This window comes from Lepidochelys kempii, chromosome 4 (assembly GCF_965140285.1).
Source record: "Lepidochelys kempii isolate rLepKem1 chromosome 4, rLepKem1.hap1, whole genome shotgun sequence".
Lineage (NCBI taxonomy): Eukaryota > Metazoa > Chordata > Testudines > Cheloniidae > Lepidochelys > Lepidochelys kempii.
In genome coordinates, this window is record NC_136383.1 from 88,940,182 (window position 1) to 89,084,360 (window position 144,179).

The following is a 144,179-nucleotide window of genomic DNA, read 5'->3' on the forward strand; positions in this document are numbered from 1 at the left end:
ATAGAGTCTGAGCTCCTCTTGTAATCCTTTCCCTCTCCCCCCAAAATGAAAACTTAGTTGAAACTGATCTGTCACCACATCATATGTTGGTTTTGATAGTCCCACAATAAAACACATTTATCTGAGCTGAGAGAATAATTCACAGTGAATAATTTATTTGAGTAAATTACAGTATACTCCCGTTTATCGGAAACCCTATTTTGTGAACCTCCGCATTATCCAAACTCCCGATTATCCAGATAAAATCTGTACCCTTGGGAGTATACTGTAGTCTCTTCTTTCTGCTTTTGGATTCTCTGCAACTAGATCATGTATCTCCACAGATGTATTTGTTGTTCATATTTATTCCATGAGCATCTTTGCAAGGGTATGTCTACATGCAAAAATATCCTGTGGCAGCTAGTCTCAGAGCCTGGGTCAACTGATTCAGGCTCGTGGGACTCATGAGATGGGGCTAAAAATAGCTCACACTGAGGGGGTAGGTTTTAAAGTCTGGGGCCTACCCTGAGCCCAAATGTCTACACTGCTATTTGCAGCTCCATAGTGTGAGTCCTGCAAACCCGGGTCAGTTGACCTGGACTCTGAGACTCACTGCTAGGGTTTTGTTTTTTTTTCCATATAGAAGTACTCTAACTGTTTTACTGTATGGCTTGATTGTGAATATTCAAAACATGAGCTGTGTTAGATAGCATGTTTCTGTTCCATAACTGGCAGAGCCTGCAAGCATCTCCAGCATGAAAATCTACAAGTGCAAACTTAAAATGTGATTTCTGCCAACACTCACGCATAGAAGTCTGAAATTTGCTTTCCATAAACACCATTCAAATAGAATTTGTTCACATGCACGTCGGCTAAGAGAACACAAAAGGGCCACGAGCAAAGGAAAAGTACATTTATTTAAAAATATGACTGAATATTCAAAGAAATTGTTTGCTCAGCTCTTATATTTATGAATGGCCTATCAGGTAATTAATGCAGTTTAATTGTCGTCTAAACTTTTACGTACTTGAACAACAAAAGGAACTAAACTGAAGCAGCAGCTATTAATTTCATGCTAGTTGGCAAGTCACAGGATTCTTCTAGTTACTATGAATAGTGCCATCTGGGGAATTTCCGGCCCCCCGGCTCTGCAGAGGCAGCCGTGACAAGAACCGGAGCCTCCCCGATGTGTCACTGTGGGCAGCCCACTGCTCTCAAATCTTTCTTATGGACTGGAGACACAGTAAGCCTGGATACCATCGCCAGAACTGGAGGTGGGAGAAGTTGGTTGGCTCCACAAGAGGTCAGCAGAATGGGTGTACAAGAACATGAGGCCCTAGTCCCTCCTGCTGTTTTTTGGAAGGGGGCGGGGGAAGAGTTCAGGTGTGCCGGACTGACAGTAGGATTGAATAATAGTTTCATTCACAGTAAGAGCTGAGTAGCTGGAGTCCAGCTATCATCTGAATATTAGCACCTCTGAATATGAATAGTACTTAAACCTGGCTATGTGCTCAGAAGCCACCTAGGTCTCTATGTAGATTCTGTTGCTGATATGGGCCCTTCAGCAGTTCTTCTTAGTGTATGAGTGTATGCCCTCCATGCCTCAGGTGCCACATGGCCAGGATTCATCACCAAATTTGAGCCACTCATTGGATCATTTGCTTCCCTGGGTGGGGCTGGGTTCTGAGGGGGAGTGTGACGTGAATGCTGATCAGTGCCCATCCCCCAGCAGTTATTTTGTGTGCAATTTATTTTATGTTAGAAAAAGCTTTATAGTTCATGCTGAAAAAAACTATTGTGCCTTGCTTTATTCAAGCCAGGAAATGGAGCACTCTGGCTAAGGCCTTGCCCACTCTCCCCCCATGGCAAAATGGGTGGGCTGCCATCCCACTGAAGTAATCACATGCCCAAAGAATTATATTGTCAAAAAAAGGGTATATCTATAGAATACTTACAGTGGAGAGCAGCTGGGCCCTGATCCTCAACAGATGCCACATGGGTGGACCCCTGCATTCACGTGGCACCCCAGCAATTTCACTGAGGGTGTGTACAGGAGCTTGGGAAGGCTCTGAGTCTCCATTGTTACATGTGCTGTGTGGTATTGTTCCCCTTCCATGACTGTTGCTTTAACAACATCGTGAATTTCAATGAGCACATAGTTCCCACTGTAAAATGGAAACTTCACAGAGTGGTTTCATAGTTAGACAACTCAGAATCCACTGGTTGGTGACTGTTTCAGCATTCCTGAGCACTTTCATGAGCAAAGCTCAGTCCCCAGAATATTTGCAGGAAGTGAACACAACAGGGATACAAGCACACAAAGTAGAGTTGTTTAAAAAAACCTAAAATTGAGGACAAATTTTAGCTCTGCTCTGAATTTGATTTATTAATAGTATTTTTATGGGAAGAAAACCAACCAAACCCCAAAGCAGTTCTACTTAGATCTGGTAATTGATGTTTTCGGTAGGTCTAACTTTACCTTTAGACCTCCCCAAGGGGCTGCCCACCAGCTGGGAATGGACAGAGCTCAACACAGTTTGGTCACCCCTTCCACAACAACCCTTCTTGCCCCAGCAAACTTCTGTGTCAGGTGCAGGATGTAATATAGGAGGTGCCTATGCAGGTCCCCAAAGCCAGAGGAATCCCCCACTGGGGAGATGCATCTGGCTTTCAGTCCCCGTGTACACTTGGGCAGCACAAAAGGAATGAACAAGCTAGAGAGAGAGTTAGTCTCCTACCATTAATTTAATGTGAAACTCTTTTTGAACACAATAGGAGAGCCCTGCTGCAGAATGAGGGTATATAGCTCTTAAATCTTTTTGAGTTGTGTATTATTACAGGGGTCTACTCGTCAGATAAGTTCGACATGCTTTCAAGATGGTCTAACAGACACCTAACAAGTGAAAGTATCTGGCCTTAGCTAGTGTCACTGCCATGCAGTTCCTAAATAACCAATTCAAGTAAGTAAAGGCTGATAATCTGTTTGTCAGTGGTATCCCAGTGGATAAAGATAGGTATTTTAATACAGTTAAACCTGAACAAAAGAACAAACTTATTAGGCAACTTCCCTTCTTAGGAGGCTATCCCAAAATATCACCATACACACCAATTACAATGTTTCTTCTTCAGTAGGTGGCCACCTCTGATAAACAACCCTAGACAGGTCATCTGAGACAGCTTGTTGTATCACAAGATCCATACATGTGCAGCCATTCCTTGCTGCTGCCAAGTCGCAAATAGATACATCACTAGGAACATTTCAGTTTTTGTCTGTTTCCTTTCTGCATCTGGGTTAAATGTTGTTGTTGTCTACATGCTATGAAGACTTTTACTACAATAAATTATATACATATAAGGGGTGACCAATAAATAGACACACAGAGAGAGGAAATTACATGTTTCTGCATCTGCATCTTAGCAATGTGAGAGTACGGTGAATTTAACCAATTAACAGAGCCCCGTACACTATTGCAGCTATTGTTAATATTCAAATAATTGCACTTTCAAGCAACCAGAAAGTCTGTTTGGCTCATCCGGCTGTCTCTACAGACCATGAGAGCCCTCGATCAAGATCAGGACAGAGACAGAAAATCCAGTCTGGATGATAGTCTCTGCTAATTGATTAAATCAGCTCTAAAGTTTGGCTGGCAGGTAATAGTTACCATTAAAATAGTGCTCTATTGATGAAGAAATTTAAGAAATTCAGAAGATATCTACACTAAGTATTTCTGACAACTTCGCTTTTGGTTACAAGCTTTATACAATTGTGGACTTATCTCTAAAGAACCATAGGAAACTGAGGGCCAACTGCAACCATTGATATACTGAAAGATTTTCTCAAAACCACAGTAGAGCTGCAGAGTAGGTTTTCATAGCAGTGCTACTATTTCCAGATTTTAAAGTTAGGTGATTTGAAATCTATTTAATTTCTTAACTACTTTCTTGAGACAACTGTGGATGCTTTTGCACATTTAATAACTATATCATTGTCCAAGGAGGGGGAAATTTGCTAGTCTTCATGGAAGGTGAGCAAAATTTTGCTCTAGCCTAGTTTCATCATATCAAATAGAAAAAACTAGAATGTCAGGGGGGAAAACCTGCTCCATATAACTTCACTATTACCATTTGTTTGATCTTGTGGCAAGGTTATATTCTGTAGAGTGATTAAGAACATTTCATTCCTGATTAGTACTGTATGACCTGGTGTCTTGGTCAGGAGCATTCCATGACCATTAGCTGCAAAGATGTAAATTTACTAAGGGCCCACATTTTATAGTGGGGAGAAAAATGAGACCATAACTAGAAAATTTGAGAGACTGTAGGAATCATCAATGCTGAGATAGTTTTTCCGCTCCCTTAGCCTTCCGTCTCCATTACAGGCCCTAGTTGCCCTTCACAAGTGTCTTTTTAAGGCCAGCATAATTTATTGATTTCTTTTCTTGCCCTAAAATCTACACTTGGCTGATAGATCTTGCAAGCAGATTGGTCTTGTTTTGTCTGATTAATATAAAATTGTACTGTTAATGATGCTCGTTGGTTGCATCAGTAGTTTCTTAGGGATACTAGTGCTGGCTGAGTTTTAGCATTCAGGATACATGGACTAGCTGAACTGCTTTTTATCCCTGAATTTTGAATATTTCCCCTCCTACCAAGAGCTCCCTATAAAACTCAGAGGTCGTTTCCAGCTACGCTTGGTCATCAGTACTCGTTCTTCATCAGTTCCTGCCCTTCCATTGGAGAGTGCTCAAGGTCTTTACTATCACCCTGGTCAGTACTAAATTGTCTCTTCCTTCTGTGATTAGGTTGGAGATCACCTGGCTGGTGTTATGGACGCACATTGCTCAGTGCCTCCACACACACTGCAACACTTTCAAGGTCTTTCATTCTTGTTACCTTCCATGCAAGCTATAGTCATTTTGTTCTCTCTTAATTAGTAGGGGAGAAGGCTGAAGGATCAGTCCTAGTGTTCAATAGCAGACTGGTATTTTCCATGCTTCCAGCCAAATGAATGCATCCGATGAAGTGAGCTGTAGCTCACGAAAACTTATGCTCAAATAAATTGGTTAGTCTCTAAGGTGCTACAAGTCCTCCTGTTCTTTTTGCGGATACAGACTAACACGGCTGCTACTCTGAAACCAGCCAAATGAATGTTACAAGTGAGATTCCCAAAGTTTGGTCACATGGTGGGGACTCTTGCTCATTTCCAGTTGCATTAAATGATAGATAAAAACTACATTAAACACTTTCCTAATATCACTTTCCATGTAAGCAATTGCTATAGCTGACACAGGTATGCATCTGATGAAGTGAGCTGAAGTGAGCTGTAGCTCACGAAAGCTCATGCTCAAATAAATTGGTTAGTCTCTAAGGTGCCACAAGTACTCCTTTTCTTTTGACACAGGAAAGTTATTCAATCACCAGTGGGAAGAGAACTTGTTCATGTGATCGTTGATAGTAGGGGAGGTGGTAAATGCTGCAGTCTCCAGAATAGGAACATAGTCTGGATGATTTTCTACATTTGACAAAGAGCCTTGACACAATAGTCTAGGCTCTTTTTTCAAAAATGCAAATTAATGATACAGTAAGCCCAGAAATAAGTGAATTACCTCTGCAACGTAATTAGAGCTGTGTTGTAATAATTTATAAATATTGTACATTGATCTGGTTATTGGGATGTTTACTGCATACATTGGTTGGTTTACTTTAGTAGTAGGGTTGGTAGGAAAAACAACCAAGAAGGGAAGCAATGGCTCAGGATCAGACACTCCTTGGTAACCACTTCAGTGTTAAGAGGCAATGCCCGAACTATTAGCTTTACAGATTCTACATCTTGAATCCAGCCACATTCTATCTCCTGGGTGAATTCAAGATCACTCCCAGAGAAGTAAAGGTATGAGGCCTGGCACCTCTGGGAATGCACTCAGAGACCCGATGGGTCATAGAGTTGCAGCTAGTTCTATAACCATGACTAAGGTTAAGAATTCGTTGTGGGTATTTTTAGTAAAAGTCAGAGACAGGTCATGGGCAATAAACAAAATTTCACAGAAGCCCATGACTTGTCCCTGACTTTTACTACAAATACCTTGGTGGGGGGTGGGGGTGGGGGGTGGGTGACGACCGGGGACGGGGGACTAACAGTCCGAACCCTGCTGCCAAGCGCTGACCGCTGGCAGCTGCTCCAGTCCCAGCTGCTGCTCCAGCAGTGGGGGCTGCTTCGACTTCAAGGACTGACTCATCCCCAGCCACTGCTCCAGCTGTGGGGGCTGCTCCAGCTCCGACCACTGCTCCAGTTGACAAGGTTCTGCTCTAGTCCTGGCTGCTGACGCAGCCCTGGTGGCTGATCCAGCCCCAACTACTGCTCTGCCTGCTCCTCTGGCCATTGGGAACTGACCCAGTCCTGGGGACTGACCCAGCTCCGGCCACTGCTCCAGCCACCGGTGCTGCTCCAGGTCCAACCACTGCTCTTCACCAGGGATGATCTGGCTCCAGACACTGCTCCAACCGTTGGAGCTTGACCAAGCCCTGGGGACTGACCAAGCTCTGGCTGCTGCTTCAGCCACTGGGGCTGCTACAGTTCCAGGGACTGACCCAGCCCCCAGGATTGACCCAGCCCCAGCTGTTGGGGGTCTGACCCAACTCTGGGGACTGACCCAGCCCCAGCCCTAGCCACTGTTCCAGCCCAGGGCTGAAGCCGAAGCAGTCACGGAGATCCGTTAAAGTCACGGAATCTGTGATTTCAGTCACAAAATTGTATTCTTAACCATGACAGCCTGCACTAACCCACGGTGAACCTGCATCACAGTTACAAGTTGCAACTTGTTTTTCATCCCAGACCCCACAAAACATATTTTTTCCACTTCCTGGCTCATTATAACAGACAGCGCACTATGCATAATTTTGTTACTTCACTGATCAGTGGTATTATTAATGTAACAAAATGATGAATCCTAATAATTTCACTGAACTAGGAAATGGAAGTAAATTAAAACTTATTTCTATACCAAATGTCCCCCAACACCTGGTTGAAGGGATGATTCAGCTCATAAATAACTTGCTGAACTGAGGCCTAAGCATGTGCTTAATGGTACTGCTCACAGCAGTATATTTCTAAACTTCTTGCAACATTTTATCTCAACTTTAAATTACTCAGACCAATAAAATATGTATTGTGGACCAATTCTCTAGCATCAAAATACTTTCACTCTTGGATACCAAAACAACCCTGCGTGCACAGATTCTTAAAGTTTTTCACATGCTGATCTAATCTGTTTATACGTAAAGAGGTCTCCAGAGAAGCATCAATAGATTGTTAGTGTCATAGCACACATTTTCAAAAATATTTCAGAATTCCAAACTTCGCCTCTGTGGATCCAGATACTGTGGTTTTGCATCCACCCAAGAGTTTATTAAGATTTATAACTAAAGGAAATATTACATTTTAAGATATTACACATCAGTAGCATAGGAATATGTATTTACATTTTTATTTGAACTCTTTAGAACTGCAATTCTACAACTGGACACCATATCCAAAAGTGTTTCATAAACTTTCGAACACTTACATTATTTATACATATGGTTTTTGCATATCTATATATACATATAAAAATATTTTTGTGACTCAAGGACTGAGACTAGTCAAAATGACATTATTGCTACATTTCCATATTTACAAAAAACAATGCGTAAAACCATTTAAAACATCAAGCCACTACAAAATAAGTTTCAAAAAAACCCAAATTATAAAAATATAAATTTAAAGAATATTTGAGACCAAAAATTCTTTCAGCTAAGTGCCCGCAAAGTACCAAGACATCTACAATTATACCAGCTAGACTGTCTACAATAGCTCTGAAAGCCAGCACACTACAAAAGAATTTTCATAGCATTGAAACAAGAATGCTCAACAAGAAGTATGATATGCATAAGTGTGCCCCCAAACAACTGGTTAACTTTAGAAAGGTGCAACAGCATAGATAGGTCCAGTGCAAATGGCTATTTTAAGATTGGTTGACAAATTTCTAGAACTATATATGAAATACATGGTTGTATAAAATAAAGTATGAAAACATGAGGTACTAAAATTATAATACCAGTGTGTGCATTTACAGCTATCTTGTTTTAGGTTGTTAGTTACACATAAAAAGTAAATGTAAACTCAGAACAATGAGACTGACTAGTATGTTGAGTATAAATAACAGAGTGCTTAAGTGCAGGCACATTGTAAATAAATAGGTACTTAAGTAGTACTGTCTCCTACATGCTTCTTTCAATGTTTTTGCTGATTTATACTTGACAGGAATATAGGAAGAGAAGAACTAGCAGTATTTGTGCTGGAAAAAATGGTTGTTTCGGACACTTAACCAGAGTCTTGGGCTCAGGGCTAGTATTTTTAAAAAACATATTCTCACCCCAAATCTACATACCTGTAAAATAAGGCTGAAGCTCTATTTTGTGTTCTGCTACATTAAGATCCAAATGTTTCCCAATTAATAATCTCTCCCTCTTATTAATTTTACCATCACACAATATTCATCTGGAAAGACGAAGGGACTGAGAACAAAGCCCTTCCCAGGTTACGGGTATGTGGGCCCATCTGTGGGAAATTTACACTTGTATGAACACAAGGGGCCTCTGGAAAGAAGAATTCTTTGACGAAGAATTTGAAGAAGAATTATTTGTTTAAAATAAGGTGAAAAATTAACTGCCTGTCCTTAAGGTATGTGGATTTTACTATAAACGTCTCCTCTGTACCCAGATCAAACTACTACAACTACGGAAAGAGATTTTTCACTTTCACATTTTTTGTCCATTTTTAAGATACAAATATTAGCCAAGCATGTACTACTCCCTTTCCACCCTGCAACACCACACTCTTTGCTTGGAATGAAAACTATGTGAAATACGGGCTGGGACATGAGTAAGGCTAAGATTATGTCACAGCGGTCACAGAAGTCATGGATACTGTGTCTTCCAGCGACCTCTATGACATCTCCCTTCAGCCCTGGGGTGAGCGGGGCTGGAGCTGTCAGCCAGCTGGGACCCTGGAACTCCAAACCACAGCTCCCAGTTGCCATGGGTGGGGAGGGTGCCCCTGCAACTCTCAGCAGCTGCTGGTGTCAGAAGTACCCAGAGCTCCAAGCCGCTGGCCCTGGAGCTCAGAGCCACTGTGAGAGGCAGAGGGACCCTGGAGCTCCGAGCCACTGTGGGCGCCAGGGGGCCCCAGAGCTGTCAGCCGAAGCAGTGGGTGCTGGACCCCCCTTTCCCATCCTGCAGCAGGGCTCGGGCTCTCATCCCCCACATCAGCCCCATTTTGTCAGTTATTTTGAGTATTTTGAGGGACAGGTCATAGGCTTCTGTGAATTTTTGTTTATTGCACATGACCTGTTCCTGACTTTTACCAAAAATACCCATGACAAAATCTTAACCTCAGACATGAGGGAAGGGGAGAGAAGCTCCACAATGCTCTCCTTCCCCCGATGTCTGGAAAGCCTTCCCTAATTGCAGAGTCCCTTCAATGGTCTAGTGGCTGCACAGGCTGAGGTGCTGGGGAGGAAAGGCGGGAGGTGTTATTCTATTCACTCCCACCCCTCTCCATGTCCACATGTTACCCTCTTCTCGTGGCATCCAATTCAGAACACCTGCTTGTGACATTTGTAGGGTTTTAGACTTGCCACTTGCAAGCAGCTATTTGTATGTGTGTATGTATGTATGTATGTATTTATTTCAGAAATGTAGCAAACAATCCCCAACAACCAAGCAATCAGAAAATGACTATTAGCTTTCCAGGCACAGATCTAGAGATGGACTTTTAATAGTTGGTTTGGTTTGTATTCAACTAGCTCCAGACCCAGGTTTAAGATTTAGATTTTTGTTTATATGACTCCCTACTGCAAAAACATACAATATAGCAAAGTATATACAGCTTCAGTCAAAACTGCAACAATGGATGTGGTGGATGGACTAAGTTTACATGTAACGGTGCATGGTAAAGGACAGTATTATAGCAACGTTCAGACTACCCTGGTAGTGAGTAAAGTAAGACAAATCATTAATGTCTACCCTCTCTTGTCCCCTACAGAATAAGAGTGCCTAATCCATCTGGGTTGCCTATTTTCCAGATGTCCCTCTCCTCTTTCAAGCATCTTCGCGTACCACAAGGGGCTGAGTAGATGAAGTGCTGCTCCCCACAGAATTAATCCTCACTGAGTGATCTGCAGCATTTCCTTGATGGGGTGAAAAGTTTGAGTAAGCCTGGAGAAGACAGACACTATTATCAATATTTCACTGAATGCCTCCTTCATATAAGCAGAATTCACCATTGCTGTTAGTTGCCCTGTTTTACAATGTGCCCTGGTAACATCTATCCAGGTAATTTGTTTCCTTGGGAAATTAAAGTACATCCTGAAATAGAATTTAAGAGTGCCTGGATTTAATTGTTCTCTAAAATGGATCAGAACCTCAAACTCAGTTATTAAAAAAAGACAGGAGATTTTGTAAGATAATTTTAAACAGAAATCTTTGAAATCTTTCATCTGAATCTTTGAAAATCCCTCCAATAATTTCATACTTTTCCTCACATTTTTGCTTTTGTTTCAGTAACCCTTGTAGTTTGTCAAAAATATGTTAAAGGAAGCAATTGAACCCCAGCAGTTTTTGGTTTCCTCATTTCTCAACATATTGGGGAGCCACTTGTGTTTGTGTCAAAGCCAGGCACCTAGAATTTCCAAGGAACCATTATTTTTAACCTAGAAGCAAGTTCGAACCCCATATATGGTCACATGATCCTTAGGTGCAGATCTGTAAATCATTCGTCACAGGGCAGGATCTGTGTCTATGAAATGGCATAATTCCTTCTTTAAGACCTGTTGTCCATTTATCCATCCACAAAGTTCTTAGTAAGAGAACTGAGTACAGCAAGATGCTAGCTTGTCAACACTTACATTCCACGTGACAGGCACCAGGGCCCAGATTTTTAAAGGTCTGTAGGTGTTGCTTCATTCATATGCAACACCTAACTGATTTAGAAGCCTAAATCTCATTTTCAAAAGTGATGTAAGCAATTAGGAGCCTACGTCTCACTGATAAAATAACAGAGCAGACAGATCAAAAAGTAAAGAAAGGCCAAATCCAGAAAGTGTCTTACTTAGCTGTTCAAACAAAAGAAAAGGTACATTCCTGACTGATACATCCACAATTATGAGATTCCATACATATATATTAGTCTGTGTTTTAAGATATGAAGAAATCAAAAGCTATGACCATATTTTATAACAACATGTACAGCATGTACATTTTCAAAAACATGCAAAACATCAAAAACATACTCTAACTTGTGTTTATTTCATTTTATGCAGATACACAGTTTTCAAAAGTTAGTATGAGCATACCATTTGTGAAGGAATGGCGCAGCGAAGAGCTAGGGGTAAGTCTGAAAATTATCCTAACAGGAAAAATTTACAGTGCAAAAGTACACCAATAACAAGGCCACTAAATTTTTTGCTCTCTTTTTAGAGTCTGATTTACACCACACAGGTTTTTGAGAAATGTAATATTAAAGATTGAAGATCCATTTGGAAGTTCATACTTACATGGTTTGCATTATCTGAAAGCTGCTGCTCAATTAGCTGTACAATTTGCTTAAATGTTGGTCTCTGTACAGGATCAGCATCCCAGCAACTCTTCATTATCTCATACCTGCAAAGATGTTAAATTAAATATTATTGACTGGAAATTTCAGCAAGAAATAATTTCTGTATTAAAACTCCATTATTATCTGTATGGGCTAAAACAGATTGAAGTTATCCAGTGTAACAATAGCAACTTATTCCAAAATTTCAAAACACAGCTAAGTAAAACTGTTTAAACAAATTTTATAAGAGTAGAAATAGTAGCACTGGCCCAATTGGCTATGGATACTAAGGACCGAATGCTGCTGAGATTCTGTGGGGAGAACTCCATTTGACAGTAATGGAAGTTCTGCGTAAGGAGTTGCTACAGCAGGATGGCTACCTATTTAAAGATAATGGGTCTGATATTGACAAATTTGAAAAAAACACTACACTGGAAATGGCTAGTAAAAAAGATGCTTGGACCATCTTATTCCAATCAGGAAGTAGAACACAACTACAGTAATTGCACAAGTCGGTGCAATTTAACCAGTTTACATCAACTGAAACTGCTTAGTATGCTCTGTCTATTATCTTTATTATCTTTACCTTAGAATATCTTTAATGACAGAGCCATTAGGCCATAAAAGGATCACAGTATGCAGGTGTTATACAATTAAAGCTAGTCCAGCTGTAGAAAATTTGAAGGGGAAAAAAAGGCAACATTATAAGGTACATTTAGCCCATATCTGGAAGTTTTACTTCCTTTGTTTCAAAAATTATTGGCTGATTAGTAAGTGATAGCTTGTCTCTTACATTTCAACTGGTGCACATTCTGGACTAAACATTCTGTATCCTTCCTTAATCATTTTATAAAACTTGGAGTCCACAGGCATTCCAGGGTAGGGGCTGCTTCCTGTGGATACAACATTTAATTAATCAATGCCATTTTAAAATCAGAAATAAACTCTAGGTGAAATACAAAGTACACATTCAATCAGTAAATATCTTACCTAAAGAAAACAGTTCCCAAAGCAATATTCCATAAGACCAGACGTCACTCTCGAAAGTATAAACACAGTTGAAAATACTTTCAGGTGCCATCCACTTTACAGGAAGCCGAGCCTTTACAGGGGTAGGGTATGAAGGTGAAAATAAAAATTAGACAAGCAGGTTAGAAAATTTAATAATATCAAATGTACATTTACATAATGGTTACCTATCTTTTTATATATTATTACTGAAGTGGAATTCTCTCTGCAAGTCAGAGTGCAGAGATACCATACAGTTACTGATCCATCACTGTACAGGCTTTCTACATTTATACCATTCCTTGCACTCTGATTAGTTTAAGTGTCTGATTTGCATAACAGCTATATAGTTGTGGCACCTTAGAGACTAACAAATTTATTTGAGCATAAGCTTTCGTGAGCTACAGCTCACTTCATCAGATGCATCAAGTACTCAAGTGCCACAAGTACTCCTTTTCTTTTTGCGAATACAGACTAACACGGCTGCTACTCTGAAACCAGTTATATAGTTGTTTTTATAAACAGTGTGTGACTCCCTGTTTCTGCTTTAAAATGGATGATAGCCAATCAGAGTGCAAGAATTTGTATAAACATGGTATGGTTGTTTAAAATAATCAGACTCTGAATATGCATATCTCTTTATTTGAATTAGCTATTATGCTTACACTGCTCTGATGCACTCCAGTTTTTCAAGCAGACAACCAAGGCAGCTGCTTTAGCTTCTAATACACCCTCCCCCACCCTCAAAAATGCAAACTGCTGAAAAGGAAATGGTTAAAAAAAAGTGTTCAAAACCTCTTGATTGATTTCCTTTCTTCCCTCTCATTCCTTTGACCTTTCCGCTGTTGCCAGAATGTTTGTATTGCAATGGGAGAATCCCAGCCCTTTCCTTCTAACTCTTTTGAAACAATGTATACCAAAATATATTATAGCTACTCTGTCTAGGAGAGCCTTGATGTCCTGTAGGGAAGGGAAGCAGGAAGTAGGGAAAGGACTTAAGAGGAAGAGAGGAAAATGAGAAGGGTAAGGAAAGGGTAATATCTTTCCATCAACTGCCTAGAGTTATGGGTGATGAAAAGAACATGTAGATGTTGGAGTAGATGAGCAATTTGAGTTACTCATGGTTTACTAAATGAAATATATAGCTGCAATAGTTAGATATTGGAATAATGTTTGGCTGAGTTAGAACAACCAAATACTCGTGCAGCTACTTGCAGCAGAAGTGGCTGCCGCCATTGTTTGGAGCATCAATGCTCCTATAGCCGTAGCTGGGTTTAAGATCAGGCCAGACACAATTAGAGGAGCCCCTCCCACAGCAGCCCCAGTTTCCCTTCTTCCCCAGCAGCTGCTGCCTATCCTTCTCTAACCTTCTCAGACTAAGAAAAATCCTATTGTCAAGCAGCTCAGGGCAACCTAAAGCATAGTCTAGACAAGTGTAATGTAATTAGTTACTGCCTACCTCACAAGCTGCTGGCCTGCACTTAAAAATCCTTGATCAAGCAGATCCTGACTTGAGGTTGAAAATTAAACCTGGCCTCTCACTTCAGTTTCTTTGTAAATGTCACTGAGCAGCACTCAGTAGATATTTTACCAACCCAGCCTGGCTGCTTTGCTGAATTCTTCCTCTGACTTCAGTTGTACCCTATACTGAACTTTGGGAACAGCACACATGGCTGGGGCAGATCTCCAAAACCAGCTGACAAATGCAGTCTTTTTCACTTAAGCCTTAAATGGTCACATTCTGGTTACCTTAAAGACTGCCTCTTCCTGTGGGACACCAAAGCAGTTGAGATTATCAAAGGATTTAAGCGATCACCCATTGGGTTTATTCGGGAGGAACAAGCACTTTCAGTGAGAGAGGGACTGTGGAATTCTCTACCCTTCTCAGCTTGCCACAGCTTGATTTTTTGTTTCTTCAGCATGCTCCTGTAGTTTATTCCCATATGTGTCAGATTTTCACCAAGGACCCATGAACAGCTCTGGCAGTTAAAAAGGGACTTAAACTGGGCATAAATGCAATGTGCATTCACTTTAAGATTTGGTGAAAAGGGGTCTTAGCGTAATTGTGAATAGTCTGGATTGGAGTATTCAGGCTTTTCTTTTTTGGTCCAAAATGTCACATCTCACTACAGTCCATATCTATCTGGATCTACAACTGCAAGTGTCAGGTTATGTCTGTTACATATACAAATTAAAGTCAGTTTCATTGCTAACCTCAGAATATAGAACCAGTGAAAAATCAAGCCTATTTCTGCTTCCCACTTTGTCCTACTCAATAAATATCCCACATTTAGAATACAATTTCTGTTATCTGCATGATATTTATAACAAAGCAAACACCATAAAACCTGATTTTTAGAATATTGTTGTATGAATACTTACTTTAATAATTAACCAAACAAATACAGCACCACTAAGTTTAAAGGACATAAAAATAACTAAATTTTAGAAAAAGATTCTTTCACAATTAAGACAATTTAGAATGCTTCTGAGTCAAGTACTTACATTTCCTTTGACCACATAATTTGAGTCATTCCTTATATCTCTAGCAAGGCCAAAGTCACAAATTTTTGTTATTCGACCATGAGTGAGAAGTATGTTTCTTGCCGCCAGATCCCGATGAATGCACTAAAGTAATAAAACAAGCAAACAGGAAAATATTTGTTAGTATGTTCAATCCTTTTCACTGCTGATGCAGAATTGCTGACTGTGTGTGTTTTCTTGAATATACATGTACTTGACGATACATAATATATAGTGCAAACTGAAAGTCAAAGCGTTTGAGTTTAAAAAGCTTACTTGGCTATCAAGCTTTATAGCATGATAATGTTACCGAAACATACAGGAGGAAGTGCATATACTGCTGTCTATAGTTAAGGTGGCCTAAGCATTTCCATTAGGAAGGATCATTTTCTGTTCCTTATAACTTTCTCAGAGTTTCACACTTTCAGCTGAAGTTCAGTATGCTTACTCTGAGCCAGAAATTTTTTTTTTCTGAAAGTTTCATTAAAAAGCGATTGGGCTATTTTCTAACACAGTCAGAGGGGGAAAAATGCAATTTGTTTCTATGGAAAAAAAATTATAGTTTTTTTTTTAAATAATTTTCATGACCTAGGGGAAGGTCATGGAAACTAGAAATTGGCAAAAATATAGGCTCAAAAATTCAACTATATTACTTAGGAACCTAATTCTCATTTTCAAAAGTGACTAAGGCTTTCATTAAGACTTGTTTGTGGGGCAGGAAGTTTAAAATTACATATATTTGTTTTTACAGTAGATTCAAAATATACTGTACAACATAATGTTCCTAGATTTTATTACTTTTTTCATATTAATTGCCAAATTGTTTTCAAAAAGTAAAAATCTTATTGCAACTGCAGGGACATTATTAATAGCTCTAACTTTCTATTTGGCACAAATCCCTTTCTGATATTCCATAATTTTTCCTATGAAACCTTTAGAAAGCACAGAGCACACAGTGTGTCCAAATGAAAACAATTTGTGGGTCTCTATGTTGATTTTAACATTTTTTAAAAAAAATTACAAAGATTCTTCAGTAGGAAACTAAAAGTATCCCATATGTTAAACCAAAACTTTGAAAATACCCATCCTGTAATGATCCACTTGTTTAAGAAGGTGTTCTATAGTTCAAAAGTATCAGATCATCCAGGGTTTAATTCTGAACACATACATTTTGTGCAAATAGACCTTTCTTCAGAGGTCTTCTAATGCTCTTCAATTTGTAAACTGTTTACAGATATCACAGAGAGTAAGCCATCTAAAACATTCAGGAGTTTACTGTCTTTTTGGAGGGATCTCCTCCTTTGAAGATCAGATTCATTCACAAATTCTATCTAGTTTCCACACTATAAAAGTCCCTGAAAAATTAAGTCTTCAGGGCTTGTGTGGGATCAGATAGCACCAAAAAACAGATGGAGATTTTATTAGACGGGCTGCGTGCTCCAGGAGTCAAAGGAAAGGCCAAACTTATTGACCCTCTGAGCCGAACTACGACAATCTTCAGAAGTTTGAGAGCTGGGCACGCCAGTTGGAGCAGGGCTTCTGCCCTGCGGTGGGGTGGTGGGGCTAGGAGCTTCTGCCCAGAGGGTAGGGGAGTCTCAGGGTGTCAGCCCCAGGGGACATGCCTGCTGGGGCTCAGGACTTCACCCCACGGGACATGCCTCCTGAGGATTCAGCCCCGCTCCTGCTGAAGCCCTGATCCCAGCAGGTGCACCCTGCAGGGCTGAAGCCCCAAGACACCCCCCTCCCCTGCTGGGCAGAAGCCCCTAGCCCCACCACCCTGCTGCCGGGCAGAAGCCCCAAGCTCCCCTGCAGTCTGGTAGATGGAGAATTGGGGGGGGGAGCTCTGTGAGTCGCACTTTAATCATAAAAGAGCCGCAGTTTGGCCACCCCTGCTATAGACCAAAATCCTCAACTTCACCAGCAGGACATAGGAAGTAGCAACAGAAAAGGACCTGCTGCTCCTGCTTTCTCCATACACACACAGTCAGTGGAGTTTGTGGATACGGTGCACACACCCTTACAACTCCTCAGGCCTATCCCTCCCTTCACACTTCTGGGCACAGAGCCATAGTATTGCTCTGTTCCATGCACTGAAGGAGCTCTCCAATTCCCAGTGCCCTCAGCAATGGAAATGCAACAATTCTGCTGCCTTTTGAGCATTGTACTCCCAGAGGTAGCCTAGAGGTTTTTCTTCATGCGAGTAAAGTCCAGGGAAAATTAATTCTGAGCAGACTAGCACTTTTCAGGGCAAAACTCTAGGCTGGTAAAATGCAGGACTAGATTACACAAAGGAATAGACTAGTCAAGTCTTCACAGTACAGCAGAACCCTGTTAATTTGCAGTGTTTGTTAAAAAGATTACTGAACAGGTGAAATAGTCATGTTTTAAAATGTCAATATGTGAAGAAAACCTGTCACTCAAATTCACAACTTACATTTTTGGAGGCAAGGAAGCTCATGCCCATTGCCACTTGATAAGAAAAACTCAGTAGATCTTCAACGTCCAGAGCCAATTCATCATCTTCTAATATGGCAATGGTAACATCTTGATCCATATATGATCCTAAGCAACACAAATGCAAACACTTTATAAATGGACTAAGTATGATGGCCTGGAAACATATTTGGCTTATATTTATCAGAATGTGGTGCTGAATAAATAAGGAAACTCAGTCCATACATAGAATCATATGACTGGAAGGGACCTCAAGAGGTCTGGTATTCTAGTCCCCTGCACTCAAGGCAGGGCTCAGTATTATCTGACCATCCCTGACAGGTGTTTGTCAATCTTGCTCTTAAAAATCTCCAATGAGGGAGAGTCCACAACCTCCCTAGGCAATTTATTCCAGTGATTAACTACCCTGATAGCTACCCACCACCCCACCTAATGTCCAACCTAAATCGCTTGCTGCAATTTAAGCCCATTGCTCCTTGTCCTATCCTCAGAGGTTAAAGAGAACCATTTTTCTTCCTCCTCTTTGTGATGATCTTTTATGTACTTGAAAACTGTTATCACGTCCCCCTTCAGTCTTCTCTTCTCCTGACTAAACAAATCCAATTTTTTCAATCATTCCTCATAGGTCGTGTTTTCTAGACCTTTAATCATTTTTGTTGCTCTTCTCTGGACTTTCTCCAATTTGTCCACATCTTTCCTGAAATGTGGTGCCCAGAACTGGACACAACTGGACTCCAGTTGAGGCCTAATCAGTGTGGAGTAAAATGGAAGAATTACTTCTCATGTCTTACTTACAATACTCCTGCTAATACACCCCAGAATGACGTTTGCTTTTTTTGCAACAGTGTTACACTGTTGATTCATATTTAGCTTGTGATCCACTATGACAGCCAGATCCCTTTCTGCAGTACTTCTTCCTAGGCAGTCATTTCCCATTTGTATGTGTGCAACTGATTGTTATTTCCCAAGTGGAGTGCTTTGCATTTGTCCTTATTGAATTTCATCCTATTTACTTTCAGACCATTTCTCCAGTTTTTCCAGATCATTTTGAATTTTAATCCTATTCTCCAAAGCACTTGCAACCCTCCCAGCTTGGTATCATCCACAAACTTTATAAGTGTATTCTCTATGCCATTATCTAAATCATTGATGAAGATATTGAACAGAATTGGACCCAGAACTGATCCCTGTGGGACCCCAGTTGGTTTGCCCTTCCAGCTTGACTATGAACCACTGATAACTACTCTCTGGGAAAGGTTTTCCAACCAGTTATGCACCCATTCTTATAGTAGCTCCATCTAGGTTGCATTTCCCTAGTTTGTTTATGAGAAGGTCATGCGAGACAGCATCAAAAGCCTTACTAAAGTCAAGATATACCACATCTATTGCTTCCCCCCATCCACAAGACTTGTTACCCTTTCAAAGAACGCTATTAGGTTGGTTTGATATGGTTAGTTCTTGACAAATCCATGCTGACTGTTACCTTATGAGCTTCTCGGCATTTGCAAGTTGATTGCTTAATTATTTGCTACATTATCTTTCCAGGTACTGAAGTTATGCTGACTGGTCTGTAGCCCCCCAGGTTGTCCTTATTCCCCTTTTTATAAATTGGCATTACATTTGCCCTTTTCTAGTCCTCTGGAATCTCTCTAGTCTTCTATGACTTTTCAAAAATAATCACTAATGACTTAGATATCTCCTCTGTCAGCTCCTTGAGTATTCTAGGATATATTTCATCAGGCGTCTGTGACTTGAAGACATCTAACTTGTTTAAGTAATTTTTCAGTTGTTCTTTCCCTATTTTAGCCGCTGATCCTACCTCATTTTCATTGACATTTACTATGTTAGATGTCCAATTGCTATTAAACTTTTTATGAAAACTTAAACAAAAAAGTCATTTAGCATGTCTGCCATTTCCACATTTTGTTATTGTTTTCCCCCCCGCATTGAGTAAAAGGCCTACCATGTCCTTGGTTTTCCTCTTGCTTCTAACAATAACATCCATTACCAAAATGGTAGAATAATCATTTGAATCCCTCATCTAAATGTTTTCACAACATAGAGACACATGAAGCCTTTTTAACTGAATTTATTCTTTTTTTAGTCCTTGTCACATTGAATTAGGGTTTTAATTGGACACATCCATCATCAAAGATCATTTTAAAATTGAAAAGAAATCAGAAATCCCTCTTTGTACTATAGGATGTGAGTTAGATTTCTGGATAAGTACTTACCTGTCTTCCCTGATCTTCTTTTATCTGCTTTTGGTGGAACAACATAAGAGACTCCTGGTTTCATGTCCATGTATTCATTGATGACATCACTGTGTGGATAATTTAGCATAAAAATATTAAGAACAAATCTGAATCTAAAATTTTACAAATGATTAACACTGGAAAAACGTAAGGTTTGTGAGTGTTAATTATTTTTAAAAAGAAAATAAAAATTCTATACAGAGAGTGATGAGATTTGACAAAATAGGCTATAAGGATGTGCATTATAAGATAAGTAATGGTCTGATCTCAAAGTCTGGAGTTTTGTTCAGATAAGCACCCAAAAATTTTTTGTTTATATTCCTTATAGTTAAGGTTGAGTCTGGAAAAGAAATGGCTAGATATTTCTGATGACATTCTAATGTTTCCTTCTTCTATTCAGGACCACTTCTATCAATATATTCGGTAATTCAAGTTTCAGTTGAAATTCAGAAGATAAAACTGGAGAGAAAAGTTAACTGAACATCAGAATTTCCAAAAGGGTTCAAGTTTGGTTGCAGAAATCAGGATAAGTTAGAGGGAATTTGTATTTTTTTTAAATCAGTTTTCCCATCCCTATGCATATTCAAATGTATGGACTCTAATTACATATAGTTTATAAATATATACCTTTACAATGATGAATATTTTTCCATTTAGTATCTTTTTGAACTATATGGACACAAAAATTCACTTTACCCTGCCCATATACAACACCTTTTATCCAAGAATATCTTTTCACTTTGCAAACATTATGCTTGGTCTCACAACAAACCTGAGAGGTAATTAAACACTTCACCCCTCCATTGAAGGGCAGAGACCTCTGGGGTGTTATGCAGCTGCAATTCAACAGCACACAGCAATACTCAAATTTGGTAAAGACTCTACAGACCCCATCCAACCTTTTATAAAAAAGTGCTATGTGAAACTCAAATAATGAGATTCTCAGCTTTATATCATATTTGAAAGATGGCACCTCCAATAGGAGTCATAACCTCATGGTGGGATTCAAATGGAAACTCCAGAACCACTTCCTTAAACACATAGGTGGTTTCTTCAGTGTTGTCTATCCATGTACTGATCTAGCATGACCAATCTTCTCTTGAAGGTGTTATGGCACAATGGTGATATGGCAGATACATCTTTAACACCAAAGGGACATAACTCCCTACTGTAGCAAAGTGCTTTAGCTCCTACTAAGAGCTCTATTGGATTCTTTTTAAGTTCAGTTTGCTAAAGTAGAGTAATGGGCTCAATGCTGCAAAGTATAGGCTGAAATATAGAGCGGGTCCTTTATTGCTATACAAGTGAAGGTTTGGTAAATGACATCTTCAGTACTTTAAAGAAAAGAAGGAATTAGGAGAACCTTTGCACAGATGTATGTGAAAATGTCCTAAGAAGAAGAACTTGGGTTGTATCTTAAATGGAATTCTTTAATAATATGCAGGCAGATGAACACTAGGGGGAAAAAAGAGTGCAAGAACAATGTTTGGGGAAATCCTAACTCCAAAATAGTGGCACAGGGTCTTTTGTCACAAGATCTGTGTGATTTAGTGCAGTACTGAAAGGCATTATTTTTGTTGTAAAAAGCCATCTGCAAATGCAGGAACTCATGGTAACACAGAGTGCTATAACACAACAACATTAGCCATATTGTCATTTACGTTGCAAACTGACTGGTGCCAACCATTAGCAGTAATGATAATTAAAAATAAAGATGGAAGTTTTTGATCCAAGGAGTGGCACTGGACACAATCATAGAAAAGCCGTTGAATCAGTAAAAATAGAAGTGTATGAAATAATTTGAACTATCATCTTTAAAACAAACAAATTACTTGTAAAAATTAAATCATCTTTTTATAATAAACTGATTTTTTAAATAAATTGATGCAATCTTTAGAAAACACTACACAAAAGCCCTCTTGTGATTTCTTTTCACTAGATCAGCTTTGATTTACCCTCCCTCTGAACTTTCTGGCTATGCCTTTATGTAGTAGCAGATTATTCTTACCATGCAGGCCCTTTTTGATGCAGAAGGTTCTCATAAACTGCTGTTTCTGCATATTCGTCATGCTTTGGGCAAATAAATGAATCGCGTTTCCTTCTCAGAAAATTCAAAAGATCACCATAGCAGCAATATTCCGTGATGACCAGAGTGGGGCCTGCAGATGCAGAGGGAGTTTAAAAGATGGGTATAAGGTTTGCTTTCAGAGTCAAAAATCTTATACAAAAATATTCTTCAATTAAACACACAAAATGTCCTATTTGAAGTCACACAACACAGTATTGTCTAGACATGAAAAGTCATAGTGAAGTTACAGCAGCAGTTTCCTCATTCATGGACTAGTTACTATTGTGCAATTAAAGCTATGTCATTCCCAATTAATTTTTCCCCCATCAATAGTATCACACTGTATAAAAATTAAACAAATAAGTCTTTTTTCCCTCTTCATGTGATAATGTTTCTGGCCAGACACATCTGTATGATTTTGCTCACTTCCTGAAGGAAGTTATTTGTTCCAAATATTAGAGTAAGAGGCTTCAAACATTAATCCTTTTGATTCACTTCTGTTTACAGTAGAGCTTCGAGTTCTTTCAGCTATGTTTTTAAATAATGTAGGGTGTTATACTCTGCAGTATAATGGGAAAAATCATTCACATAGAACAGTCTGCTGAGACAGAAAACTAAGTTACACTAGATCTTAGAATATTAAAATGAAATTTAAAAGGGGAATTAAAAGTCACCAACAGCATAGATGTTTATAGATCATATGTATGCTTTCCGAATGAATGACTGCAGCGACGGCATTTGAATATGTAATAATGCTGCCCATTATTTCATTCGTAGGATCATTCTGTACCAATATATCCTCATAGTTTTTCTTTAGTTTAATAATTATGGTTTCCATAAGAGCAAATACTATAGTTAAGATTACATCAGGATTATTACAAACCCTATATTTTCATAAGCTTATACTTTATAAAATTCTCTTTTTTGTCTGAAATAGTCCATGCATTGATTCAGGCCATAGAATTTGCTTTGTGGATCATTTGAACCAAATCCCTTCAGTCATTTTTGAATTATGAAAGGGTGGAATGTTTTGCATAAATCTAAAACTCTGAATTATTCCAAGATTTTTTCCTTTGAAAAGTAAAATGGAGAAATTAAAAATTACAAACATTTATGTTAGCATAACATGTAGGTTACAAATTTAAATGCAGCAAAGTTAAGAAATCACTGTATATAAGCTTCAATTATTTGTTGGATTTTATTATGTGTGCATGTTAACATTACTGTTTGTTCTTAAATATATAAAACCAAAATGTCCAGGATGTGCAATGTAAACAAAGTTACTTACTTTGAGAACCTTACTTTTTCATTTTTTGACTGATAAGTATTTAGAATTAATAACCCTAATATTCCAATAATAAATGTTTGCTGCAGTTTAAATAGATTATCTGAGGACTGTACAAGATAATACATATACCAGTTCAACAGTAGATAGTAAAGAATAACTCAGTTCAGACACTAATAAACCATAGAACCATAGAAAGTAGGGCTGAAAAGGATCTTAGGAAGTCATCAAGTCCAGCCCCCTGCTCTGTGACTGGACCAAGAAAACCTAGACCATCCTTGACAGGTGGTTTGTCCAACTTGTTCTTAAACGCCTCCAATGATGGGGACTCCACAATCTCCCTTGGAAGCAGATTTCAGAACTTAACTACGCTTATAGTCAAAAAGTTCTTCCTAATATCTAACCTGAATCTCCCTTGCTGCACATTAAGCCTGTTACTTTTTATCTTACCTTCAGTGGACATAGAGAATTGATCCCCATTCTCTTTATAGCAGACCTTAACGTATTTGAAGGCTGTTATAAGGTCCTGACTCCCCCGCAGATTTTTTTCCCTCAAAGCTAAACATGCCCTTTTAATGTCTGTTCTCATTTTTGGAAGCTAATGTTGCTGACGACAAACATAGACAGCCCATTTTATGAACTCTTAAGAGGAAGCTGTTTTATGTGCCAATCCAATAGAGTCCAGAAATGGACCATGTGCTGGGTCATGTCAGCAAAAAACTAATCTTCATTTCTAGCCAGAATTACTATGGTCTTGGGTTTTTTTGTGTGTGGATTTTTTAATATGGTCTCAAGTCTAGAAGAAAGGTCTTACATGAGAAGGTTAAACATTTCATCATGACTAAGCAATTCAAGGTATGTATGGAATAGGTTTCTACTTCTACAATAAGGCAATTACAAAAATCCAGTAATCTCATAACTTTACCTCCAACAGTGCAGGCTCCAAGTAGATTCACAATATTAATGTGGTTACCAAGGTAACTCAGAACTTTGAGTTCAGACATTAAGGCTTCTCTCTCCGTTAAATGGGCACTTGCTGGAATGAAAAACATGTCATTCAGCAAATTCAGTATACAATAGAAGAAAGTTAGGAAAAAAGAATATTGTACATAGTAGAAACTTACGTTTGAGCATTTTTACTGCTACTGTCATTGCAGCATCAGATTTAAATAGACCATATGCAGTAGCCTCCACAACTTTCCCAAAAGCTCCAGCACCAAGAGTTTTACCTAAAAATTGCCAGACAACTTTTAATGGGTGTCACAACATTTTACCTATCAGTGGTTCTTTTTGCTTTATATTAAAAAAAGATCAGTAGTAAATTATTGGATCAATTTAAGCCATTTATTCTTCTCAAAGGAAATGGAAGTAGTTTAAGACAGGAAACTGCTTCCTCAAATTGCATGCTGAAAAGCAGCTGTTGTCATTATTATATACTTTAATATTCAATATATTATTGATAGCAAATGCTATGTTTTCATGACAAGGTCTCATAGAAAAGGGATTGAAAATTTCACATTGGAAATGAAGTTAAATAAACCTAAACTAACCAAAACTCAATCGGTTTCTAGGAAACTCCCATTTCTGATCATATGGAAGTTGTGTTGGGTCTATATAAACATAGTTGTTTCCATTTATTTCTTCAACAACTTTCCACTGAACTTCATATTTGGGTTTCTGGAAAAAAAGGGGAAAAATGGCCATTTTACTGCTAAAACTTCAACAAGAACAACTAAGATGAATGTGTGCATCTGATTTTACCTGTAGATATTTGTACACAAGAATCATTACTATGATGCACATCAGTCCTGCTGCTACTCCAAACCCTATCAGTAAAGGAGTGAAGAGAGTGTGGGTACTGATATGTTCTAGAAAGAGACAGAGAAAGTTGTTAAATGTAAAATCTTTATCCCCCTAATTGTTTTTCTTCCTCAGGGAATATTTTCTTTGTTTCGGCTGGAGCCCAGATGCTTTTCCCTTTTCCCCCCCACCCGAAGGCTGAATATCAGAACCCTCCTAAATGGACAGAACTGTAAGATGATGTTGCCTGATGGCAAGTTGAGACATCTCTTTACCCTGGAAGCTGTGCAGTTTAGTTTGTTTCTTCAGCACTCCCAGTCCCATCAAACTAGGAAGCGTGAAACCAAGACCAATTAAACTCAGGGTTTCTGCATGGTAGCACAAAGTTCTATCGTTAGCCCATTAAGACAGCTCTCGCCAATTATTTTTAGCTTTAAAAACAGGATTCATGTCAAATTAGTGAAAGAAAATGTTTCTTAACTGAACTTTTCTCAAAGTCCCAATTTTTTAGCTTATCCAATGATTAATATGCTCTCTACAACATATTCTTTGGAAGCAAAGAATATGGACAATAACATAATCTTGTAAAGATCAATATGCCTCAAATCTGACCCATTTTTGTTTGTATATTATATATGGCACATAGTATAGAAAAAGAACAGCACAGAAACCTTAGCTTTTGCACAGAAAGAAAAAACAAAGAACAACATACAGGTTGCAACTGATAAGTATTTTGGCATTTCCACTTTTACAATTCTGCAAATTCTTTTATGCTGCTATGGAGGCCAAAACTCATTACCAGTGTGTTTGCAATCTGTTGTTAATTATTTTTATTATAGTGGCACCTAGAGGCTCCAACCAAACTCAGGGCCCCATTGTCTAAATAAACAGGACAGACAAAGGTGTGAGAGGGCACAGAGAGGGAATGTTACTGAGCAGGTCAGTGGCAGAAACAGGCAATATATTTAAAATATGGGTCTTATTGTAATTATTTGTGATGCACAGAGCTAAAACATCCCATCATCTTAATTACATTTTATACATTTCTATATACCATTTTGGCCACTACCTTTAACAGCAAAGTTGAAAAAAGCAGTACTTCTGGCAACATCATTGGAAGCCTCACATGATATAGTGCCATTGTTTTTGAATGTGCTGGCATCAATGGTACTTTCAACCACTATCCTTCCAAATGATGGAAGAGATGAATTTCTATAATAGATCTTCACATCCACTGGAGATATAGCTGGTGAATTGAAACACCTAGGAGAAACATTGTTGACAATTACCCTTTTATGGATAAATACTTGGAGTAAATTCTTCATTATTTGAACTTTCTTCTAAGATAAAGTTCAATATTTACAGCCAGATCCTCAGCTGGTGCGAATTGACACAGCTCCATTGAAGGATTGAGCTGAAGAACTTGCTTTTTATACTCTAATGATCAGATCTGAAGTATATTTTTTCCTCTGTGTGCAGAATTATATATGTAAATCCTCCATGACAACTTAACTGATACCTACACAGCGTGGCTCTCTGTTCTATTCTACTGGCTACTCCACATATAGAAATTTATGAGTCTGCTGCAGCCTTTGAGCTATGGAACCTGGCTCTTTAGCTCAGGCTATCAGATCCTTAGGTCCTGGTTTCAACTCCCACTGTTGATAACTTATTCAGAGACATTGTGTTTTAATAAGATAAAAATATATCCGTGGCCAATCTACAACAGCACCATATGTATCAAAGAACAAAATACCCAGCACTGCCTTACAAGCTGTTGTTTCTAAGAGCTACCCTATGAATTGGTCAAGATAAGTAGGTTTACTCTTTTTTGACCAGTCAATTGTAATGTTAAAATTTGACATCTTTACTATATAAAAGCAAGCATGCTAATTTTAGCAATATTACCAGTAACATAAGTTATAAAACAACACAGATTTTCCTTAAGAAGACTAAAAAAACAGACTATTTAAGGCTTAAAAAAATGATTCCAGTGAGATATATGTGACTTGTTAGTACTATGTCTCTGATAGAAGAAGTGAGGAGCATTTTACAATGTGTTTCACAAATATTCTACCTCAATCTTCTTAGAGACCTGGTAATTTAGTAATTTATTTTCATAATAACTCCAGACACACTTAACACGTAATCTACTGTATACACATGGAAATTTCATTATCCTGTGTCCTGGAAAATTGTGTGATTACATGATAAATCCAAAAGATAATAGCCATATATAGAAACTCTTCTGTAACTGTCATTCTGTGAAGTTACACAATTAGGGTCAAATTCACCCCCGGGGTAAAAAGGTGTGAAGCCTTTGTAGTCAGTTGGCTTACGGCAGAACTCAATTTGGCCTTTAATGTCTACTCAGTAAAATACACTGAGTATCCTCCCTTCAAGGAACAAAACAAAAACAAAAAAAATCAAACAAACAAACAGCACAAACCTAAAACAATCAAGACTATGCTTACAGAAATAATGCAACAGTTGAACAGCTATTTGTCTGTCTTCTTTCAACATCTTATTGCTTGAATTTTAAATCAGGTGTGTCAGGTCACTTTTAAGGCACATTCTGGAAATTACTCACCTCTGCTCAGTTCCTGGACAGAAACGCCAATCTATTGTAGGGGCAGGGAAGCCAGCTGCCACACACTGGAGCATGCCATTGCTAAGTCTGTCCGAAGTGAGAATCTCTGGTTTTGCTGCAATAAAATAAGTGAATACTCATGCTTTTGGTGAATAAATAATTTTCACTCTGATTTATTACTAATTCTGGCCCTAATTTTGCCAGCATTTATGCATTGGACTACTCACTTCCATAAAGTCGTGCACGTGCATGAGCGTTTGAAGGACCAAGGCCTGTATGACCACATCTTTCCTACAGTATCATTTTTAACATTAGCTACCTATGAAAATATATTTAATTTAAAATTATTATGTTGACAGGCTAACCTAGATTTTCCAAAGAAGGCAAAAGTAATACAAAAGCAAAATACTTGATCTGTGCAAGAATTTAAAACGACATAATCACAGCTGACAAGAGTTTAACCCACCAGAAAAAAAACCACCTTCCATATTTTGGAACTATTAATAAAGTTCCAACTTCTCTGCTGGCTGATCCCTCTAACATGCATTAACACTGTTTTTTTCATGATTGTGAATGTACTGTATCTGTCACACCACACTTCTGTTACATCTGCCTTTTATGTAATACAACACCATTGCACATCTAGGAAAGGTACTACAATGAAATATACAAGAACTTCCCACAATGAATTGACTAGAGAGTTGGGATTTGCTGTGTATTTAAAACACCCTGCAAATTCTCTAGATCATAGCTGATAGAGAGCAAGATTGTTGTAAGAAACTACCCAGCAAATTAAATATCAAAGGCAACTGCCCAAAAGGGTTTGAGCAGTGTACAATAAAATATAGATGTATATTTACAAATACATTGTCTTTGGTAGTTCAGGCTTGGATTTTACAAAAACTGCTTTTAAGACATTGCACATGTAGGAAATAAAACTAATATTTGGATGAATACATTAGATTCCTAAAAAGTAAGTCACAGTTAATTCATTACTTTAAAAAACATTGTATTGAGCAGCTTCCTTTCCTCAAGACACTATATTTTGTTTTAGTATATCAAGAAATAACAACATTGATGTATTTATTTAGAAGATTGTTATCTGAGCACAAGAAGAGAACGTACCAATAAAGCAGAATTTCCACATAGTGATCCAGTTTCTGAGAACTTTTGGAAGAACAGGCAATAACAGAGTATAACAATAACAGAGTTTTGACAACTTTTCTAAAACACTCTGTGAGGATTCATTTAATAGAGGATTTGGACAGTTCTAATAAATGCAGAAGTCACATTTACCACCATATGTATCTTAGCTTCCTTTCAAATAACTGTAAACGACACTAATGGAAGATTCAATCTGCTGAAATCTCCAAGGACATTGAGCAATTCATAGATGCCATTAAAAGATCTTTTTAACACATTATTTTTCATAGACACATAAGACCAAATTCTCATGTGCTGTAAATTGATGGAGCTGTATTGACTTTAGTGAAGCTAGTATGTACATTTACACCAGCTGAGATGCATATACTGTAATTTGTTTGTGGATATGAATTTCATTGTCCATTTTACTTCCTAATTAAACTTGATGCAATAAAATGCATTCAGATCCTCAATCGTATCCTCACCTACTAGTGAGACACGTTTCGGGAACTGAAAGCTCCTTCACTTCTAAATTTGCATGTAATGTTTGATTCAAAGCATCAAACAATTAACCTTGTTGCAATATGCTGGGTTCTATTTGCAACATTTAGTGTAGGACATTCTGATCATGCACATCTTGGACAATGGGGGAGTTCATGGATGATATCTAACTTTTTTTTAAGGCCCAATTCCAAAACAGTCACATTCAGAATTTTTTTAACTTAACTAAATCTGATACTCAGTGACTGAAGACTGCTTTCAAACGCAAACATGACCCTTTAGAAATACATACTGTACACACTGGGCAATACGCCATCCAGCACAGATCATTGCTAGAAAAAGATGGACAAATTAATAGTCAAACTGAATTTAAGAGGAAATTGAACATTAGTTACTTTAAAAATATCATGTTGGGTGAAGCCTGAATCTAGACCTTTCTGGCTTTGGGTGAAGGAAACAAAAATAAAAAATATGCAGGTCCACTGTTCAGTAAAAGCCAAGTACAACAACATGTAAGCCAGTACCTAAAAGTTATACACTATGAGATGCTGGGCTTGAATCTGATCTTGGTTACAGGATCATAAAAAGACTGTTACCTTTTCGTAACTGTGTTCTTTGAGATGTGTTGTTCATGTCCATTCCATTGTAGGTGTGTGTGCTCACCACATGCAACAGTGCTGGAAGTTTTTCCCTCAGTGATATCTGTAGGGGACCACCTCTGACACCCTCTGGAGTGGCGTGAGTATGCACTGGTATGAGGGGCGCCACCGGCTCCCCAATCCCAGAGTTCCTTCTTGCCGGAACTCCAACAGAGGGGAAAGAGAGTGGGTCATGGAATGGACATGAGCAACACATCTTGAAGAACAACAGTTACGAAAAGATAACCATCTTTTCTTCTTTGAGTGCTTGCTCATGTCCATTCCATTGTAGGTGTAGTACCACAGGAGACGGGTAGTTCATGGACGTGTCGATTGCAACACAGCTCTGCCAAAGCCAGCACCATCTCAGGTGCTGAGTGATGGCATAATGCGTTGTGAACATGTGTACTGAAGACCACGTTGTGGCCCTGCATATATCCTGGATAGGGATGTGCGCCAGGAAGGCAGCTGAAGACGCCTGCAGCCTAGTCGAATGGGCCTTCACTATCGGTGGGGAGACAGCCTGCGTCAACTTGTAACAACTATGGATGCAGGTGGTGATCCAATTTGAAGTTCTGTGAGAGGACACCAGAAGGCCCTTCATCCTGTTAGCTATTGCAATAAAGAGCTGGGTCAATCTGCGGAAGGGCTTGGTGCCCTCCAGGTAGAACCCCAGGGCGTGCCTGACATCCAGAGTGCGCAGCCGCCTCTCCTCATTGGTCGTGTGAGGCTTCAGACAGAACATCGGGAGGAAGATATCCAGGTTGACATGGAAGTGTGACACCACCTTAGGCAGAAAAGCCAGCTGAAGCCACAGCTGGACCTTGTTCTTTGAGAATATCGTGTACGGGGGCTCTGAAGTGAGGGCTCTAATCTTGGAGACACGCCTCGCTGAGGTAATCGCTACAAGGAGTGCAACCTTCCACGACAGGTGGGAAAGGGAACAAGAAGCCATGGGCTCAAAGGGCGGACCCATGAGCCTGGAGAGGACTAGGTTGAGGTCCCATTGGGGAACTGGGTACTGGATTGGTGGAAAGAGCCTTTCCAGGCCCTTCAGAAACCTGATCCACATCTCATGCAAGAATACCGATCTCCTGGACACGACAATGGAAGGCCAATATGGCTGCCAGGTGCACCTTGATCAAAGAGAAGGCGAGGCCCTGGTGCTTTAAGTGAAGCAGGTAATCCAGGATAGACTGCAGAGACGACTATGTCAGGAAGATGTTGCACTCCCGATACCCAGCAGGAGAAACACTTCCACGTTGCCAGGTCGCTGTGGTGGAGGGCTTTCTGCTATCCAAGAGAACCTGCTGTACCTGACTAAAGCAGACCTGTTCCTCTGGATTCAACCATGCAACATCCCAGCTGTGAGGTGGAGAGAGATGAGGTTTTGGTGCAGGAGCCGACCATGATCCTGCGAGAGTAGGTCTGGGTGACTGGGAAGTGGCCACGGGGCTGGCACAGCCAGCCCATGAGTATGCCACACCAATGCTGCCAAAGCCATGCCGGGTCAATCATAATGACTCATGCCTTATCCCTCTTGATTTTTGCTGATGAGGGGAATTGGTGGGAAGGCGTACATCAGGTCCCCTGACCATGACAGGAGAAAGGCATTGGAAAGCGAGCCTGGGCGGAGGCTTTGGAGAGAGCAGAACTGATCACACTTTCTGTTCTGTCTGGTGGCAAACAGGTCCACTCAGGGAGCTCCCCACTTCTCGAAGAGCACTCTGATGACCTCAGAGTGGAGGGACCACTCGTGGTGAGAGAAGAAGGACCTGCTGAAGTGATCTGCCAATGTGTTCTGTATGCCGGGGAGGTGCGAGGTTTCCAGATGGATTGCATGCTGAATGTAGAAGTCCTACAGACGAACGTGCTCCCTCTTGCCTATTGACATATAACATGGGAGGCCGTGTCATCTGTCAATACCTGCACAACCCAACCGGACAGTTGGGGAAGGAAGACACCGCAGGGCAGATGGATGGCCCTGAGCTCTCTGATGTTTATATGTAATGCAAACTCCTCTTGACACCATAATCCTTGAGTCCACAGTGTACTGAGATGTGCTCCCCATCCAAGGTCGGCTGCATCCAAAATTAGGGAGACCATAGGTTGCAGGCTCACAAACAGCACACCTTCCAACATCAACGTCGGGTCGGACCACCACTGCAGAGAGATAAGTATCCTCAGAGGGACTGTGATGACTTTGTGTAGGTGATGTCTGGCCAGGGAGTAGACTGACGCCAGCCACATGGGGAGGGGACGCAGCCTGAGTCTCGCATGGTGGACAACATACATGCATGCTGCCATGTGACCCAATAGTCTGGGACAGACCCCGGCCATGGTGAGCGGATGTGAGGTGATGCTGGCAATCAGATCTGACATTGCCTTGTACCTGGCCTCTGGCAGAAATGCTCTGGCTCAGGTAGAGTCGAGAACCACTCCAATAAACTCTATCTGTTGGACCGGGATTAATGTTGATTTTTGTTCGTTTATCAGCAGGCCCAGGGCTTGACAAGTGGCTCACAACGTCTCAACGCTGCGCTGGACTGGGACCCTAGAGCGGCCCTTGATGAGCCAGTCGTCGAGATACGGGTAAATCTGGATACCCCAATGTCTGAGGTAGGCCACCACCATCAACATGCATTTCATAAACACCCTTGGTGTCGTTGCTGGGCCAAAAAGGAGCACTGTGAATTGGTAGTGGGCGGTCCCAACTACAAAATGTAGGAACCATCTGTGACTGTGGAATATTGATATGTGAAAATAAGCATCCTTCAGATCGAGGGTGGCGTTCCAGTCTCCTGGATCCAGGGAAGGAATGATGGAGGCCAAGGAACATGCGGAACTTCAACTTCTTGAGGTACTTGTTGAGGCTCCGTAGGTCGAGGACGGGGCACAGACCCCCCTTGGTTTTTGGGATTTAAAAATAGTGGGAGTAAAACGCTTTCCCTCTCAGATGCAGTGGGACTTCCTCCACGACTCCCACCGGCAGAAGGCCCTACACCTCCCGAGCGAATACCCATGAGAAGGGTCCTTGAAGAGGGACGGAGAGGGTGGTGGGAGGAGGGGATAGAAATAAATTGGAGGGTATATCTCCCTGCTACTGTGCTAAGGACCCACCGGTCTGATGTTATAGAAGCCCAGGCAGGGATGAAGGGGGACAGGTGGTTGGAAAATAACAGGGGAGAAGGATCCAGGACACAGGCTGGAAGGTTGTCCTCGAGCGCACCTCAAAACGCCTGCTTGTTACCCAGTTGGTTACGGGTGGGGCTCGAGTGAGCAGAGAACGCCGGCTGATGGCCTTGCTGGTGCTTATAACTCTTGCTCTTATTGTGGAAGGGCTCCAACAGACATTGGCTCCCGAACCTGTGGGTGTGTTGCGGCTTAAACTGCTTTCTTGCCAGCCCCAGCATGTACAGCCCCAGGGAGCACAAGGGAGCCCTCGAGTCTTTCAGGCCATGCAATTTACTGTCCATTTGATCGGAAAACAGTGCCAGGCCATCGAATGGGAGATCCTGGATGGATTGTTGAATCTCTGTCGATAAGCCCTAAAACTGCAACCAGGACGCCTGCCTTATTGAAATGGCCAAAGCCATGGTTCGGGCGCAGAGTCTGCCACATCTGAGGCCGCTTGGAGGGCTGCCCTGGCCACTGCCCTGCTCTCATCGAGGATAGCCAGGAATTCTTTCCTGGGTTCCTCTGGAGGCGAATTTGAGAACTTGGCCATGAACTTCCAAATATTAAAATCATAATGGCCAACCAAGGCCTGATGGTTGGCCACTCTCAGCTGGAGGCTGGACATAGAATAAATTTTTCTACCAAACAGATTGAGCCTCTTTGCCTCCTTGTTCTTAGGCATTGATCCTGGTTGGCCATCTATAATGCTCATTGGCTGCCAACACAACCAGTGAGCTTGGGGCAGGGTGGGTATAAAGATACTCATACTCCTTAGTGGGGACGTAGTATTTTCTTTCTGCCCGCTTGGAGATGGGGGGCAGGGAGGAGGGAGTCTTAGTAATTTTCACCATCCCACGTGCACCGGCAATGCCACCCTGGGAGGGGGCTGCTGCACTCAGCACATCGAACAGGGAGTTTGAGGACTCCGCCAGTTCCTCGTCTTCCAGCCCCAGGTTTGATGCGACCCTCTTCAAGAGCTCCTGGTGGGCCCTGGCATTGTCCTGGGGAACTGAGTGAGAGGGTCCTGCTATCGCCTCATCGGGCAAAGATGATGAGGGGGCAGGTACAGGCAGGTCTGCCAACTCTGCCGCTTCTGACCTAAAAACCAGATATCAGCCCCAGACTCTGTAAGCAGTTTGTTTTTTTCTGGGCTAGCCTCTTTCACTGCTATTGAGTTCTCTCTAGCTTCCTCTTATTTAATGCAGTAAGGAGCCTCATCAGGAGTCAAATGAATGTAGAGTAAATAGAATCAAATGTGGACTAGCCTTGGCAAGTGTGGACACAGAGTTTCTCATTAAGCTATCCTATTCTGAGAAATATTTTATTATGGTTAGTTTTATGACTTCCAATATCTAATTATCCTTAATTTAAAAGCAGATAGGATTTTAATGATTATATGTTGCTTACTGCTTTGGCTATAACATGTTAATTATTTAACGTTTCATTAAATTGTTCTGCATACTTGCATATTCCCTTCAATAATCAGTCATTAAATGCTTTAAATCTCTAATTTCATTAAGTTTATTAACTGTTATTCAGCTCTTATTGATGTTTATTCCAAACATAGTAAAGAGGAATTAAAGATGCCACTACTATTTATAACAACTCGACGGTCTAGCAGTTAACATTGTTAATTTAATTACTTTTATTACCAATTTCTTTTTCCTTCATCCTTAACAGAGGAAAATAAATATCTAAAAGTAACACTTCTATTGCCATTGTCTATCACTGTAGTCACTGGAAGAGGACTTTCTTCCTACAGCTCCAGTTTCTGGATTTGAATTAGTCTCTTTAAAATATCGTGGTGACTTTCCACACACTCCCTATATTTTCAGTAAGGCTTTCTGATATCTGGGAAACTTGAATTTAGCATCATGTGATTTGTAACATCATGGTGGTAACGTGACTAGTTTCCCACCTGTAGCATCATCCTGAACTCCATATATAATACTTTGTTGATTGTCGCAACCTATATTTAAATTTGAAAACGTCTTCACTAATTTCTAGCTGGACTATAGTTGCTAGTCTGAAGATTTCTATCATTCCTTAATTGTTACTCCCTTCAGCATGCTGTTTGTCAATTTATATTTTAATCTTTAGTCTTTTAATACCTCCTCCCACCCCACTCTCCTGCTACTGTGGAAAGTGTAGAAGATCTTATTATATACACACAAAGCACCCCAGAGAGTGGGGTGGGAGGAGGTATTTTTTCATGCTTTGTGTGTATATAATAAGATCTTCTACACTTTCCACAGTATGCATCCGATGAAGTGAGCTGTAGCTCACGAAAGCTTATGCTCAAATAAACTGGTTAGTCTCTAAGGTGCCACAAGTTCTTCTTTTCTTTTTGCGAATACAGACTAACACGGCTGTTACTCTGAAACCTGTCAAAATTTAAAAAGACATGTCTGAACAAAGAAGCTAAAATTCATGGAAAAAAAAAAACAGTCAGAAAACACTGGCAGGTCAAATTTACCTGAAAGCTTGTACAAATATGAAAGACCAATAGAAATTATTTTATTTTATTTATTTAAAATTCCAAAGAAAACTTTTTTTAAGCAAATAAAATATTTGCAATCCATGCACTGTTGCAACGTTTCCTGTGAGGTGCTGCGTGCCTCCTTTGAGGTGGCTAAAAACCCTCAACTCCCATTAAGTGTTGAAACAAAAAAGAAAGAGACTTGAATACTGGTGGTTGTAAACACAAGCAGCTCTAGATAAGCTCAGTCAGAAGGCATTTATTTTATCTGATGCAACAGCTGTAGAAGTGACCATGAGAGCAGCCACTAAGTAATACACAGCCAAACTGTTCCTAACTTGCTACCTATTACTGAACTGCTTTGTTAACCTGGAGTGTCTATATTCAGTCTCAGAACCCTGGAGCACTTGCTGTGAAGAACTGACAGGCTACTTCTGGCAGGCAGATATGACATCCCAAATCTGAGAGATCCAGTCAGGTTCACAGGAACTGATGGCCACGTACATAACTCACAATTCTTTTAGTTCCCAAGTGGCATCACTGGTAATGTGCTACAATATTGTGAATGGTGATACTGTGTAAAACTCAAATGTTAACACCCGGCAACACATGGGAGCAATTCAGTAATTAGTGCTGAACATTTAATACAATTATTGTATCCTAAAGAAATAGTCTTGACTAAAAACTGTAATACATCTCTAGAGAACAGTATTTTGTAATTAAATCAATAGGATAGGATTTGATGTAAATTTACATTTCTACATTATGGATAATGCTCTCACATTTTTCAACATGTTAATACTACCAAGTTATTCCTTTTGCCATTCAGCTTACAGTGCCTACCCTGTTCTCCTTAGCTTCCTCCATTTTGCTTGTGATCCTCTATTGCTTTGATTTTTGTTAAATTTGGTCTTAAATGCCAATTTTTGCTTGGTGAGAGCATGAAACTCTTATAGGATGGCTTAAATTGGAAGGCCAGAGCTTACTCACGGTTTCATTTTCTACACTACGCTTTTGTCTTGAAGAATGCTGTTTTGCATCTAAACTAACACTCTGGAATTTTTATATAACTTTTGCTTGGGAATGACAATATACACACTTCTAAAGTTATGTCGGCCTTTTTGAAAACACATAATCTGCATTATTTTGCAGATGTAATGAGACTGCCGAAATGCTAGCATGCACGTCAATGGGTGCAATCTCCTCGTCAAGATTTCATTGTTGGCATGTAGTCCAAACAAATTTATGCAATTAATACCCTAAATTGGTTTCTGATCTGCATTTTTTGTTACTCTAGCCTCCATAGCCTATCATATACCACCTTAAATTATTGTTTTCTTAGGCCAGGTTTCCAGGTTCTACAGATTTTTCCCCCCCATATAAACTCACCAGATCAGTATTTTAAAATTGCTCAACACTTAACCTCCAGAATTCACCTCCTATGATCATTAGCAAGGTGTATTCCATAGAATTTAACGTCAGGAATGACATAAAATGTATTTGCATAAGTACTCTGTTGTTTTATATCTTGATATTTATATAGTTTTACAGACTGTACTTTGTATTAAACATGGTCTCCTATGTTGAACCACACTGTGACATCTCGTCCATGCACTGAATTTTGTAAAATACGTCTGTGATAATAAAAAGTTTCAGACTGTTCATTTTACTTACTGTTCACATAGACATTAAATGGTATAGAGGACTTGGCATCAGAATTGGATACAAAAAATGTGTAAATGCCGCCTTCTGTTCCTTTTAATCGGGTAAGGTGAAGTTCACTCCTGTATCTGCAAAGACAGAGAAATTAAACATTACCACGTTTGTTACTCACTAAGTGAATGGAAGGCCAGTTGCTAAGTGATGAAGTTAATTTAAAGATATTCTGAATGTAAATGTTCAGACTGTTTATGTCACAGTTTATGCTGAAAACCACATTTTACTATATTTAAAGCTCTCTTAGGGCTAAATCTTGCCCTTGCCAATACAGGGAACAAACTGGGGAAAGAGCCAGAAAGGGTTTGCATAAACAGCAATACGCACACTATGAGCAGGAGTGGTAGGTTTGTAGAAATTTTGGTGGTGCCCAGAACCCGACCCCGCCCAAACTCTGCCCCCCCAAACTCCACCCCCCACCTGCCCAAGGCTCTGGGAGGGAGTCTGGGTGGGGAAGGAGGTCTGGGGTGCAGGCCCTAGGTTGGGGCATGGGATTGGGGTGCAGGCTCTGGGAGGGAGTGCAGGGGTGAGGGCTGTGGGGTGTGGCTGTAGATGAGGGGTTTGGGGTGTGGGAGGGGCTCAAGGCGAGAGTAGGAGTGTGGAGGGTGAGGGCTCTGTCTGGGGCTGGGGGGTTTGGGGTGTTAGAGAGGCTCAGGGCTAGGGCGGGGGTTGGAGTGCAGGGGGATGAGGGCTCTGGCTGGGACTGGAGATGAGGGGTTTGTGGTGCTGGAGGGGCTGAGGGCTAAGGCAGAGGGTTGGGGTGCAGGGGAATGAGGGCTCTGGCTGGGACTGGGGATAAGGTATTTGAGGTGTTGAAGGGGCTCAGGGCTAGGATCGAGGGTGCAGTGGGAGGGGTGAAAGCTCTGGCTGGGGGTGTGAGCTCTGGGGTGGGGCAGTGCTGGGGATGAGTTTGGGGTGCAGGCAGGCTGCTCCAGGACAGGGGCCAGAGAGGAGGACTCCCCCTAGCCCTTTCCCTGTCGGCAGCAGCAAGCTCTCAGAGAGGAACTCCCCTTTCCTGCCCCCCCAGCAACACACTCACCCCCACCACTGTCACTGCATGTGCTCCTAGGGCCCCTCTCAGGCCCAGGAATCTCCCTCGCCTCCCCCCGGTGGGTGCCAGGGGATGCTGTGTGCGCCTCCTCCCCTGCTGTTGCCCCTGACTGTAGCCTCGCTAGGGGTGAGGGATGGGGCTGCCTCCTTGCCCAGCATGGGGCAGGAGTGGTGACTGCGGGCGGGGTGGTCCCCTGTGCTGCTGGAGGGTCCCTCCGGAAAAGGGAAGAGTCTGAGGTGGAAGGGCAGGCTCAGAGTCAGTCTGCCCTGGCAGTGGAGATGTGGGGCACTAGGACCCCGTGGCAGCATGGACGGAGGCAGCATGGAGCTGCACGGAAGAGGCAGGGATGCAAAGCTCCGGGGCCCAGGGAGGTGTGTGGGGGCAGCAAGAGGGGGCCGGGGGACACTTGGGGGAGGCGCGGGGGGGTGGGGAGGACACCCAGCCCCAAATATTGTTGGAGCTGGGCCCCTGGGCTCTGAATACTGCTGGTGCCCAGGCACCACGTCGGAATATAACTCGTCGCCTATGACTATGAGGGTTTAGAAGGTATCCAGATGTAGTCCACAAGAGTGTGCTAACAGATATACTCAGCTGGCACAACACAGTGACCACAGAGAGGGCATAATTATGCACAAACAGATGAGCATCTATGCCATCATCCACAGTAAGACAGCACCAGGAGCAGCAAAAATGGTTCTCCCATACTACAAAGTTGAAAACAAGCACCCCATGGCATAATAAGCCAGGATCCCACTCTGTGCCAGGAGGATTTCTTCAACATTTCTCTTTCCCCAATCCTTTTGGGATTGGGGGCAAGGGAGTGATTTCTTTTGCATCTCCCCACCCTCATCTTCTGTTGTAAGATTCCAGTAGCTGTCTCAAATTAAATCAATCATGCTTATAATTACTCATATTACCTGTTATTGCCTACAGTCTTGAATTTGACATAATGATCAGATGAATTGTGTAATGTTTCATTCATATACAACCACAGTTCTTCTTCTGGTCTTGGATATGCCTCATACTCAACTATTAAATTTAGATTTTCTCCAGCATTCACATCTACTGTTGTATTCTTCGTGGTAGACACATTGACAAATCCTTTATCTGATTGACATAATAAGAAAAAGAAAAACAATTTTAAAGGTAATTTTTACCCAATCCTTGGGTATTCTATTACACTATTTACTAATATCAGATCAGTGAGCCAACATCAAGCTGTGAGACAGAAAACCTTACCTAGGAAGCATACTCTGAACTCTCACCTGCTAAAACCAAGTCCACTAGTTACATACGGGATTGAAGCCTTGGCTGCAAAAGAGAGTGACAACCAAACTACTGACAGCAGCCATAGTTGGCAAACCTACAGTTGCTTTAGCAGAAGTAATTTAATCTTCTGGTAATAAATTGAAATATCCTGACCATGCTCCTGGAAAAATTGAGTACCTGCTTAAATTTTACTAATGTACTTAAATGTTTCCGTAATTGAAGCCCCTGACTGTTTGCCTGAGAAGAAATGTTGACAACAAATGCAAGACAAATTGATTGTTTTTGACAATACGTTTTGAGTTTTTGCTACTGTGTACTTAATGTTTCACTGTCATGTGTCATTCTTAATTACAAGTGAAACTATCAAAAACTGTAATTAATGAAATATCCACTAAGTTCACAGGTCTGGATACCAGTCCTTCTAAACAAAGGCATTTCTGTTCATCTACTATTGTGTCTTAAACTTTATTTGGGACATACCATTTATCACCATTAATTTACCTTCTAAAATATCATGTAGAGCAATGTATTTACTGAAGTGATTTTCTTTTAGTTAATAAGCTCATCAGCTTTAATACTACCTTCTTTAAAAGACAAATTTTCAATTACATATTAATTCATATGTGCATTGTCAGTTTCAGATCACTTGGCAGAAAGTGATTTACTGCTTGTTCCTGATCCACAATAGCTATAATTTAAGTTAGACCAAAAGTTAGAACTTGGGGCCTGCGCGCTTCCAAATTGCTCTTCCTGGTTGGACCCATGTACTAAAGCAGGGGTGGGCAAACTTTTTGGCCTGAGAGCCGCATCAGTTTTCAGAAATTATATGGAGGGCCGGTTAGGGGAGGCTGTGCCTCCCCAAACAGCCAGGCGTGGCTCACCTCCCAACCCCTATGTGACCCACCCTGCTTCTTGCCCCCTGGGATCCCTGCCCCATCCACCCCCCACCCCCCGCCCTCTGTCCCCTTACTGCCCCCAGACCCCCGGCCCTAACTGCCCCCTGCCGCCCCATCCATCCCCCCCTTTCCTTCCTGACTGCCCCCCAGGACCTCTGCCCCATCCAACCACCCCTTCTCCGTCCCCTGACCACTGCCAGAACCCCCACCCCTGACTGCCCCGTGCTGCCCCATCCAACCCCTCTTCTCATTCCTGACTGCCCCCCCGGAACCCCTGCTCCATCCAACCCCTCCTCACCTTCCTGACTGCCCCCCGGGACTCCTGCCTCATCCAACCCCCCTTCTCCCTGTCCCCTGACTGCCCCCAGAACCCCTGCCCCGTCTGCCTCCCGCTGCCCCATCCAACCGCCCCTACTTCCTGACTGCCCCCCCAAGACTGCCCCCACTCAACCCCACCATTCCCCACCCTCTGACCGCCCCGACCCCATCCACACCCCGGCCCCTGACCACCACCCCCTGAACTCCCCTGCCCTCTATCCAACACCCCCTGCTCCCTTACTGCGCTGCCTGGAACACTGGTGGCTGGTGGCGCAGCTCCACCAGGACAGGCAGCCGTGCCGTGCAGCACAGAGCACCAGGTCAGGCCGGGCTCTGCAGCTGCGCTGCCCCAGTGAGTTGAGGCTGTGGGGAAGGAAGGACAGTGGGGGAGGGGCTGGGGGCTAGACGTCCTGGGCCAAGAGCTCAGGGGCCAGGCAGAATGGTCCCATGGGCCGGATGTGGTTTGCCCACCTCTGTACTAAAGCCATTGTAAAGTCCGTGGGGCTCTGTGAAAGCAGAAGTCTGACAGTTCAGAGCAGACTGCACAACTGGGGCGTTGGGCCATGAAATTTTCAAAATAGGAACACAGGAACCGTTGTACCTGGTCAAGCCTGTGGTCCATCTAGTCCAGTATCGTGTCTCTGACAGTGGTCAGAATGCTTCAGAGGAATATGTAAGAAGCCTGACAGCAAGCGGGTATGATACAACCTGTTCCCTCCTAGTTAGAAACGTGTTTAAACCCTGCAACATGAGGTTTTTATCCCATTGCAAGCTCTTGTTTTGTATTAACTCTGGATATATTTGTTATTCATTCAATACATCCTGGAATCTTATTCAGTTCAAGACTGTATCTGAAACGTTTCAAATAAAATTCAATGATTAAACTGCCAATACCCAAAGCAGAATTTTAGTAATTGCTTGTATTTTACAGAAATCAACCTGTTTAAAAGAAAAAAAAATCAGTAGATCCACCAACATAGCTATTATTTCTTCCAAGCCTTTTGGTTAATGTCAAAAGGTGTGTTAATTTAGCGTCTGATACAATCTCAAAGATCTCAGTTTTTTTCCCCTGTATTTCACTTCTATGATACTAGGATCTGGAACAGCAAAGAAAAGCAATAACCTATTTTATCAATTACCAGTAAAAGAATCCAGAACAGATTGCTAACTTTGTTGTAGGTGAAACTCAAGGAAACAAAAAAATTTTGTTTTGAAAATGAAAAATACCAGCTTTTAACTGATTAAGAGCTTTAATTTTTTATTAAGCATAACATATGTTTTCTTTGTAAATATATTAGTTTATGTTTTATAGTGCTATGCTCATTGCATTTAATAAAGCAAGTATGCACAGAGCAATTGTTTTTTTCTGTGTATTTCACAAAACTATTCTGAGTGAACCAATTCAGCAAAGTCATTTGCATTTGGAGTATTTATAATAGGCTCTGTACTGAACAGCCTCCCTACCCTTATAATAAACTTGCTTATTTCCCCAACCCCTGCTCTTTGTAAAAGATTCTGTTCTTTAATTCTTAACATTGCTTCAGTACTGATTAGCTTACTTTATATAACAATTTCGTTTCATGTATAGCAATAGAGCAAAACATACATCAAAATTATGGGCCAGATCTTCAACCGGTGTGAACAGGTGTAACTGCATTAAAACCAATGGAGTTGTGCTGATTTACACCAGCTCAGAATCTGATTCAAATACTTATCTTATTTCTGCTTTTCTTGAGTTACTAGAAAGAACCATGCAAACAGTTTTGTAATGTCATTTGTGAAAGAAAACTGTTGTAAAAGGAAAAAAAGATGACAACAGAGTAACCACTACTTCAAGAAATATTGAGGTTTCATAGCTAGATTTTTTTTTTCCCAATTTCTACATTCTTGGAAGCAGAGGAACCAACAATCTTTTAGCCAATAACCTGGAATTACTCAAAATTCTCTTACTAACTACATCAATGTGCTCCTTTATCAATTTAGCAAATTAGCACTTAGGGTGGTTTTAATATTTTAAAGTACATCTTGTCATAAAAATTAATACAGGGCATTTGGGGTCTAAACAGTCTTCACAGCATGACCTGTTACTAAAAGGGGCAGAGTAAAAAGATCTGCTTGCTCTTAAAGGGTGTGATCCAAAGCCCTTTGAAGTCAACGGATGGGAGTCTTTCTACTGATTTCAGTGCGCTTTGAATCAAGCCCATGTATTTTATGCTATAATGCCGTACAGAAAATAAATAAATAAATAAATAGAACTTTTAATTTTATAAAAATTCTTCCAAACAGAGTTCAGAGTGTGGCTTCTCCTACATAAAACATATTAACACACCAATGGATGTAACAGAAAATCAATTTCCTATACATGGAATGTGGTATTGAAGACCTGTTTTATATTTGCTCTGCCAGCACTATACAGCATGGGAATAATGTAAGGCAAATTTGTGTGGGACTAGTAATAACTCTGCACATTATTAAGACAGGCTGAGGCAAGACCCACAGCAGGAGGTAAGATTCCAGAAGATGATACCATACAAAGATGGGTGAGTAGATGAAGAAGGGGAAGTTTTGTGCTTCATTAAGACTGAAATAGTTTTAAAATTAAACCAGTTAAGAGCACACAAACCAGAGAGATGAAAACATTGTTGAGGTTGCTCTTCTATGCAAGATCACATTTGACTGAAAGAGTAGGTTACCATCATTAAAGAAGTGATACACACTAAAGCTTTAATCTTTCTTTTTCAACATATCACCAGTCTGCAATACCTTTTTAATAAGCTCTACTGTTCGATATTGGAGGGGGTGTTTACTTTGCATTTTCGCCTTTCAGCTCTTAGAAATGTTGTATTTCTTTAAGAACTATTTACCTAGTACGTTCAAGGTTATTGTGATATTGGATGTTCCAAAAGGGTTTCTTGCTTGACATGTGAATGCTCCAGAATCATTAACTCCCACTGAACGGATGCTCAATGTTAATTTCTTTTCATATCCATAATCACCCATATTCTTGCTTTTGCTTTTAACAGTCTGTCGGTAAAAAACAATTAACATCTAAAATACTGTGTATGCAGCAGCCTTCCTAGATAAATTAAAAATAGAAGTAATTATAACTTCACTACATTAATATTCATAACTTTAAACCGGAATAATAAGCCTTCGTGACAAACCTGTCACTGGAACGTCTCCATACAAAACAACTACATGATCAATTCTCTGTGAAAAATAATGCTCTTCCCAAAGTTGCAGTCCCTTTCCCTTGTTCTTTATTGCCTCTCCTCCTCAAACCCCACTCCTACACCCTTAGTCTGTTGGGTTTCACTGGCCTAGCTCTCTCTAAATGAGAGTCCCATCTTCTAGGATGCTGAGCACTTTCAACTCCAAATGGTTTCAATGGGAGCTACAGGCACATGACACTGTGCAATTAGATTTTATGGTCCTCAGGCAGGGGATCCACTCTGCTCACATGTCTGAAGAGTACCAGATAATTAGAAATGGGCCAATGCCACAAAGTTCAAATCCAAATTTTCCCAAATATTGGTGTTTGTGTCAGTGGGCCAAGGCCAGTTCACTGGAGGTAATTTTCCAGCACCAGGAAAGATTCAGATTCTGCAGAAAGCAAACTTCCATAAAAATAAAAGGAGTACTTGTGGCACCTTAGAGACTAGCAAATTTATTTGAGCATAAGCTTTCATGAGCTGCAGCTCACTTCATCGGATGCATTCAGTGGAAAATACAGCGGGGAGATTTATATACTGTGACAGGGTCAGGCCAGATGGCTAAAGGAGAGTAATAGAAGGCAGATATATTAGCCCCAGGCTAAGTAGGTCCCTTTTCCCTGGGTAAGGTAACAGGGAAGGTTCCAGAACAATCAGGAACCTTCTGGAGACAATTAAGACTGACAGGCTGATTAGAACACCTGCAGCCAATCAAGAAGCTGCTAGAATCAATTAAGGCAGGCTAATCAGGGCACCTGGGTTTAAAAAGGAGCTCACTTCAGTTTGTGGTGTGCGTGTGAGGAGCTGGGAGCAAGGGGCACTAGGAGCTGAGAGTGAGAACGCATACTGTTGGAGGACTGAGGAATACAAGCATCATCAGACACCAGGAGGAAGGTCCTATGGTGAGGACAAAGAAGGTGTTAGGAGGCCATGGGAAAGCAGCCCAGGGAGTTGTAGCTGCTGCACAGCTGTTCCAGGAGGCACTCTAAACAGCTGCATACCACAGGGCTCTGGGCTGGAACCTGGAATAGAGGGCGGGCGCAGGTTCCCCCCAAACCTCTCAACTCCTGGTCAGACACAGGAAGAGTTGACCTGGACTGTGGATTCATGAAAATGGCCAAACTGAGGGCTGCCGTGAAGCTCCAAGGCGAGCAAATCCGCCAATAAGCTCAAGACCCACCAAGGTAGAGGAGGAATTTTGTCGCAATACATAGAGAACATGATTCTCTATGTATATAAATCTCCCCACTGTATTTTCCACTGAATGCATCCGATGAAGTGAGCTGTAGCTCACAAAAGTTTATGCTCAAATAAATTGGTTAGTTTCTAAGGTGCCACAAGTACTCCTTTTCTTTTTGTGAATACAGACTAACATGGCTGCTACTCGGAAACCTTCCATAAAAATAACGTTTCTAGTCCTTCTGTGTGGAAACTAGATGAGACCTCCGCATTGGATTTCACTTTGACATTGCTTGGAAGGTGAAGCTAGCACAGAATGTGGCTGCTGGACTGACGGTTGGTGCATCAGTCAAACAGCATGTAAAAAAACATTACCACAAAAGTTGCTCTGGCTCTCAGTAAAGTTCCAGGTAGAGTTTAAGGTGCTAATTTTAAACTGCCAAGTCCTCATAGAGCTTGAGAAGAGGCACCACTTCTTTCTTGCGTCTTTCTATCACAGCTGAGCAGCATGGAGCTCTCTCAACACACACGACAAGGAGCTGTCAGTAGGCTGCTAAGTGAGGGGTTCTTAGCTTTGGAATACATTTCCCTCTTTGATCAGCAAGCATCTGGATTTCTTAACCTTCTGGGCAAACTGGAAAGCCATTTTTTTTTCTCAAACACTTAATATGTTGGGGTTTCTGTCTAGGGGGTAAGCCTGGGAGTTGAAGAAAGATTTTAGGTGTGATCTTATGATATGGTTGGGTAGTAAGTGCTTTTAGTTTTTTGTGGCATATCTACTATTAAATTGGGATGACTTGTCATTTCAAATTAGACCAAAGCATAGTGTTGAATTATTTTTTTAGATGTTCTAATGAAAACGTTTTCATTAGGAGAGGTGCTAGAGATTTCCAGGTGTTTCATCCATTTAACACAGTTATGACTTTTGGCCTCTTTATCATTAATATTTTATACATTAAGTCTGGAAGTGGTTGTTGAAAACAGATCTTCTACTGATTTTTCAAAAGCAGCAGCAGCAGCAACAACTACTACTAGTGATCAGGGAAACAGTAAACTTTTTTTACTTTGACCTATTCAGGCCAATATGCAATTCTGCCTCTATTTAAACTCATTAATGTTATGTATTCTAGCCATTCCAATACAAAATTTAATTTGACAGTCAATATTTTAAATGATTGCTTCCCCTGATATTTAACAAACAAGACTGAAAGGTCACACTTATTTGGTCCAAAATATTTTTCTTGTGGATTTTTCTTCATAAAAATGTAAACTAACATAGCATGAAAAAATGTGGTCAAGAAAAGATCCTGACCTTACTGCAATCAAACAAGAAAATAAAAGTGCTCAAATGCAAGATTTATAGTTAACCTTGGCAAGGAACCAAAAGCCCCATCTGCAAGTACCATACTGCCCACATGTTATTTAGGCTTTAACTCTTGAAGCTGTGAGCTGGGATTTCACAGTAGATATGCACTTAGTGAAAGAAACTCTGCCAGCATCAATGGATTAGTTAGGAATGGCATAGACCCTAGAGAGTCAGTATCCAGGCCTGAGGTTGTATGATTTATCTATCATTACTGTACCACAGAAGCTTTTTTTCTATACACACATGAACAGCAAATTATGTATTCCAGTCACTGCCATTAACAACAAAAGACCTACCAATTAACAGGGGATTGTATGCTGCAGGAGTAGTAGTCGGTCTTCTTACCAACAACAACCAGTTTGGGAACTTTAGGTACTTTTATAAACTATGGCCAAACTCTTCAATGCTACTGAGATCTTGCTGCTCCCGTTGAGATCAAAGCGATTTGTGGGTGCTCAGTAGTTCTGTATTTAGGTATGCCAATATAGGCTGATCTTCAGATTTAAGAGCCTAACCTCAGGTACCCAGGTTTGAAAACACTGGATATCTGGAAGCTGCTCTCCCCCTGGGCTGTGATCAATGATGCGCGTAGCCCACACAGAAAAGCAGGAGTGTGCCTGGTGCCCCATCTTTGGCATGCAGAGTGTTGTAAGGACAAGTCACAGTCCTGCCCTAAGTAAGGAACTGAGGTAAACTGAAATTGGCCAAATGTTACTTACTTGAGATAAACACATACATATCTTCGCAGAAGTTTTATTTTCAAGGAATACGGACATAAATGCCTTTCTAAGGTCCTGTTGTTTTTTAGACTGTGTTTTAAAACTTAAATGATCTCACCGTGTTATTTTGAGGAATCCAATTAGCTGTCAACGAACTATCTACATCTCTTATTGTGCATGTAACTTCAAATTCTTCCCCTTCTTTGAGAAGCTGGCTGGGTTTGGATAAGGTGATAACAGGGAGGGTTTTGTGAACTGGAAAATAATTTATAAGTGCATTATTTTTCATTACATTCAGAGCTTCCAAGAGGGATAAAAATCAACAGTCATTAACCTTCCAACAAAATTCAGACCTCTTAGCGGCATTCAAATCTCTGTAATATATTAGACTAGTGTTTTCATGCTAAGTATATTTCCATTTTGTCCCCTTTTAAACTATACTTAAAGTTAGGAAACACTTAGATCTACTCAAGTCACATGGATAAATGCAAGTCACATGGATAAACGTGGATGGTATTTAACTATCAATCAGGTAACTCATTCTATGACAATGATGAACCTGCTGAATTTTACAACTAAAACCAGTTAGAATTATGTCACTATGGAATTGCATGTTGAAATTAAATTCAATTTCTTAAATATAAAATGTCTACATGAATTTAGTGCTCTTGTAAAATGTCTAACTGAATGCCCTAGAAAACTAAAGTTCTCCACTTAGACAAAGAACAGGAACTGCACAGGGAATGACAGTGCTTGATTTTACCACACCACCCTGCCAATGGGCCTTAACTCTGCCTGAGATGGATGATCACAAAGGGGAGAATGTAGGTCTCCATCAAGACTGACAAGGTTGCCAACTGAGATGGCTTTGGTGATGTGTTACTGACTTAGTAGGCTAGATACACAGCTGTTTTAAGTTGGTGTAGTTCTGCTGAACTCAATCAAGTAATGACAATTTACACTATCTGAGGATCGAGTACCTATGTATTTATCTGTAATATCTAAAGCTTTTAAATTTCCTCCTTTAATTTTCTCTTTTTTTTGTTGCTTCAACATTTTCCCTCAATCCTTCCTCTAAATTGTCTCTTGTACTATAGTATAATAATAAATAATAACAGAATCATAGAAATATAGGGGTGGAAGGGACCATGAGACGTCATCTAATCCAACCCTCTGTGCAGATGCAGAACCAAGTATACCTAGACTGTCCCTGATAGGTGTTCATCCATTAAATATTTCTAATGTGAGGGATTCCACAGTCTACCTTACAAGGCTATTCCAAAGATTAACTATCCTTATAGTTAGAAATTTTTCCAATTATCTAACCTAAATTTCTCTTGCTCCAAATAAGCCCCTTATTTCTTGTCCTACCTTCAGAGGACATGGAGAACAACTGATCACCATCCTCTTTGTAACAGCCCTTAATAAATTTTGAAAACTTATCAGGTCCCAGCTCAGTCTTCTTTCTCAAGACTAAATATGCTCGGTTTTTAAACCTTTCCTGATAGGTCAGGTTTTCTAAATCTTTGATCATTGTCGTTGCTCTACTCTGGACTCTCTCCAATTTGTCCACATCTTTCTTAAGATGTGGACACAATATATCAGCTGAGGCCTCAACAATGCCAAGTAGAGTTGGACGATTGCCTCCTGTGGCTTATGCCTGTTAATATACCCCAAAATGATACTAGCCTTTTTGGCAACTAATCACATATTTGACTCATACTCAATTTGAGATCCACTATAAACCCCAGATCTTTTTCAGTAGTACTATCACCTAGCCAGTTATTCCCCATTTTGCAGCTGTGCCTTTGATTTTTCCTTCCCAAGTGTAGTAATTTGCACTTGTTGTTATGGAATTTCATCTTGATGATTTCAGACCAATTCATTGATTTGTCAGGTTATTCTGAATTCTAATCCTGTCCTCCAAAGTGCTTGTAGTCCCTCCCAGCATGTTGTCATCTGAAAATTTTATAAGCATATTCTCCACCTCATTACCCAAGCCATTAATGAAAATACTGAATAGTAACGGACCCAGGACAGACCATTGTGGGACCCGATTAGGTAGGTCCTCCACAGTTTGACAGAGAACCATTGATAACTATTCTTGGAGTATGGTCTTTCAACTAATTCTGCACCTGTTTGCTTATGAGAATGTCATGTGGGACTATGTGAAAAGCTTTACTAAAAACCAAGATATATCACATCTACTGCTTCCCCCCAATCCACTAGAGCAGTAATCCTATCAAAGAAGGAAATTGGTTTGGTTTGGCATGATTTGTTCTTGGCAAATTCATGTTGCCTATTCCATTTAATTCTATTATCATCTAGGTGCTTATAAACTGATTGTTTAATAATTTGTTCCAGTATGTTTCCAGTTATCAAACTCTAAAATTCCTGGGTTCTTTTTGTTCCCCTTTTGAAAGGTAGGTAGTATGTTTGACTTTTCCAGTCCTCTGGGATGTTATCAATCTTACATGAACTCTCAAAAATAATTGCTAACAATTCCAAGATTGCTTCAGCTAGTTCTTTAAGAACACTATGGTGAATTTCACCAGATTCTGCCAACTTGAATACATCAGACTTATCTAAATATTCTTTCACCTGTTCTTTCCCAATTTTGACTTGTATTTCTTTCCCCTTGTTGTTAATAGAATACCTAGCTCTTATATAGAACTTTTCATATTTGACTTTTATGCCAGTGGAATTGAACTGTCCACTCCTGGACTACATTTGGATAATGTAAATGATGGTACAAAAAAGGAGGATGTGTTTTCCAGTGGTGAAAATGGCAGTCTCATATGGGGAGCTCTGGATTCTACTACTCCTGGTTCTACCACAGATTTCGAGAGAGAACTTGGGCAAGCTATTTGAACCTTAAAAAGATGTTGTGCACCTCAACTGTTAATATATTTTAGGCGCTTTCATTAATTAGGCTTATATTCCTTCTCTCCAAACTGATTTACAACAATTTGCTAACGTACAACGTCACTAGAAGGTTAAATAAAAGATCTGTCTAAATGGGCTTAAAATTCAAGAGGGAGATCAGAGGTAAACAGTCACAAATGACAGCTTTACCAGTGATGTCCCATTCAAAATTAGAGGACAAGATTTCTATACCTACCTTTTTTCACCCATGAAGAAAATAAGATTGTTCCATTCCCTCCTTCCCCCACCACACAGCTTCTCTTTCTCTCTCTCACACACACACCTTACTTCAGTTGTGAGAAACTGTATTTGTTAGCTTACTACATTTTGTTAACCAAAATGTATTATCAGGTCTTCCAATTTCAATTATATAGATAACAGTAAGGTGATAAGGTGTCCTAGTCTTCTGGTTTAGCAGGACAGTCCTATTCAAATCTACTGAATACTGTAAGTTTTGACAGAGCAAATGAATTAGAAAGCCAGCATCGAAGACGAGTGTCAGCACTGGACCAGGGCTCAGAAAAGCCTGGATCCCCAAATTCCTTTTAGAATCCACAGAACTACCCAAAATCAGCAGGGATTTTGCCAAAACCTTTCTAAGATCCCCACTGTCAACCCTTATGTGACACCTCTTCCCTTCTCCCTTCAAACACAAACACACACACACCCCTCTACCAAATTCCAGATCTGGAACAAGCTCTGAAGTCCCTGCAACCTATCCACCCAGCTACCAGAACCTCAAACAAGCACCTGTTTATTACTATATTTTAAAATGTATTCTGTTTTATTATATGAAAAAAAATCTAGTAATCCTAAACTCGCATTATTAACTCAAACCTTTCTATGAAAAATAGTGATAAGTTCAAGATCCATTAGTGTTTCTTAGGAAAGTATTCGCAGCAGTGTTCATCAATCTGTTTTCTTCAGATGAATGCCCATATGCATGCAGAGGGGGAAAAAGTGCATTTACCTGGCCTTACAATCAGGTATCTATTTTCTGAAGTTTTCTCAACTCCATTTTGTTTTGCCAAGCATTGGTAGCACCCTTTAAATGATCTTTGTACATTTTTTATAATGATTCCTTTCTGGGGATTGGCAATAAACGTCAAATTCTTGGGAAATGGTTTGCCACCACATAATTTCAAGGTGAAATTTGAAACATCTGGATCTGTCACTGGACATGCCACAAGAGCATCACTGTCCTCTCTTACATAGATTGAAGGGTCAGAGTCATCAAGGAAAAGGATATGTGGATCTGTAAAGAAAACAAATGTGTTAAAAAGTCAGGAATTGTACAAGTTAAGGTTCAAAAAAACCAAACTCTGCCAGATTGCTCAAAGAATACATTAAATTATACATTTTACTAATATTATGAATACTGTATTAATTCAAGTTTATTAAATTAACATTGCTAATAGAATCTTAGAAACCTTCCTTATTTTCTGACTGTGCACTATGCTGAGGTGCAGTAGTTTTAAAACTCAGTCACTTGAGAGTTTTGTGCAGGAAAAAAAAATCTTATTTTTTCTTTTATCTTTAAAGAGAGGAAATGATTATTTCCTTCTTGTCTAACTCAAAAAATGCCAGAATAGATTTTGCTCAGACTATTAAAAAAATCACCTATGAGCTGAGATCAGGTCTATCAAGTTTCATGCCCAGAAGGAGAATTTCTGAGAAATGTATGATCAAGTGAAAGTTGAACTGTAACCTCAATTATAATTTTCACTTCTAAAAAAGACAATCTAAATGAACACATATTGCTATCAGAGGAAATAGCAAAATTAAAACTTCTCTCTCCCTGAAAATATTGGAGGTATTTACATAAGCATCTGGTTAATCCATAGTATTGAAAAATTATGATGTAGTTATTCTGTATGACTGCTTACAATTTGTCATGTCAGTCAATCTACAGTACAGTAATATCTGATCTATTTAGTATTTTTAAAACCAAAGTTGAAGTCCTTGCTAGCTGCTAATTTTAAAATACTAATAACTTGCTCAACAATATTGAAAACCAAAAAATTAAGAGATTTCACAATGACTGTCAAAGTTTATTTATGCCCCAGGCTACAGTTTACATTGGAGGAGTAGAATTAGAACAAGTTTTGCTCATTTTATTTAAGTTGGTCTTCATGTAACTTATACATCCACTATCCTGAAATCACTACAGGAATTTAAGAACTAGCACCAGAAAATAGAGACCCACAATGAGGATAGGAAGAAGAAAACAAGAGCATAGCATATTGTTTAACCAAAACAAGAATGAATAGCACATTTCAAGCTTGTTTTACTTATAATGTATACTTTAAAGAACTGTAGCCTAGAGAACTTTGCAGTCAGAGATGGAGTCAGCTGAGGACAGAACATCTAATCTGCAACATTCTGTGGAAGGATAAAGTTACATTGAGCTCACTGGCCTAGTTGCAATATGAAGACATAGCATTAACTGTGCTTCTTTTCAAGTGGCAGAAACCCCCCAAAATTGAAAGCAAAAGCAGCTCAGGCCAAGACCCTTACTGTAGGCTTAATGTCTTGCACCAAGAGTTTAATGGCTTCCAAATAAGATGGTAGCATACAGAGAAGCACGGAATCCCTCCAAAATCAGAAGACAATCTCAATGAACTCAAGAATAATCCATGCTGGCAAAGGCTTAAGCAATCTGTTTCCTCCTACTCAACTTCATCCTGGCTGGGTTCAGGTGCAGGAGGGTTCCCTAGGAAAAAGAGGTCCTTGGATGTGTGATAAGTGAAGTAACAGCTGGTTCACAGACAGCTGGAATTGGTGTCAAGGCCAGGGTTGAAGTGAGCAGAATTACCAAGGCTTGATCCTGTACAATCTTCCTATATCATTCTGGAAATGGGGAGGGAAAGACGGGATGGCACAAATCAATTTGTCTAAGGGAATGAAGACATCTAAAAGGATTACACATATACTTTCCTCACTCCCCCCCCCCATCTCATCCCACTGACATTTTGGGCAGTACTCCTGCTCCTCCAACACAAAATGAGTTGCTTATAATTGTATTCACCCAGCTTGCCTTTTATATAAAAGTGTCTGAGATGATTGTCCTCCATTTTATTTACCTAGAACGGGTTAATAATTGCCTCCATCTAGACGATGGAGTTGCAAGTTCCCTGCTTCTGCATGTTTAAATAGGTTGTCATTGTCCTGTTGTCTATCAACACTGCATGATTTCTGATCAAAGAATAAAGAGTGTGTGCCATGAATGACCCAAGCTCTGAAAGACAGATGATTAGTCTATATTACCCTCTGCCTTTGAAGGCTGGAATACCAGCTATAGAAATCCTGATGGTGAAATTGTGATGTCGATATCCACCATTGTAGCAAACAGAGGACTTTTTTGGAGACATTACTACATTGTTCATGTTCTCCTATGCATTCTAACTGTGTAAAAGGAAAGCCTCATAGTGTTTCATGTAGAGTTGAATGCTCTGTACTGTCCTTATGTCTGCATAGGATATCATCAAGCCCAGGATTTGAAGGGCATGCCACACAACGCTGCAGGAAGATGACACGGCTTGAAAAAATAATTTGTTTTACCTCCAGAAGCCTATTTGTCCCAGGTGAGTTAGGAATTTGACAAAGGGGTTAACCAAGTCTTGTGTGATTGCCAGAAAAAGCTTCTCTGATAATTCATTGCAAAACCATGTTCATTTGACAGCACTGGTTTGCTATCTTTCATTCTGAGGTGAAGAATATCCCACTAGTAGGTCATTCTTTTAATGGGAAATATGAATGCCTTCCTCATCAAAGTTGATTATGATAGCTACCATGAGGTTTAAGAAAATGTGTGTGATAGATAAAGCTCTATTGTGTCCATCACATACTGGCATTGGTATGTCTGACTTCATTTGTCATGATCCATGAGAAACAAAAGTATGGCTTGCTCTGAGGAAGAAACAAGAGAATGTCCCCAGTGCTAGAGAACATTTGAATGGCCTCCAAGGATTCCAGGTTACTGGATGGATAAGATGGTAGGGAGAAAGCTGGTATGGAACTGGAGAGATGGCAAAGTCCAGCACTACCACTGAACTCTTGGTCTCAGACAGCTGATGGTTTGAAGGCAGATTGTGACTGGGTGGAATGAAGAATAAATCTGTTCATACACAGGTCATAAGGTCTAAAGGAACCCAACATAGTATGTTCCTAAAAAGTCTACATGCATTTCTTGGGAAGGGGGGGTTCCAGAGTTTTAGGTTAGCTTTTTGGTCAGGTCAGCTGGATGGTTAGGCCTTGTCCTGGAATTGTGAAGTGAAAAAGAGGAAGAAATTTATCCATGAAAGAAGGATGGCTGTTCTGAGGACTTGGTAGCTTTGCATTTCTTCAGAAACGCCACAGGGCCACATAGACTACCTTTGAGAATATTCCATCTGGAGAAAATCCCCTGCCAGGCTATGCTGGCTTCTCTGTCCTTGTGAAGCAGTTCCAGAAGGATTACCAGGCCCCTAAGCAACTTCCCTCACCTCTCCCAGGGACTGCTGGCTGGAGGTGGAGAAAGAGAAACACTAGTTGCAATAGGAAAGGCCACACACACACACACACAAAAACCCCCACCAACAGGAAAAGAGGGCAGCCTGCGCCACATGGGCTCAGGCAAGAGAATGGGTTGCCCTAGAAATCAGCAGAGTCAGCCCACTTGAGGCACATAAATTGGCAAAGTTGACTGAGAGCCAGTGAGGCCATCTGTCAGAATCCAACAAGTCACAGAAGGGAGGAAAACCAGAGGAAAAGACAGAGGTGGGTAAAAGGCAATAGCAGTTCAAGAAAAAGTATCACAAGACAGGCAGGTACCCACTATTGAAAGGTGTACAAGAGTTAGTCAGAACTGCCTGAACTAAAACAGAGGCTGCATGCAAGATGATTCTTTGTTACCCACTGTCTTATACAAAGGAGCGTTTAGGTACTAACATTTGTAACAAACTGCCTCAGTAAGCCAGAGGGTGGGGTCAAATCTTTACTGACTACAGACTAGTGGATGTAAAGAATAATAACTTTTAAAATTCTACAAAGAATAAAATTAAGGAAGAAATAAGTTTTTTGCTCTCTATACAGAACAATCCACCCAAATGATTTTAGCTCATTTTTTTAAAATGGTATCCAAATTCTCCTTCCAGAAGCCAAGTTTTTGCATATAACAGTGAAGATTTATATGGAAACACTACCGAAAACTTCCTGTGACTACAATGACCCTAGCAAGCATCGTCTAATGTAAATACCTAACTTCTCCCTGTATGTGTTACACCATTTCTCATCCGCTGGCGTTATTGAACATTGCTGAAATATGTTGCGTTATTTTGAATATATTAAGTCCCTGCTAGGACTATTTATTATTATTATTATTTTTATTTTGGCTTAAGTCTTTTCTTTACCTGAGCTTACCAGACAATCCAAGTCTATGATTGTAGTGTATCATAAAGAACCATTGTCCGACCTCCTGCACATGCCAAGCCACAGAATCTCACCCATCCACTTCTGTAATAGACTCATAACCTTCGGCTGAGTTACTGCAGTCCTCAAATCGTGATTTACAGACTGTAGTAGCTCAGAGCCCTACCTATCTAGTGTCCCATCTCTGGCCATGGATTCCTCATGAATTTGGAATACAATTTAAACAGCTTTACTACAGTTTCTGAGTACTCATATGCAAAGGGACACACCAGACTCCAATTATGTGCTTTGGAAGGGAAGAAGGGGAAAAATACACATACAAATTTACCTTTCACAAAAACATAAATGGAGGTGTTCAAACTCTCTTTGTTTTTGCATATGTATCTGCCTGTGTCTTTGGCTGATGCATTTTTTATGTACCACTCCTTATTATTGAAATGTCTTGGTTTTCCTGAAGAGTCTGAGTTCTGAAAATCCCAAGTCACTGGACCATCATCATTGCATCTCAGTCTTACTTCTTGTCCGCTATTCACAACTAAGGAAGATTTTTCTGGAGTAATAGAAGGTATTGTACCACCTGGCAGAGAGACAAAATGCAGTATACATTGCTATATTTATTTGTCTTGTTTTAACAAATGAAAATATTTACCTGATCACTTAAGTATAATTTTAGATTTTGTGCCTTAAAAAATACAAAGTATTACACTTCATTAATTCTACAAGTTTCTGTAGACAGCTCATAACTAAAGACCCCGGCCCATATGCACAGAGGTTGCAGCCACTGCAGATGGAAACTGGGTTAAATAAATACTCTGGAAACTAGTTCCAGCTAAAACAGTTTCTGTCATGGTTTGGCTTGTCAACAGGGACAGAGCAAACAATTTTAACATGAAACTACATTTGTAAACTTGATTCTACCATGATTTGGTTTCAAGAGCCAAAAGATGACCTCTGATGGTATTTTTAATTGAGTGTTGTCAAGATTTAAACTCTCTTTGCCCAGTATTTATTACTGTTTTAGCTGCTTTGCAATAGGAACTGCAACTACATCTATTCTGTATGCATATGGCTTCAGTGTAAAGTTTACAATACATTTATTTTCTTTGATGAAATACTAATTTGTAACCTCTTATAGAAGTAAGTACTCAATATAATGCAGGTATTCCTACACCTCCTGTTGCTTGCAACGTTAGAGGAACTGTTTTCTTCCAGTAGAGCAAGCCCCCTCAAGTCACAAAAGTATCATCTCATTCACTGCACATACCCTGGTCTACCCTGATTGCAGCTTTAAAAAAGGTTCTGAGAAAGTACTGCTATGCAAACTATTATCCCCCAAATGTAAAATGTAAAACATTTTCCCACCCAAAAACCAACCAAGAGCATATTAAGGCCTGTCTGTCTAGAATGAAGCCAAATAGTTTTTTGCTGAGCTAGCATATCCCATGTTTCAGCCTAAAGAAATTCAAAATGAGTTTAGAAAATGGGAGTTTCTATGGGGAATGAAGACAAACTCTTACTAATGTTGACCTGTCTGAACCACACATATCATATTAAATTTATGCAAATTATGCTGAGGTCTTGTGACAGCAATCTATGCCTACCCTGACACCCTAAAGAATATGTATTTAGTCAGGTGAATGACCATCTGTTTATCTCATGATAACTGTCCATACATTAAAATATATTTTAAAAAATTCAGCCAGACTTGATGACCAATAGGCACATATACTGGTAGAAATATACTGCAGTTGGCGATACAATGTCCATTAGTTTTCTTTCAAAAACACACACAATTCTGATGTGGTGAATTTCCCTACCAATAGGGACAATACCACAAGTTCAATCAAAACACTCTATAATTAGTTTGGACCCGATTATATTCCAGCCTTAATTCATTTATCTCTCAGCTTTAGTGGCTCTTAAAGGTATACAAATGGATTAAGATCAAGTCAGATAAATGCTCCTGTTGCTGAGAAATCCAAAAACAATAGAAGAGTATAAGAGAAAGAATGAAGGTCAGAACTCCTTCAGATTTTAACTATTTTGTTTGCAGGCTGGATTTCTGGACTGAGATCTCTCTGTCATTGCTGATTAAAGGCATTTATCACTGCTCAACTAGAAAGATAAACATTTTCCATAATCCATATGAAGATCTTCAATCCATACATACAGAAATAGCAGAATAGGTATGAAGTATCTTAAAATATAATCATGTCCACTTCCAACAAAGAGGCAGACAACATCGCTGCACAGCCATACTCCATGTTCATGGCTCTGCCATACTTAATCTGCTTTGACTATTGCATATAATATTTCAAGTCAGGAGTTCAAAGTCTACTATGACAGGTTTCAGAGTAACAGCCATGTTAGTCTGTATTTGCAAAAAGAACAGGAGTACTTGTGGCACCTTAGAGACTAACCAATTTATTTGAGCATAAGCTTTCGTGAGCTACAGCTCACTTCATTGGATGCATACTGTGGAAAATACAGAAGATGTTCTTATACATACAAACCATGAAAAAAATGGGTATTTACCTCTACAAAAGGTTTTCTCTCCCCCCACCCCACTCTCCTGCTGGTAATAACTTATCTAAAGTGATCACTCTCCTTACAATGTGTATGATAATCAAGGTGGGCCATTTCCAGCACAAATCCAGGGTTTAACAAGAACGTCTGAGGAAGGGGGGGAGGGGAAACACGGGGAAATAGGTTACCTTGCATAATGACTTAGCCACTCCCAGTCTCTATTCAAGCCTAAGTTAATTGTATCTAATTTGCAAATGAATTCCAATTCAGTCTCTCGCTAGAGTCTGGTTTTGAAGTTTTACTGTTGTAATATCACAACTTTCGTGTCTGTAATCGCATGACCAGAGAGATTGAAGTGTTCTCCAACTGGTTTATGAATGTTATAATTCTTGACATCTGATTTGTGTCCATTTATTCTTTTACGTAGAGACTGTCCAGCTTGACCAATGTACACGGCAGAGGGGCATTGCTGGCACATGATGGCATATATCACATTGGTAGATGTACAGGTGAACGAGCCTCTGATAGTGTGGCTGATGTTATTAGGCCCTGTGATGGTGTCCCCTGAATAGATATGTGGGCACAGTTGGCAACGGGCTTTGTTGCAAGGATAGGTTCCTGGGTTAGTGGCTCTGTTGTGTGGTATGAGTATTCGCTTCAGGTTGGGGACTGTCCGTTGGCAAGGACTGGCCTGTCTCCCAAGATCTGTGAGAGTGTTGGGTCATCCTTCAGGATAGGTTGTAGATCCTTGATAATGCGTTGGAGGAGTTTTAGTTGGGGCTGAAGGTGACGGCTAGTGGCGTTCTGTTGTCTTCTTTGTTAGGCTTGTCCTGTAGTGGGTGACTTCTGGGAACTCTTCTGGCTCTGTCAATCTGTTTCTTCACTTCAGCAGGTGGGTATTATAGTTGTAAGAATGCTTGATAGAGATCTTGTACGTGTTTGTCTCTGTCTGAGGGGTTGGAGCAAATGTGGTTGTATCGCAGAGCTTGGCTGTAGACAATGGATCGTGTGGTGTGGTCAGGGTGAAAGCCGGAGGCATGTAGGTAGGAATAGCAGTCAGTAGGTTTCCGGTATAGGGTGTTGTTTATGTGACCATCATTTATTAGCACTGTAGTGTCCAAGAAGTGGATCTCTTGTGTGGACTGGACCAGGCTGAGGTTGATGGTGGGATGGAAATTGTTGAAATCATGGTGGAATTCCTCAAGGGCTTCTTTTCCATGGGTCCAGATGATGAAGATGTCATCAATATAGCGCAAGTAGAGTAGGGGCGTTAGGGGACGAGAGCTGAGGAAGCGTTGTTCTAAGTCAGCCATAAAAATGTTGGCATACTGTGGGGCCATGCGGGTACCCATAGCAGTGCCGCTGATTTGAAGGTATACATTGTCCCCAAATGTGAAATAGTTATGGGTGAGGACAAAGTCACAAAGTTCAGCCACCAGGTTAGCCGAGACATTATCGGGGATAGTGTTCTTGACGGCTTGTAGTCCATCTTTGTGTGGAATGTTGGTGTTGAGGGCTTCTACATCCATAGTCGCCAGGATGGTGTTATCAGGAAGATCACTGATGGATTGTAGTTTCCTCAGGAAGTCAGTGGTGTCTCGAAGGTAGCTGGGAGTGCTGGTAGCGTAGGGCCTGAGGAGGGAGTCTACATAGCCAGACAATCCTGCTGTCAGGGTGCCAATGCCGGAGATGATGGGGCGCCCAGGATTTCCAGGTTTATGGATCTTGGGTAGCAGATAGAATATCCCAGGTCAGGGTTCCAGGGATGTGTCTGTGTGGATTTGATCTAGTGCTTTTTCAGGGAGTTTCTTGAGCAAATGCTGTAGTTTCTTTTGGTAACTCTCTGTGGGATCAGAGGGTAATGGCTTGTAGAAAGTGGTGTTGGAGAGCTGCCAAGCAGCCTCTTGTTCATATTCCGACCTATTCAGAATGACAACAGCACCTCCTTTGTCAGCCTTTTTGATTATGATGTCAGAGTTGTTTCTGAGGCTGTGGATGGCATTGTGTTCTGCACGGCTGAGATTGTGGGGCAAGTGATGCTGCTTTTCCACAATTTCAGCCTGTGCACGTCGGCAGAAGCACTCTATGTAGAAGTCCAGTCTACTGTCTCAACCTTCAGGAGGAGTCCACCTAGAATCCTTCTGTTTGTAGTGTTGGTAGGGAGGTCTCTGTGGATTAGTGTGTTGTTCAGAGGTGTGTTGGAAATATTCCTTGAGTCGGAGACTTCGAAAATAGGATTCTAGGTCACCACAGAACTGTATCATGTTCATAGGGGTGGAGGGGCAGAAGGAGAGGCCCAGAGATAGGACAGCTGCTTCTGCTGTCTACTATGTTTACAGTAGGCTCCCATCTTGCGCCTCCGACAAGCTGCTGAACACTCTCAGCTTCCAGCAGGTACTGAGACACAGGACCTGTCCCAATGTTTACAGCAAAGCCTGTATGTCCAGTGTAGCAATACAAGTTTCATGTGCTGGGGTTGGGAGGGAAGGAAAGGAGCAGTGGTAACAAACATATCATAGCATTTAGAAAGCAAAATCCATGATTTATGAATGCTCCAGTAACAGACGATCTACATTTCAGGGCATTGATACTGAAAATGTAGGACAATTATTTCTAAGCAACATAGAATAACAGGCTTCTGCCCCAAAGTTTTTACAACCTAAATTAAACTTAACGTTCTGAGTGATGTCATCAAACTAAGGATCTGATCCAAAGCTCATTGAAATCAATGGCAAGGCATTGCATGTGCATCTGTTACGGAAGGGAGTTGGAGAATGAGGGTTATAAAAGTGAAAGAAAACAAGATATGCTTAGTATTACATATCTAAAAATCTCTGATCCTTAAAAAAAAGAAGACTAATTAATTTAAAGTAGTATGGTTTATAGGTAGTAAGTGGGATGAAGGCTGGGTGTGTATGTGTCTCTGGGAAGAGTGATTAAGTGATGGAAGCCTGAAGATTTTTTTTCAACAGTTTCCGATCCCCCTAATCCCAAACAGATTGTATACACCTTTTTAACATCAGGAACAGGACTATGCCTACAGTTGGTTTTGAACAGAGCTGGGGCACATGTAGGAGTAAACGACAGACACATGAAGTTAGTGTTCCATAGCTAAACAGTCACTTTCACCCATCCCGATTGCCTTAGTTTATCAAAGCTTGTTTAATTATTAGAATGCTGGGATCAACTGTGAGCAATACTGTTTATTGAAAAAAAGAACTGAAGTACCCTGGAAAAGACTTTGTAAGCCACAAATTTGCGGGGTGGGGTATTTGGTAATAGCAACTGCTGCAACAGAAGGGGAGCTGGAAAATAGGGCTGAAGGAATTAGAGAATGATACGGCTCTAGAGAATACTGATGGAGAGAGAGATAATAATCGCAAGTCAAAATGGAGGGATCCTACAAAGATCAGGAGATGTAAAAAACAAAAAAAGCTTTGCTTCTGGAGCAAGTAACAGTGGAAAAATCTTAAGTGTGGAATCTTGATGGATTCTGTTAGCTTCAAGCCATTTGAGCTGTAGTGCTTGTGTGACAGGGAAAGGCACTGACAGGTGGAAATTTACATCATGTTCGTAAGCACCTTCGTGTTGCCCCAAGTTGCCAACCACATCAAAGAGATTAGATTGCAGTTGAAGAATTAGACTAGGAGTCAGGAGATCTGGGTTCTACTCCTAGCTCTGACACGGGCTTCCTGTGTAACCTGGTCCCAATCACTTAACCTTTCTGTGCCTCAGTTTCCCCCTTGCCATACAATTATCAAATATTAACGGAATTGGGAGTTTATAGCAGGTCTGCAAAGCACAAAAGTGACCAGGGTACACTTTCAGAAGTGATTCTTAGAAAATCTGTTTCAGAAGATTCAGCCAAAAACACCATCAGGAATATAACTTAGTTGAGCTTTACAGTAGAACCAATATCGTGTGAAAGACATTAACTGAAATGTAATACACACTTCAATATACAGATTCCTATTATCCTAATTTTCTTACAATTATGTTATCTTTTAGTTCAAAAGACATGTTGCTGGCAAGACAAAGAAGCTGAGAGACTAAAGGAGTTTACAAGCGGACGGAGAAAAGGAGGTAGGGTGTTGGTTCTCCCACCCCCCACCCTCCTTTAACTTGCAAGTAGTCTACAAGGAAGAACCTACATTGGGAGGAAAATGGCACGTTGCCAACACCACTACTAACTCTTCCTCTGCCTGCTCCTGAGGGAGCCCCCACACCAGCCAGGCATACTGACCCTGGAGGCTTCCACCCAGGCCCTGGTCTTGACTTGCTGGGAATGAGGCCTGCACATGCCCGCCGACAAAAGCTAGGCAAGGACATCACCCCAGTGAGAGAGGTGTCTGTTGGTGGAGTCCCTCAGGAAGCAGGCAAGGGAGCTGCAAAAAGAGGTAGCTTGTCTAAATATCCCCTGGGAGCACAAGGATTTCATCACCAGGATGCAGAGGATGCTAGCTAACTACAGCGGCACAAAAGGAAGGAGAACCAGCTGCTCTATGAGGAGGAAACTGGCTTCTGACCACTTGGGGAGTAGACAGTGCTCCACCCTCCACCCAGGTTCCCCATCCATCATGGTCAAGCACCAGTATAATATACTGGAAACAGGTGGGGAGGGGCAGACCCCAATGTCTGAAGAGGAGGAGCCACCAGCCCCAAGACTGGGACACTAACAGCCACTGCACCAAAAAGAAGAGGCATAGAGTGCTGGTGGTCAGGGACTCCCTTCTGAGGGGAATGGAGGCATCCATTTACTGTCCTGACAAAGTCCTGGGAGGCGTGCTACCTGCCTGAAGCCCACATCCAAGCCATTACAAAAAGGTTCTCGAGGCTCATCTGTCCCTCTGACCACTACCCCATGCTGCTCACTCATCCCAGCGGGCACTAATGATACTGCCAGGTATGACCCTGAGTAGTTCAGCTGTGACTACAGGGCTCTGGGAGCAAGGGTGAAGGAGTTGGGGGTTCAGGTGGTGTTCCTGTCCATCCTCCCAGTTGAGGGTAAGGGCCCAGGCAGGGATACATTTATTCCAGAGATGAATGCCTGATTGTGCAGATGTGTTATTGGAAGGGCTTTCACTTCCTTGACCATGAGATGCTGTTTTCAGGAAGGAGGACTGGGAAGAGATCAGACGCGGGGTGCCATTTAGAGGGCGCATGGGGGGGGCTTCTGCCTCCCCTCCACCGCCCTCCGCCCTCCCCGAGTTTTGGCACATGTCCTAACTCTAGTGTGGAATGTGAGTTCTCCTGAGGAGAGGTGCTGCTCCCAGCTTGTGTCCCTGGGGCAGGGAGTCAGTGTTTTGTTTACAAACAGAGGTAGGGTGATTAAGATAAGAAAGGGCTGGAAATTAAAGTTAAATGAGCCTGTAAAACAGGAATCCCTCTGCGGGGGAGGGTAGATGTTGAAGGGAAAACACAGCGGACTCAGAAGAAATACAGCCAAGGTTACATTCAGAAAAGAGAGATGTGAAGGGGATAGGTGAAAAGACGGGGCCATAACCAAGGCAAGGGATAGCATGTGGCACCATCACTGCAGATCGGAGTGCCTCACAGTGTCTAACCTATTTCTTCACACAGCCCCTTGGTGAGGTAGAGCAGTGCTGTTATCCCCATTATACAGTTGGAGCACTGAGGCACAGAGAGAATAAGGGCCAGGTTTTCAAAGGTATTTAGGCACCTAGTGAGATTTTCAAAAATGCTTAGAAGGTTAGATGCTTTGTAAACCACACTAGATGCCTAGCTGCATCTTTGGGTCCCTAAAAACCTTTTGAAACAATGTCCCTAAGGCACTGGTCTGAGGTCATAGAGAAAGTTCGGGGGGAGGGTAGAACCCAGCTCTCTCAGGCTGGTCCAATGGATAGGGAACTAGCCCCATCTTGATATCTGATTTGTGTCCATTTATTCTTTTGCATAGAGACTGTCCAGTTTGGCCAAAGAATAAATGGACACAAATCACACGTTGAGAATTATAACATTCAAAAAACAGTTGGAGAACACCTCAACCACCCTGGACACTCAATAACAGACTTAAAAGTGGCAATTCTTCAACAAAAATACTTCAAAAACAGACTCCAACAAGAAACTGCAGAACTGGAATTAATTTGCAAACTGGACACCATCAAATTAGGCCTGAATAAAGACTGGAAGTGGATGAGTCACTACAAGAACTAAAAAATTTCCCCCTACTGTTACTCACACCTTCTTATCAACTCTTTGAAATGAGCCACTCTGATTATCACTACAAAACTGATTTTTCGTCCTGCTGATAATAGCCCACTTTATTTGAATTGTCTCAATCCTCCGCTTGATAAGGCAACTCCCATCTTCTCATGTACTGTTATATATCCTCCTACTGTATTTTCCACTCCATACATCTGATGAAGTGGGCTTTAGCCCACAAAAGTTTACGCCCAAATAAATTTGTTAGTCTCTAAGGTGCCACTAGTACTCCTTGTTGTTTTTGCTGATACAGACTAACACGGCTACCACTCTGAAACCTTATAATTATTGTTTTCCTTGGACCCCAGCTTCTGGGGTCAAGTGGATATCTGATGATTTCAGCCTTCATTCTTAAAGAAAAGGTAAGTTGCTAGCCCTTGTGGCTGTGGAGAAGCTTCACAATGTGACCCCAGTGCACCCTAAAGGCTTAAAAGGCAGAAGGCAAATAAAAAGAACATCACATCTATTATTTTTACATAATCTCATGATTTTTAAGTGAATCCCTTGATTTTTGCTGAGCCTGACTCGGGATTTTTGAACATTCGGGGTTGGCACTACTGTGAAAGTGACTTGAAAAAGTGTCAGTTTCACTTCTGTTTAAAGTCAATTTTTAGTCTATTATTTGTACCATGGTAACACTCCTAGAGCCCAAGGCAGGTGCAGCATAAACTCACAGGGCCTTGCCCTCGTAGGATGTTTCCAGTAATTAAATGATCTATTCCAAGCTTGGTGAACTGCAAAAATTAAGTACCCTAAATGACAGAAAGTAATCTAGATTTTTCTACAGTTGTTTCAAGTGTTGTATTCAAGAGTAAGAATATACATTAAAATTTTAAATCTACTTAGTGTCTTAAGTTACTTGATGCAAGATATCAGAACATGTTAGTATTAGAGCTCAATGGGTCTAATATTTATTTATTTCTCTTTCTTTATATAGAAATTAGATAAAGTGCTCCTGTCAGCTAATTTCTAAGTTATTATCTGAAAAAAAACCCTAGTTTTCAGGTGCCTAAGTAGTCCCCGGAATCAAAGTTAAAATCATCCCCTCCCCTCCCCGCCCAAATGTGAAATGGCACCCCTGAAGAGATGGAGTCCACTTACCTAAAAAGGGAAAGAGCATCTTCACACATGAACTCATTAAACTAGTGAGGAGGGTTTACTAGGTTCAAAGGGAGCAGGTGACAAAAGCCCACAGGTTAACATAAAAAAAAGCAAAGTTAACACAGGGTTAGATGTTTGGAGGGACAAGGAAAATTCAAATAGGGTCATATGAGTAAGAAGAGAGAAATCAGTAGGAGAATCTGCTCAACATCTTAGAGGTCTATACAGAAATGCAACAGGAAAAATTGGAAGTATTAGTACTTAAGCTAAGTTATCACTTAATTGGCATCACAGAGAGTTGGTGAGATAAATCTTATGACTGTAATATTGATATAGAGGGGTATAGGGTGTTCGGTAAGTACAAGCAGCGAAAAAAGGAAGGCAGTGTTGTGCTATACATCAAAAATATATACACTTGTTCATTAATGATCTGGAAGATGGTGTGAACTGCAGCCTCAGCAAGTTTGCAGATGACATTAAACTGGGAGGAGTGGTAGATACGCTGGAGGGTAGGGATAGGATACAGAGGGACCTAGACAAATTAGAGGATTGGTCCAAAAGAAATCTGATGAGGTTCAACAAAGACAAGTGCAGAGTCCTGCACTTAGGAAGGAAGAACCCCATGCACTGCTACAGACTAGGGACCGAATGGCTAGGCAACAGTTCTGCAGAAAAGGACCTAGGGGTTACAGTGGACGAGAAGCTGGATACGAGTCAACAGTGTGTCCTTGTTGCCAAGAAGGCCAATGGCATTTAGGGCTGTATAAGTAGGGGCATTGCCAGCAGATCAAGGGACGTGATCATTCCCCTCTAGTCAACATTGGTGAGGCCTCATCTGGAGTACTGTGTCCAGTTTTCCACACTATAAGAAGGATGTGGAAAAATTGGAAAGCGTCCAGCGGAGGGCAACAAATATGATTAGGGGACTGGAACACATGACTAATGAGGAGAGGCTGAGGGAACTGGGATTGTTTAATATGCAGAAGAGAAGAATGAGTGGGGATTTGATAGCTGCTTTCAACTACCTGAAAGGGGGTTCCAAAGAGGATGGCTCTAGACTGTTCTCAGTGGTAGCAGATGACAGAACAAGGAGTAATGGTCTCAAGTTGCAGTGGGGGAGGTTTAGCTTGGATATTAGGAAAAACTTTTTCACTAGGAGAGTGGTGAAGCACTGGAATGCGTTACCTAGGGAGATGATGGAATCTCCTTCCTTTGAGGTTTTCAAGGTCAGGCTTGACAAAGCCCTGGCTGGGATGATTTAGTTGGGGATTGGCCCTGCTTTGAGCAGGGGGTTGGACTAGATGACCTCCTGAGGTCCCTTCCAACCCTGATATTCTATGATTCTAAGGCAGGAGTTCTCAACCTTTTTCTTTCTGAGGCTCCCCAAAATGCTGTAAAAACTCCACAGCCCACCTGTGCCACAACAACTGTTTTCCCGCATATAAAAACCAGGGCTATCATTAAGGGGTAGCAAGCAGGGCAATTGCACCATGCCACAGGGGGCACCACAAAGCTAAGTTGCTCAAGCTTTGGCTTCAGCCCCGGGCGGTGGGGCTCGGGACCCTGGGTTGCAGTCCTGCGCAGCGGGGTTTTGGCTTTCTGCCCAGGCCCTAGCGAGTCTAATGCTGGCCATACTTCAGGGGACCCCCCTGGTTGAGAACCACTCTTCTAAGGTCTAGAAGGAGGTGAGAAGCAGACTAGTTAAAAGTTGCTGAGTAAAGATAAAAGAGAAAAAATAAGGGTATGTAGGGATCTATTATAGACAATCAAATCAGGAAGAGGAGCCAGATGATGCATTTCTAAAACAAACAATAGAAATATCCAAAACACAAGACCTGGTAGTAGTGGGAGACTTTAACTACTCAGACGTCTGTTGGAAAAATACTATGGCAAGACACAAAATGTCCAATAGGTTATTGGAGTGTGTTGGGAACAACTATTTGTTTCAGAAGATAGAGGAAGCAACCAGGGAAGCAGCCATTTTAGGGTATGTCTACACTGCAAAAAACACACGAACAAAAAAAAAAAAAAACCCTAGCAGCAAATCTCAGAGCCCAGGTCAACTGACTCAGGATCGTCCTATCAGGCTAAAAATAGCTGTGCAGACATTTGAGCTTGGTTCGGAGCCTGGGCTCTGAGACTCTCCCCCCTCACTGCTATTATAGTCCCATAGCATGATCCCCAGAAGCCCAAGTCAGTTGACCTGGACTCTGAAACTCATTGCTATGGGTCATCTTTTTTTTTTTTTTCTTTTTTTTTTTTTTTGCAGGGCAGACATACCCCTAAATTTCATTCTGATAAAGAGGGAAAAATTGGTTGCAAATCTGAAGGTGGAAAGCCATTTGGGGGTAAATGATCATGAAATGGTAGATTTCATTGTTCTAAGGAAAGAAAGGAATGAGAATGGTAGCATATGGACAATGGACTTCCAAAAAGCAGACTTTAACAAACTCAGAGAACTGGTAGGTGAGCTTCTATGGGAAGAAAATCTAAGGGATAAAGGAGCTCAGGAGAGCTGGCAGTTTCTCAAAGAGATAATATTAAAGACTTGACTGCAAACTATCCCAATGCGAAGGAAAGAAAGAATAGTGAGAGGCCAATATGACTCCATCAGTAGCTCTTTAATTACCTGAAAAGAAAAAAAAGGAATCCTACAAAAAATGGAAACATGGACAAATTGCTAACGAGGAGTACAAAAGAATAGCAGAAGCACGTACTGACAAAATCAGAAAGGCTAAGGCACAAAATGAGTTACAACTAACAAGGAACATAAAATGCAAGAAGATGATCTTTAAATATTTTAGGAACAGGAGAAATATGAAGGAAAGTATAGGTCCTTTACTTAGTGGGGAAGGAGAGCTAATAACTGATGAAATCAAGAAGGCTGAGGTATTTAATGCCTATTTTGCTTTAGTCTTCACTCAAAAGGTGACCAAATACTCAACACAATTAATATTAACTAAGTATTCAAATTGGCAAAGCCTGATGAAATTCATCCTAAGGAACTAGCTGAAGGAATCTTGGAACTGTGAGCAATTATCTTTGCGAATTCATGGAGGACTACTGAGGTCCCAGATTATTGGAGAAAATTAGTACTTATCTTTAAAAAGGGGAAAAAAGATGACCCAGGGAATTACTGACCAGTTAGCCTAACTTCAATACCTGGAAAGATAGTGAAAAATATTATTAAACAATCAACTTGTAGACACCAAGAGGAAAAAAGATTTATAAGGAATAGCCAACATGGATTTGTCAAGAACAAATCATGCCAAACCAACCTACTTTCCTTCTTTGAAAGGATTACTGGCCCAGTGGATAGGGGGGAAGTAGTAGATATGATGTATCTTAATTTTAGTAAAGCTTTTGACACAGCCTCACATGCTTAAGCAAACTAGTTCTCATAAGCAAACTAGAGAAATTACTATATGGTGGGTACACAACTGATTGAAAGACCATACTCAAAGAGTAATTATCACTGGTTTGCTGTCAAACTGAGGATGTATCTAGTGAATACTCGCAGGAGTCAGTCCTCGTCTGATACTATTCAATATTTTCATTAATGACTTGGATAATGAAGTAGAGAGAGAGTATGCTTATAAAATCTGCGGATGACATCAAGCTGGGAGGAATTGCAAGCACATAGGAGGGCAGTATTAGAATTCAAAACAATCTTGACAAATTGGAGGATTGGTCTGAAATCGACAAGATGAAATTCAATGAAGACAAGTTCAAAGTACTACTCTATGGAAGGAAAAATCAAATGCACAACTTCAAAATAGGGAATAACTGGCGAGGCAGTAGTACTGTGAAAAGGATCTGTGGTTATAGTGGATCACAAATTGAACATGATTAAATTGCAAAAAAGGCTAATATTCTTGGGTTTATTAAAAGCAGTGTTATATGCAAGACCCGGGAGGTAACTGTCCTACTCTACTGGGCATGAGTGAGGTCAATTCTATGCACCACACTTTCAGAAAGATGTGGAAAAATTGGAGAGACTCCAAAGAAGAGCAACAAAAATGATAAAAGGTTTAGAAAACCTGATCTATGAAGAAAGGTTTTAAAAACTAGGCATATTTAGTCTTGAGAAAAAAAAGTCTGAGGAGGAACTTGATAACACTCTTCAAATATGTAAAGGGCTGTTATAAAGAGGACTGAATGCCAGACAAGAAATAATGGGCTTAATCTGCAGCAAGGCAGACCTGGGTTAAATATTAGGAAAAACTTTCTTAATATAAGGATAGTTAAGCACTGAAATAAGATTCCAAGAGAGAATGTGGAATCCCCATCATTGCAGGTACTTAAGAACAGATTGAACAAACACCTCTCATTGATGGTCTCCTTGGTTCTGTCTCAGCGCAGGGGTCTGGACTATATGACTTCTCAAGGTCCCTTCCAGTCCTACATTTCTACGTTCTCTGAAAGGCACCCCCCAAAACCTTACATTTAACGTTTTTTAAATTATCTTCCCTATTTCTTTGAAAATGGACATAAATCACAAAGCTAAAAATAGCAATGACAGTGAAGTATTTTCAGTTTTGTGTTGAAAGTCCATAATGTGGTAAGTGACTCCACTGCAGGGTGTTGCTGTGAGTGCTGTTTTACATCAGTTCCCACTAGAGATCTGGTCAGATGTTCTGAGTACCACTGTAGATTGTCCAGACACTAGGATCTATGGGCTGTAGTCCTTGGTGGGTCCACACTACACATTTCTGGATTTCAAGGAAGTAAGAGAGGATTACTTTACTCTGGCTTCCAGCAACAAAAGGTGCAATTACCTGCCTAGCCACAAGGTCTTCAACAGATACTACAAAAAGCTACCCAACTGTTCCTAACCAAGTCCCAAGGGGCAGCCCACAGCAGGGGTATAATGGTTACCATCTCATTTGGGGCCACATCTTACAAATCCCCTGCTGTGGCATATATGCTCCCCTCACGTCTTCTGCTGAAGGCCACTGTGCTGTATCCACCTGCCAGCAACAGACTGCTTTCCTGCCTGGCTTTCAGCTTTCTAGTCTCAGATTGGCCTCTTGCTCACACACAGCCGCTGGCTCTCTCCATCCCAAGCCCAAGCCACTCTGACCTCAGGATGTACTTCTTTTTCCTGTACTCTCAGAATTGTGGCTTGATATTTTCTCTACAGCCCAGCCAGGTAGTGGAAAGTTACCCCAAAATAAGACAGCAGGCTCATTAACATATACTTAGAGCAAATCCTTCCCTCTCCTTCACCCCAATATTCGATAGCAATCGAGCCAATATAAGAACCTGGGTTAATATACAGATTCTTTGTATGAGCTCAACCTTGCACGCTCTTCATAATCTTGATAGTGATAAATGGCTCCTAACTAAGTTGTACTAATATTACACAATGAAAATAATTGATCCATCACAATTTCTAAATAATCAATACTGGGTTTATGGAGAAGAAATGAGAACTGGAACTACCTTTCATATTTTTCCATGACAAGTGCTCTTGGGATCTTAAATTCAAGTAATTACATTTTCAAGATTGTTTGCAAGGCTGCAGTAAACTTGCTGAGGCCTATTTCTTGTTCATCTCCTATCTCTTTGAGCACTGACTTCATCTTAAAGGATACCACACAGTTCTTGTTCACCACATTTTTCAGATTCCTATTAAATGCTATATAGGATTTGAAATAAGTTGTGTTGATGACAATGAAAATGTACAATATACTCATGTAAAGTTATGACTGAATCTGGATTTTAGTTCCTTTCACTTAGATTTTTTTTATCCTCCAATTTATGCCAAAAGGAAACAAATAAGGTTACATCTTAAATACCAGTCACACAGGGACAGCTGTAACTTACTTTGGTGTATGAAACTCTCCCAAATTTCTCCAAAGGGGAGAAGGTATTAAATGTTACGTAGTTGAGAAAAGTAATTCCCTTTTGTCCTACCCCATTCCATTGACTAGGCACCCCTCTCATGCTAGACTAGAAGTTTAGCAATGCCAAAACGTCAATTGTCTAGAATTTAATCGGAGAACCATGTCATGTAGCATTTACATTTTGCTTCTCAGTGAATAAGGCCTGCAGAGGTGCCTTTTACTTTGCAAAAGAAAGCTGCCCATGCAGAATTTGTTGCGCCCTCCACAAAAGGGGAATTAAATGACACTTCAGTATGTGATAAAATACATTATTTTCAAAGGTGCTGCGCACCTGTAGCTCCCAGTGAATCCAACTAGAACCATGAGTATTCAGCATATTTGAAAGACAGGCCTCAGTTGTTTGAGAAAGTACCTTCTCACCCCCTTCCCCAACTTCAGTCTGAGGACTTGTCTACACTTCAAATGCTGCAGCGGTGCAGCTGCATCATGCAGTTACGCTGCTGTAGGACTTCAGTGAAGACGCTACCTACATCACCAGGAGAGCTTCTCCCATGAGCATAGGTACTCTACCTCTCCAGGAGGTGGTAGCTATGTCGACAGGAGAGCTTCTTTCATCGACATAGCACTGTCTACACCAGCAGTTGTTGTACAACATGTCCACACCTCTGAACGACATAGGTATACCAAGGGCTTGTCTATACTGGCACTTTACGGCGCGGCAACTTTCTCGCTCAGCGGTCTGAAGCCCCCCCCACCCATCGCGAGCACATCAAGTTTCAGGGCTGTAAAGCGCCAGTGTAGACAGAACACCAGCGCTGGTAACTGCGCCCCTTGTGGAGGTGGGTTTTTTAGAGCGCTGGGAGAGCTCTCTCCCAGCGCTCTGCCGCAACTACACAAGCCATGTTACCAGAGCTTTAACGTTGCCAGTGTAGACTAGCCCAACATAAGCTGCTAGTGTAGACCAAGCCTTAGAAGGCAAGGTTGAAAACTCAACCTTTCCATTGCTGTCACCAAACACATGTTGCAGGAGCTGCACAAATCAGACTAATCTTTCTACAGAACAAAGTATTTGTTGTCCAATATATTCAACAGAGTTAATATATGTTGATTATGCTTATTCCAAATAATGGTGCTCCTGAGCTACTTGGGGATTGGTCCTGCTTTGAGCAGGGGGTTGGACTAGATGACCTCCTGAGGTCCCTTCCAACCCTGATATTCTAGGATTCTTTAATAGCTGTATTAAAGTTTTGAATTCTTGAATGCTCATGGTCACTAAGGGAAGGACAACAGAGTAAGTTTAACATGGGTATTGCTGTTTATCAAACTTGGTCCTCAACAATCTGTGTCTTTTAACATTAACTTCCTTATCTTTCAAATCTAACACATTGAATAGGAACACAATAAAAGGCGGTGATGGTGTCAAGAATTAAGGTACTACTGGTAAAAACCACAACCCCGTACTCCAATGAGGTGGCTGGGCCCTTTTGGAAAGCAGTGGCTGAGTAGCAAGCCAGGAACTGCAGAGAAGCTGGATGCAGAGCGGAATCCCAGGAACTGCATGCAGAGCTTTCACAGTGGGGAACAGGCTGTGACTGCCAGACTTTACAGCTGAGTGCAGGTCTGTGCAAGACTTTTGAGGGAGCGGAGCAGCAGCAACTGGGTAGGGAGCCAGTGGGTAGGGTCCCCAGTGAGAGACACTAAATGAGCCTGGCCTGGAAACCTGCAAGCTCTGGTTTGCTTGTACAGAGACTGGACTGGAGAGGGCACCCCGGGCCTGAAGAGTCTTAACTCTCGATTAGACTGCCTACAATGCCTAGCTGCTGAATTACCTGCATTGCTTCTCTTGAGTTGCAGTACACCTAGCATGCTACTGGTACATTAGTGGTATGGTATTCTCCAGCACTGAGCAGTCTCAATAATTACAATAGCAACAAAGCATTCTAGATACACACAGTAGTCTTATACAACAGTGAATGTAGATTTTGTGGTAGCAATCTTTCCGTGATAAACAAAATTAATACTGATGCACAACTGAACTAAATCTGATTAGAAAGAATGTCTGAACTTAAAACAATTTAAATGGTTAATTCTTACTAAAATGGACAACCATAGAGTACAGATCTGCGGTGAATATAAACATGGCATTCGCCCAAATAAAATAGCTGCTTGCAGTAACACTTGTAAAATTTGATATTTTACATGTCCTCTAGAATGACATTGCCTTCTAATGTATTGTTTTCTTTTTACTCTAGTTTTCTAAATTGCTAATCAACTAATCGCTCCAATAGTTATTTTTTGCAGCCATTATACATTTAAATAAACAAAATCCAAAATAATTAAGACAGAACAATTAAAATGGATTGAAAAGCATGCTAATGGACAAAATTCGTTTATTCAAATTCTGTTTTTCATTCCTCACGACATTTGCTGGTCAATTTGCTTAATGGATTTTCAATCTCCTCACACTCTTTTTGGTGACATTTACTTTAAAAAGTACATTATCTTTTCAATTCTGTTTCCATTTTAAAAGAATGTTTCTTGTAATGAGCACAGGCTTGAAATGGAGTACTTGTGGCACCTTAGAGACTAACCAATTTATTTGAGCATAAGCTGTCGTGTGAGCTGTAGCTCATGAAAGCTTATGCTCAAATAAACTGGTTAGTCTCTAAGGTGCCACAAGTACTCCTTTTCTTTTTGCAAATACAGACTAACACGGCTGTTACTCTGAGGCTTGAAATGTTGCTTTCTGGATATTTGTGAAAAGGTAGTTCCAACAAAGGCAAGTGAGAAAACTCGGAGCACATAGTTTTTTCCCTTCGGATTGCAACTTGAATCAAAGGTTATTTGGAAAAAGCTCAATTAAGGAAGGAGATGTAGGACTTTTGGCAATGTGAATGATTATTATTTCAAGCCCTGGCAGCAACTTTATTAAAAGGTAGCAATTTCATTAAAGGTGTACTGGTTAGTCATCTATGCATCGCCTTCAGAGGGGTAAAAGATACCAATAACTGTATAATTATGTTATCTGTACTCCTACATTGGACCACATTAAATAATGCATTAGAGGACCAAAGCTTTTTACTATATCTACATATTTTATTTTGTATTAATGTTTTCAACAAAATTACAAAAATGAATAAGCCACACTATATATTATATGCTTTATGCTTTTAGGTTCAGTTTCATTTAGTGAAAAAATGGACACAAGAAATACCCAGCCACAGAATCATGAGATTAGTGTATATTGATTACAAAATGTTGTTTTAGTCATGACATATCTAAGATACTTACATGGCTCCATTACCACATTATGAAAGACATCACACTTGCATATAATGCATCCATATGACACCAAGTCTGTGTGTGTTTCTACATTTAATTGCCCATGTAAACGAATTTTCTTCATTGCATCTGTGTTTGACAATTTTTATATAGTTCTGAATACTCTTAATGTATATTTCCATTTTCTAAATATTGCATAAGCTTTGCTAATATTTGGGATGTTGCTACCCATTTCTTGGTGTTCACTCTAAGACTGAACTCTTCTACCAACTCTTGTATACATATTTTTAAGAGGGGCATCTCTTTGTACTTTGGTCTATAGAAATGCCTTGGTACATATTGCTCCAGTATATATTTTTTATGATTCGTGGCCAGGAAACATTATGTAGGGCAAATTAGCTGCTGGTTGGCAGCATCTCCAGAATTTACCATGGTTAGCAAAACCTGCTTCATGTAGTCGTTCTAGGATTCTGTAAAATCTGTGTAAAGTTTGGTTTTGGAAGTGTCATACAGATAGTGAGTCAGATGCATTTCTGACAATCTGTCATATTTCTTCCCAGTCTACTTTTGACAAGGAAATTTAATAACTAAAACTCCTTTTTTAACTTTTATCTCAGATGTTGGCATGTATTACAAATAAGTCATTTATATATATTGCCTACAAGATTGTCTTTACTTTCCTAAAATATTAACACAGTCCTCTAACGAAGAGTTTTTCTACGCACAGTTTAATTGCGTATGCAGAGTTAATTGTAGGTAGTTGCCCATAGAAAGTGCCATGTGATAGAAGCAGGTGATATGTTTTGCACAAGAAATGGCAGGAATCTAATTAGTCAGTATTTATTGCTTGTTTATTTTTGCATCTACTTGTCCATCTGCTTATAAACACACCTAACTTTGTGCTATCTAGCTAGAGGTATTTTCATCTTTGGCAAAATTAAAGAGGCAGTGAAACAGATTCTGACCTCCACTTACTCCAGTGTAGCTTCATTTACTCAAAGGAGTGACAGTACTATGGATTTACACTGGTGTAAACAGTTCCAAATCTGGCCCTTGTATTCAAAAAGCAAATAACTGCAATGTATCCAAACATGAATGCAAATAAATTTTAGACAGTCTTTGAAGAGATCTCTTTGTGAGAGTCACCATTTTATATTTGCTTAATGTCATGTAGTCAAAGGCTGTGCTTTTTTTGTAACCAACAGTTTGTTTCATTAGCTCATGGCTCAATCCCAATTTTACCACACATCTGCAAGCCCCCTTAAGCTGGTAGTCTACACAGTGTATATATTGTGTACTATACTGCATACAATCTGGGATCCTATGCACATCCCATGCAGGCCATCCCCACCATGTCCCCACCTCCTGCTTGGAATGGTGGTAGCAGAAGAGGCCACGAGATCTGTCTGCTGTAAAGGTGGGGCCAGAAGACCCACTGTTGCTCTTCTTCAGGGAGGCTCAGACCTCCTTCCTCTTCTCCAGCACACTGCTCTGTCTTCAGGGAGGCTGTAGTCCAACCCAGAAAGAGGAAGACTGTAGCCCCACCCACCCAGCAAAGAATCCTGTGTCGTGTGTGTATGGGGCAGGGGCTACATCTGCCATCTCAGTCAAGGGCCCTGCTGGGTTGGTAGCAGGAGCCACACACACACAGATTCCTCTGTTAGGCAAGGTTTTGAAGTGGTGGCAGCCCACTCTACTTCTGGACTACAGGCTACCTGGGTCACTCCTCTTGCTCAGACTAGTGGTCCTTGTCTTCAGACAGGAGGGATGGGTTCTGGTCTAGGAGGAGGGAAACTTCAAGTTTCCCAGTACCTCAGAAGAGAGTCGTGGATATCCACAAGGAGGGCTTCCTGCCACAACTGCAATTTGAATTAATATAAATTGGTCCACTGTAAGTGGCATCCCATTTTGGCATCTTGCATGGATGGAGTGTGCTTTATGGGTGGCACTTGAAAGTGTACAGCTATTTTTATTCCCACAATTTGTCCTCTTTTTACAGCACTGTAACATGTTCTTTCAATATAATATTAACGTAGCTGTGAAGATATCAGAATTAAAGAAAAAATTAGCAATGCATTGTATAATACCTGGAAGTTAGAAGTGCTATGGAATAGGAAACCTTGAGAGTCTGTGCCTCAAAAAAAAAAAAAAAAAGCCTACCACCCTATGGGGAAGAAACATTAATTTTGCTGAAGTTAATGTGACATTTTTAAGTTAAAAAATTATACTTTTCCAACCATCAAAAGAATGCTTCTATTCCACATCTGTGTTGCCTTGCTGGCCAGCTTCCAGGGTTTAACAACAGTTTTGTCCTTCCTATCCAACTCCCTTTAAGCCAAATAGTCATACTGGAAGCAGTCAAAACACAGTGTTACCTACTCTCCAACTATTTATGAGTCTTGTGATATTTAGGGTTTGGTTTTTTTTTTCTTTTTTTAAACAGCCTCACCTCCTGGAGTCATGTGAATGTGAGTTTTGGCTTTCATTAAGAAAATTTGCAAGTTTCTAGCCTTCAGAGAAAAACTTGAGAATATTACCAGTGGCACCCTAAAAGCTCAGAAACCAGAAAAACAGAAAACCCAAAACGCATTAATTAAAAAACAAAAAACAAAAAAAAATAGTGATTCATAAGGCAATATCATGATTTGGGTTGTAGATATGATTTTTGAATGTTTAAGGGTTGGCGATATGCAAAGCAACATTTGTTTCTGAGAGGTTTAGTTAATTTGGAGCTTTTCCCTTACAACTCCTTAGTTTTCTGAATGACAGGAGATTACTAAGGAAGTTCCTCTTTAAAACCATCCAGCTCAGGTTCTTCAACTCAGCATTTGTATCAGGCAGTTCACTGGTTAACAGTCCACTATATGCCATGAGGAATACACCAGTTCACCATATGTGGAACATTGCCTGGTTGAGACTACTACCCACAGAAAACAGAAGGAAATGTTGGTCAAAAACACCTCTGTCATCTCTATGCCCAATAGGGTGACCAGACATCCCAATTTTAGGGGACTTGTCCTGCATCCCAACTTTACATAGGTTGGGACGCCCTTTGTCCCGATATCAGGACCATCCGGACCATGTCCTGCTCACCACGTCCTGGGGCAGCTCCTGGTGCCCACCCACCAGCAGGAGTGCTGTGTGCTGCAGGGGCAGGGCTTGCAGGCGCCGGGAGCAGGCAGAAAGCCCTCCGCCCTTCCCCGACCTGCGACCCTAGGAGCCAGATGACCTGCCTGCCGGATGCTTCCCGGGACGGAAGCCACTCCAGGTAAGCATCACCAAGATGTCCCACCTTGCCCCCTGGCAGGTCCCTCTGGCTCTTGGGGTGGGGGGGCTCTGCGTGCTGCCGGCGCCTGCAAGCCCTGCTCCGCGGCTCCAGCAGCTCCCATTGGCGCTTTTCCCGGCCAATGGGAGCCATGGAGCTCGCACTTGTGACGGGCATAGCACGTGTAGTCTGGAGACTCCCCTCGCCATGCTCACCCTAGGAGCCAGAGACCTCCCAGCAGGGCCGGTGAGTGCGGCCAGGGAAGGGGGCAGGGGTGTGATGGTGAGTGTCTGGGAGGTTTGTGGGGGGGTGCTGGGCTGTGAGGGTGTGGAGAGTGCTGGGCAGTGGGGGGGTTGTGTGTTTTGGGGTACTAGACAGTGGAGGCCTGTTTGGGGGTGCTGGGAAGTGGGGAGATCGGTGTGTATCAGGGCAGTGGGGCATTGTGTAGTTGTGGTAGTGGGGCTGTGGGGAAGGGCACTGGGAGGGAGGGAGGAAGGGGAAATCTGTGTGTATTGGGAAACTAGCGAGTAGGGGCTTCTGTGTGGGTTGCTGGGCAGCTGTGGTGGGGCTGTGGGCAGGGGGCGCTGGGCAGGGTGTGTGTGTGTGTGTGCACAGCACTGTACATTTGTGGTGGAAGGACTGTATGAGGGTTCTGGGCATAGTGGATCCAGGGGGCGCTGGGCAGGGGAGCTGTGTGGCACAGCATGGACCCACCCCCAACAGGAAGGGGCACTCTGGTAGCACAGGACCAGGCAGACCAGTGTGCCTCTGGCTCCAGTCGGGGCTGTGCACCTGTGTCTGTCTCTTCCCCCCCCGCCCCCCGAGCTCGCCCAATGTGTCCTGATATTTAACTCTTGCGATCTGGTCACCCTACTGCCCAACCATTGTAACTCATATGTCATGTTTGCAATGAGCACTAATATGGAATGTAACAGCCTATCTGATTCAAATCTGAATTCTCAAATTTCACTTACAAAGCTCTCAAAAACAAACACAAGTCAGCTTTATCTTCCTCAGCTTGTGCATCATCAACCTATGTTCCACTCAGCTCTATCACTGCAGTTATCCCATTTGTCCACTGAAGTTTTCCCAGTATCAAGTATTAGTAGTTCTATTTCATGATTCTGTATTCAGCTGTTGGCTGAGATTTTAAATGCTAATCACTTCATGTTTTCAAATGCAAAACTATAGAAATGTGTGGTTGATTATGTTATTAAATAGTGCTTAATTTTAGTTAAGTTGCCCTCAGGTGATTTGTGAAGAGCAGTACAGCGTTACTTATTGTGCATCTGCATTAGAAAATATCAAAACCAGAAAACATTTATTGGGTAACCTACTTTTTGGAGTAATCCATCAAAATACCAAATAATAAACCCACTATGAGATTAACATTTACTGTACCTTCTAATTATTGTAATCCTGAAAATACGAGTCACATTCACTCTTCAAACACACGTTTACACTATTATTTTATGCTTTTATCACTAACTGCAGCAATCTTAGCCAGTGAGCAAACAATACATTTCAGTTTCCAGTGTAAAATCCCAAACCAATGAGACTACTCATATGTACAGTTAAGCACATGCATGGCTGTTTGCAGAATTGGCTTTTAATAGCAGTTAGGTGCCTAAGTGCCCTTTTGAACACCCTTTCAGTCTGTTAAAATTCATAAATAAAACAAAATACCCCAACAGTAAAAATAGCAAAGCAAAAGAGTTGTTTTAATCAGTTTTCTAACTAGTTCTGCGCATTCTTGTCAAAGTTTGATTTTAAATAAATGAGCAAATGCTTTGGAATGAGAGAAAGGTTTAAACCAGGGGTCTCAAACTCAAATCACCAGGAGGGCCACATGAGGACTCGTACGTTAGCCCCGAGGGCCGCATCACACCCCGGCCCCCAGCTGCCCCCGCCACCCACTCCACCCACGCCTGTGGGGTGCAGCAGGGGGCTCAGGGGAGGGGGTTGGGGTGCAGGAGGGAGTGCAGGCTGCAGGAGGCGGCTCAGGGCAGGGAGTTGGGGTGCAGGAGGGAGTGAGCGGTATGGCAGGGGGTTGGGGTGCGGGAGGGGGCTCAGAGCAGGTAGTTGGGGTGTAGGAGGGAGTGAGGGGTGTGGTGGGGGCTTGGGGCAGGGGGCTGGGGTGCAGGAGGAAGTGCAGGGTGTGTCAGGGGTTTGGGGTGCAGGCAGGGGGCTCAGGGCAGGGAGTTAGGGTGCGGGGTGCAGGAGGGGTTCGGGTTCTGTCCCAGCACCGCTTACCTTGAGCGGCTCCAGGGTGGCAGGGGCGCACACTGGGGCCAGGGTAGGCTCCCTGCCTGCCCTGGCCCACACCGCTCCGGGAAGCGGTGGGCACCCTGTCCCTGTGGCCCCGGGGGGAGGGGGAGCAGAGAACTCCATGAGCTGTTCGTGCCTGTGGGTACCTCCCCCGAAGCTCCCATTGGCCATGCGTCCCCATTCCCGGCCAATGGGAGCTTCAGGGGAGGTTACCACAGGCAAGAACAGCTCACAGAGTCTCTGCTCCTCCTGCCCCCGGGGCCACAGGGAAGCGGCAGGCTGCTTCCCGAAGCGGCGCAGGGCCCTCAGCACCACAGGACTGGCAAATCTGCGAGCCAGATCCAAAGCACAGAAGAGCCAGATGTGGCCTGGGGCCATAGTTTGCCCACCCCTGGCCTGGAGCTAGGCTGGGGACGTGTCACGCTGGGGAGGGGATGGGGCGGCGGGGACTGCGGGGAGCTTGGCGGGCCGCAGGGAAGAACTCTGCGGGCCACATGCGGCCCGCGTGTTTGAGACCCCTGGTTTAAACAGAAAACTGGGTTTTCACCTTCAGCTGCAATTCAGCTTTTGCCTTAAACCTCATTCTCCACAGAAAGTTTCACAAGTTCATAAATTGAACAATAATCTGAACACTGAGGAACAGAACAACAATTTTGGGAGGTGGGGGAATCAGGTAGGACACTAGTGGGTAAAAACAAGGCAAAGAGCTATACATAAAATGAAAAATTGTGCCACAATGAAGACTACTTAAAGTAAAAACTCTTTTCAGGATATTAGAACTCATTTCCTCATGTCCTTTTTTAAACAGCTGAAAGAGACTTGAGGAAGTGAGTCAAAATCCTGGAAGATGTTTGCTCTACACTAAAAAGAAAAACAACATCTGTAAAATAACATGTGCATATATACATTGAGAAAGATAATGTGCAATGGCTTCTTCTCTCACGCATTTACCTTCATCAGTGGAGAGTGCAGGACAGCCCAAAAGTGATTACTGTCTCTCTTTACCAAACCAATAACATAATAGATCTTCTGTCATGTACTGTATATAAATGTTGTTGAGCCTCTTTGATGCTTTGAAATTCTTTTTTCCAGATTTTGTTACTTCTTACCTTAAGATTTTTTCAGATTGTTTACTGAAAATTCAGGGTGCAAAGAAACTTTTCTTCAAAATATAAATGCATAGCATTTTATGTTTAGTTAAACTGAATGATAGATTTGTTACAAAATATTTAAAATATTTTGAATCTACAAAGAGTTATACTGTAATTACAACAAATTTCTATATTGTATTAAATTAAAGAATAGAATATACAGAATGTAGAGGCAGCATTAGGCCACAGAACAGAACTGGAAGTCAAGCTAGGTTGAAATTCTTCCATTTACTTTGGTGGGGCTAGGATTTCATTACCAGAGTCTATTCTAGACTTTGCCCCTGGCTTACTGTTCTACCTTGGTCAAGTCACAACCTTTCCGCCTCAGTTTCTCCATCTGTAAAACAGAGTAATACTTACCACTCTTTGTAAAGGGGTAACCCCTCTGATCTACATATGAGCAAGGAAATATTGTTGAAACCACACAATTTGTAAGAAGTTACTGAAGTAAAATGAAAAGTATGTGAAGATTCACCATAGCCTAATTGTGTTAAGAGTTAGAATAATTTATGTCATTGTGTTAGAAAAACAGCACACAGAAATGTCACCAATTTGTATCAATAGTATTTCAATTGGATTTGAATATAAATCCTGCTTCTTCCCAAACCCTGCACATTCTCTGTTACACAGAAATGAGTATATCCTAGAGGAATCAAATGTAGGCACGTGATCACAGTAGTTTCCCAGTGACTCTGGCAGGAAAAGTACAGTATTGCACAATCCTTGACATTTCCATTCTGCTCCTGGCAGCGCTTCGGGCAACCAATATGCGCAGGAGACTCATAACTATACTCACCTATGTAGGGAAGGGAGGAAAACACAAACAGAATTGCTGGGAGATGGAGGTAAAACACACACAGAAATGGAAGGATGGGGAATCAAATAACTTAGCAACAGTCCATCTGAATTTTTAGCAAGCTCCCCCAGGGCTGGCAGGTGTTGGGAACATAATGGAGATAGACACGCACCTTCCAGGCAGAGGGCACACCTTATATTACTGTTTAGTTGTCTGAATAAGAGTGTTGATGGGCTCTGAAAGGAACCATGCCCAATCATAGCAGCAGAGTGAATGGGATGAGAGGATTTTCAGGAAGCCTGGGAGGAATAACAAAAAAGGGCTAGATCCACAAAGGGATTTTTGGCACCTAACTGCCACTTTAGATGCCAAAATGTAGATCCTCAAACACCCTGCTCATGGCTGCAGACATCTAAAGTCCCTAGGTGCCTAAATTTCCTCTGGTAAAGTCCCCCAGGCACCTACAAAAATCTGCCAGTGACCGTCTGCACAGTCACCTTAGGGGGGTGCCTAACTCATGCCTAAGCGTCAGTGCAATCCTGAAGCTGGCCCTGCCCACCTTACCTGTGCGGAAAACCAGTGAACACTGTCAGAAGCCGTTTACATAATCAGGCCTCACACAGTGACAAAACAGTGGAGGAAGTGATAGTTCCAGACCTGTTTATAACTTTTAGCCCAGTGGTCAGGGCACACATCCCAGATGTGGAAGACCTGGTTCAATTCCCCCCACCGCCCCGCAACCTGATGTGGAGAAAGGACTAGAATTGGAGTCATCACCTCCCAGGAGAGGACCCTCACCACTGGGCTGTGGAGTATTCTGGGAATGGTCTCTCTCATACTCTCCCATTAAAACTGTTCCGCTGCATATAAATAATTAAATATGCACAGAAGGAGGCCTGGAACCTGGGTCTCTCACATGGTGATTGCCATAACCACTGGGCTATAGACTCATTCTCACTCTTTTCCACAGCTCTGTGGTTAGGGCACTCTCTTGGGAGGCAGAAGACGCAAGTTCACATCTCTACTCCACAGCAGACAGAGGGGGGAATTGAGCCTGGGTCTTCCACATTCTGGGGCTAAAAGTTATAAGGCAAGGTGCCACCACCTCCTCCATATTTTTAAAGAGAAAGTTTAGGTGCCTAATTTCAGGTGAGCGTTCATAGCTGTGAATCCTGAGCAGAGGGAGGCACCTCCCACCTGCCAAGACATAAGGCATCTGAGGGATAGGGCTTATGAACCCCTTCTCTCCTTGGCATTTCTTATTGGCTAGTCTAGGTGGCTCCCTGTTAAGCTTGCTGACTTTTGTGGGTCCCATTCTTAGATGCTTAACTCTGTCTCATGCATTGTACAGGATGCCTGGTTGCCTAACTCAGGACTGTGAATTCTACTGGGCACCTCACAGAAGCTGTTGCAATGTTGAGTCCAAGTCCCCTCTGGGAATCTAACCTGAAGATTCTAAAAGAACATCCCACAAAAAGAGTGGATGAACTAAAAAAAAAAAGTAAAAGGGGAGAAGATGGCAATAAACTGAGATGCAGAAAACACAAGGACAGGGAAAGGGCACAAAATACCAGCAGCGAAGCGAGGGGACTGAAGGTTTAGTTTGGTACCAATTCATTCTCTTTTTGCAAAAGTCAGGGAGAGGCAGGGGAGGAGAGAAACTCTTGACTATCCGATAAAGAAATTAATTGTGATGTAAAACACGGACAGACACATACACCCCCCCACACACACACATAAACAGACACTTACCCAAAGACAAACATTTTTACTATAGTGAGTCTTACATACTATTCACTTCTCATCCCATTCTAATGCACTAATTCTCATTCACTATTCACTTCTCATCAATATTAGTAAATTCATCTACGGTGCCATTCAAAGCAAATAACTCCAGAAAATGTGTCTGAATCTAATCAAGTAAGTAATCAAGAGAAAGAAATAATCTCCCCTGCACCTTCTACTCCTTGACACAAGAGCCTGGATTTGGTGACCTTCAGGACATGTTGCAAGGCTGACCTGTTTTCCCAGGCTTTTCCTGAGGAAAGGGAGGGCTGATTTGAAGGTCAGGGACAACCAGATGACTACTTAAGGGGCTGGGGTCAGAAATGGTATCTGGAGGTTAGTAGACATTGGGGGAAGTTAAATGTAATTATCTTTTATATGCTTACAAGAAGTTTGGACAGTAACCTCTTGTGGGAGGGGTTGTTAGTTGGTTGGTTTGGTGGCCCTTTCGACCCATGTAATTTCTGTACAAAACTAGAGCACTGAACTGGTATTTCATAAATGTAAAGAAATGTGGGCTACAAACTTAGGCGAGACCATGCTCAGCTTCATCGCACCTAACTTTTAAGCGCCTAGAAAATCACTGGGACTCAAAGCCTGAGTTTAGCACAAAAGCCAGCATGCTAGGTGATGCCTTGCCTAAACTAGCCAATGGGAGATACCAAGCCAATGGTTTATGCTAAGCCCCACCCTTCTTGAGACAGGTACCTGTCTGGGCTGCAGGGAGGCACCTCCCTCCACTTGGAATTCTCAGGCTTGGTCTACACTACAAATTTGTGTGGATATAACTATGTAGCTCAGGGGTGTGGCTTCTCCTGTTGACATAGCTACCACCCCTGTGTCAATGGGAGAAGCTTCACTAAGTAACACAGCTGCACCGGTGCAGCTGCAGCACTGTAAATGTAGACAAGCCCTCAGCTGCAACCCCTATGCCATTTTTGCAAGAAGCCAGGGGGGAAAAGGGCAGGAGGACAACCTCCCTCATAATAACTTTTAGCCCAGTGGTTAGGGTACTCACCTGGGATGTGGAAGACCTGTTTCACATTCCCCATGGGAAGGGATCTGCTATTTCAAGTGAATACCCTAACCACTGAGCTATAGGAGACTCTGATGTGGGGCTCCCTCACTCATCCTGTTGAAGTTGTTCCACTGTGGCTAAATAATTACAAAATTCAATGCAGGAAGGGGACACCCACTCCCAGTGTGCTAACCACCAGGCTACAGAGTCTCTCTCAGCTGTTCCACTGTGGATACATTAAAGAATCATTGGGCCAGAGAGGGTTATCTGCAAGACCCCACTTTCAAGAATTAGGAGAGAAAAGTTCAACCACCTTTTGTTTTCTGTCACCATGCACTGCTTCCCTCCACCCTTAGCTTCAAATAAGGGAGGGAGGAATCAATTTTTTTAAGTGGTCAGGCTTCCAATTTTGATTCAAACAGTGAGCTGAATTCATCCCTGGTGCAACTCCTTTAAATCATTAGAGTTATCCAAGGGGTAAATTTAGGCCACTGAGAACATCTGATGGCTTTTCCCCTACACCTCTTTTATTAAACATTTTGATGGGGAAATCCTGAATTTGTCAGCCTGATATATCACAGTTACTACACTGACAGATTGTCATCAGTAGCTTGAGTTGGGTTTGACATTGCCTGACCTTCTATACAATCTAAATCTGGATGATGGCAACTCCTCAGGTTTCACAGACATACTCGTAGAGCAGAGACTGATTCTGCCACCTTTTTCATGTTGAGTACATTCTTTCTACTGCAAGTTGCCCCATTTATTTCAGCAGGACTACCTGCAGATTTAAGCTAAAACTCGGCATAAAGGTGATAGGAATTGCTAAATGCCTGAGTCTGAGTGACCTGTCTAAACAAAAGAGGGCAATAAATTAGAATGACAATGGCATGACAGGTTTCAGAGTGAGGAGCATACATATTTGCTGTCCCATCGGTACCATCAACTCAGTTCTCCAGTACACTAGGCACAGCATGAGTGAAATGACTTAAAAATCCACAAGCCCAGTGCAAGAACTAGAAAGCCTCCTTTAAAAGAGGGCTTGACAGGTATTCTAACTTAGAAAGAACAGGTGATTAAAAGTTTGTCTCTCACAAGACTGACAAAATGCATAAATAGGTTGACTAGGAGATGCTCTACTAAATACAGTCATGTAACAGTGCCCTCAAAATCATCTGTGTAGAAAGAATGAAACCTGTGACATCCCTGACGACTACATTTCACTTACACCTTCGCCTCTGCTGCTGGAAGCCGGACTCCTCCTCTTGAAAGTATTTCTCGTTACCATTTCTACTGTTTAACAGCCATCTGACCACAGGGACACTTTGTACTGATTACGAGATAGTTTACTGCCAAAACAACCCAACCCGGGCAGATGCAAGACCCCTCCCCCACCGACAGATAATAGTTCTCTGAGAAACAAAAAAGGTGCATTAAGTACTAACACTCCTTTCCTGGATGTGGTAGCCAGACTCGCACGCCTGAATAGGAAATACTGTATTACCAAAAAATGCAGCTGCCATTGGCTCGGGAGCAGTGATTGTTTCTGCTTCCCTCACAGTAGCCCATTCGGACACTGCAGGAGCTATCAGGCTACCGCGCTTCCCCCTCCAAAACCAGTGCAAGCCTGGCTTCAGGAAGCACTACAGGAGCATGACGAGACTTGGCATTGGAGGCAGCAAGGAGAGCTCACGCGCCTCCAAAAATCGCGCTCAAGCTATTCATTGGCAGGACACGCTCTGCAAGGACTTGCCAAAGTTCGTGCAACTGAAACTCAGGCGAGTGGTCAATGCAACGCAACAAATACCCGGCCCCCCGTAGCAGGAGGGATCGCTAAGCAACGCGAGGAACCTGTCCTCTGCGTGAACCGCTGCAGCGCCAGAGTTTTCACAATAAACACAGCTGGCGCGGCGACCTGGTCGATCTTTATCAATGGAGTGAGGTAAGAAAGCCAGGCGCACCTTCCTTCCCAGGCAGAGGCATAGGTGCTGAACTAGGGGTGCCGGGTTTACAGTTTGGTCAATGGCTCTCAGTACCCCACTCCTCCCCCCACACACAAATTGTCCCCGCGCTCCTAGGCAGATGACCAGAAATAACTGTTTGCAATTCTCCACAAACGCCTCCACGCACCCCTGCGCTGCCACCCACCCTGCCTGTCCCAGCGCTGCTCTGGAAGCTGAGGTGCACGAGCTTTGCTAGCCCCTCACCGGCGACTGCGCAGCCCAAGTGCCCGCGGGCGCAGCTGCTGAGTGCTGCCCCTTCCCTCCCCGCTTCTGGGAGCGGCGCACCGGCTCCCCCTGCACACGACGCGGGCCGTTGTAGCGCGGACCCCCCTCCCGGCAGCGGCTAGACCACGCGGCGCAGTCCCACCTGTTGGAAAGCTCAGCAGCAGCACAGCGCCCGCAAGCTCCCAGGCCAGGTAAGAGCCTTTCATGCTGCCGCTGCGCCTTCCCCGGCGCCGCGCTCCTCGCTCCCCGCGCGGCCACCAGCCTCCCGCGCGCCCAGACAGCTCCGCAGCAGCCGAGTGCAGGAGGGAGAGAGCCGGGAGCGCACAGCCACCGCCGCCCCCAACCTGCTCCTCCTCCAGCCACGCCTCTGCCCTGGCCCCCCTCCTCCCGGATCCCAGTGGCGGGCGGCTCAGGCAAGCACTGCTCGCTCGAGCTTCGCGGCGGGGGGGTGGGCTCAGAGCCCCCGAGTCTCACCCGGTTCCAGGACCTCCGTCCCTTTCAGCTGATGCCAAGGGCGGGCCAGAAACTCTGCGGGGTGGCGCCGTGTGTCAGGGAGAGGGGCACAAAAATTAACGGGAATTGGCTTCATACGCTAGAGAACGGGGGAAAGTATCCCGGGAGCCCGCCTAATGCGCCGCATGGAGAAGCGACCAGCCAGCAGCTTGGTCATAGATTTAAGCCTCAGCACTCACAGTAAACTGAGGGCGAAGGGCATGTTAATAGGAAGGATCCGCGTCAATCCTGCGTGTAGCCTCCCTGGGACTTTTCTTTTTTTGTGTATAAATATATAATGTATTCAGTATAGTGTTTCGAAAAATAAGTTCCCATCATCTCAGAATACAAATAAAACACTTAACTGTAAACTCAGCCTGTTACAGTACAACAACTCTATACCTTAGATCTCTTTGGTTGGGCCATGAGCACAAACATCTTTGACCATAGGCTTTGTGTTCTATCACCTAATGGTGCAGTAAAGACTTCTGGTTATTCTCTACTCTAATGCGTACATTCTGTAAAGATTTAATCTTTGTTGTAATGCACAATAAACCCATATTGACTACAGAAATAACTGGTTAGTTTTGGACAAACAGTACATGCAGCAAAAGAATGAATACCCTTTGAATGCCAATCCTGAAAGCCAAAAGATTCACATGCTCCTTGAGTGTAGAAATGTAAGAAGGTAGTTTTAAATTATATGAAATACACCAGTGTTAGGGCAGGATTGGGCCCTAGAAAGAGAGCTCCTTCTTTAATAAAAAGAGCTACTGCTAAACAGAGTCACTTTCCTTTAAGCAAGAACCTGTCATACTATGGGATCAAATATCTCTGCCACAGTGAAAAAAGGGAGGAAATTCTTTACAGAAATAAATATAAATATACATACAGAGATACATTTTTTGTATTTTATAAAAATAATTACATGCTGGCTAATATATAATACGTATATATACCTAAACATAGACATAGGTGTTTAACAGCACTGAAATTCCACTCAGCTTGCCCCCCATAAAAGTATCATAGAGCGATTGACACTAGACAATCAAGACAAAGCCCTACTAATACCTACACGCGCTCACATGCAGCAAGAACTTTTATATACTATTAGACATCCAGAGAGAGAAAAGACACACTTGGGAAGTGTCAAAGAAAACTGTCAAAAAATGTAAAAAAAAAACCAAAAACCTTGTTTATTTTCCATCTGGATGTAGAGAGGGAGATAGGACAACTTTTAACAGGGAAAGTACAACCAGAATCAATGTGGACTTTTTAAATGTCAAGTGTGTCAGTAAAGATCAGAAAAGTTATTGAAAGTAAGTTATTCATTTTCTTTTTTCCAAAACTGTTAGATTTTTCCAAGGTTAACAGCATTGTCCCATATGGTCAGTCATTAGATCAAAGTCTTGTCTTGCATGTTTAAAATGGCTGTCTAAATTTCTCTGTTTTCATTTTAGACAACTAGTCTCTATTGCTGGGCAGATCCTGCCTTTGCCTGCAAAGGAGAATATATTTTTTAAATCAAATAGCATTCTTTAAAATCACATTTCTCACTAGGAGTCAGCCTCAAAATTAATTTCAGAGGGGAGGGGGATTTTAATAACCAAACTTTTAAAAATTTCAGTACAAGTCTATTCACTGCTACTGAGGAAGAGGGTATCTCAGACTCCCTTTATATCTAATTTATAAAATGCTTATTAAAGGCCATTGTCCCTATGATCTTAAATCAGTATTACCATTTTAGTCAAAGAGTTTTCCAGATGTCAAAAGCATAGATACAATCTTCACTAGATCTTTAAAAACTATAAAAACTATATCCTATTCTTAAAGATATGTCTTGTGTTAACACATCCATGGTACCCTATTATAAAAATTGTCCTATAAGTAGAAGCTTAAGCAGAAAATGAAGGTTCTAAACTTCTTGATAAAACCCTTTGTGAGTTTATAGTCTGCAATCTATATTAAGAAAAGAGAAGTTCTTACAAACTACAGGGTCCTGTGTTTTTCCCCTTTGCTACATGTCCGCATAGAAAATCCTGTGGAAGGCTATAGTAATAAGTTTCAGTCAGTAAGGGCACTGTAACCCAGTGCAGTGAATTTGTTTGAAAAGATTTGCAAAAAAGTTATTCTTCCCCAAGTTTTTTTCACTTCTGAGGATGGTGTGTAAAGCAAAAGACCAAAATAGCTTAACGTAACAGGAAAATATACAGAAACAACCCATTTTAGTTACAACTCAGTCCTGTGACCAGTGAGCGTAGAACTCTTGCCTTCACAAAAGCATTCTGCCTCTCATAGGTGTATTTTTATATCATTTACTCAGTGTCTGATTGGGCCTTCAAACTCTAGCCCTGCTACTTCATTCTATTCTGTGTCAGGTCTGAACAAGGAATTAACTCCTTGCTTGCTGGAAATCAAGTCAGCCCTTTACATACTGTGACAGGTTCTGTTATAAGTCATGAAAAATCCTTCTGGGATTTCTTCCAGATGAAATGCTTTGCATATCTAAAAATCTAAATAAGTTATTTGAAAGAGGTTGTCAAGCTTTTTTCCTTCTGAGGTGATTAGATCCACATGAGACTGAGTGAACTCCTCCAATATTTTCCTTAAATTGCATTTTTTGTGAATGAATTACTTTGGTAAATTAATCAAGGGAATATTTCTATCTGCATATAAACTGCAATAAAAATACTCTGAAACCAATAAAAATAATAAAATTCTTGATTGATCTGATGTACATCGGAAGAGTGAGTAAGGGAATAAAGCATTTGCTTCTTGGCTATACTCTTCCTACTTGTAGCCCCGTGAGTTGAAAAGCTCAAAGCTTGTGTTTGCTTAACACATTTTAATTTAGTTATTTAGTACTTAGTAAAACTAAAGATGTGCCAAATAAAGCGCCATCAGTGTTTGTCTAGTCCCATTTTGTTTATTTAATGGAGATTTGTCAGTTCCTCTAATCTGTCAAAAAAATGGGGTCAGGGTTACAGAGTTAACCACATCTGGGACTCCTCTTGGTCTCACCGAGCACATCCCCTCTAGGTCAGGCTATCATGTGATTCCCATTCTCAGACTATGTCTTTGTTGTAGTTCCTATGCATCAACCATGATTACTTCAGCAGATCTGATTTACATCCAGATCTACAATTCTGTTCCCTCCGGGAGCAATGATAGTGGTAACCAGTGACAAGACAGCCTTCTTAAATCAGAGTATTGTTTTCTCTGAAATGCTAATGTTCTAATGAACAGTTTAGACTGTACATAAGTCTGGCTTACCAGGTGACTCTAACTTCTTATAGATTCGTCCTCAGGACCTCTCACTGTATCAACCTGTCTCCCTGTCAGAGCTCACTAACAACTTCCTGATCAGCTGCTGGTAATTGATTCCTTCAACAGAAATCAAGTCATGTTTAACTGATTATAGCCCCAGGCTGCTGGAACAATTTGTGTAGTGAGGATGCTGAGAGCCATTGAACCATTGAATGCAACTGATGAAGTGAGCTGTAGCTCACGAAAGCTTATGCTCAAACAAATTGGTTAGTCTCTAAGGTGCCACAAGTACTCCTTTTCTTTTTGCGAATACAGACTAACACGGCTGCTACTCTGAAACCTGTCATTGAACCAAACTGTAACCCATATATAATGGAAACCACTTCAAGCTGCCGCACCCCCAGCACCAATGTATAGCCCTTTGCTCCAGTAATTCACAGCCTTGGCAAAACAAAGTTTGCCATTTACTGGAGACAGAAAGTAGGATCCTCAAAGCTAACAGCTTTCTCCATTGTCTTTCAAGTGTGTGCCTGGATGATCTTAGCTGGAATCATAGGCCTTATCTACACTACCAAGTTTTGTCAACAAAAACTGCCTTTTGTCGACAAAACAATGAATGCGTACACACTGCGATGTGACTTTTGTCAGGAAAAATGCCCAGCTTTGGCAACAAAATACAACCACCCCGACGGGAGACATATATCTTTTTCCTCTAAATTTTTCTTGACAAAGTGCCAGTGTAGACACCACGCTTGATTTCATAACTTTAATTGGCCTTCAGGAGGTGTCCCACAATGCCTATTGTGACCACTCTGGTCAGCAGTTTGAAATCTACTGCCCTGCAGCCAGGTAAACAGCCATCCACCCTTCCCCCTTAAAAGCCTTGGGAATTTTTGAAATTCCATTTCCTGCTGGATCAGTGTGGAGAGGTCTCATCACATCTTCCTAGGTGACCATGATGGGTTATCGAAGCAAACGCTATCCTGCTTGGACCACTGCAGAGCTGTTGAATCTGATCAGTATATGGGGAGAGGAGGCTGTGCAGTCACAGCTGTGCTTGAGCCATAGGAATTGGGATACCTACGGGCACATTTCTCAAGGCTTGTGCGAAAAGGGCTATGATTGGGACATGCTGCAGTGCAGAGCGAAGATAAAGGAGCTGAGGCAGGTGTACCATAAGGCGAGGGAGCAAACCATCGCTCCGCTGCTTCACCTAAGACCTGCAGGTTCTATAAGGAGCTGGATGCTATCCTCAGTGGTGACCCCACCTCCACAAGCCCCGTGCATACTTCGGCAGGCCTGGAGGCGGCAGAAAGAGGACCTAACCTGGAGGATGAAGTTATTGATGAAGAGATGGAGTTAGATGACGATGTGGAATTCCCAGCGGGGTCGCCCGGTGGGGCAGGCAGCCAGGAACTGTTCTCCATTCCAGAGGTGTCTAGCCAGTCTCAGCAATTGCTCTCTGGTGAGCAAGAAGCAGGAGAAGAGACGCCTGATAAGTGGCTGTGGTTTGTGTAGTGTGGAGGTGGGTTCAGGATATAGAAATGTGGAAGGCTGACTGTGTTTCTGTGAGCTGGACATTTCCCCATGTAGCTAATCGGTGTGGCAGAACAGGGTGTTGATGGACACCAAGATCTCACGGGAATCCTCCAGAGAGAGATCTCCAGGAAAGTTTCCTGGAGGTACTCGGTAATCCTTTGCTGAAGGTTCTATGGCAGAGCAGCTTTGTTCCTTCCCCCATTGTAGGAAACTTTCCTGCACCATTCAGCAATCACTTGTACAGGGACCAAAGAGGCACACAGGCGAGCAGCATAGGGAGCAGGGCAAAAGCCACAAGCATGGAGTAGATGTACACTCATTTCCCTTCTTACCCTTAGCAGTGAGATATCTGCTAGAATGACCCCTGCCTGTGGAAAAGTGTGGCAGAATTTTATAATTTTTTCCCTAGTCAGCCGCACCATGACCCTTGCAGAGTGTGTGCTCTTTTCCCCATGTGGAGCACCTCCCTCCCACCACACCAACACTCACCGGGTTTGGGTGTTCGCAGAGATGTGTGCCTGCCATGTTATGTTGCAAAAGGTGTATTTAACTGAAATGTTTCAATGCTGTGTATGAATTTAACAATCCTGCTTCTGTGCATTGTCCCTTATGCTTCAGCAGATGTGGCCTTCAGGAACACCCCCCACACCCCAGCTGAGCATCTCCACCAGATAAGAAAGCGCCCAGGACGCAGCAAAGAAGACATGTTCCATGAATGTTCCAATGCAGAGAAAAGGGAACACAAGGAGTGCTAGGAAGCCAAACGGCAGGACAAAAAAGAGAAGCAGGAGTTTAAGGACGCAACTGAGCGGATGATTAAAGTAATGAAGGAGCAAACACAGATGCTGAAGTCTTTAATAATGCTGCAGATTGAGCAGATCTGTGCCCGCCCTCCCCTGCAGCACACTCAGAACTCTTCCATGTCTCCTCCCCTTCCCCCAACTCCACTTGCACATTCCTTTCCACTTTCCAGGACTTCTCGGTTTCCCCTTCACTCCACCTCCTCGTGCAACTTTCACAATGATAGCTGGACCTACACACAGCTGTGAAAGTCTGCCCTTCCCTGGTTCCTCCTTTCACACCAAGCATCTGTGTGTGTTTGTGTGTGCTGTTTCTTGTGCTGTAAAAGCAAAGTTTTCGAATGGTAACTCATCTTTATTTGTTTCCTACAAATTGAGATTGCAGGCAGTACCAATACATGCATAGGCATTTTAATCATGTGCTTACTGGAATGCCAGGCCCCAAATGTCACCATTCCTTCCTAGGAAAACTACATGTGATGTAACATTGCAGCGCCAATCACAGAGAGATACGTTACTGGTTCTCATTTTCAAAGTGTTGCGTCAAAGCCTCCCTGATTCGAATTGCCCCCCTCCAGGCTCCTCTGATAGCTCTGGTATCTCGCTGCTCAAAATCAGCAGCCAAGCGGGCTGCCTCAACACTGCAGCCCTGAGCAAACCTTTCACCTTAGCTTCACAGAGATTATGCAGTGTACATCACGTGGCTATGACCATGGGAATATTGTCCTCATTAAGGTCTAACCTGCCATAAAGGCATCACCAGTGCACCTTTAATCCGCCAAAGGCACATTCAACTGTCATCTGGCACCTATTCAGCCTGTTGTTGAACTGCTCCTTACTGCTGACCAAGTGTCCCATGTAAGGTTTCATAAGCCATGGCTGTAAGGGGTACGCCGGGTCTCCCAGGATCACTATGGGCATTTCAACATCCCTCACTGTAATCGTCTCGTTTGGAAAGAAAGTTCCCGCTTGTAGCTCTCTGTACATGCCGGTGTTCCTGAAAATGTGTGCATTGTGCACCTTCCCGGACCACCCCGCTTTGATGTCAGTGAAATGCCCATGGTGATCCCACATTTAGTCAATTGCAGGACTGGGCCCTAATGTCTCTGCCCCAGATTAGATGAGGAGTGGCTTTCTTTGAGATATATTGGGCACTTTCACCATTCCTCTCGCATATCCTTGGCACACGGTGGGTTTCTTGGACTCCTGCAGGCTCCTCATTCCCTTACTGGATGCTACAGGGGGTCCCTCTGCAAGAAGTTTTGGGTGCCAGTGGAGGGTGCGGTCCTGGGAGTTGTGCAGGCTCCTCATGGTCACTTGCAGGGAGCAGGAGGTGCTCCACCTCAGCAGCACCCTGGGCGTTAGCCACAGGAGAAGGAAGTGGCCGCTGTTCACAGAGAGGAGCAGTGGCCATGACAGCAGTCAGTCCCTGAAGTCGTTCGGCCATCTGTTCTAGCAGCCTCTCCATTAGGGAATGCTCCTGTTCTCTATGGTGTGCCTCCCGCTCTGTGAACCAATTCATCAGTGTCTCTTCCTGCTGAATGCCTGATCCTCCTGTGCCCTGAGGAGCTCAAACTACTCCTGGTTCTCTGTGTGTGTGCCAATGAGCAGCTCCTTCAGGGTCTTTCTCTGTCTGCCTCTGCTGTTTCTAAAATGCTGCTCCTGCCCTTCTGGCAGAATGTTTTCCCTCTCACCAGTAGAAGGTCCTGCCAAATCTAAGACAAGGGTGGCATTTTGTTTTTTTTTCCCTTTGGAAGAAGCCAAGAAATTCCCCTACATGACATATCTTTGCTATGGAAGGCCACAATATTGTTACTTTTCAGCATTCCAGGAATGTTACTGTTAGTCTATCTTTGGTTCTCAGAAAACTTTTGCAGCCCATGGAGAAGAAGCAGAGGCTACTAATCGTAAGATATATATAATAATATTTTCTGTTAATTAAAATTGTCATAGTGTATCAATGGGAAGTTGGCAGTTCCTTCCAGGGGTTACATTACCTGTTTGCAGATTTCTTCTTTTAAAGGTCAACAATTGGAGACCATAGCAGTTTTCAAGGTACCAGATATGGAAAAGAGAGATGGCTTTCCAGTCCTTTGGAGGAAATCTGGCAATCTATGCCAGAGAGATGTTTCTACTAGTGGACACCCCTCTACATATTGCTGAATGGAGGGTTTTGGTCAGCTATGAAGGAGGACCAAGCAGATTTCCACTGCTGTTGAATCTCAACCCCCACTACGCCAGAAATTTGCTGAAACCAAGGGCTTGACCACAATTTTATTTTGTTCCCTGAAGTTTCAGATCGTCAAGCCCCTGGCCTCTCTGCAGCAAAGGAACACCACACTCTGTTTATCCAACTGCCAGAGTGGCTCCTTCTCCCACCCGTTTCCCCCACCATGTGCAGCATGGCTACATGCAGGCAAAGGACAGATAGCTGGGACAGGGATGGTAAAAACTTTGTAATCTTCCAAGGGAGAAAGGACTAGCTTTTCCTCAGACAAAACAAAGCGTCCCCTTCCTTTGATCACCCAAACCCGCCCCCAGCTCCACTTTGTATGGGGATGGTAAAATTGGGGAGAGAGGGAGAAGCACTGCAACTGTGTAATCTTCCAAGGGACAAAAGAGAGCTGATACAAACTTTAAACAAGCTACTGTAATTCCCATACTGTCCCATTCCCAACCAGCACCTTTCTAAGCCCACACACTCCCTTCCCCCAGTCCACAGGACCCTAGGGCCATCGCTGCCTGCATGCTGGCCGAGAATTGCACAGTCACAGGGTCACAATTGTTCATTAATAATCTGTTTTATAGCTTCTGTCAAATGCATAATGGTGGTTCATTAGAAATCAATAAAATCATTGATTTATAGCCAGGTCTTACTCAGAGTTCATGTAAGGTTGAAGCAGAGTGGGGGCTGGGCTTAAAATCAGGAATGTAGCGCCAGAATGAGAGGTAATATTGGTAGGGGTCTGTTGTAACTTACCAGCCTTGGGTTCTGATTCCTGCCGTGGCTCAGGGTAGTCCATGAGCTTGTCAGGTGGGGCTTCCTCAATTGGCTCCTACACACAGAGGTGCAGGATCACATGCTCCTTGTCCTCCAGGTCTTCCAAGGCATCCTCCACGGTCCCTGCTGCCTCCTCACCCAAGTCCTCATCGGGATCCCATTGGACAATGAGGCCAGCAGGGATGAGGAGGGGGTCATGAGCCACTTCAGGATGTGTACTGGGAGCCTATTACAGCACTGGGTCCTGCTTATCATAGAAGGGGCGTGTACAAATGAGCCCCCTGGAGCAACTGTTGGAATCTTTTTCCCTTCTGTGCTTGATGCGTTCCCAGCACTGGGCCAGAATCCGCTCCAGCCTCTGTGAAATTTCCTAGTACACATGTAAGTTCCTGCTGCTCCGGGAGAAGTCATGGAGGACGGTGTACTCTGATCACACACAGATCAGCATCAGGGAGTCGTCAGTGGGCCAAGCGGCTGTTCTCTCAGCAGAATCCATGTTCACCTGTATTGATCAAAAGAGTGCAGTGGAAAGCTGTTCTGAGGTGGTCAGTGCAGCTCGCTACTACCTGTGACAAGGAGGGATAAGGACCTTTATAGAATGTGTCAGGATCACACAGAAAAGGGTTTAGTGCTTTGTGGGAATGGGGCGGGAGGGAGGACAATTGAAACTTGAGACCTGGTACATGCCCTTTACCCCACACTGCACATTGGCATGGGACCATGCCACAGCCCAAGGCATGTACTTACTTATCCCCCTCGAGCATGCTAGCTTACTCACCTTCAGACACTTGCGTGTGGGATTTAGATGTGGAAAATAGGGAGGTTATGGCACAACCACGGGAACTGACGTACAGTTGCCAGTGTAGATGTAGCCCTACTGTTATCAATGACCTCAGCAACTGGGTATTTTTAGGAAGCCTCCCATCTGCTGACTACACACTACCTTGCTTAGTTTGTGCTAAGAGACTGGCATGTGATCTAGTAAAATACAGGCTGTGTCTGTGTACTTTGCAAGCTTGTTAGGCAATGCTTGCAGACATTGAGTGTTCCATACCAGTTAGTGACTAAGTAGCTCTATCAAGATCTATTTGCTTCCCATACTTTACAAGCTCTATTCAGTGTGTATGGGAAACTTTTCAGATCCTTGAATCAGATTCTGTGGTCTACAGAGCTTATATATTCTACAGGCATACTTCAGAATTTGTCATTTCCTTTGACTAAAGAGTAAGGCCATGTCTACACTAGAGACCTTACAGCAGCACGGCTGAACCGATGCAGTTGCGCCACTGTAAGATCTCCCTTGTAGCTGTCATAGGCACCGACTCCATGGGTGCTCCAGCCTTGGAGCACCCACAGAAAAAATTAGCAGGTGCTTAGCACCCACCAATAGCCAGCTCCCCTCTTCCCCCCAGGCCTCCCACCCACCAGTAGTCCCGCCGACCAATTCCTCCCTCTCTCTCCAAGGGCCTCCCATCTGCCACGATCAGCTGTTCCGCAGCGTGCAGGAGACGCTGAAGGGAGGAGAAGCAGGAATGGGGTGCACGCAGGGGAGGGGGTTGAACTGGGTGGGGGTGGGGCTTGCGGGAAGGGGTGGGGTGGGGGTGGGGTGTGGAGCAGGGGTTGAGCAGCTCCAGGGAAAAGAGGAAGCTGGTGCCTGTCGTAGGCGCTGTATGCTGACAGGAGAGAGGCATAATTAAACCACCCCCAATGAGCGGTGGAACCTATGTCAGCGGGAGACTGTCTCCAGCCGACATAGCGCTGTCCACACTGGCGCGTCTGTCTGTGTAACTTATGTCACTCAGGGATATGTTTTTTTAACACCCCTGAGTGACATAAGTTATACCAACAAAAGTACTAATGTAGTTGCCTAAGATAAGTTGTGCCTCCTCATTTGGAGGCCTACTAGAGTGGAAAGGGGATACAGGGAGTTTTCTTCTTAGCCCACATGTACAGAGGCTTCCAGTGCTGGGGAGTACAGCGGATATCGGGCTACCAAAGCACTGATAACCACAAGTGGGAATGTATTTTTGTGGATGTAGGTTCTCCAGAATAGCTACTTTGGAAGGAGTATGGACCTGTCATGCAAATGTAGTAAGGGACTATTCCCATCATGTTCTCCCCAGGAACCATTAAATATTTCAAAGGCATAATTCCTCCAGGTCTCTAGTAAGCAAACTACAGCTGTAGAACAATGCAGTCCAGCAATGCCCCCAACACTTCCCCTATACACCGTCTATCCTAGGAGCGGGGCACAGGAAATATTACATTGCAAGAGATGGGGTGTTAGCTCTAGAAAACAAAATTCCAATTTGGAAAGTAATTTCATTCTGCAAACTTGAAACAAATGCCCGCTGAAGTTTTAGTTGCACAGGGGATATTTCTAGAGGGCTGTTACTCCTACTTTCTGTCCCTCTTTTCACGGTTGGAGTGATGTAAACGGGCATAAGTGTAACAGAGAATTATGCTGAATGAGTTTGGACTGCACATGCCTTCCTGAACAAGTTATCTATATTCATTAACACATGCTCAATTTAAAAGTTTTCTGAAAAGACCACCATGCACATTACACCTTCTGCACTGCAGACAACTTGAATTCACATGCTGGTCAGCCTTGGTCCTTTTTGCACTATGCAATTCACTTTTGTAACAGTACCTAGTGAAATGGAAACAGGGTTTTTCTCCTGTTTCACTGAGGATGCAACAGACATAGTGAGACACACTTCAATTATAAAAGGAAACATTTTTATGGGGTGACTTCTTGTTAATCAACTTACTGCTAATGACAGGTTTCAGAGTAACAGCCGTGTTAGTCTGTATTCGCAAAAAGAAAAGGAGTACTTGTGGCACCTTAGAGACTAACCAATTTATTTGAGCATAAGCTTTCGTGAGCTACAGCTCACTTCATTGGATGCATCCAATTTATTTGAGCATAAGCTTTCGTGAGCTACAGCTCACTTCATCAGATGCATCCGATGAAGTGAGCTGTAGCTCACAAAAGCTTATGCTCAAATAAATTGGTTAGTCTCTAAGGTGCCACAAGTACTCCTTTTCTTTTTACTGCTAATGAATTACACTAAAATGTTCTACTGTTCTTATTTTTAATGATAACCTATAAACATTTACAGTACAAGAGAAGATTTAGATGTTCAAAATAAAGTTAGTATTTTTGGACCATGACATCAGTTTTTATGGCATTTCAGTCTATTTTAACTACAATTAAAAGTGCTTTTTAAACAGAACTGTGTCTAATTTCTGTGCTACATCAAACCAGACAGCAGTGGATATTTTTACTTTAAACTGGAATATCATTAGAGTGAGTACAAGGCATTATTGTAACACAGCAAACAAACAAACAAACAAAAACACACATTACTATAAAGTTATGGTTGAGAACTTAACCACACAGAAGTCTGGAAATTCAAAGTTATGCTTCCCTGGGTAACTACTGCTTGGCCTACTTCCATATAAGTACCACTAAGTATGTTGTTATAATGCAGAGGCTTTTAAATGTATATTTTATATAAAATATGCAAGGCGAGTAAATTATAGCTGCTATGAGAACCACAATTTTGAAATATCTGACATCGATGAGATTAAATCTTCAACACACATTTTATGTAGAGTTTAATCAGATTCAAAAAAAGAAGAGGGTGCAGAGGAAAAAACTCAAGATCAAAATGCTCAGTCTCTGCAAAAGTAGCGTGTTCAACATAATGCCAAGGGTTTGGGAAAACATGTTAGGGATTGAATTCCTCTGCTGTGTGTATCAAGGAAATTGTTATCTATAACCCAAAGGGAAGACTGTGCCATGGCAGCATCTGACACCTGATCCAATGTGGTGAAATTAGAGTGAAGTGAGGGCACTCAGCAAACCCCAAGAGGCACTTTGCAGAGTTGGGCTCCAGGAGTACTTGGATCTCTTTAGTTTGGATTTACAGGATAGAGACTACACTCAGAATTTTGATCTGTGATGGAGATGGATACTGATGAGATGCCCAAGCCGAGATTGGTTCCTTAGAGCTATCAGCTGTTTTTGATACCATCAAGCCTGACTAATTTGCAGACCCTCACAGGGGTAGATGCAGCCACTCTTGCATTACTCCATGCTCTTTCTGCAGCAGGTCTCTTCTGGAGGTGGCCTTTAAAAAGCCACTGCTGTCCTGGAGCTCTCCTCATACCAGCCCAGAATCAGTACCAGCAGGGCAACAAAGAAGTTGAAAGGCACTGCAGCACTACTTCCCTAACTCTCATTAGACTGCTACTGATTTGTCTGGGGACTCTGGGACCCAGTGTCTCCATCATCCCTGTGGGCCTCTCCACCTCCAGGAGCATCCAGTCTTTCTTGGTGTGAGCACTGACCAGTCCTTTTTCTCACAGAATAGTTCTTACACTGACCCTAGTGAAGTGGGAGACACTCACTGCCTCTAGCCTCCCCGGTGATGTCATCAACTTTCTCACCAGATCTTTACCAGATCTCAGACCCTTATATCACCCTTGGTTTGGACTAATTAATTGCCCTAACAGCCGTGATGCCTCTGTTTATTTTGATTTTTCTTGTCTTCACCCTTTTCCCTCCTCTTCCCCTCCACTTCTATCTTCCCTTCCATCTGCATACCTCATCTCCTTTCACATTCCTTTACTGAACTGATTTCCATTCCCTTTCTGGGAGTGTCCTGTAAGCTATAAGCTTAACCAGTTATGGGTATTGATTTGAATTTGATGAGGTAAAGATGAGGATAAATACATACTGCGGTCCTTAAAACATATCTTTGCTTGCCTCTAAAAACTGTATAGCCATACTTATCAGTTATCCTGGGCCAACCAAGACAAAATATCTTACCCCCTCATCCATATAAACCTTCAAAAGCTAAGAGAGTTACTTATATCTTTTTCAATCACTTTAGCTCTTGGTAAATGCAGGGCATTCAGTAGATACCATGATTCCTATTTTGGTTTGACATTTTTCTATTCATTGAGTAAAGATGAATAGTCTTAATTTCTGTTTACTATCTTTGATTTCTTTCTTCTTTGTGGGGTTGGAGGGGAAAGCGGGTTTCAGAGGAGGGGCTGGCTTCTATACTCCAGTATAAATAATGATTTCATAATTATTTCTGATCTAACCCTTTCAAGATTTCATGTGATTCTGTCACATTGAGGAAGTGAAAGAACAGGGATAAGTTTTGTGAATATATTTGGATACCCCCGGGCCTCAGAGTGGAGAAAATCTAGGTCTACACAGTCATTTTCTGAGATGAAGATTTCAGACACATAAGCATCTGGAGCACTCATTAATAACAAGGAACATTCTTTCATAGGATCTGTCTCTGGAAGAGACACTTTGTGCCCTGTTCTGGGAAGAAGACAGTAGCAAACACTAGTGGTGACTGTTAAACCAAGGGGACTAGAAACAGCAGCAATAATAACATTAATTAAGAGAGATAGAATCTTAATTTGTTTAACGTGGTAAAACTAGCTGAGTGGAAAACAAAAGGATTTGATTTTATTGATATCTGCAAGACAAATAGACAAGCTAAGAGGCCTAAGAATAAATATATTTCCCTACGCTACCAGATGTATAATTCCATGGAAACAAACACTGAGACATAAATTTCAAAATGCTAGAGGGCATTTCTAATTCATCAGCATAAGAAAGAAGGAAAATAAGTATAAATGTCACAGAAGCAATAACTCAAATATAAAGAGCACGCATTGTGTTTAAATCTTATAGATAATGTGCTAAAGATTATGTTGCACACTAATAAATAACAGTGCACATTTTAAAGTGGCAATGTGTAAATCATGCCACAGGAACCAAAAATATTAAATAGTTTTAGGTTTAAATGATAGTCTAACTAATATACTCTTCTGTTGAGTCATATATGGTGTAATTCCCACTTATGTTAAAGAGACACTGTCAAATTAAAAATAACTTTCTCAATTTTTTATTAATCAGAAGTAATACCTAAGGCTCCAATCCTGCAAGTGAATCTGGGTAAACAGAACTCCTGCACCTTGGCAGAATCCCCATGACTACATGGGGTAGGCCTAGGTCTACTCCAATTAAATAGATTAAAGAAAAAGTTATTTTTTACCCAATATTTTTCTAGTTTGCATACTTTGACAGCACTATTTTATTCTTACTGCTCTCTAATCAGTCAGTTTTCCTGGTTGTTTGTCTGGATTTTTCCCACCAACACAGGGAGATAAAAATATTATAAAAATAAAAGGAAAATACAATTGTATAATCTTCCAAATATGGTGAGAATTGTGAGAAAATATAGTACTTGAAACTCATTTAAAGAAATGGACTGGATTTCAAGTTGATGATGTCTCTTTAATGAGAATAAGTGGTAAAATCATCAACAGTTATGGGTATTATTTGGGAGGAGTAGGTCATCCAGGATCTCCCCCCATGTTTCACTCTACTTCCACACCTTCAAAGGCCACACTTTATGGAGACTTTCCCAACTAGGGAAGGGATCTGGATGGAGCTCCTTCTGGAGACAGTCAGTCCTTCTCCAAACTTCAACCCAAGTAAGTCACTAGAGAGTGATACAAAGCGCAGCCTCCACTCAGAATCCTGGTCCAGATCATCAAAGGTGTGGGAGTTAGGCACCTAAATACCTTTGAGGATCTGACTCCTGGTCTTTCCTGACCTGGGAATAGGGTTGCCAGGCCTCCAGGATTGTCCTGGAGCCTCCAGGAATTAAAGATTAATCTTTAATTAAAGATTATGTCATATGATGAAACCACTGGGAATACGTCCAACCAAAATTGGCAGCCCTACCTGGGAAGCAAGGGATCAAACTCAAAGCCAAAGCTCCAATAAGCCTATGTGTAAGTATTTTGTTCAACACACTCTCAAGCCCTGAAAACAATTGGTTAGATATTGAATTCCTCCTTTGTCTTGTGTACTAAGCTGTGCTGCATATTCCGCAAACTGTTTTGTTAAATTATGTACATGTTTTTGTAGAAAGTTTTAAAGGATAACAAAGGATCAAGTTACCCCCCTCTCTCACAGATGCTCTGGAAAGGGCACTGAACTCTCAATTCAAACATGTACAGGATCAGAATGGGCAATGGAAGCTCCTCAGAGTGCCAGTTATCTAACCTTAGACATTGCCTACTGTATTGGGAATCAACTATATTATAATTTATTATCTTCACCCACTGCTGTGAACTGGCTCTGGGTGCACATCCTGTGTGTCAATTTGCCTACACTTCACTGGTGTATATTTGTGCACCAAGCTTTCCAGGGCCTGCTTATATATCAGTTCCCACAGAACTCTTCTGAATTAAAATAATAATGCTTTTAATCACAGGAAGATATTTGTGGAGGAAAGGGGAAAAAGACGGGGGATAAGTGAAATTTCTCCAAAGTTCAAATAGACAAGTTAGCAACAATTAGTACTAGAACTTTCCTAAAAGCAGGCACCATGTGCTGTAACGTGATGCAAATAATTGTTCCAGCAGCAGTTATATCTTCAAGCAATTCCTGAACCTTCACAATACAGATTTTCAGATATATTTGTTTATGGATGTGGCTTACTGAATAATACAAACAATATAGCAGTATAACAAGCATGAAGCAGGACAAGAAAAATATGATTAATATCAGGATCCAAAATCTAATTTGTGTATTATATGTCCTCAAATCACCCTTTGCCTCTAAGTTACACATTTGAAATCAGGAAGACATAGCTGAATTTTCATTATCTTTGGATGCTCAGCAGTATATTTTATAGCTAATATAAAATGCTCGCAAATGTTTCATTCATATAATACACTGCTGAGCATCCAAATATATATAGATTTTCTTTGGTAGAATCACCAAATTAGTGGTTGAGGGAACGCAGTAAAAGTAATACAGATTTGAATAGAACATTTGATATGGTGCCTCACAAAGTCTTAACTCTCAAAATTAATTCAAATTAGCTTGGATGTAAAAATTGCCATGCAAACTGAAAACTGAAGGCACTAAGCATAACCAATCTATGTTGTTTGTAGTGTTGTTGTAGCTGTGTTGGTCCCAGGATGTTAAAAAGACAAGGTGGGAGAGGTGATACCTTTTACTGGATCAACTTCTGTTGGTGAAAGAGACTAACTTTCAAGCTACACAGAGCTCTTCTTCAGGTCTGGGAAAGGTACTCAGAGTGTCACAGTTATATACAAGTTGTAACACATTATTTAGCATAATTAGTTAACACTATTCTAAGGGACCATTCAAGGAGAAGTGGCCCGTTAACACCCCTATGGTCACTGGACAAAACATGAGGGGTTAGTGGCTGACAGATTGTTGTAATAAACCATAAATCTGGTATCTTTGTTAAGACTATGATTTTTAGTGTCTAGCAAAGTTATTAATTTAAGCTTCCAGGCTCGTGTTTTGAAGGTGTTGTGCAGGTTTCCTTTGACAATGAGGTCTGAGAGGAGAGGTCAAATATAGAGTGATCGTTTTGTGAAAAGGGTTCACGCACTGGTGATATGTTGTTTTTGTCTTATTTTTCTGTGTGAGTTCATTCAAGAGCATGGTGATTATCTGTTTTCACCCACATACTGTAGTTATTGGGGAATTTAGTGCACTGGATAAGGCACAGCACATGTTGCGATAAGCGTGTGTAGGACCAATGGATCTTGAAAGGTGTGTTGTGGGGGAGCAGTGGATATATGCCTGCAGGTTTTGCATCTGTGGTTCTGGCAGGGACTGCTATCACTTTCAGTTGATGGGTCCTGACAGTCTTAAGTGTGTTAAGATGCATGTCCCAGACTTTCTCCTTGGAGTATATTATATGGTATCTGAGGGCCTGGCTGTAGATAACAGATTTCTTGGTGTGTTTGGGGCAGTTACTGGATCTGTGAAGGTAAGTGTGGTGTTCTATGGGTTTCTAGTATATAGTTCTCTGTAGGGTTCTATTACTGAAGCTCATCATAGTGCCCAGGAAGTTAATGCTGGTGCAGGAGTGTTCTAGAGAGAATTGGATGGATGGATGGATGGATGGTGGTTGTTGAAGTTGTGGTAGAAATCTGTAGGGAATTTAGGTTGTCTGTCCACAGGATGAAAGTATCATCAGTGTATCTCAGATATATCATTGCTTTCATGGTGCATTTGTTCAGAAATTCTTCCTCAAGGTGACCCACGAAGAGGTAGCCATACTGGGGACCCATCCTACTACCCGTGGTTGTTCCTATGGTTTGGACAAAGTATTTCTTGTTGAATGTAAAATTGTTATGGGTGAGGATGAAAGGGATTAGTTTAGGGTAGATAGCTGAGTGTTGTCCATTGTCCTGTAGATATCTGAGGCAGATACCCATTCTGTCATTGTGAGGGATGTTGGGGTATAGGCAGGTGACACCTATGTTGGCAAGGATGGTGTTCTGAGGGAAGTTGTTAATGTTGCAGAGTTTCTGGAGGAAGTTGGTTGTGTTCTGGAGGAACGGGTCATTTGCGTGGTGAGTGGTTTGAGGATGGTTTCTATGAGTCCGATATTCCTTTAGTAAGAGTGCCACGCCAGATATAATGGGCCTGCCTGGGTTCTCTTGTTCATGTAACTTGGGAAGCAAGGAAAAAGTTCCTGGAGTGGGCTCATAGGGGATGAGGATTGCAGAGGATCTCCTGGAGTTGTTTGGGGAAGGATTTAATGATATCCTTAAATTCCTGGTGTGAGGTCTTCTTTGAGTCCTTTACAGTAGGTGTTGTCAGAAAGTTGTTGGTTGACCTCGTGGACATAGTCATCATGGTTGAGAATTACAATGGTGCCCCCTTTGTCTACTGGTTTGATCACTGTCTGGTGACTGGATTTCAGGAACTGTATAGCTGTCCTCTCAGCAGTAGAGAGTTTGTGGTGGCCGTGATGTTTGTTAAGGATTTCATAGTCCTTTTTTTTCCTGAAGCAATCAGTGTAACAATCAAGTGTGTGGTTTTGTCCACTGTGGAGTGTCCAGTCAGATTATTCTTTTTGCTTATGACTGCCTGTCCTACACATTCCTGTCATAATATATGGTGTACCTCATCCCGTGCACTTAATGCCCCGATAACAACTATCAGAGTAGCAGCCGTGTTAGTCTGTATTCGCAAAAAGAAAAGGAGTACTTGTGGCATCTTAGAGACTAACAAATTTATTTGAGCATAAGCTTTCATGAGCTACAGCTCACTTCATCTGAATGCATCCGATGAAGTGAGCTGTAGCTCACAAAAGCTTATGCTCAAATACATTTGTTAGTCGCTAAGGTGCCACAAGTACTCCTTTTCTTTCTGATAACAACTATGTGGGTGAAATCAGACAGACAATCACTATACTCTCAGATGAACTCACACAAAAAATGATAAAAGACAAAAATACCATATCACCCCATAGCGAACACTTTTCACAATACGATCACTCCATATTTGACTTCTCAGTTCTCATCTTCAAAGGTACCTTACACAGCACTTTCAAAAGATGAGCCTGGAAGCTTACATTCATAACTTTGCTAGATATTAAAAATCATGATCTTAATAAAGATACTGGATTTATGGCTTATTACAACAACCTGTAACACACACACACACACACCTTTTTTTTGGTCTTACGGCTGCAGGAGTATTAACAAGGCTCTTCACCTTGAATGGTCCCTTAGGATATGTGTTAACTACTTATGCTAACCAATCTGTTCCACCTTATATTTAACAGTGACACTCTGAGTATCTTTCCCAGACCAGAAGAAGAGTTCTGTGTAGCTTTCAGGGTAGCAGCCATGTTAGTCTGTATTCGCAAAAAGAAAAGGAGTACTTGTGGCACCTTAGAGACTAACAAATTTATTTGAGCATAAGCTTTTGTGAGCTACAGCTCACTTCATCGACATCTGATGAAGTGAGCTGTAGCTCACGAAAGCTTACGCTCAAATAAATTTGCTAGTCTCTAAGGTGCCACAAGTACTCCTTTTCTTTCTGTGTAGCTTGAAAACTTGTCTTATTCACCAACAGAAGTTGATCCAATAAAAGATATCACCTCACTCACCTTGTCTCTCTAATAACCCATCTACACATTACAACACTTATCTGATCATAGCCAAATACCTTTCCCCTCCCATGTGAAAAATAATTCAAAACACCGATAATTCTCAACTCAAATTGTAAACCTATATGGACACAAGAACTGAAGGCTTCCAGAAAGTTTGGAATCTTTACTTAGACTTTATATGAATAATCTAATAACTTCTACACATTATAGTTCCCTATGCTGATGAATCCCTGCTCAGCTAAATTAATCTCAGCATGATCTCCCTGGAAAGCTAAATTCACCATCATTCAGTTACTTGGAATACCTCCAATTCTTTGATAGAAACACAATTTAACTCCATTCACTCTGACCTGTTGTCATTCCCATTTCTCACCACCCCATTCATTCTGCTAAATTATTCTATGTGAATTGAATATTATTTTATGTTAAATATGAATTGATAACAAAATGTTCTGGACTAGGGCCAAGAAGTTAAAAAATGGGTGCCTAACGTTAGGCTCCTATGTCCCTATCTAGGTACCTAAATAAGTGAACCTAATTTTCAAAGTTGCTTACTACCCAGCAATTACCTCTGACGTACATTAAAGATACTTTTAAAATAAAATTAGTATTAATCACTATTTTATTTTATTATAAGGTGTTTTCTCCATCTGTAGATTCTATGATTCTGTAAAACAACCAGTTTATTACGGATCAAAAGTTTGGTGGATTTTTGTTTTAAAATAAAGTTTAAAAGGGACAATGCCTGGCTTTTAAATGTCTGAAGCACTAAGCCATCCATGTGCTGTAATTTGAACGAACAAAATGAGCCATTGTGTTGGTTCTCAACACTCCAAGCTCAGCACAGGTTGCCCTGTAATTGACATGCCCAGTGCATGGTAAGGGACAGGTTATTTTTAAACAAAAGAACAATAAGTATGTTTACAACTTGCAGTAAAGAGGTTTTAGCCTGACACAAAGATGTTATCTCCTTGCTTCTTGTTTATTCAAGGGAGGTGAGAAAACAGACAGACATTAATGGAGGACTTTCAGCCACCTCTGCTCTCAAACATTCACCAGCTCATCACCAAACAGTATTGTTTAGAAATTTAGAGGAGGAGGGGGTTAAAGCTTCAGCCACCAGCAAAAATTCTGCCTTGTTCTGACATCTGCTGTGGCCTAGCAATAGGAAGAGAACCCCAAGGTTGGGTCTGCACTTTGAGTGTATATGCACTGAGTGAGAAAACCCTTGTCAAAACACCTGTTGCATGCATGCTTGGTTGTATTGCTGTTCCTTGCAAGACTTGTAAGCAATGCTATTTTTGACAGAACCATTCTAGCATGTCCACACACTACATTTCTTATTCCCCCCCCCCCAACCCCCACTGCTCCTCAGACGTTCCTGTTAACTGCTGGCAATGGCCCACCTTGATTATCACTACAAAAGGTTTCTCCCCCCCGCTCCTGCTGGTAATAGCTCATCTTAAGTGATCACTCTCCTTACAATATGTATGATAACACCCATTTTTTCATGTTCTGTGTGTATATAAATCTCCTCACTGTATTTTCCACTGAATGCATCCGATGAAATGAGCTGTAGCTCACGAAAGCTTATGCTCAAATAGATTGGTTAGTCTCTAAGGTGTCACTAGTACTCCTTTTCTTTTATAGTAGTACCAGTACATTCTGTGACTTCCAAAGCAACCATTTTTACAATGGGGGTTGAATAGTTTCCAGTGTGGCTGGGTCAATCTAGTGAAGTTTTCTGTAAGTGTCCTAAAATTCCTAGGCCTATTTATTATTGCTACTATCACCAGCTCAGACAGTGCCATGGAACAGCAATGCCTATTGTTTACTTGGCAGCTAGTTTCATAGGCATAAGAGAGTTGTGTAACTCTGGCAAAAGTAGGGGGTGGAATGCAGTAGGAGATTTAAGATTATGAGATTTCAGTCATTAGACAGTCAGACTATTACTCCAAAAGAAGCCTCAGGATGAGCGCCACATTGAAAAGCCTGACATGAGTGCTTGCTTTATGTGCGTTCTGACCTTGAGCCTTACCAAAGTGAAGCAATAGTTGTGGATCAACACATTTTTGCTCAGATGTGGGATTATGGGAGACTGGAATAAGAGTTAGTAGTTGAAGAACTTAGTATCTGTGTGAAGTTTGGCCTGCAGTGAGATCCCATCTGTATGAGAGCTGCAGCCCCCTCTCTGTCCCTCCCCGACCATGAATGAGAGAATGGAAGACAATTGCCTTGTGAAGACAGGTTACAATTATAGAGTATCACTGGGTTTGGGGTGGTCAAGTCTATGGCTGAGGCCAATGGATACAGGTGGGTAAAGCCATACATAAAGACCAGCAGTCCTGTGTGATTGCTGTTTAAAATATCCCTGATACAGCAGAAGGGTTTGGGCATGGACTTGCCCATTTTCAAGAGTTCTGGCTTGTATGAGAAGAGACACGCTCTGCAGAAGCCTTTGATGAAAATTCTTTATTATTGACAACTATATCTGTGACAACAGGGTTCACTGACTGATTATATCAGCCAGAGTGCATTAGAGGAGAAATTGATATAGTGGGGAGCTTAGATAGAGGGGACATGGCAGAGAGGGGGGACACAGCTGGTGAACTATAGGAGGTTTGCCAGCTGAGACATTGGTGGAATGGAGCTGGTAGCTCCACTTCTGATATTCTCCCTGTGGTGGTTGAATTTTTAGATGTTTCTGACAGCACCTTCACATACCAAGAATGATTCAGACTCCGTTGTTTTCTAACCCTATAAAAACATAGCCTGTTCTGTATGTTACTTAAAACCATAGGTTTCAGAGTAGCAGCCATGTTAGTCTGTATTCGCAAAAAGAAAAGGAGTACTTGTGGCACCTTAGAGACTAACAAATTTATTTGAGCATAAGCTTTCGTGAGCTACAGCTCACTTCATCCGATGCATTCAGTGGAAAACCATAGGTAATCAATTGAAGCACTTTCGTGTGTGGTCTTGAGGAGCATTTCAAATTGATTGCTGGGTAACAAACATTACTTGACATGGTAAATTTGGCTAGTATATATAAGAGTTCCTGCATCTCAGAAACTCACTGTGACTCACTGTCTTCAAAGAGACTAGTTTTACAACCTCCAAAAGTTTTCTCTACACTAGGAAATTTATTCAGTGCTGACAACAGCTGTCAGTGATGGGTGGTGCTGAATCTGTGCTGAAAAAATGGATAACTTTATGTCTACACATGCAGCTAAGCCATTTTCAGCACAGATTCAGCTCTTCCTATTGCTGATACCTCTTCAGTAATGTGTACATATTCCTCAGCTTAGGCCAGGGCAGGGCAAAGTACAGCCTGCGGGCTGAGTACAGCCCATCAGGGCTTTCAATCCAGCCTGTGGGATTGCCAGCCCCGTGGCACAGTGGGTCTAAGGCAGGCTCCCTGCCTGCCCTGGCCCTGCTCCGCTCCCGGAAGCGGCCGGCACCATGTCTCTCACAGGGTGGAAGGTTTTGGCGCCAAAACTGGCCATTTTTCACAACAAAAGTCCCATTGTAGTGTGTATGCTCTTGCTGTTTTGTCGCCAAAAGGCAGTTTTTGGTGACAAAAGTTGCCAATGTAGACAAGCCCTTAGGTGTCTATGTCCTTATTTGTTATGGTTGCGAAGAAAACCTGAAAAAAATGTTAATTATATATAACTGATGCAGAGATATCTACTTGAATCTGCAGAAAGCTTGGAATGATAGCTCTGAGAGGTGTGATCTGCCTCATTCATCTCAGTGAGGTGTTAACTCTGAGACCAGAGATAATGATTTATATGTCAACACCGTTAACTGTTTAATTCCTCCTATAAGGGCTTGCGTACATGGGGAAACTTTTCTGGCATAATTACACGAGTATAATTATACTGCTATAGTTATACCAGTATAACTTCCTACGTAGAGACTCTTAGGCCAGTTCCACACTAGGAGTGCTTTGACATTATAGCTATTCTGTACTACACGAGAAAAGTATTCTAAGGGCATGGCTACACTTACAGATGTAGAGTGCTTTGAGTTAAACCCACCTTTGGAGAGCGCAGTAGGAAAAGCACTGCAGTTTGTCTGCACTGACAGCTGCAGGCGCACTGGCATGGCCACATTTGCGGCACTTGCAGCGGCATTGGGAGCAGTGCATTATGGACAGCTATCCCACAGAGCACCTCTTCCCATTCTGGCGCTGTGGCTTGTGTAAAGGTGGCGGGGGCTGCGGGGCATTCTGGGTCCTATCCCAATGTCCCATGATGCATCGGTTTGCATCCCAGCAATCCCTGTGCTTCCGTCCACATTTGGTGCCATCTTTCAATGTTTTTTGTACTGTGCTCTCTGTTCCCTTTTGATTTATGGGAATGGAGCCTGAACTGCTGAGGAGTATGCTGACGAGTCTCGCCAGCACGTCACGTTTGGCAGTAGAATTATTCCTTATGATCCAAAGTGACAGTGAGGGCTCCGACAATGATATTGACTCGAGTAACGCATATGACACGAACTCCGCTTTTGGGCTCAGGAAACAAGCACTGAGAGGTGGGATCACATCGGCATGCAAGTCTGGGATGACGAGCAGTGGCTGCAGAACTTTCGGATGAGAAAAGCCACTTTTATGGGACTGTGTGAGGAGCTCACCCCCACCCTGCGGCACAAGGACACGAGATTGAGAGCTGCCCTGACAGTGGAGAAGCGGGTGGGCTACTGCAATCTGGAAGCTGGCAACTTCAGACAGCGACCGATCGGTCGCTAACCAGTTTGGAGCGGGAAAGTCGACCGTTGGAATCGTGTTGATGCAAGTTTGCAGGGCCATTAATCACATCCTGCTCAGAAGAACCGTGACTCTGGGTAACGTGCATGGCATTGTGGCTGGCTTTGCACAAATGGTTTCCCTAACTGCAGAGGGGCGATAGATGGCACACGTATTCCAATTCTGGCACCAGCCCACCTAGCTTCTGAGTACGTCAACCGGAAGGGGTATTTCTCTATGGTTCTCCAGGTGCTTGTGGATCACCGTGGGCATTTCATTGACATAAAACATAGGCTGCCCCAGAAAGGTGCATGACGCACACATCTTTCGGAACACTGGCCTATTCAGGAAGCTGCAAGCCAGGCCTTTTTTCCCAGACCAGAAGATCACCGTAGGGGAAGTCGAAATGCCCATTGTGATCCTTGGAGACCCCTCTTACCCTTTAATGCCATGGCTCATGAAACCCTACATAGGGAGCCTTGACAGCAGCAAGGAGCGGCTCAACAACAGGCTGAGCCAGTGCAGAATGCTTGTGGAGTGTGCTTTTAGCTGTTTAAAAGGCCGCTGGTGCTCTCTGTATGGGAAGCTGGACCTGGCCAATGACAGCATCCCCGCAGTTATATCCGCGTGCTGTACTCTCCATAACATTTGTGAAGGGAAGAGTGAACGATTCACTCAGGCATGGAACTCGGAGGTTCAACACCTGGAGGCTGAATTTGAACAGCCAGAGAGCAGGGCTATTAGAGGGGCCCAGCGCAGGGCTGCAAGGATTAGGGATGCCTGGAGGGAGCAATTTGAGGCTGAAAGCCACCCGTAATGTCTGGTGCCCTGCACGGGAGTGAAGTGCAATGGCTCCAATGTTTGCTACACTGACTTGCAGTGCCTGTTTCTGTCCTGGGCTAACATATCTTTTACTTTATGCAATAATAAAGAATGTTTTCAAAGCCAAAAAATCTATTTTTTGAAAACAAAATTCATTTACTAAAAAGAAACACAACAGCTTGGGAAACAGAAAGGGCAAAGGAGTGGGGTGGGGAATGGTTCAATCACAGATTTGCGTATGTCCTGTTATCATACTCATCCTTCCTGTCTGGAGTGCTGTGCAATGAGTGCTGCACTTCAGGATGGTTATACTGCATGGTAATGGCGGTTGAGTGCCGTGGGAAAGGGTCGTAGTTTTCAGGGCTGGGTGGTGAAGCTACAGGTGTTGGAGGCAGCACCTCCAGTTGGCCAGGACATCTCCCCCCTCCAGCTCCCATTGGCCAGAAGTGCAGTGCTGGTGCTCTGGGTGGGGGCAGCACACAGAGCCCCGGGGCCCCTTGCTTACAAGCTGGACCTGCTGCTGGCCACTTCCAGGGCTCAGTGCGGAGTCAGAACAGGTAGGGACTACTAGTTTTTACTGGCCGGCCACCAGGGTCCCTGGGTGCTGAGCAAGGTGACACAGTGCCTTTTATTCTGCAACCCAGTACTAGGTCGTGACCTGAACTTTGAAAACCACTGGTCTACACCACAGAGTTAGGTCAACATAAGCATTGACCTAACTCTGTAAGTATCTACATTACAATGTAGCTTCCATCAATATAACTCGCTCACTACACTGACTTAAAAACTCCACCTCCACAAAAGACTTAGGTCGATGTAGTGTCAGTGTAGACACTGCATTGCTTACATCGACTGTTGCTGCCTTTCAGAAGCCATTCCACAATGTCCCACACTGACAGTTAAATCGGGGCTAGTGATCCTGGTGAGGACACACACTGCCAACACAAGGAGTGTAGTATGGGCATGCAAAAATGATTTAATTACTGCACTGGCTGTACATTGATGTAATTTAGGTCAACTTAATTTTGTTAGTCTCTAAGGTGCCACAAGTCCTCCTTTTCTTTTTGTGGATACAGACTAACACGGCTGCTACTCTGAAACCTGTAAATTGATGGAAGAATTTTCCATCAACCTTCACTGCCTACACCGGGGCTAGGTTGGCATAGATGTGGATTTGTCACACCCCTGTGAGCCGTAGCTATGCCGATGTAAGTATCCAGTGCAGACCAGTCCTTTATCACTTTGGAGTCTGAATCTCATGAAAATGTGTGACTTAGGCTCCAAAATGATTGAGGCCTCAATTTTGAGAGGTATTTGGGTTATCGTGCTCGGCTTTGTGCCACACTTAGGAGCTTGACTGTCAATGGAATTCACTGTCAATGGAACTCCTAATTGCCTAAATTCTTTTTGAAAATGAGATTTAAGCTTCTTAATCAGTTAGGTGTTGCAACACTGAGCACCGCAGCACCTAAATGTCTTTTACAAATTGGGCCTAAGGCACTTCTGAGAATTTTGCCCCAAGACTCACACTTATATGTTTGTAAAATATAAGAAACAACAGTCTCCATGTTGCTCTCCTGAGATTAGTTCATATGAAAGAGATTTTGCAAACATTGGACAGAGATTGATGATAGCAGGATGCTGGTGGCTTCAGGTGTTACTTAGTAGCTCAAGTTGTGCAAATATAGTCACACTACATCAAAAGATAAATGAAGGGCAGTAACAGGTAAGTACACTGATAAGCCTGGTCAGCCGATGGCATTATGTTCCAAAAGAAATACATCATATTTGTGCGTTACAAATCAGTGATCTGCACCAGCTAATTGAAAACTGTAAATACATTAAAATTGTCATTTGATACTGAAGTCTGATTATTAAATTGGATTAAAAGCTTGTTTTCCAAATGGGAAGCTACGGACTGTCTGATTTATTAAGGCTTAAATCCGCCCCTGGAGCAGGCAGGGCCCTTAGTTGCAGGAAGTCTACCAGGGAGAGGTTGTGGTGGCACACCAGTTGCAACTTCTCCTCTACCCACAGACATGCAGGGGACCAATACAGTCCAAAAGGTCAGTGGTGTTGGCAAAGGGTTACAGAGCATGGCCACGGGAACTTTCAATGAGACTTACAGCTTGTCTACTCAGACCCACTCAGGAAAGTTAATCCAAGTTACCAAAAGGTGAGAGTTTAAAACAGATTAGTTAAACGTAGCTAGGTTGGTGGACCTTTTAAGCATAGACTAGCCTTAGGCTCCCAAGTCATTTAGGTGCTTTTGCAAATTTTACCTTATGTAGATTTATACAGAATTTAGATCTGCTGAAAATAGCATCCCGGCCTTTATACTGAGCTTTACTACAGTAGGCAGTATCAGAATTCCACAGTTACTTTTTAAAGATACATAATGCATTGTTGAAAATACAGAAACTCTGCCATTGATATTTAGGAAAACATTTTCAATGATACATAATGTGCAGACTTACAAAAGGTATTTAGGCCCTAACGATGCAGATAGGTGCCTCGTGGGATTTTTAGAAGTGCTTAAGTGAGTTAAGTACCTAATTCCTATTGGCTTTCAACAGGAGTTGGGTGCCTAACCCTAACTCAGCCTAAGGGCTGTCCTGTTTCCTTTGAATCTGCATTTTCGAATGGAAACCTGGACTGGTGGAAAATTTTCAACCAGTTCTAATTATGACCTTTCTTGACTGCTGATTCCACCATGCATTGCCAAAGGCAGGAGGTTTTGCCATCCATATTGCAACTGAATAAGATGAGTTTCCAGTCAAGTTATGCATCCTTTATGAAGACAAACCCTGTATTTTATGGGCCAACCCCCCCCACACACACACAAATCCTGACATAATCTGCTGAGAAAAAAAAAAACAGAGAAAAAGATTAGATGTTTAAAGGAGAGCAACAACAAACGAGAGGATCTGTTGGAGTGAACACTGAATCCGAGTCCATACAGCATTTTGTACAACAGTCTTGCTTACTGCCCTCATAAACAGCCGTGGGTCTTAAGGGTAGGATTTTCGAAGTGCTCAAAGTGCTAGGTAGGGCTGGTCAAAAATGTTCTGTCTAAACCTTTTGTCTATGGGAAACTGGGTTTTCAATTAAGCAAAATTTTTGGCAGAAAATGTCTGCTTTCCACAGATTTTTGAAGGTTTCAGCCAAAATTGTTTAGTGTTTGACTGAAAATTTTTGGTTGTTTTTGGGTGTGTGGTTTTTTTGGTCTTGTTTTTCAACAAAAAAGTCAAAAACTTCTGCTAAAAATTTTGGTTAAAAATGAAAAAGGTTTCATTTTCATTGAAATCTTCCACCCGGAAAAAAAGATCCCAGCCAGCTCTAGAATTAGGATTTCATCTCCCATTGAAAGTTAAAGTATATTTTTCTCGGATATATTTGTCTGCATTTTGGGTTAAGTAATAAAATCTGTCTGTAAATTGTAAAATCTAGACTGATGTTATTATTGATCCCTAAACTGTAGTCAATTTGTTCCTTTCACAAAAATAGAGAAACAACAGTTCTGATTCACCAGCGGCCAAACAAGCATAAGAACGTAAGCATACCTTTGAAAACCATACTGCAGAAATGTCTTTGTGTCTCTCTTCGTTAGTGGAAGTTACATAACCATTTCACTTATCATTCCATTATTTAATTGTGTGCATATTTTTGTTGTGCAATATTTTTAAAAAAAACACACCAAAAGTGAGGCCTGATCCTGCTGTTATGTATGCACATGAATGCTTAATTTTAAATATGCAAGTATCCCTATTAACCAAGTTAAGCTTGTCTTTTGTGGAACACGGCCTAAATTAAAAAGGAAATACAGAAGCTTTTCTCCTAACCACTGGAGCGCAACTGCAATGGAGCACATTTCTGGAGAATATTGAAGAGAAGAAGGGAAATGTGTGATACGAAGCACGTGCTTCCCACATGATTTAACTAACTAAACTCAAGATGAATACTGGTTATTCATGTTTCAGAAATATGTATCCTCCCCATTAGCATTTGTTATACATCTATCCACACCCCTAATTCATTTGATACAATCTAGAAATAAATGATCTGTGGAAGTCCCTGAGGACTTTCAAAATGAAGATTGCTTTAATATTACAGTCACCTATTTTTTCTTACCTGAGAAATATGCAATGAAAATTCAGAAAGGAAAACAAGAGTAAAAGCACAAAGGTGGTATATCTGTTTCTGGGAAACTTCTATGTGATAAGATTAAAAGTATTTTCTAAATTGACATTTTTAAAGAAAAGGTTAATATTTTCTGGAGACTTTGTGGATTGAAACACGGACAGTTTTTGTTGTAAGTATCAATAGAGTGAATTCAGAGTAACTGTACTGACAGCAGTTGAAATAATCTGGATTAGAGCAGGATGAACTACAAAAACTATACTGGTTTCAGAGTAGCAGCCGTGTTAGTCTGTATTCGCAAAAAAAGAACAGGAGTCCTTGGGGCACCTTAGAGACTAACCAATTTATTTGAGCATGAGCTTTCGTGAGCTGTGAGCTGTAGCTCACGAAAGGTTATCCTCAAATAAATTGGTTAGTCTCTAAGGTGCCACAAGTACTCCTTTTCTTTTTTTTTTTTAAATACTGCCACTATTTGGACTAATTTACCAATTGTGGTGTTAGTTGTGAATGTTTAGAGCTGCCATTAGGGGACATAGAACAAGGAGGCAAGAGTGTGCAAACAGGAAATACAGTAGTAAAATCAGTCTTGCATTCACTTGCCCAAGGTGTGCTGGGTCTCTAATCTGTACACAAGCAAATTTAGTTCAACCAATGTTCTTTTCTTTTGTGTTCACTTTTCACAGCAATTCAGATGTTTGAGTTTATTTGCCACAGATAATCATTACAAGTGCATGTGACTTCGCAATTTAGAAATATCCACAGAAAATAAATTTAAAGTCACATTCATGAGTATTTGCACTCCTCCAGTCAGGGAATTTAGATACCATTTCACAACTAAACAGTTCACAGATAAACACAGTTTGAACTGTGAATATTGATGACAAGGTACGTGCAGCAAACTATTCATAATGATCAATCTATAAAAAAGAAATGTATTAAATCCTCTAACATATATTTCAAAATTTTTCTGGAAACCATTTTCTGTTACTTTTACATCAACTTAGATTCTCCTTTTTGGTCAGGTGATGTACATGATGATATTAATAGTAATTAGAGTGGGAACCACTAGGGATAGGCTCCTTCTCAGCATTGCACACTGCACATGCATAGTGTGAAATCCTGGCTCTGCTGAGGTCAATGGGAATTTTACCATGGGATAGAGCTGGGCAGAAAATTTTGGATTAAACTTTTTTGTTGTCAGAAATGACAATTAATCAAAAACAAAACAGGGATGGTTTCAACAAATCTCCCAACCAGACACATTTTTGAAAAATAAAGTTTCAAAATTGTCATAAGGTTTGATTTTGATATTTTTGAAATAAAATATTGTTTTGCCAGTTTGAAGGAACATTTGGTTCAGAAATTTAAGCTAATTAGACCCCCAAAAAAGAGTTAAGAAAAGGAAAAGGCTGGATTTAAACATTTTGAAATTTTCTAAATGAAATGTTTCAATTGACCCAAACTGAATTTTTTCCCCTTTTTTTATTCATGAAAATTTGAGACAGACTTTTCATCCCAATTTGGGACAGGATTTTTTTTTTTTTTTGAACTTTCAAATAGAGCCAGGACAGGAAAACCGTTTCCCATGTATTTCTACTATTGACTTTACTGGACCCAGGCCCACCAACAGTAATTCCGGGCCCCAGAGCACGATAGTCCATGGGCCCCCCAGAAAGGGATGGCTGAGGTTTGATTCGTGCAGGGCAGGCTGGAGCTGGGCCCCACACATCACCACATGTGTGCGGAGCTGGACCACATGCGGTGGCTGGTGCACGCATGGACAAGCCAGGGACACAGTCCCCTGGACATTTGCACGGTGCTGCGCCTGCACTGGCTGGTGCCCAGTGAGCTGCTGGGCGTGCTCTTCCAGCACGGCCAGCCTAGGCACCAGCTCCATGGGTGCTCTGGGGCTGGAGCACCCACGGGGAAAAAATGGTGTGTGCTGAGCACCCACCGGCAGCCCCCCTACTAGAACCTCTCCCTCCCCTCAGCGCCTCCTGCCCACCGGTGGGCCCTGCAGATCAGCGCCTACCTCTCCCTCCCAGCACCTACCGCCTGATGCGGATCAGCTGTTTTGCGGCATCTGGAGGTGCTGGGGGGGGAAGGAGGAGGAGCGAGGGCACAGCGTGCTCGGGAGAGGGGATGGAACTGGGTGGAGAAGGGCAAAAAGAGGTGGGGAGGAGATGGGGGAGGGGTGGGACCTTGAGAAAGGGGTGGCATGGGGATGGGGCCTGTGCAGAGCTGGGGAGGAGCACCCCCCGGAAGATTAGAAACTCAACACCTGTGATGGCCAGGGTTTCCACATGCCTGCCTGGCTGCCTTCGCTGCCGCCCGTACCATCCCGCACATGCCTAGGAGCCCTGCAGCCCACCGCGGTGATTTAGGGGCCTTTTAAATCACCCTCGCTCCTGTGCAATTGCCCATTTGCCCCCCTCTGTCAGCGGGCCTGGCTGGACCCAAGATGTCACTCATATGCTGTTCTTTGGTTGGTGGGCTATTTGGGGGCATACAGTTCTTTTAGTTAAATTTCTTCTCTTGCCCCTATTGTCTTCCTCTTTCTGCATCCTGTCAGTGCAAGATGATGCAATGTTGTGTCACCACATAGTGTTGAGACTCATGACAACAGCCACAAAAGCTAACGAGCTCCCTCTCCTACTTTGATTTATTTTAACTGCCAGAATAGAGCCACTGAATATTAAGGCATTCAGCTCAGCTTTCCAACACACAAAAGAATTATTAGCTGTGAGAGCCGCAGTTTACATGCTGAATGGTCATGGGATTATGGCTAGCCACTCAAATAATTTTTGAAGGAGTAGGCATGTAACAATGAGTTGATGTCATCAATAAGAATATACAAGCTGGCACAATATATGTAGGAATCCAACTTGGGAGTAGAGTAGAAATGCTACCACAGAACTCTGCTGCCAGTCCCACTACATCAGACAGTCAGGATGATATTACATCAGGGAAGGAGTCTTATTTGGTAGGTAACAGGGTTGGAAACTGCAGCACTATGGACTAGGACTAGGGCACAGATTTTTAAAGATATTTAAGCTTTGTGCCTCTCAGTGTTTCAGTTATGAGTTTAAGCTCCAGGCTTGTCTTTTAAAGGTATTGTGCAGGTTTCCTTTGAGGACGAGGACTGAGAGGTCAGATACCTTTCCCAAACCCCGTCTTCTGGCCTTCCAACAACCCCCAACCTTTCCAAGCTCATCATCAGAAGCAAACTCCCCACAGACCAGGACATACCAACTCAAAATGCCACCTGCCCTTGCCACATCAACAGATGCAAATCCTGTAGACATACCTCCAGGCTACATTGATCAATATCTCTCAAAACACGCCTTTCAAGATCCATGGAATCTCATCCAGTGCACTAAATAACCCAATAAATTATAACAACTATGTGGGTGAAACAAGACAGTCACTACGCTCTCAAAATGAACTTAGAAAAATGATAAAAGACAAAAGCACCATATCACTCCATATCTGACCTCTCAGTCCTTCATCCTGCACCAGCCTCTGCAACTCTAAATGTAGATAAACCCTCATGGACTTAAAGACATTGGATTTATGGCTCACTACATCCTTTGTCCTGCAATAGCAGAGGTATTAACTGCCCATTTCGCCTTGAATGGTCTCCTACAAAGTGTGAACTCCTTATCTGTTCCACCTTGTATTTAGCTGTAATACTCTGAGTTCCTTTCCCAGACCTGAAGAAGAGCTCTGTGTAAGCTTGTCTCTTTCACCAATAGAAGTTGGTCCAATAAAATATATTACCTCATCCATCTTCTCTCTCTAATAGCATGGGACCAAAATGGCTACAACTACATTGCAATATAGAATTCTATTAAAATTTTACTGTAAATTTTACTGAGGAAATACAATGTTAAACCCTGTTATGTCCATTGTGCTTTTAATATGTATTGGAATAATGAAGGATTTTAAAACCAGCAATGATAATATTCTTTTGAGGTTTGCAATCAACAGACAACAGCTAAGGAGGTGGAAATTAATCCGATTAATGAATCGGATTTATTTCCTAAGGAATGTAAATTCATTTGCCTAGTTTGTATCCATGAAGTATCTTGATTGACCATTGTATTACAATGTGTAACATAGTGATAACCACACATCAAGAATTCTGGAGCATACAAATATTAAAAAAATGGAGGGAAAAGATCTATTTACCTTAGGACTTTCTATGATATCCATCATTGTAATATCTAACCTAAAGGTATTTAGGCATCTAAAGATGCAGATAGGTGTTTGGGCACTTTTGAAAATCCCACTGGGTGCCTATCTAGCTGCCTAAATAACCTTTAAAAATCTGGCCCAAAGGTTTTTTATCAACGGGTCTATAGTGAGGCCACCATTGTTTATGCAGGACAGATGCCCAAGTAAAATACGTGGCAATAATATCCCCAGTATAGACTGTGTTATGAAGGCAACACAGAATTTTATCAAGACCTGTTCATCCTAAACAAAACTACTGAAACCAAAATGAAATCTTTAAGGATGAGGATCCCAGCTGAGATGAGGCACACATCCATTCACCAACAATATTCGGACAGCACAAAGCTCTATATGATCATTCCAATCCCACAGAAGCAATGTTTCCTTTGTGACCAAAACAAAAGAAGCAAATGGTTGTTAGTACAGTGGTTATAGAGCATGAACCTAAGTCATGTGTAGCAGAGGAAAGCTCAAAATGACTAATGCTTTAGTGCAGACTGCAACAAAAAGAATAATAAAATGATCATGAGGAGTTACTGTATAATGATAAAAAGAAAAGGAGGACTTGTGGCACCTTAGAGACTAACCAATTTATTTGAGCATAAGCTTTCGTGAGCTTTTTTTTTTTTTGTAGCTCACAAAAGCTTATGCTCAAATAAATTGGTTAGTCTCTAAGGTGCCACAAGTACTCCTTTTCTTTTTGCGAATACAGACTAACACGGCTGTTACTCTGAAACCTGTATAATGATAGATCAGTATTTAAATGACTGGTATTATTAAAACATCATTGGTGAATAGACTGTTGAAAACTTTACCGTGACTGAAACTTCAAAAATCCTGGCGATGTCTAAATATTTGTTCTACTTTTAAAAAGTAGTCATTGATGAATGTGATCTATTCTGCCTCAGTAACGGCTTTATCAGCAAATCAATTAGAGAGTTCTTATTTTGTTAAAACCACAGACATATCCTTTCCCTTCCATTAGCCTATAATGGTGTAAAATAGCACAATGGGCTTAAACTTCTTTGTGTTATAGGATTTAAAAAAAAATAATATATCTAGTCAATGGAATTTCAGAGCCTAAATGGTGATTGTACAACTCTACTGTACAACTGACCTACTAGCAAAACAACCAGCTTTTCAACTTACTGTGGGTTATAATCAATATGCTTCTTGACTGCAATGCAAGATAAGACTATGGCAGTTTTTAATGTCAATGACTCATTAAATAAAACCAAACTAGCACATATAGTTGTTATCTCCTCACATCCTCACAACTTGAAAGACACATTATTGTCACGGAATGGCAAAATATACTACATCTGAGAACTATCTAGACTTCTGGTAGCCAAAGAAAGACAAACTGGAACAAATTAACTCCACAGTAAAATCAACACAGTTGCATTCAGAGATGGATTTGGCTTATTATATACAGGTCTGCAGTCAGTGCTTAAGTAATATTACTGTAGTACAATGAATGAATAAAGGCCACTGATCATAATTACTTCTCTCTTGCTTTATGGGAGAGTACTCTGTTTTGCTCTTACACAAAGAACAACCTGAGACTTCACTGAATCTATTCCAAAACTACTTTCAGTAGGAGCTAGTCCATTGATTTCACCGTTGAAATTATTAATATCCAAGGCTGCAACAAATTTTGATCATGTAACTTTCAGCCCAGTGAAGCACTGAGTCAGTGTGATATGTGTTACAATAATGCATAATCTGTCTGCTGCAGCAACAAAAATATAGTTCTCTGACAACATTGTGGTGCAGAAGCCCATTTGTGGTTCGCTACTCTGCGTCAGCAACTCTTGTCAGGCCCGACACACTCACTCCACCTCACACCCGGGTGTTATGACATTTATTTAAAAGGTGACATGTAATATATCATTTGAAACTGCTCATTAATGTCATTGGGAAATGTTTGTAACTCCTCGGTAGGTGAAATTATGGATACTCTCTGGTATTATGGCCTGGAGACTGTAAACAGACAAAGGTGACAAAACAGGTTCCTTCTGTATAAAGGGGAAAGAAAATACACTGGCAGATGCCCTGTCCAGGAAAGAGGTCTCTGACCCGCTGCCTTTGGGTCAGCCAGTGGCTAACTCTGCTGCAGCTTTGTAAGCGGGGAGGTGTGACCTGAAGAGCAACCCAGTGCCAAAGGGCAATTTGCTCACTGGTATCAGGTAATGAGTTTCAGCTGGTTTGGCTAATTCAGTGTACCCCTCCCACTATGGTTATAATCCATATCTAAAAGGTGACATGTAATATGTCATCAGAAAACTAATAACTCACTGATCATTAATATTCTTGCATGATGTATGCCCAGGGTGCAAACAAAGAGTTATGAATATGTGCTAGAATTATATTCTTAAAATGTGTTTGGCAAGCAATGCATAAACACAATCTGCTTTAGACAAAGTAATGTGTATTTGCTTTTCTGACCAGCTTGGTCATCAGGCAAAGACAATGAAGCTCCATTAGCATAGAAGGTAAACAAAGCTATCAAACTAACAAGTGGGGGAGGAGACACCCTGAAGTCTGCACCTCAGCAGGAGGGAGAACTTGGTCTGGGTTTTACTTTTCAAGAATACTTTGCAAAGGTTTACTGGTCTATAAAGCCAAGGGGATTGAACCTCAAGTGATAAGTGATTGAATTAACTGATTGTACACAATGTTTTCTGTACTAAAAAAGTGCAATGAGTGAGGTGTTTCAGGAAAGCCTATGACACACTGGTGATTAATATAGTCATAAAATGTATGTTCAGTGTGTGACAAAGTTCCTCCTCTGCCTTGGTAGGTCCTGCGCTTATTGGCGGATTTGCTTGCCTCAGAGATTCACAGCAGCCCTCAGTTTGGCCACTTTTGCTAGTGGCTCAAACATGCCGTTCACTCAGCTAACCTCATCACTGGCCAGCATGGGAAAAAGGAAGAAGAACAATCCCCGCAGTCTCTGCTGACCCACCTAGTGGATCAGGGAACAGGCCAGAGACCTTTCCCTCTGGTAGAGCCCACAGTCCAGGTCAGCTCCTCCGGTATCAAGTAGGGAGTCGGGGGAATGGAGGGATGGGGGGAACCCTCTACTCCGGGTTCCAGCCTAGGGCCCTGTGGATTGCAGCTGTCTACAGTGGCTCCTGTAACAGCTGTGTGACAGCTACAACTCCCTGGGCTACTTCCCCATGGCCTCCTCCCAACACCTTCTTTATTCTCACCACAGGACCTTCCACCTGATGTCTGATAATGCTTGTAAACTTCTCAGTCTTCCAGTAGTACGCCTTCTCATGCTCAGCTTCTTGCACCTCTTGCTCCCAGCTCCTCGCACACACCACAAACTGAAGTGAGCTCCTTTTTAAACCCAGGTGCTCGGATTAGCCTGCTGATTCTAGCAGCTTCTTGATTGGCTGCAGGTGTTCTAATCAGCCTGTCTGCCCTAATTGTTTCCAGAAAGTTCCTGATTGTTCTGGGACCTTCCCTGTTACCGTACCCAGGGAAAAGGGACTTACTCAACCTTGGGCTAATATATCTGCCTTCTATCACTCTCCTGTAGCCATCTGGCCCGACCCTGTCACAAGTGTTAATACTGTACAAGGATATTCGTTGCTAGGCTGTACAGCCTGTGTCCAAACAAAGGGAGAAGGAAATTTCACAGCTATTTACCTGTCTCCTATATAAATTAAGCCTGGTGGAATCACAACAATGGAAGCCCCATTGACATACAATGGGATGGGAAGACCTTAGGAATGAAAAAACAACATGAGGATATACTGCCTCTTGAAACAGGGTCATTGAACTTTGGAAGGTACAAGCAAAGAGAGAAGCCATATTTGGCATCCATCACTAGACACACACAAGGGAACAGAGCTCTTGCAAGCTGAAAAAGATGGGTCCTTCAACCAAGAGGCAGATATTGAAGTCTCTGGAAATTGCATATAGATGCTTGTGAGTCACAGCAGCAGGGCATTTCAGAAACCCATGGTTGCAAGGCAAGTGGTGACACAACCCCTTACTGGTCTGGATTGCACCCCAGAGTGTGACACATTCAGATAGTTTTTCTTTCCATACCACAAGTAAGCGGAAGGGTGGTCTTGTGATGAAGGCAGTGGACCTGGGAGATCTGTGCTCAATTCCGCTTTGGCACAGACTTCCTGCGTGATCTTTGACAAATCCCCTAAATTCTCTGTACCTCAGTTCAACCACCCGTTGTCTATTTAGATTGTAAGCTCTTTGGGGCAGGAACCGTCTCATCTAATAGGCAGTGTTGCCAACTCGCAATTTTATCACGTCTCATGCGATTTGATGTTGGCTTAAAACCCCAGCTCCTGGAATTGTGCAATTACCTGAGAATCTCAGCACTCATTAAGAAACAAGTAAGTTTCCAGCCCTCATGGTTGCGGATAGAAGTTTGAAAGCACCACATGAGCGTATCCTAAAGATCAGAGGCCAGAAGGAAAATTACAAGGACCCAACATGTTTTAAAACCTCAGAGTTCTTTTGCACCCAATTCATGATTTTTGAACACTTGGAGTTGGCACTACTGTATATGTATGTGCAGCACCTAGCACAATGGGGCCCTGATCTCAGCGGGGGCCTAAGCACAACTGTAATATTCCTAGTAAGCCCTATTCTGTGGGATATGTCTTATGCCCCAATTCTGCATTTGGCTCTGCTAATACAGTGCCTTCCTCCTGTGTGGTGCCCTATAGAAGTCACTGAAGCTCCACAGGGCTCCACACCAATAGATTAGCAGGGTTGGGGCCTCAAAGAATAATTATCCTCAGACCACCTGAAAAGGGAGGGTGTTTATCCTTCAAGCATTCTTTAATTCACATGTATTACAGGTCATATTTCATTGCTTGTCTGGTCCAGGAGAGACAGCACTAGACTCTTGTCCACTTTTTTCCCACCTCAGTGTAGTTTCTCTCTCTCTCTCTCTGTGGGTGTGGATTTTTTGAGATAAAATTTGGCACTATCCATGGCAGCTCACCACAAGCACCTACTCCTGCTGCTGGCCCAACCCTACCAACTGAGTGGTGTCTCAGCTGATAGGAGAGTCCTTTTGCTCTTCCATTTTACCACCAAGGCTGCATAGAAGAGTTGCTGTGCTGTGGAGCACTTGTAAAATTTCAGTCGTGCTCTTGGTGGGAAAGTAGCTCCTTGCAATGACTCTTTCTGCTCTGTGGCACCATTCTCATCTGGTACCAGCCTGCTTACAATAAGCTACCTCTCCCTTCTTCCAGGTTAGACTTTCAAGATGAACTACTCCACTGTCATTGCTCTAGACTTAGTTGAAACATTTTCACTGACATTTCATTTAAGTGAAAAACCGGGAGAGTAGGGATAGTGAAAACTTTCCTAGCAAGTGTTGTCCATTTTCTGACCAGCTGGTCACAACATTTTCATCTAAACAAAATGTTGATCCCAGGGTGCAAAATCCCTCACTCCCACCCCCAAAACCCCTCACATTTCTTTTGGTTTCTGAGCAGTTCCGCATTGTTCCCAGTAGCCTCCTTCTCCCTCTCTATATCACAAGAACAGGTCTGTCATTTGGACCCTTTTGGAGCAGTATCTAATATTTTTCAGTACATGTTTCCCCTGAGTCATGCTCATTTACTAGAATGCATCATTGGCATGTTTTTCGTAAATGTAGCTCTTCATTCCTATTCACTGCTACCTATCCTGCAACACAAGTATCAAAGCAAGGTAGCTGCTGCATCCTGAAGATCTCCTTTTTTAGACTATGGTGCAATGATTGGCTGTAATCTGTTCAGGGGAGTGGTCTCTTTTTGTGTGATTTATGCTGGGCTAAGCATAACCTTATCTTTTCAGATGAGTGTTGTGGCAGGAGTGCACCATCACAAATCACCAGATGGTTTAAGTGAGAGATATGCTCCTACCTCTGTCACCTGCTTCAGCCCTTCTTATTCAGCTTCTACCCATGCAACACAGAATTTGGCCACCAAGTTTGAAAATACTGGCCTCAAACCTTTTTGTGCCTCAGTTTCTGCATCTGTAAAAATAGAATAATAGCACATACCTCACTGAGGGGTTCTGAGGCTTAATTCAGTAATGTTTGTAAAGTACTTTGAGATCCTTCAATGGAAAGGGCTACGTAAGTGCTAAGTACAATATAAGTAAAATATGGCTGATCCGATTTGATTTGAGTCAGTCCCAGTTAGAGTGACCAGACATCCCAATATTATCAGGACCATCCTGATATTAGGGGCTTTGTCTTATATACGCACCTATTAACCCCCCGCCCCATGCCCCCTGAAAGAAAGTGTCCCGATTTTTCTCTCTTGCTATCTGGTCACCCTAGTATCAATTCTCGGTTACTTCCATATCCTGGCCTTGGGGTCTATTTTGTTGATCCAAAATAATGTTTAGTCCATTAACAGGTATGGGTGGAGGGCATGTGGGAGGTAGCAGTGTGCTTTTCAATTAGGTTATGATAGAAAACAGTTTGGAGGACATCGAGGTCCTAGCAGGGACCATGCTACAGAAACAGAGGGATCCTGTACTCTTTTTTTTTTTTTTAATATGGTAAATGCCCATGAAAAATGCTGGACTGATAGCACAGGAGACTATTTGCAGAACAGGAATATTGCAGGCTCCTCAAACTGCTCTGCAAAAATGACTCAGCTCTCACTTGGAGGCTAGTCCAGCTCCCATGCTCTGCCCTTTCCATCCTTGGGCTCTTCTTTGCACAGACTCCAACAAATGTGCCAGTCACTGCAAATCCGGTTGTTGGTTTTGGAGTTCTACACTCCAGGCCTGTCTTTCTATTGACGGCAGTGGCTACTGGATTGAGCTTTCTGAGTCTCTCTGTGAAATAGCATTCCCAGATGCAAGTTTGGATATCATCCAAAGTACGGTAACTGTCTTCTTAACAAATAAGAACCAGAACCTCTTGTCATATAGAAACACAGTAGCAGGGGTATCAGCAATGAAAAGTGATAACAAGAAATCTTCTCAAACATGCTTTAACTACTTAATATCTAGCACTTGCACATCCAGCCGCAATGCTAAAGGATTTAAACAAGAGCAGCATGGAGCCCCTGCCTGTATAATAAAAACAAAGTCTGAAATTTTAAAGAATCAATTCTTAGTCTTTGGGGGCAATTGTATTAATTGGCCAGTTTGAGACCTTACCTGTCCCAGTAATCTCTCCTCTCCATCCCCATTCTTCCTTGAATGTAGTGAGCAGCTTTTTCTCTGAAGTCAAAGACTTTGGCCCTTCCTGGAGGCCCAATCCAATTCCTATTGGAGGAAATTGAAAGAATTGACACATTAGGGCCTGACCCTGAAAGGTACTGACTCAATCTTATTTCCTTTATAGCGCCAAGTGTCAGTTGTTCCATGTATGTCATGAGAACAGAATAAAATACCACCTGGTGAAGGAGCTGCATTTTGAGCATGTGGGCTGCCAGTTTGTTCACCCTCCAGTCTGCTTTAAGTTTGTAATACTGTTCTGCTGGGGTTCGGGGGAAAGCTCATTGAAGCTGGTGGGTGTAACAGCTGCCCTTCATTCAGAATAGATGTAAGATGCAATTGAGTGCCTTTTGGAGTAAGACAGCCGAAACACAAGAACATAAGAATGGCCATACTGGGTCAGACCAAAGGTCCATCCAGCCCAGTATCCTGTCTACCGACAGTGGCCAATACCAGGTGCCCCAGAGGGAGTGAACCTAACAGGTAATGGTCCAGTGATCTCTCTTCTGCCATCCATCTCCACCCTCTAACAAACAGAGGCTAGGGACACCATTCCTTACCCATCCTGGCTAATAGCCATGAATTTATCCAGTTCTCTTTTAAACCCTGTTATAGTCCTAGCCTTCACAACCTCCTCAGGCAAGGAGTTCCACAGGTTGACTGTGCGCTGAATGAAGAAGAACTTCCTTTTATTTGTTTTAAACCTGCTGCCCATTAATTTCATTTGGTGGCCCCTAGTTCTTATATTATGGGAACAAGTAAATAACTTTTCCTTTTTCCCTTTCTCCACACCACTGATGATTTTATATACCTCTACCATATCCCCCCTTAGTCTCCTCTTTTCCAAGCTGAAAAGTCCTAGCCTCTTTAATCTCTCCTCATTTGGGACCCCTTCCAAACCCCTAATCATTTTAGTTGCCCTTCTCTGAACCTTTTCAAATGCCAGTATATCTTTTTTGAGATGAGGGGACCACATCTGTACACAGTATTCAAGATGTGGGCATACCATGGATTTATATAAGGGCAATAAGATATTCTCCATCTTATTATCTATCCCTTTTTTAATGATTCCTAACATCCTGTTTGCTTTTTTGACTGCTGCTGCACACTGCGTGGGCGTCTTCAGAGGACTATCCACGATGACTCCAAGATCTCTTTCCTGATTAGTTGTAGCTAAATTAGCCCCCATCATATTGTATGTATAATTGGGGTTCTTTTTTCCAATGTGCATTACTTTACATTTGCCACTTTTGTTGCCCAATCACTTAGTTTTGTGAGATCAAAACAGAAATTAAAAGGTACAGTGACTAGAGTGAAATCCCTGCAAGCTGCGTGGACACTTTTCAAAGACACCATAATAGAGGCTCAACTTAAATGTATACCCCAAATTAAAAAACACAGTAAATGAACTAAAAAAGAGCCACCGTGGCTTAACAACCATGTAAAAGAAGCAGTGAGAGATAAAAAGGCATCTTTTAAAAAGTGGAAGTCAAATCATAGTGAGGTAAGTAGAAAGGAGCATAAACACTGCCAAATTAAATGTAAAAATGTAATAAGAAAAGCCAAAAAGGAGTTTGAAGAACAGCTAGCCAAAAACTCAAAAGGTAATAACAAAATGTTTTTTAAGTACATCAGAAGCAGGAAGCCTTCTAAACAACAAGTGGGGCCCCTGGACAATCGAGATACAAAAGGAGCAGTTAAAGACGATAAAGTCATCGCAGAGAAACTAAATAAATTCTTTGCTTCCGTCTTCAAGGCTGAGGATGTTAGGGAGATTCCCAAACCTGAGCCATCTTTTGTAGGTGACAAATCTGAGGAATTGTTGCAGATTGAAGCGTCACTAGAGGAGGTTTTGGAATTAATTGAGAAACTTAACAGTAACAAGTCACCGGGACCAGATGACATTCACCCAAGAGTTCTGAAAGAACTCAAATGTGAAATTGCGGAACTATTAACTGTGGTTTGTAACCTGTCCTTTAAATCAGCTACTGTACCCAATGACTGGAAGATAGCTAATGTAACGCCAATATTTAAGAAGGGCTCTAGAGATGATCCTGGCAATTACAGACCGGTAAGTCTAACTTCAGTACCGGGCAAATTAGTTGAAACAATAGTAAAGAATAGAATTGTCAGACACACAGAAGAACATATATTGTTAAGTAAAAGTCAACATGGTTTCTGTAAAGGGAGATGTCTTACTAATCTATCAGAGTTCTCTGAAGGGGTCAAACAAACATGTGGACAAGGGGGATCCAGTGGACATAGTGTACTTAGATTTCCAGAAAGCCTTTGACAAGGTCCCTCACCAAAGGCTCTTACATAAATTAAGTTGTCATGGGCTAAGAAGGAAGATCCTTTCATGGATTGAGAACTGGTTAAAAGACAGGGAACAAAGGGTAGGAATAAATGGTAAATTTTCAGAATGGAGAGGGGTAACTAGTGGTGTTCCCCAAGGGTCAGTCCTAGGACCAATGCTATTCAATTATTCATAAATGATTTGGAGAAAGGGGTAAACAGTGAGGTGGCAAAGTTTGCAGAAACAATAGGAGCCAGTGCCCAAAATGCAGGCCACATACAAGGCTAGTCAGGAGCCAAGCTACGTGGGCAGAGGGGTTCCACTGGGGCTGATAGGAAATGCACAGGGCTGGGTATTGTTCTGGTAGAGCTGTGTGTGCATGTGTGGACAGAAGCAGCCAGAAACACCACAGAAGCAAGCAGAGAAGGCAGTAAAGCCACAACCAGAGAAGCACTTATTGTGTGACCCTAAGATAAAACTAAAAGCTAAATATTTTTTGGGCAGAGTGTTGGCTCGAATAAGGGTTGGCACATTAAGCAAGGAAACTACCTTGTGTCTGATTTCTACTGTGTTTGGGGAGATGGGTTGTGATAAATGAAGGGGGGAGGTAGCTCCCTTTTATGGATACCCAGCCAGCTAGTTAGCTATAAAATTCCTGTTAGTAGCTGTTCTCTACTTGCTTTACCTGAAAAGGGTTAAAAAGTCCATAGGTAAATGGAAGGGAGTGGGCATCTGACCAAAAGAGCCAGTGGGAAGGCTAGAACTTTTTAAAATTGGGGAAAAAGTCCCCTTTGTCTGTCTGTGTTGTTCTCCCAGAGAGCAGAGACAGGGCTGGAACTATGCTGCTATGGTATGGTATGGTATGATATGGTATGGTATTGGGCCAGGTATGAAAATCATCAAATCATACCTAGAAACTATTCATTTGAAACCCCAGATATGTAAGTAGATCAGGAAATGTCTAGGAAGACGTGATTAGGTTTATCTCTTTTAGTTCTTATGGCTTGTGGACTCCTCTGTGCTAACCCCAGGTGCTTTTGTTTTGCTTGTAACCTTTAAGCTGGACCTCAAGAAGCTATCTTGATGCTTAATCCTTGTAATTGTTTTTTTTTTAAAACCTAAATTCCAGATGTATTTTCTTCTTTTTTAAAAACAGGATTGGATTTGTGTGTCCCTAAGAGGTTTCTGCATATGTTGTTTAGTTAGCTGGTAGCAACGGCTGATTTCCGTTTTTTTTTCTTTCTCAGCTCTTCCTCCAGAGGAAGGGCTTGAGGGTACCCCACGGGAAGGAACTCCCAAATGCGCCTTCTTGAGTTCTCAAAGGGGGTTTTTTGCACTTGGGTGGTGGCAGCATCTAGCCATCCAAGGTCAGAGAAAATCTGTAACCTTGGGAGTTTAATACAAGCCTGGAGTGGCCAGTATTAATTTTTAGAATCCTTGTGGGCCCCCACCTTCTGCACTCGAAGTGCCAGAGTGGGGAATCAGCCTTGACATGGGTCTTTATCATGGGCAGTGCATCAACCCACCTGTTCAGGGATGTTAGTTCCTGCCCCGCCCATTCTGCTCGAGACCCTGCCCCCACTCCATCTCCCACCTTGCCCGTCGGGGCCAGAGGAGCCCTGGCTGGCAAGCCCAAGCCATCCCGGCCCCAGCCTGCCTGCCTGAGTAGCCCCAAGCCCTGGCCGGCTGGAGAAGCTGTGAGCCCTGGCCCCCCGGGGAACTCTGAGCCACACCACAGCCCAGCCCCGGGGCTGTGGAGGGGAGCATTAATGGAGATTCGGGGAGGCTTAGTCTCCCCCAGCCTCCATTATGTGCTGCCCCTTGTCTTTATTCTTTGTAAATAAATAGATTGCATCAAAGAAACACCTGACTACCATCAGTTTCTCCTCCTAACAGAAAAACCTGGAAGACCCTGAATATTGGCTAAACACTCAGGTCACAAGGAAGTGGGGAATCAGCTTAACAATATGGTATCTGAAAGCATACTGTAGGTTTTTCTCTCAAATCATCTATGGCAGTCTGGCCAACAGCATCAGTTACTGGCCACACCAAAATCTCTATGTTCAGGTTCCATGACAGGAGACAACTTGCAGTTCTAGCTTGAGTTTGCCCTTCAAAAAGGGAACAAAAAAGCAGGGGAAACCCCAGCATTTTGGTCCCCATTGTCAATGAGTAAACAGAACAGCTGTTGCTAAGACCATAGTCACCTTCATTGATGTTGAAAACCCTTAAGAATAGACACCCCTCTTCATCTCCACCCCCAGAGCTTTATTATTATCCACGTGCGTATCATTTATGAACAGCCTGAGAGCACATATTTCATTTCTGCCTGCTCCATCCAGATAATCTTCCCCATTTGTAAAATGTGCAAGAAAAGAAACTATGCAACTCTATTAATGACAGGGGCAAGTCTAGTACATGAAGGGGTGCTCTTTGTTCATTCATCCTGTTCCAGGGTTGAACTATTTGGCCTCACTGAAGTCAGTGGGAGTTTTGTCATTGACTTAAATGGGGCCAGGCTTTTCACCCAATGTGCGTATTGTGTCTCTGTGGATGCACACACACACACAAAGTTCATATGTTCTCTTAGGATCCATATTTTAGAGAACGATACGCAAGCCTGATGAGCAGCCCATATCATGGCTGGCTATGTATGCTGTAAAAATTAGCCAACCTTTGAAAACAAAAGAGATGGCAATAAATCGGGTTAGCAAATGACTCAGATAACTTTTTATATTCAGGTGCATTTAGAAGAAACTATGTCTTCTCTTGACAGTGTTTCTTTAATTTCATTGCAAAATAATAAAATATTGAACAAACTGGAATTGTTCTCAGAGGATTTTTCCTTGTTGCTCTTCGTTATTGTTTCTTATTTCTCCTTCAAATGTTCTGCCTGTTCTTTGCAGTTATTTCTTTCCCCTCCATTCCCTTCACCTAGTTTCAATTAGATATCCGTAGAAAGAGCAAAATATAAATGAAAACACCTGCCAGTTCAGATGAGTACAAATAGAGTAAAGCCTATTTTCAACTAGAAATTCTTTGAGATTTGGCCTCTTTCTTTAAAGACATTTCTGATTCACTTATCTGTGGTTATGCAAATTACTTGCTGATGACTGTGAGCAAGGATTACCTCACTGAATAAAATTAGCAGGATCCTAACAACAACAAGAAGATATGTTTTACATTTGCACAGCACCTTTTATTCTGGTGGATCCCAACACACTTTATAGAATGCCATTGAAATGGAGTAGGACTTGCAAATAAAAAAAAAATCACTAAAGTAGGACTTGCAAATAAAAAAAATCAATTCTCCTCTCACACTGATTTTACACCAGAATACCTCCATTGACTTGATTGGATTCACTCCTATTTTATGCCACTGGAAATGAGGGGAGAATAAACACCAAAACTTTTTAGTCATTTGCTCCAGCGAAAGTCAATTCATCCTGGTCTCTCCTCTCTCCTTCATGAAAGATCTGAGCATGTTACTCACTGCTCTGTGGTTGTCTTGTTCCACCCTTATCTGAGAAGACATGGGATCAAACAAGCATCCCATTTAGACTCTGAAACCACTGTTGCTCTGCATTACTTGGCAGGATATACCTGCCCACTCTGGCCTTAGTTTGCAGTCTCCCTAAAATTTGTCCTTAGAAAACCGTAATATCTCTTGTGCCTCCCTGGGCTTTGAAGCTCTCTTCCTCATGCTTCTTTAGGTTTTGTAGGTATTTGCCATCTGTGTCTCAATTCCTGAGAAGCAACTTCCTTCTTTACTCAAGTGTAATCCCGGACCTATTTAATCCTGGACCTATTCCCTCAGCAGGTTTTCTGATTGATTGTTTTGTTTTTTAAAACAGGAACTCCTTTTCATTACCTGGGCAAGAAAGAGTGTCTCTATAGGTTAAGGTACTTCCCTGGAAAGGTGGGGACACCCAGATTCCAGTCCCTGCTCCAATGACAATTTAATTATATATACAAAGTCGAACAGCTTCAACAGGAGAGATTGAGAGAGACGTACCCCTAGATCTCCTATAGCATGGTGATTAGGGAGTCTGGAGCAGGCCTGTAGCTAGGATGTGGAAAACCTACGTTCATGCTTTAGCCACGGGACTATAGGGAATAAGGGTACTGCCTCCTCTATTTTGTGAATGGTGCCTACGTCTTTGTGAACCTAGCTTGAAAAAAAAAAATCAAAACTTGTTTCAAAAATGTTGAAATGATTCATTTTAGTCATTTAAAAAAAATTAACCAAAATAATTTGAATCTGCATTTTTTGGTGAAAAAGATGTTGGCTGAAACATTTCACCCAGCTGCAATTAGAATTTGCTGTGTTGCCTATTCTATTACAAGGGCTCTCCTTGGATTAAAAAAACAGAAGAATGTTAATAATAACATTCTTTTCACAGGTTTCAGAGTAGCAGCCGTGTTAGTCTGTATTCGCAAAAAGAAAAGGTACTTGTGGCACCTTAGAGATTAACAAATTTATTTGAGCATAAGCTTTCCTGAGCTATGTACCCAGGGCATTAGGCTAGTGACCTGGCAGACTGCTAAGCGCTCTGATAAGAAGGTAGGACTTGATCAGAAATCAGTGGGAGTCTTTTGACTGACTTCAATGGGTATTGGATCACATCCTGAGGCATGAAAGGTAAAATATCATGCCACAAGTTTCAGAATTTTTGTTTTGGGACCCTTGAAGAGAAAAATCAAACACTTTTTGTACTGTACATGCAATTATAGTTCCAGATTGGTGGCTCTAGGGAAGCAGTCAGTATTCATCTGACAGGCACTTAATTAGATTAGGATGGCTTTAAATAAGACAGCAGTAATCAGCTCAGACTCCTCCTACACAGACCTGTGGGTCTGTAAAGAAAAGTATCTTTGCTTGCTGTTAACAAGACTACAAAGAGCTTTAGCAGTTAAAAAGGAAGAAATAGAAACCAAAGTACATAGTTTAAATTTAAAATGGGATTCCATGCCTTGGAGGACCACATAGGCAGAAAATATCACCCCTAAAACAGCTCTTTTCAAGTGGTTTCAGAATGGTTAATTTCCCCTTCAAGTCCTCATTCACTGCTAAAATATTTCTTGCCATTTCAAAGCCTGGGCTTCAGAAAAGAAAGACAACACATTCCCCCCCAGAGCAGGAAAGCATTTTTTTTTCCAGAAAGGAAGAAGAAAAACCACCCAAGATACACATTCTTGATACATTAGGCCAGATTTCCCCTTGCCCAGCCCCTTATGTATTCATTTGCACCAGCGCAGAACAGCTATGACATGATACAATTAGGATGTCGTAGTGTTTTACCCACACTTGGCATCGACATAAATGACTACCACAGGTGCAGGGCTCTGGAGAACAACAAGTCTTTAGAACAGGACAGCTAGGAGTTAAGAAGACTGGGTTCCCAGCTCTGCTACTAATGTGCTCTAAAACCTTGGACAAGTTATATAACCTCTCTGTACAAGTGACCCAACTGGAAAAAGAGTATAATAATATCTACTTCATGGTGTTAGTAAAGCACTTTGTGATCCTCAGATGAAAGGTGCTATAAACAGACATTAATGGGAACAGCTTACAATAAGGATTTCACCAGCACCACTGCCATCCTTACATAGTTGCTCAGAGGGCTACCTGAAGCTTAGTGCTGGCTGCTGTGGGGAGCATGGGGGTTGCATGCCAGCCACATGCTCCATCGCTGCATGCAAATGGGAAGGGAGAGAGTAGGTGGAGACAGGGCTAATTACCAGATCATTTACTATTAATACTCACAGAATTTATCACAATCTGTTTTAAATGAGAGAGGAAATACTGGGCATGAGGTAGGAAGGGATTTTCTTCTCTCTCTCTCTTCAGACTAATCTTAAAACAAAATTGTGTGCACCTTGACTAGCAGGAACTTAATGAGAAATCTATGTAGTAACTTGGATTAGATGTTAAAAGTAGTTGTGCAAAGGATATACTAAAGGAAGAATTAAGACATTGAAGATGTTAAGATAGGCTGAGTTCCACAATAGCCTCTGAAGAGTAGTTACCTAACAGATGCCAGTACATCACTATGTACAGGGTCAGTGGAACCTCACTTGAATTCAAAGAAGTCCTTGTATTAGGCCAAAAGAACGTAGTAAAGCATCTAAGTACTGCATTATTGCAATATTTGTCACAGGAAATGTGCCTTTAGAGCAAACACTGAGTTACTTTCCCCAACACCAGTAATGCAACATTTGAAAGAAAAAAACTAACATAGGCTCCTCTTGTTCACATATTGTATAAAACTGTTATTTTAACATATACACAGGCAGTATTGTAGCAACTGCCCCAGTAACAATGGCAGTAAGTGAAAACCACTTTCCACTGAATGCATCCGATGAAGTGAGCTGTAGCTCATGAAAGCTTATGCTCAAATAAATTTGTTAGTCTCTAAGGTGCCACAAGTACTCCTGTTCTTTTTTCTATTAACTAAGGCTAAGACTTTGTCATGGAAGTCATGGAATCCGTGACTTCTAGAGACCTCCATGACATTTTCCGCTTCAGCCCCGGGACAGATGCCCGGAGGTGTCAGCTGGTGGGGGCCCAGCAGGTCTCTGCTGACATGCAGTGGGGTACCCTGCAACTCCTAGCCGCTGTGGGTGGCAGAGAGACCACCAAGCTTCGAGCCACGACAGGCGCCCAGGGGGGTGGGGAGGAGAGAACCTGGCAGCTCCCAGCTGGCAATTGCAGCAGGAGGACACCATGCTCTCAGCCACCATGGGCAGCCGAGGGGAGGGGACCTTGGAGCCCTAGCAGCCATGGGTGCTGGACCCTTCCCATTTTGTCATAGTCATTTTTAGTAAAAGTCAGGGATAAATCATGGGCTTCCGTGAATTTTTGGTTATTGCCTGTGACCTATCCGTGACTTTTACTAAAAATAACTGATGAAATCTTAACCTTAATTATAACTAGTTTCAGAGTAACAGCCGTGTTAGTCTGTCTTTGCAAAAAGAAAAGGAATACTTGTGGCACCTTAGAGACTAACCAATTTATTTGAGCATGAGCTTTCGTGAGCTACAGCTCACTTCATCGGATGCATACCGTGGAAACTGCAGTAGACATTATATACACACAGAGACCATGAAACAATACTCCCTCCCACCCCACTGTCCTGCTGGTAATAGCTTATCTAAAGTGATCATTAAGTTGGGCCATTTCCAGCACAAATCCAGGTTTTCTCACCCTCCGACCCCCCACCCCCACACAAACTCACTCTCCTGCTGGCAATAGCTCATCCAAACTGACCACTCTCCAAGTTTAAATCCAAGTTTAACCAGAACGTCGGGGGGGGGGGGGGTTGGAAAAAGCAAGGGGAAATAGGCTACCTTGCATAATGACTTAGCCACTCCCAGTCCCTATTTAAGCCTAAATTAATAGTATCCAATTTGCAAATGAATTCCAATTCAGCAGTTTCTCGCTGGAGTCTGGATTTGAAGTTTTTTTGTTGTAAGATAGTGACCTTCATGTCGGTGATTGCGTGACCAGAGAGATTGAAGTGTTCTCCGACTAGTTTATGAATGTTATAATTCTTGACATCTGATTTGTGTCCATTTATTCTTTTACGTAGAGACTGTCCAGTTTGACCAGTGTAAATGGCAGAGGGGCATTGCTGGCACATGATGGCATATATCACATTGGTGGATGTGCAGGTGAACGAGCCTCTGATAGTGTGGCTGATGTTATTAGGCCCTGTGATGGTGTCCCCTGAATAGATATGTGGGCACAGTTGGCAACGGGCTTTGTGGCAAGGATAGGTTCCTGGGCTAGTGGTTCTGTTGTGTGGTATGTGGTTGTTGGTGAGTATTTGCTTCAGGTTGTGGGGGTGTCTGTAGGCAAGGACTGGCCTGTCTCCCAAGATTTGTGAGAGTGTTGGGTCATCCTTCAGGATAGGTTGTAGATGCTTAATAATGCGTTGGAGGGGTTTTAGTTGGGGGCTGAAGGTGACGGCTAGTGGCGTTCTATTTTCTTTGTTAGGCCTGTCCTGTAGTAGGTGACTTCTGGGAACTCTTCTGGCTCTATCAATCTGTTTCTTCACTTTGTTTCTACAATTTGCAAATTGGATACTATTAATTTAGGCTTAAATAGAGACTGGGAGTGGCTAAGTCATTATGCAAGGTAGCCTATTTCCCCTTGCTTTTTCCAACCCCCCCCCCCCGACGTTCTGGTTAAACTTGGATTTAAACTTGGAGAGTGGTCAGTTTGGATGAGCTATTGCCAGCAGGAGAGTGAGTTTATGTGTGTGTGTTCCCCCCGGGGGGGGGGTGAGAAAGCCTGGATCTGTGCTGGAAATGACCCACCTTGATTACCATGCACATTGTAGGGAGAGTGGTCACTTTGGATGAGCTATTACCAGCAGGAGAGTGAGTTTGTGTGTGTATGGGGGTGGGGGGGTGAGAAAACCTGGATTCATGCTGGAAATGGCCCACCTTGATTATCATACACATTGTGAAGAGAGTGGTCACTTTGGATGGGCTATTACCAGCAGGAGAGTGAGTTTGTGGGGGGGGGGGGGGCGCGGAGGGTGAAAAAACCTGGATTTGTGCTGGAAATGGCCCAACTTAATGATCACTTTAGATAAGCTATTACCAGCAGGACAGTGGGGTGGGAGGGGGTATTTTTTCATGGTCTCTTTGTGTATATAATGTCTACTGCAGTTTCCATGGTATGCATCCGATGAAGTGAGCTGTAGCTCACGAAAGCTCATGCTCAAATAAATTGGTTAGTCTCTAAGGTGCCACAAGTACTCCTTTTCTAATTATAACTAGGGCTCTCAAGCTATTAAAAAATCATGATTAATTGCACTGTTAAACAATAATAGAATACCATTTAAATATTTTTGGATGTTTTCTACATTTTAAAATATATTGATTTCAATTACAACACATAATATAAAGCGTACAGTGCTCACTTTATATTTATTTTTGATTACAAGTATTTGTACTGTAAAAAAAAAAAGAAATTGTATTTTTCAATTCACCTAATACAAGTAGTGTACTGCAATCTCTCTATCATGAAAGTTGAATTTACAAATGTAGAATTATGTACAAAAACCCCTGCATTCAAAAATAAAACAATGTAAAATCTTAGAGCCTGCAAGTCCACTCAGTCCTACTTCTTGTTCAGCCAATTGATCAGATAAACAAGTTTGTTTACATTTGCAGGAGATAATGCTTCCTGCTTCTTGTTTAAAATGTTACCTGAAAGTGAGAACAGGCATTCTCATGGCACTGTTGTAGGCGTCATCATAATATATTCACATGCCAGATGCGCTAAAGATTCATATGTCCCTTCATACTTCAACCACCATTCCAGAGGACATGCATCCATACTAATGACGGGTTCTGCTCAATAACAATCCAAAGCAATGCAAACTGATGCATGTTCATTTTCATTATCTGGGTCAGATGTCACCAGCAGAAGTTTGATTTTCTTTTTTGGTGGTTCGGGTTCTGTAGTTTCCGCATTGGAGTGTTGCTCTTTTAAGACTTCCGAAAGCAAGCTCCATATTTCGTCCCTCTCAGATTTTGGAAGGCACTTCAGATTCTTAAGCCTTGGGTCAAGTGCTGTAGCTATCTTTAAAAATCTCACATTGGTATCTTGTTTGCATTTTGTCAGATCTGCAGTGAAACGGTTCTTAAAATGAACATGTGCTGGATCATCATCTGAGACTGCTATAACATGAAATATGTGGTAGCATGAGAGTAAAACAGAGCAGGAGACATACAATTCTCCCCCAAGGAGTTCAGTCACGAATTTAATTAACGCATTATTTTTTTAATGAGCGTCATCAGCATGGAAGCATGTCCTCTGGAATGGTGGCCGAAGCATGAAGGGCCATACAAATGTTTAGCATATCTGGCACGTAAATACCTACAAAAGTGCCCTGCAAATGCCTGTTTTCACTTTCTGGTGACATTGTAAATAAGACGAGAACAGCATTATCTCCTGTAAATGTAAACAAACTTGTTTGTCTTAGCAATTGGCTGAACAAGAAGTAGGACTGAGTGGATTTGTAGACTGTGAAGTTTTACGTTGTTTTGTTTTTGAGTGTAGTTATGTAACAAAAAAAAATCTACATTTGTAAGTTGCACTTTTACGACAAAGAGATTGCACTACATTACTTGTATGAGGTGAACTGAAAAAATAGTATTTCTTTTATCATTTTTACAGTGCAAATATTTATAATAAAATACACTTTGATTTCAATTACAACACAGAATATATATGAAAATGTAGAAAAACATCCAAAATATTTAATAAATTTCAATTGGTATTGTTTAACAGAGCGATCAAAACTGCAATTAATCGCAATTCATTTTTTGGAGTTAATTGCGTGAGTTAACTGCGATTAATCGACAGCCCTAATTATAACCCCTATTTTCACACGCCCAGAACATTCCAGAACAGTCACTTACAGTACTGGAATGTTCCTTGCTTGGTCTCTGCACAGTGATGAATATGATGGAAAAGACTGAGCTGTAGGGGCTGAGCAGTACTTCCCCTGCACCTGCTTGTCCTGGCAACTGGGCTGTGGTTCCAAGCATCAGGTCTGAAAGCAAGGAAACTGTGTCCACCATCCTGTCATGGCTCCTGCTAGTGCCCAGGTAACATGGAAAGGGAAATAGCCTGACTGAAATGCGGAGGGGTGAGGAGGCGCCAATGGGAGACTGAGGCTATGTCTACACTTAAAACACCACAGTGGCACAGCTGCAGCAGTGCTTCAGGGTAGACACCCACTACAGTGATGGGAGAGGTTCTGCTGTTTCTGTAGTTAATTCACCTCCCCCAGAGGTGGTAGTTAGGTTGACGGAAGAATTCTTCCATTGACCTAGTTCTGTCTACACCAGGAGCTGGGCCAGTTTAACTACAGCACTCAGGGGTGTGTTTTTTTCATGTTCTTGAGTGACGTAGTTTTGCCAATACAGGTTTTCAGTCAAGACCACCCCTCAGGCAGGATCCAGAGGATAGGGGGAGGGGAGAAGGAGATGGACAGGAACCCATGAGGAGTAGGAAGAAGACTGAGACAAGACCCAGCAGGAAGTGGGGGAGAGGGAAGACTGGGACAGGAGCCAGCTGGGTGATGAGTGGAACAGGAACAGGCTGGAGAGGACAAGTGTAAATGGGATCAGACTTGGGGGAGGGGTACAGGTGCAGAAGGGTCTGTAATCACTAGATTGTACTGCTCTTCAGAACCTGGAACTGAAACCAGAATTTCCAAATCCCAATATTTCTCTGCTGTCATCAATAGATGTGAGACCCATTGGAAAAATCTGTGTTTCTTTGCCTTTACAATAAAGATAACAGCCTACTCAGTTAGTTTAAGTGACAGAGGTCTGTGCTGTGGATCTAAAAGTCTCAACTCTGCTACTGAGCCCTGTGGGGGTCAGTATGGTTCCACATGATGGAATCTGCTGGGTTTTTTGTTTGTTTGTTTCGATTTGTTGTTAGGCAATTACTTTAAAAATACTATGTTAAAAGAATGCTAAAGTTGCAAAGTCAAGCACTCAAAAGTTAGAAAATGCCAATATTAAGGCTGTCCATGCACGGCTATATAGAGTTTGCTTATTATAGAAGCTTCTATTACCTTTTGAAGCTTAAGATTGGAACTCATTTGTGTGTATATGTTTACCTGCTTTAACCTTGTATATAACTCGCTTATTTCCTCTTCCTACTTAATAAATCTTTAGATAGCCAATTTGTGGGTTGTGCCCTGCTTCTTTACAATCTGCCCAGAGGTTGGTATTCATGCTCTTGAGCCTCTGTAGGACAGCTTGACACTCCTGACTGCAAATGACATCAATGAGATCTGGGCTTTGAACATATAAACTGCTATAAAAATGCTACAAGCAATGAAAAAAATCAAGCTCTAGATCAGGGAACATGGGGGAAGGGGTGGAGTGGGAGCGGGGCCTGGGCTGGAGGGGTAGGAGGGGGGTTTCCCCGGGCCCCGTACCCCCCTAAGGACGGCCCTGATCACCACATTAGTCACTGAACAGCCATTGCTGATAAACAGGCATCTCCAACTTGCTTTCGGTCTCCCCAAGTCACACTCCACCTTCTCTAGACCAGGGGTTCTAGCAACAAATGTTTTGGTGGCCTCAGAGTGCAGCCACCAACTCTTGCTGGTGGCCGCTCTGACACTTTTCCCTAAAATACTTCATTACCTTTAGGAAAAAACATTAAATATGCACAGACACACAGCAAAATCATTGTAATTGATATATGGAGGGTTTAGGGGGGAATTTATCATTAAAAAAATCCTGTGAAAATTATATTTGTGGGACTAGGGGAGGCAGCGGGGGCCTGTGGTGATGGGGGGGATGGATGCAGGGCCAGGAAGGCGGTGTTTGCTGCCATGAGGCCAGGACCGGGGCCCAGAGCCCAGAGCCAGGGACAGGAACTGCGTGGCCGGAGCCAGGGATTGGAGCCTTTGGGTCAGCGCCCAAGGCCACTGCCTGCTGCCGTACAGCCAGAGCCCAGAGCTGGGTGCTGGAGCCCAGGACTGCCTGGCTGGAGCCAGCGCTCACTGCTACACAGCCAGGACTAGGGGTCGGCACCTGGGGTCAGCTCCTGCCGCCACATGGCCGGAGCCTGGGACCAGAGCAGTGGGTTGGCGTCTGCCGCCATGTGGCTGGGGTAGGGGATCAGCATCAGGGGACGCGCGGCCGGAGCTGGGGATCGGCACTCGAAGCCACACAGTCAGAGCCCACTGCTGCATGGCTAGAACTGGGGGTCAGCGCCTGGGGCCAGCGCCTGCCATTGGGCAGCCAGAATTTGGGGCCAGAGTCCAAAGCCCCACAGCTGGAGCCGGGGGTTGGCACCCGAAGCCCCATGGTTGGAACCCACTGCTGTGCATCTGGGGGTCGATGCCTGGGGCCAGTGCCCACCACTCCGCGGCCGGAGCCCAGGACAGCTGGAACCAGGGGCTGGAGGCCAGGTGGCGTGGCTGGAGCTGGGGGAGTCTATACCTTCTGCCCTGCAGTTGGAGCCCCAGGCCGCATGGCCAGGCTCCCAAAGTCCCATTGCTGGAGCCTACTGCCCAACCCCCCTGCCCCCAAGGTGGGTCAAGAACTCACCTTGCTCCTGCAGCATTGTGCCCCCCTTGTCCCCAGAGGCAGTGCAAGACAGCGTATCCTGGAGCAATGGGGAGGATGAGAGAGGGGCCAATGCTTCCCCCCCAACCCCATCACTGCCCAGGAGGCTGTCATGGCCGCACGTAAAGCCCCTGGTGACTGCATGCGGCCTCAGTGGCCACATTTGAGAAATGCTGCTCTAGACATTGCTCCAAGTGGCAGCATGTGCCACTCCCCTAATATAACTGCTGCTATTACAGGTTTCAGAGTAACAGCCGTGTTAGTCTGTATTCGCAAAAAGAAAAGGAGTACTTGTGGCACCTTAGAGACTAACCAATTTATTTGAGCATGAGCTTTCGTGAGCTACAGTTCACTTCATCGGATGCATACCGTGGATATTGCAGCAGACTTTATATACACACAGAGATCATGAAACAATACCTCCTCCC

At 42.1% G+C, this 144,179-nt stretch overlaps 1 protein-coding gene across 2 annotated transcripts; it reads right to left on the reverse strand.

Annotated features, from left to right (window-relative positions):
* Nucleotides 1–7,342: 7,342 nt before the first annotated feature.
* On the reverse strand, nt 7,343–87,363 carry KIT (KIT proto-oncogene, receptor tyrosine kinase). 2 transcript variants are annotated; one of them, XM_073342015.2, is made up of 21 exons: nt 87,226–87,363; nt 55,921–56,169; nt 51,154–51,438; nt 47,377–47,513; nt 43,647–43,806; nt 39,217–39,406; nt 37,207–37,322; nt 27,595–27,709; nt 26,074–26,267; nt 24,966–25,072; nt 24,755–24,881; nt 24,329–24,433; nt 24,130–24,240; nt 21,860–22,010; nt 19,831–19,919; nt 17,577–17,704; nt 15,125–15,247; nt 12,602–12,713; nt 12,405–12,504; nt 11,571–11,676; nt 7,343–10,233 (listed from the first exon to the last, which is right to left on the reverse strand). In XM_073342015.2, the coding sequence occupies exons 1-21, from the start codon at nt 87,287–87,289 to the stop codon at nt 10,117–10,119; spliced, it is 2,886 nt and encodes a 961-aa protein (XP_073198116.1). In that variant the 5' UTR covers nt 87,290–87,363; the 3' UTR covers nt 7,343–10,116. The 2 variants fall into 2 exon arrangements, with proteins under 2 accessions (XP_073198116.1, XP_073198117.1); XM_073342016.2 differs by lacking the exons at nt 43,647–43,806; nt 47,377–47,513.
* Between the last annotated feature and the right edge of the window lie 56,816 nt (nt 87,364–144,179).

Coding starts and splice junctions, on each gene's coding strand:
- KIT (XM_073342015.2), bottom strand. CDS start 87,289: ATGAAAGGCTCTTACCTGGCCTGGGAGCTTGCGGGCGCTGTGCTGCTG. Junction 15,248..17,576: donor GCTTCCTTGCCTCCAAAAAT/GTAAGTTGTGAA, acceptor TTATTACTTTAG/TGCATTCATCGGGATCTGGC. Junction 11,677..12,404: donor GAATGTGCACCAGTTGAAAT/GTAAGAGACAAG, acceptor ACATCTTTGCAG/GTATGAGATAATGAAGAGTT.